The following is a 119,081-nucleotide window of genomic DNA, read 5'->3' on the forward strand; positions in this document are numbered from 1 at the left end:
TGGAAAGTTACTGCTTAATGTAACTGGAGTTACAGTTTAGGTAAGTCTGACAGCTCAATAGGTTTTTTGACTAACAACAATGAGGTTTTAATGGCGCAGTAAAAGTTAGTAAAATAATTTTGAACTAACCGGAAGTCCATTTGCGCTCCTTTTCAAGTCCAGTTTGACCCTTTTTATTTATAATTCTGGCATGGGACAGTTTATATATACTAAAGTAGTCCCTTTTATGTCAACTCCTTATCGAACAAACCCCACAGTAAAGTGACAAGAGAAGAAAAGAAATTACAATAATGTAAATGCGCATGTATAACTACGTCAAATCCATCTGCGCTTTTATTGTGAAGGTAAGCAAACGGAAATAAAGGTTACATTGGCGAGAACGTTACAGTTCTGTCCCCCTACCTAAAATCGATAAGTGATTGGCTTACTTGATGGTTAAGATTTTGTGGGTGTAGTGCTGTCGTGTTCACAAAAGGTAAGCACACAGCCATGTCAAGTTGTAAAACGTGTGTGTATGTTTTTTCTCTCCTTATACAAGTGTCGTCGGTGCACATAACGGTAGCTTTGTAACGTTAGTCGTCGTTACAGTGATGCCTTTGTCTAGGCTTTAACCCACCAGGTAACGTTAAGGCTAACCGTTAACTGTAGCTAAGGCTAGCTGCTCCGAGGTGCGTACCTGTCCACGCTGAGTGACAGACACTCAGGTGTGTGGACAGCTGCCGTTCTGCATGCTAGGCTGCTGATGTGTGCACGCTGGACGGCAGCCTGTGCGCAGCTGCTGGGGAGCATTAAGGGAGAGCTGTTAACATTCTTGGCGAGTCAGACCTCCAGACATACCAGCATCATTGCCGCGCACTAAGCGAAATGTCATTCGAGGTGAAAGCAGTGAGCTGCAGCATTTAACAACGTAAAATAAGGTACTTAAAACCTACTAGGAGAGCAGAGGGTTTGTTTATTTTTATTTTATTTTTTAAACACCTTCATTTTCCTAGTTCTCCTCTCCCGAAAGTATATGTTAAATACCTTTAAATTCATCATTTAAGGCTCCAACGTGCCTTTTTGGTCCTCCTTCCACTGTACACAGTGCCAATAGTATATTTTTTATTACAGTTATTGACATTTCTGCGTTAGGCCTATTGTTTGATATCACATATGTATGAGGATCACTGCTGTTTACTCTGTAAATGGGTACAGTTAGTTTAAGAGGCAGACTAAGCTTTCTACTACTACTGCTTTTCTACAGGGATATAGCAGCCAAAAATCTGCATTACATTTACTGAGAGCAGTGGCCAGTGTTCACCTATGGTGCTGCATAAATCCTACTTTGGCTGTTTCACAAAGAGGAATGAATGACAACAATAATACTGATCATTTGGTACTTTGTCATTTTACACATTAGCGTTGGTACAAGAATTAACAGTTGAGCATCCTCACTTTCTGTACATTAAAGAATACTCCTGTATAATGTAAAAATGTCATGTATAATATAAAAGTAAACATAAGAAGACAAAATGTGTGTATTTCAGAATCCACACTTTAAATGGATATGTATGTATTAAATAAAATGTAAGCTATGGGCTATATTGACTTGGGGTACAGTGATGCGGTATTTTAGAGATGGGTTTGGATTCTACAGGCTGGTTTGCATGTTCTGCCTGCAACTGTGTGGGCTTCTTCTGGGTACACAGTCTACACGCAGTCGTTGGTTTTAAATGGGTGTGAATGTCAGTTAGATGATGGGTATCAAGTACACCCTACGTGAACATACACTCACTAACCTCTTTATTACATAAAACTGTCCAAGTCCTTGTTAATATAACTAATATACAATCAGCAAATCACATGGGACTGCAGTTTATTCAATAATGCAAAGATCAAGTAGACGTAATCAGGATGACCAGCTGAAGTTCAAACCGTGCATCAGAATTGGGTGAAAAAAGGTGATTTAATTACTTTGAACATGGTATGTTTGTTGGTGCAAGACTGGCTGTTTCAGAAACTGCTGATCTACTGGGATTTACCCAACCATCTTTAGGGATTTACAGAGAATGATCCGAAAAAGGAAAAATATCCAGTGCAGGCAATTCTCTGGATAAAAATGCCTCGTTGATGCCAGAGGGTAGAGGAGAATAGCTTTGAGCTGATAGGAAGGGAAAGATAACTCAAATAACCACTCATTACAACCAAGGTATGCAGAAGATCATCTCTGAATGCAAATCACGTTGAACCTTGTCAAATCACCATGCCTTATATTCATGGTTAAGCCTGATTGTGGTGTTGTAATGAGGCCGGTGATATTTTCTTGACCCACTTCAACCCCTTCTTAAACTGAGCATCGCCTAAATACCACAACCTACCTGAGTAATGTTTCTGACCATGTCCATCCCTTTATGACCATAGTGCATCCATCTTCTGATGCCTGCTTCCAGCAGGATAATGTGCAATGTCACAAAACCGGTTTCTTGAAAATGACAGTGCACTGAAATGGTCGCCACAGTCACCAGATCTTGATTGAATAAAGGACCTTTGCGATGTGGTAGAACGGCATATTGGTATTATGGATATACAGCCCATAAATCTGCAGCAACTATGTGATGCTATCATGTCAATATGGGCCAAAATCTCAGAGGAATGTTTCCAGCACATTGTTAGATCGACGTCACAAAGAATTATTGTATTTCTGAAGGCAAAAGGGAGGCCAGCCTAGTACTAGCGAGATGTACCTAATAAAGTGCCTGTTGAGTGCATGTGTAAAGGAAAAAATGTGGGTTTGAGGAAGAACTTTGAGTTGGGAATAAGATTAGTAACTACTAACTGAACTACTGTAACTAATACTAATAACTATTGCTGAACCCCCGCGGAGTGACAGTGGATCATTTCAGTGGGAGTCTCTCATGCTCCCCATTCTCATACTCATTTAAGCTTTACTTGCTTAGATTTTTAATCATATTCATAACTATTAGTCATACAGTGTGGTTGTGTGTACAACAAAGGGTTTGCGGAAATTGTTTTCACTGACGTTCTTGATTTTACTGAGACTCCTTTAACTAAATACTTAATTGCTTTTACTATAACGAGAAGTAACATCATTTATTGCTAGTTTTTCAAAGTGAAAGTGTATGCCAGAAATCCAGAATACTTGAGAAACCTGCATTTTCTTGTTAAATCAAGAAAACGAGAGCCACACTGTATGCTTCGAGCCTGATTTCTTTGTTTATTTTCTGCCCTTTTCATGCCATTTGCAGTACATGTTGCGCTTAAGGATGAGAGGATCTGTCAAGAAGGGGAAGAGACCAGTTCTAAACCTTAAGGCAACTTTATGTTTAATACATGAAATCATCTTAGTGAGATTTTGAGACCACGTTATCTGTAGGTATAGGAAATCACACGTCAAATTGTTATTTTATGTTCATCCCTTTTGACTCCAAGGAAAGTCACAGCAGCACCGCCGTGAACAGCTGGCAAATCTTTTGACTTCATAATATCAGTTTATAATTTTCATGAGTGACAATCTAATCATCTGCTTCTGATACAGTACAACTGAGTATAGCTCTGTTATTTCTGTGCATTATTTCCCAAATGCTGTTACTTAATTGGACTTTGTCTTCTCAGGGGTTCGTCATGGCCTTGAAAAGGAGAAGGGCGACGTCTCCCTCTAGCAGTGTGAGTGGAGGAGATTTTGACGATAGCCAGGCTTCATCGTTAGTGCCTTCATTTGGGAGAAAGAGGAGAAGGACCTCAAACATTCCTACTGTGGATCCTGTAATTTTACAAATTTCAGTTACCATTTCTTAAAAAATGAACTGTGAGAATTATAGTGCCACACTGACCGTAAGTATTTAATGATGAAAAGGGTGTGGGTGTTTTTAAGTGTTTAAATTTTGCCTTACAGATCGCTGTATGCCACGAACTATACAACACAATCAGAGATTACAAGGATGACCAGGGGAGGATGTTGTGTGAGCTCTTCATTAGAGCCCCGAAAAGGAGGTGATGAGAGGGATGAGTGATCATTAGATATACTTACATTATTAAAATCCTATAATAGCAATCCCAAAATGTGAAGTTGAATACAAACATTACAAAAAAAGTCTAATTTTCCTACAGGAATCAGCCAGACTATTACCACGTGGTGTCTCAGCCTATTGACATGATGAAGATCCAGCAAAAATTAAAGATGGAGGAGTACGATGATGTTGAACAACTAACTAGTGACTTTCAACTTTTATTCAACAATGCAAAGACTTATTATAAGGTAACAAATAGATATTTCTACTCTAAATGGTTTAACATATTTGTAAAGGAAGTGTAAGGTCCAGAGTATGAACATAAAATTAATTTGTCTTGCCCTAATGTAGTCGGACAGTCCAGAATACAGAGCAGCCTGCAAACTGTGGGACCTTTACCTGCGCACCAAGAATGAGTTTGTTCAGCGAGGGGAATATGATGAAGATGATGAAGATGGATATGATGCACAAGACAACCCTGGAGGATCTACCGAAGATGAGGTGCATTTTAGGGATACATTGTTATTCTTCAGTATAAGCCATCTACTGGCCAGAATCAGCATTGAATCATCTCTCTGTATTTTGTTAGTAATCAGCAAAGCTAACCCTCAGTTGCATTTTTACTACAGCTCTAGTTAGTGTAGTTTTGATCAAAGCTAAAAATTATGTTAGCCATATTAGCCCTGCAACAACTGGAGTGTCCCATTCTTTGCACTATTCCACACTTGCATATGTATGAAGTATTTCACTGGGTTTTCAGTTTTCCATGGGATTGGCAAACAGAAAAGTTTGATTTGGGCTATTTGAAGTTTATACTCAGGTTATTTGATTTGCTTTACTTACCGTCACAGCTATTTTTAATATTTTACCAGCGCTAAACTCACCAAAAGACCAAAACCAAAAATCTACAAACATGAGGTTGCTGTGTTAAAATATGAGTCACACAAGCAAACTAACCAATAAATGCAGCAACAGAGTAACAGGTCGTTGCTTTGTTTTCTGACTGCAGCCTACAGTTAAAATGATAATGATCAATTAATGCCATTGTGCTCTTTAAACAGCAAGATTTCTCCAGGGGTTAATTTGTTAATAAAGCTGATCACCTTTATGTGTAGTAATAATGAGAAAATTAATCATGAATTACAAATTTTTTTAATAGAAAGTGTGATTAAATTTTAATGCATTATGTAAACTTTATACCAAGATACTAACACTGATCTTTGCAGAAGAAGTAGCGACCGGATAGGACTTTAAATTTTTCTGAAGATATTGCAGTTGCAGTTCTGTCATGTGAAACATTTAGCTCATCTGTTTTAAGGACTTTTAAACTCAGTCCCAGCAGTAACAGATCTAAAAGCCATCTTTTACTGTGTCAGTAAAGAGAATACGGTCTACAGCTGACATGACTAAAGATGATACTGTATTTTGCTGCTTGACTCATGTAAATACTTGCATATCAGAGTGCACCTACCTGTTTGAAAGAAGTCCTTGAGCAGCTCCTTGATGCTGTGGTGTCGTACACTGAGCCCACTGGTCGCCTTGTCAGCGAGCTGTTCCAGAAGCTTCCCTCCAAAATGGTACGAGAACCTCGAGTATGACTTGTAAAATGAAACATAAAATACGTTTGTTTAGTTTGATTTGCAGTTTGCCCTTTTCATTTAGCAATACCCAGATTATTATGCCATCATTAAGGAACCAATAGATCTGAAAATCATCGCTCAAAAGATTCAGGTACGCTTATATTTTCCTGTTAAATTCTGATTTAGTGTTTTTAAATATTTTCTTAATGAAATGTCCAACCAATACTTTTGCTTTTAGTTGGGCCATTACAGGAGTGTCAATGCCATGGCTAAGGACATAGACTTGTTGGTCAAGAATGCCAAAACCTACAATGAGCCTGGATCACAGGTGTTTAAGGTCAGGGTGCATCTGAAAGCACGATACAGGCTATTGCTGGTGTCCAAGACACTAACTTGTGACTTGCTGTTGTCTTGCAGGATGCAAACACCATTAAAAAGATTTTTGCACAAAAGAAGTCAGAGATAGAACACGGAGAGCCAATCAAGTCCAGCATTCGTATCAGGTACTTAACACCTGGAATAATGTAGAGAGAAGTTGTGTTAACTGTGTGGTTTTGACTCGGCTCTTTAAATTTTTCTGTCTGTCTTTGCAAGGAATAGAAGATCTGCACAGGGAGACCGCCTCTCAGCTATCACCATGGCTCTTCAGTATGAAAGTGATGAGGAAGGCATACTCTCCGGTACATCATCATCTCATTGTTAAACTGTTGGATGTTGATTAAGTTGCTCTTTACGGTGTTGTAACAGAGATTAGCCATTAGCCATTTATCTCCTGTGTTTGACAGGGTCTGTCCACTATGATGAGGGAGAATCAGAGGCAGAGAGTATGACCTCTAACATGGACATGAGTAATCCCATCTTCCAGCTGTATGAAGCTGTGCGCGGTGCCAGGAACAGCCAGGGCCAGCTGATTTCTGAGCCTTTCCTGCAGCTACCGTCCAGGAAAGACTACCCAGACTACTACCACCAGATTAGTCAGCCCATCTGCCTTCATCAGATCAAGTATGACAGAACTGTGTTTTCATAGTGCTGTTTTCATGCTCTTAAACTTGTTGTTTTTTTTTTTTTGGCAAAATTATTTGTAGTTCAGAATTTAAAGAAATCAAGAAAGAAAACTTCATTTTCTTATATTGGCAAATATCAGCTCGTTTTGTTCCTCATTTGTTCTTCAATGTTTTCATCAATGATTTGTTTTATTTTTTTTTTCACCTGCATCCTGTCTTTTTTATCTTATGTGGGAAAATGTGGCATCAAACACACTCACTGTACAGTTCAGTTTTCCTGTGCCCTCCTTCCCAAATGTGAGAGCCCATAATTCCCCACAGGAACAAGATGAAAAACAACGAGTATGAGAGTGTTGAGCACATCGACTCAGATCTGACATTGATGTTTGAGAATGCCAAGCGCTACAACGTTCCTCACTCTTCCATCTACAAGCGTGCTCTAAAACTTCAGCATATTCAGCAGGTCAGTGCCTGCCTGTTCCTTGTAGTTGTGCGTCTATGTTGGATTTGCTTGGACATTCTCTTTAAAAAAGAGCTCCTTTATGGATTATTAAAGATTACACCTTTCTGCCAGTTTTGTGGTGTTTTGTTTTGTTGTTTTTTTTGTTAAAGAATTATTGTAACTCTGGATTGTTTTTATCACCTTTCACCTAGATGAAGAGAAAGGAGCTTTTACAGAGAGATGATGATGATGGCGACAGCATGCTCTCCTCTGCCACCTCTGACACCAGTAGCACAAAAAGAAAAAGGTGCACTTTGTCACGTACTTGTTGAATTCTCTAAAGTTGGTCATTTCTTGGAAAGGGGATACCTGTGTGACAGTTCTTTGGTGGTTTCTCTCTGGCTTCTAGTCACAAGAAGAATACGAAGAAAAACAGGATGAAAGCTCTCTTTGCTGCTGTGAATGAGGCGCGAGAAGCTGGCACTGGTCGCAGATTGTGTGACCTCTTCATGGTCAAGCCTTCAAAGAAGGACTATCCCGACTACTACAAAGTCATCCTGGAACCAATGGACCTGAGGACCATAGAGCACAATATCCGCTCAGACAAGTACCTTACCGAAGACTCAATGCTGGAAGATATGAAGCTGATGTTCCGCAATGCGCGACACTACAATGAGGAAGGCTCTCAGGTTTGATGCGCCTCCCTTTTTTTGATACATTTTAGAGATCCCAGTTATTTGTTCTATATTTTCTAAAGTTAAAGAAGCTGATTTGTTTCTTGTTCCTGAAGACAAGTCCTTCTTTCACTATTAGAGTAGATAGTATGACAAAAATTAAAAGCTCAAAGGTCTCCTTTGAGCTTTTAATTATTATCAATCATATACACACACCTATGAGCTTGAAGCTCAGACTTTATTTATTAAGACCAGATATCTTTGATATCATCATCTAAGCCATGCAGTTCTGTCAGCGGAGCCACTTCAAATCTTTTGTTTGCAAGGGGCAGCCAATCAAAGGAAAGTTGGCTTGTTTGACACAGAGATTGAACCTAGAGGGGGTCTACCCTGAACTTCTGTATCTGTAGGTTTACAACGATGCAGACGTCCTAGAGAAGATCATGAAAGACAAGCGCAAAGAGCTTGGCCCAGCAACTGATGATGATGACATGATGTCCCCAAAGTTGAAAATAAGTATGTCACTCAAGTAACATAATCAAACAATATATGCAAGTATGTAAATTTCTTATCTGTCAAGAATTAGAAATGTTCCTACTTCTGTTGCAGGAAAGAACAGCATTACTCTAAAGAAGTCAAAGTATTTAACACCTCTACAGCAGAAACTGCATGAACTGTACGAAGCTGTCAAGAACTACACTGATAAGCGGGGCCGTCGTCTCAGCACGATCTTCCTGCGGTTGCCTTCTCGTGCTGAGCTGCCTGACTATTACATTGCCATCAAGAAACCTGTGGACATGGAGAAGATCAGGAGCCACATGTTGGCTAACAAGTACCAGGATGTAGATGCTCTGGTTGAGGACTTGGTGCTCATGTTCAACAACGCCTGCACTTACAATGAGCCAGAGTCTCTGATTTACCGCGACGCTCTATTGCTGCACAGGGTGCTGTTAGAGACGAGGCGTGACCTGGAGGGAGGAGAGGATGCCCATGTCCCCGATGTGCCTCGCCTCATCCAGGAACTCATTCGCAGCCTCTTTGTTTCTGTGCTCGGCCACCAAGATGATGAGGGACGTTGTTACAGCGATTCACTCGCTGAGATCCCAGCTGTTGATCCCGCTAACCCAGAGAAGCCATCGCTCAATTTTGAGATTATCAGAAATAATGTGGATCGAGGCCATTATAAGAGGTTGGATGTATTTCAGGACCACATGTTTGAAGTGTTGGAGAAGGCCAGAAGACTGAATCGGTAAAGTATTGCTGAACATTGTACACAAAACCAAATCAGTGCTTATTATTAAAAGAAGCAGAAGTTAGTGTTACACCATTTGTTCATTACAGGACAGACTCAGAGATCTTTGAAGATGCTGTGGAGCTGCAGCAGTTCTTCATACGTATCAGAGATGAACTGTGTAAGAACGGAGAGATCTTGATGTCCCCAGCGCTCAGCTATACTTCTAAGCATCTGCATAGTGATGTCGAAAAGGAGAAGAAAGAGAAGCTCCCTAAGGAGTTTGAAGAAGACAAAATTAAGAGAGAAGAGGAGAAAATCGGTATTATGTCAAACATGTCAAACACTTTATGTATTAAAACTAAAAGTCCATAAAAAGTGCTATCATAGACTACCATGCATCTGTGCATATAGCCTTGTTTTGCTGAATATGTGGTGAATTCACAGAAGCAGAGAAGAGGGAGGATCCTGTTGGAGGATCATGGCAGTCGGGCCTACAGCGCACATACAGTCAGGACTGCAGCTTCAAGGACAGTATGTACCATGTGGGCGACTACGTGTACGTGGAGCCTGCGGAGCCTAACCTCCAGCCCCATATAATCTACATTGAGCGTCTTTGGCAAGACAACACCGGTCAGTCTCTTAACACTAACTAAATTGTTTTGTCATTAAAACAAAAAATCATATTGATATTTTCAGGCAGTAAAACTGAGTAAGTTTTTCTACCGCTTATACACACAGGGGAAAAGTGGCTGTATGGCTGCTGGTTCTATAGGCCAAATGAAACATTTCATCTGGCTACAAGGAAATTCCTGGAGAAGGAAGTTTTTAAGAGTGACTATTATAACAAAGCTCCTGTCAGCAAGATTATGGGAAAATGTGTGGTCATGTTTGTGAAGGTAATTCACTGCTTTTTTGTTCTTTTTAGATTAATAATAGGTTTTGTTTTATGGCCATTTTTTGTTTTGTTTATTGTTTTAAATGCGTTTTTCATTGAAGGAATACTTCAAGCTTCATCCTGAAGGCTTCAGAGCGGAGGATGTTTATGTCTGTGAGTCCCGTTACTCTGCCAAGTCCAAGTCCTTCAAAAAGATCAAGATGTGGACGATGCCCTTGAGCTCTGTCCGGTTTGTTCCCAGAGAGGTACCCCTTCCTGTAGTCCGTGTGGCATCCATTTTTGCCCAGAAACAAGAGGAGAAGCCACCAGAGATTGCAGATGAAAGCAAGATTACAAATGGTATAATAGACAAGGTAAATAGCGATTTGACTGCTTCTATAAAAACTGGTAGTGTGCATATAAGTCTCGCTGTCAGCAAAATGATTTGTGTCTGCAGGAAAGGGAAGATGTGCCATTGGATGTGACCAATGGGGAGCCAGGGTGTCAGTACTACGAGCAACTCTGCTACAACAACCTGTGGCTTAAAGTAGCAGACTTCGTTTACATCGCTTCTCATGGACTTGTGCCCCATCGAGTTGGCAGGTAGCGTAGCTGCTCCTGTGAAAGTTGCGTCAGCATTTCTGTTATGACAGACAAAACTTAGTATTATAATATATTATAATACTAATATTTTTGCTTAGTTATAAAGATGTGCTTACAATTCAATTTTGCTTTTTCCAAACTGCCATTTGGAATATGCCTCATGCTTCCCTGCAGTTATAATAATTGAAACTCTATTGTTTGTATGCTGATCATAGTTAATCAAATGCTTAAAAAACAGCGTCTTTTATATTTTTTATTGAACAGGATTGAGAAAATGTGGATGCGCGATGGAGCGGGTTACTTTTTTGGTCCCATCTTTATTCATCCTGAAGAAACAGAGCACGAACCCACAAAGATGTTCTATAAGAAGGAAGTGTTCCTCAGCAACCTGGAGGAGACTTGTCCCATGACCTGCATCATAGGTACCCTAAACAGAACACCGTCAGCTTTGTGTACTACTTTATGATGATAACATTATCAGAAGAATCCTTAAAAGCATTAATCAAATCTGTTCTCATTTCACAGGAAAGTGTGTCGTGTCGTCCTTCAAAGACTATTTGTCATGTCGGCCGACTGAAGTGCCTGAAGAGAACGTTCTGCTCTGTGAGAGCCGCTACATTGAGAGTGAGAAGCAGATGAAGAAATTCAAAGGTCTGAAGCGCTTCTCACTCTCTGGGAAGGTGCTGGAAGATGAAATCTACTATTTTAGGTGAACAGTCTGTAGGCTATGTATGCCTATCATTGTTGGTTGGTGAAAAATCAAGACGTCTCAGCTATTAAGTGTTAAAGAGCTAAGTAATAAATGTTTTATTGGTCCAAACTGTTTTAAAGACTGGCATAGTTTGCATAGAGACAGCTGATCTTTTCATACTGGATGCTTTTCATTTCTGTGTGTGCTTTAATTTTCTACTGCCATCCGTGTATGTATTTGAGTTACTGAAAGGAGAACTTAAATCAATTAACAAGCTTTTCCTAACTGAAGAATTTATTTGGAAAAGAAGAATAAATTACACTGAATGTCTTGTACAGGAAGCTTATAGTACCCCAGAAGGAGCCATCCCCTCTGTTAGATAGGAAAATTGAGGAACTGGAAGCTAAGTTTGCTGACATGACTGATGAAGAGCTAGAGGATCTTGGGGATGATGATGGCGAGCTAGGGGACCAGACTCTTCCACAGATGCAGTCTTCCATGTCTAGTGACATGGATATCATGCCTTACACTCCTCCGCAGGTTAGTATGAAAGTAATTATTTTAAATAATTTTGAGCAATAATAATTGTGCGGTATTTTTACGGATTATTCCCCTTTGATTGGTTACAGTCCACACCAAAGTCCATAAAAGGGCTTTCAAAGAAGGAAGGCTCAAAGAGGAAGATCAACATGAGCGGTTACATACTGTTCAGCAGTGAGATGCGAGCGGTGATAAAAGCTCAGCACCCAGACTTTTCCTTTGGGGAGTTGAGCCGCCTTGTTGGCACAGAGTGGAGGAACCTGGACAGTTCCAGGAAAGCAGAGTATGAAGGTGAGTATTTTTATTTGATATTCCTATTCAGTTGATAGCATAGAGATTGATTGATGGATTGACTGATTGAATCTATCGATCCACTTATTTATGGCTCACGAATTGTGAATGATAAAGTTAACACCTTATACTTATATTTCTTGTGTTTCAGAGCGAGCAGCAAAAGTGGCTGAGCAACAGGAACGTGAAAGGGCCCAGCATCAGACGTCCCCTAGAGCAGGTACCCCAGTAGGGGCACTGATGGGGGTGGTGCCTCCCCCAACCCCCATGGGGATGCTAAATCCCAGCATGATGCCTGTGTCAGGTAACCCCTCATAGATGCAGATGGATCCCCAGTGCACACTACAAGACTGGAATAAGAAGCTTAACTGCTAGAATTACTCACATCTTCAATTTTTTGTTTTCATTTTGCTGTGATTTCCTTTTATATTGCCTCTAACATTATTTCACCTAATTCATAAACTTAAATTGTGCATAACACCCATTATACATCACCCAGACACATAATAAAAATCGTAGAATCTGCATTTCAATTGGGTCATGGAGTGTCCTACACATGAAAGGGTGGTATACACCATTTAAGGGTTTATACGGTAAAATGAATGCTTGGCCATGCTGCACATACACTAAAACGATTTCATGCACATTTCCCATTTGTGTGACCTTTTCCATTCATTTATATATAGTAACATATAACTGCATGCCTGGTAGTGAATGCATGTTTGACTAATGCATGTTGCTGTTTTGTGTTACTACTGTTCCTTCCTAAGAAGGTAGGATGGGTGCATATAGGTCAGCTATGATGCCCCTGCAAGGACATGTTGAAGGCATGGTTAGTATGACTGGCATACCACCACATCACATGGGGGTGCCTGTCTTTCCCCAACATCTCCTGCGCGTTATGCCTGGGTTCCCTGGAATACCATACTTTGGTAAGAGTGCTGTCATAGCCACACCACCTGTCAAGCAGTTGCTTCCTGTCTACCAATCTGACTTGCTGGAGGGGCTACCTGTACCAATAGGCTGAGGTCCTTAAGTTGATGACTAGACAGCTGAGAGCGCATAGTCTCATCAAGGACTTGGGTATTTATGCAGCTCATTACCAACAGACCTGATGGTAATGTGTTAACATAACCTTGATTATGATGCTAATAAATCCACATGTGATCATCTTTTTAACGATTGGCATTTCTGAAATTGCTAAAAACACCGGTTAATTTCTAGTATTGTATTTTTAACATAGTATTTGGAATATAAACCAGTAGCACTTGGCTGGCTCCAATTTGTCATGGATTAATATCTTCACAGGTATCAATGGAGTAGGTGGACCTGGAGCAGGAAGTGTTCATGGATCTCAGGTAATCAGTTGGGCTCTGAAAAAGAAATCCCTTAAAACTGTATATAAGATTTGTGTCTAGGTATAGTTTGCAACCTTGATGCAGATGTGTGTTTTGGATATAAGCCTGGAAATCATCAGGTCATTGGTTTAAAGTTTACATCAAACAATTTCAATACAGAGTACCTGAAAAACTTCTTTAATGTTTGCACTTTATTTAGCTCCCTCCAAGAAAGTGTACCTTTATACCATTTGCATTTTTACACCTCAGAGTTTGTGGATCCGCTAAATCGTGAACGAGATGACGTAGGAGTTTGGAATTGATACCACAGGTATATCTACTAATAATTTTGGACAAGTTCGAATTCTGGTGACCTTGATCTTAAGGTCAGAGGTCAACCTTTCTGAAAATCTTGTAAATACAATAATTCAAGAAGGAAGTCACCTAGGTTTATCAAATTTATACCATACTTGCATCTACTAGGAGGGGTAGCAGTGGCAGCTGCCAATATTTTCTAGCTTTGTATACATGTCAGTACTGATGATGATCAAATGTAATGTGAATGTCCTTTTTATATTTTTTTCCTGCTTGTAAAACCCTTTCAACCTCCACATGTGATATTGGGCTGTATAAAGAAATTGAGTGGAATTGAGCTGAATTATAGTTTGAATCAGAGAAATAATGGAGTTCTTGCATTGTTATGTTTAGATGGGTTTGGTTGGCCCAGGACAGCAGGCTCCACCACCGTACCCTGGTCAGGCTCAGATGGGACAACCTGCACTGCAGCAGCCATCCACCCCAGTGTTTGTGTCCCCGCCTGCCAAAAATCAGCGGGTGCTCCACTCTGAGGCTTACCTGAGATACATCGAGGGCCTTACAGCAGAATCCTCAACTGTTAGCAAGTGGGACCAAGCTCTCTCAGGTTCATTTTATACTTCAATAGTTAGTCATTCAGCCTACATAGAAAGGTAGTTACAGTAGTAGAAATATCTCCACATACTGCGCGTATTTCTTATCCATGAATACCAATATTTTGTTTAATTGTACTTTTTTCATATTCATCTTTGATTTAATGTCTTTGCAATTTCAGTTCAAAAACAAGATGTGCGTTTGACAAAAGAGCAAGAGAGCAGACTGCCGTCCCACTGGCTGAAGAGTAAGGGCGCCCACAAGACAATGGCAGATGCACTTTGGCGACTACGTGACCTAATGCTGCGGGATACCCTGAACATCCGTCAGATGCACAACCTGTAGCATGCTCATACTGCGAGCCTCTGTTCCGAAACCTGTGAGACAGGATGAGGGTTAAGCTCACTAAAAAGTCTTTACTTTGTGTTGTCATAATAAAAAGAAATGTTTGCATTCATACAAGCTGCTTTCTGTGTTGATGCTGTTTTCTGTTTTACAGTTTAAATATGCTGTTCAAAGTGCATTATTGTTAATGACTGTCATTCTGTACTGAAGGATTTCACGCGTTCACAATTAAAATGTGAAGAGTTCAGCACGGCTGCATTCCTTGACTGATTTGGTATTTGTTTATGTCTGAGGACCATGACTTGAGAGGTCTACAGCAGCTGTCTGTATCCATTACATTTCAGTAACACATGCTGCACTCCTGCATTTTACACATTGCTCTGAATCATGTTTTCCTAATGGTCGTGTGGCTGAACTTATTCCAGACCTATTATTAGCCTAGAGAAAATGACTTCCTTTTTTCTATTTCTTCCAGTTGCCTTGCTTGGCCCTACTCTCTTGTATACTTTATCTTCCCTGTTCTACTGTGCGGCCACTTCTTTTTCATTTTCAACATGATTAGGAGGTTTTTTTCTTCCTATTTTACCAAGTGTCACCTCCACACATTGTTGTAGTACCTGTTTAGCCCCATGTGTGCCATTCCACCTCCCCCCTTACCAGTGTGCTGGTACCCAAATAAACTCAGTTACCCTCCCCCCACCCAGTCTTCACAGTAAATCTGGCTGGTTCTTTGAACTAAAGTGATGCACACTTTGACTTAGACAGCCAGAAATAGTATAATTCTGATCATTTATCAGTACTGACACTTGTGAGACTCGTGAGACGTCGGGTCCGCGCTTTGTGTTTACATCTTTGTGCGCAGTCCATTTACCTGCTCTCATTTGCTGTTTTAGTTGTTTGGTGGTTGTTGAAAAAGTTTTGTGAGCTTTAACCTGAGATTCTGACGTTTCTGGCAAAATACATTTATATTTAAAAATCAATTCAGGATTTAATGAATCGATATTGTGTTATTCAAGCTAAAATCGATTTGAATCGGAAAATCATTTTTTTAAACCCACCCCTACATTTAATTTTTAGTAGGCACCTTTGAAAACATTCAAGGGCTCCTTACAAACAAATATGTGATATTTAGTTTGCATATTTGGATTATTCCAATGAATGATTAATATATTATGCTAAATCCATACAGATTTTTCAATTTGGATATCATAGAGTTAGTAAACCTCTATTAACATCTGTGAAATGAAATGAAACTGAATTAAAACAAACAAAACATAGATGACATTTTGTACCCTAGGCAACCACCAAGATCCCAGTGCCTACAGACATTGAGTAACACTCAGAAAATATGCTGGTAATTAGATAGTGTTAATAAATATCTTTTACTAAATATGAAAGTTTTTCTACATGTCTTAGCTTATATATGAACAAAATCATTATGAGTGAGAATCTCTTGAATGATGCCACTCAGACATCACTCATACTTGCTCTGTAAGCAGTTCCTGATGAATGGATGGATGGATCTATCTATCTATTTTTTGTCAGCAGATGCGATTTGAAGTGTCTGTGTGGTGCAGCTGGTCTGGTCTGTCTCTAGGCAGTCCAGGCTGCACCCACCTGTAAAAGGTGGAGGCTCACCAGGACATACACTGCTCACAAGCTCCTGGCTCTGTCCACTCCTCTGTAGAAGGGTTTCTCTGAGAGGGGAAGGGCAGTGAGGCACAGCTCCCCGTTCCCCAACACCCCCCACGAGGCCACCACTTCTTAGGGAAACCCTCTGCAGAGGAGTCATGAGAGCCAGGAAGTTGTGAGTTGTGTATGTCTACTCAGGCACCATTCATACCTGCTCTGTAAGCAGTCCCTTTCAGAAGGAGGGGGCACTGAGAGTTTAAAGGCTTTATTTAAAAAAAATGTGTATATAATGTTTATATAATGTCATTGAATATTTTAACTCCACTCGGTCCCGACAGGTGGCCACCCCTTCCTGAGCCTGGTTCTGTCGGAGGTTTCTCCCCGTTAAAAAGGAGTTTTTCCTCCCCACTGTTGCCAAGTGCTTGCTCATTGGCGATTTTGTTGTTTGTTTATGTGATATTTCATGTGACACTGAAGAACAACTCATTGATGCGCTGAAGGACAGACTTTTTGCATTACAAGTAGGCTACAGACAGCAACAAAGACTGTCTGTTAATTGCTTATGTGTGCTTTGTCATGTCAGAGTCTCTGTGTGAGGATTTGCTTTTTTGCAAGTATGTCTCAAGTAGAGTGACAGCTGATGAGCTCTTCAAGCTTCTTGACTGTTATCTTACAGAACATGACCTTCAATCGGACAACTGTGTGAGAATTTGCATGGATGGTGGACAAACTATGGCAGGGAAAAAGAAGGGGTTGCGCGCACTTATCAAAAAAGTCTCACCAAATGCGCAATGGACACGCTTCCTGGTACACAGAGAACCCCTCGCATCGAGGCAGATTAACCCCGAACTCAAGACTGTTTTAAGCAACGTTGTTGCTGTGGTGAATTTCATGAAAACAAGACCCCTCAGCGCACAACAGTTTACCGTACTTTGTGAAGACATTGGAGCTGAGCATGTAGCTGTTTTGTTTCACAGTGAGGCAAGGTGGCTTTAGTGAGGTAAAGTGTTGACACGAGTCTTTGAGCTCAGAGAGGAAATTCTGATGATTTTATAGGAGGAAGGCATGCATGAAGTTGCAAGCCAGTTTAATGATGAAGTCTTTCTGATGAAGCTGGCCTATCTCATCGATATACTTAAAAAGCTTAATGTGTCACAGGCTGGGTCTCCGACCCAGCACTCTGAGTTTTCTTTGTATTTTTTGATATGTTATTAGTTTTTGTGTTATTTGTTATTTTGCTTTTAGTTTAGGCAGTTATTGGTTATTGTTCCTGGGTTTTCTATGTTTTGGGGTTTGGTATTTATTCATCACGTATTAGGTCTGTTAAGTTGTGTTGTCATGTTTAGTTTTAGTATTTCCTGTTTTATTCTGACAATGTCATGTGTTCTCTGTTAATTGTATTTAGCTTTTCTCTCCTGGTCCTGTCATTAGGTTTATGGCTGTCAGCTGTTCCCCCATATGTTTCCACTTCCCCTGATCACCTCATGTCTGTATTTAAGCCTTTTGTTTTCTTCATGCCATTGTCGGGTCGTCTGTTTATTCTGCCCTAGTTCTAGCCTGGTTCTGTTTATTTTGACCTCGGTCTTAGTTATGGTTTTCATCTGTTATTCATCATTAGTCTTAGTCATAGTATTTGCTGGTTATTTTCCATCACAGTCATAGTTTAGGTTTTGGTCTCAGTACCGTTTAGTGTTTTGTTTCTTAGTGTTTTGTCAGTTTACTTTGGTTTCCTGGTTTACTCCTGCCGTCATCTAATAAAGGATCACTTTTCTGCTCAAACTTTCAACTACTCGTCATCATCTGCTTTTGGGTCCTGTTTCCACACACATCGGCGCACCCCGCCGTGACAGAACGACCCGACCAGTATGGACCCAGCGGATGCAGCTCTCGTCGAGTGTCTGGAGGAGACGGCTCGTATCCAAGCGATCCTCGACCGCATCTTTACAGCGCCCGATTTGAAGAGCAAGCTGGTGATGGTTAACGTTGCTGAAGCTATTATGGAGAGGGATCCCCGCCTTCTCCAGCTCCCGGACTCACCTGCCATAGTTGCTGCCTTTACCAGGATAAAGGAGATGCTGCAGGCCCAGGAACTGTCGAGTCAGGAAATGGCTTCCAGCACCCACCAGTCACAACAACCCCACAATCAGTCATCTCCATTGCTGCCTCCGGAACCTGAGTGTGTTCGTGTCGGTTCGCTGAGATTCGCCACAGCGTCACCACCTCTCAGCTCACCAGTTTCCACGCCCTCATCACAGTCTCGCCATACTCCTGCCACGGTCCAGCGCGAGGAAGCGCTGGACACCGTTGATTTAGATCACGACGAGCGTCAGTCGATATACTGCGCTCTATTGGAGGAGGAGCTCCGGTGGAAGCCATGGCTCATTCCGGAGCATGAGCCCTCTTTCCGGGGTTCTCGACTGGCTCTCGGGGGACCTCGGAGTTACCAGGGACTTCCGCCTATTGCACCGCCGTCTTCCACTTTCAAGAAAAAGCGGCGTGCGCGCCATCGACGCTCCACACCACGAACACAAGTGAGTGACTATATCTTGGCTCATGTTTTTTCTCCGGAGATTATTGGAACGGACACTGCCTTTCCGGGTCATGAGCCCAGCTATGATGAGACTGTTTTCACTGGAAATGCTAGCCATCAGGCTCAGCTAAGTTGCTGTGGGACTGCTATCCAGGCCGGTTTGGAGCCGGAGACGGAGGTGCAGCTTGTGCAGCCTATTTCAGTGTCAGCTGGAGGGCCCGGGGAGCCCGTCCGGCCTCACGTCTCGTTTGCTGGAGGTTTGGGAGAACCCAGCCAGTTTTATGCTTCGTCTGCTGGAGGTTCAGGAGAACCCAGCCAGCTTCATGTTTCGTCTGCTGGAGGGCCCGAGGGGCCCGTCCGGCCACCTTCTGCTTCATCACTTGCGGCTGCCGTATCGCCACCTGCAGGACCACCACCTGCTGCGCTACTGCCTGCTGCTTTTGCGACTAAGCCTGAGGACGACACCTCGCCTAGTTCTGCTATACCTCAGTCTGAGGACTTGTATAAACTCATTCCACCCACTTTAGACTGTGTGTGGCTTCAATTTACACAACCTCCTACCACGTCAGCTGGGGGGCCCGAGGAGCCCGCCCAGCCACCACCTGTGGTTGCAGCGCCACCACCTGCGGCTCCCGTGCCGCCGCCTGCAGGACCACCACCTGCCGCGCTACCGCTTGCTGCTTCTGCGCCTCAACCTGAGGACGACGCCTCACCTGGTTCTGCCACACCTCAGTCTGAGAACTCATACAAACTCATGTCGCCCACTATAGACTGTGTGTGGCTGCAACTTACACAGCCTCCTGCCTCATCAGCTGGAGGGCCCAAGGAGCCCGTCCAGCCTCCTGCCTCGTCAGCTGGAGGGCCCAAGGAGCCCGTCCAGCCTCCTGCCTCGTCAGCTGGAGGGCCCAAGGAGCCCGTCCAGCCTCCTGCCGCAGCTTCATCATCCTCTCCTGCCGTAGCTTCATCATCCTCTCCTGCCGCAGCTTCATCATCCTCTCCTGCCGCAGCTTCATCATCCTCGCCAGCTTCGGCCTGTGCTTCGCCAGGTCCAGCTTCGGCCTGTGCTTCGCCAGGTCCAGCTTCGGCCTGTGCTTCGCCTGGTCCGGCCTTAGTCTCAGTTGCTGCCTCGCCTGGTCCGGCCCCTGCTGCTGCCTCGCCTGGTCCAGCCCCTGCTGCTGCCTCGCCTGGTCCGGCCTCGGCTTCTGCTTCTGGTTCGCCTGACCCGGCTTCGGCCTCGGCGCCTGTGTCGCTATCGTCAGTTCCAGCCTTGGCTTTTGTTCTTGCTTCGCCTCCGCCTGGTCCAGCTTCGGCCTCAGTTTCTGTGTCAGCCTCGCCTGGTTCTGCGGTTGTGTTGCTATCGCCCAAGCCTCATTTTGCCCCTCGGGATCGCCGGCCGCTTTCCGGGCCGTCTGCTGGACATCATTGCCGTCCGGGTCGGCCCCCTGAACTTTTGATCTCTGGCCTGCTGTGCTCTCGGCCTCCGGGTCGGCCCCCGGAACTCATGGGTTTTGGCCTGCTGGACCGTTGGCCTCCTGGTCGGCCCCCTGACCTTTTGATCTCTGACCTGCTGTGCTCTCGACCTTCGGGTCGGCCCCCGGAACTCCGGGATTTTGGACTGCTGGACCGTTGGCCTCCTGGTCGGCCTCCCGAACTTTTGTCCTCTGTTTTGTTTTGCTGTCGACCTCCGGGGCGGCCGCCTGAACCGCTTCGCCATTCGCTCCTGTTCTGCTGGGTTCATGGTCGCCCTCCTGAAGCTGGGTCTCGGACTCTTGTGCCCTTGTTGTTTTTGGCCGGTGTGCTTCTGGTGCTTTGTTTTTGGTTTTGTTTCCACTCATAGGACAGAGCTGTGGACATTCTGCTTCTGTTTGCCATGTCCTATCTCTGTGAGATGGGGTTTTCTGCTGTTGTCTCACTGAAAACAAAGCATAGATCCAAGCTGAACATTAAACATGATTCGAGAGTGGCAGTATCAAGCCTGCAACCACGTTTTGAAAAGCTCTGCAGTGAAAAACAGGCACACTGCAGCTACTAAGAATGAAAAGTATTAAGCTCTTACTAAATTATATTTTTTCATCTCTGTTCGCAGGTTTCTGGATTTCCTTTTTAATAAGACTAAAACTGAACTTTATTTTTGCGTTCCTGGCAAAGTTCACATTCTGTGCATTCTGTGGTGCAGACTAATGAAGCAGTCTAGTGACAAAAGTCACAAATAGTTGTTTGAAATGAAAGTTGTTCATTTAAAACAAAAATTACTGAAGAATTCATTGTGAATGAGTTTGCTATCTAAATAAAGATGCAACTAGGATTTTCTGTCATTCGTTTGTTTGCATGGGGTGTGAAAACATTTCTTCCTGCCATGTGGGGAATGATGTAAAAAGTTTGAGAACCACTGATCTAAAGTATGACTAAAGTTCAGCCTGATTAATATAAATGTCACTGACGATTACGAATATTTTGGAAAACCAACATTTTTACCACTCAGTTGATGTCTTTCTGTTCAACAGCTCCTTTTCTAGACTTGTAAGAGTTTGATGTAATGTGGGGAGTGCTGGTCCCGACCCTCCAAGACAGTAAGAAGCAAGCAGAGGGAGAAAAACCATAAAATTATTTAGAAGCTGATTTAATCCTTAATGGCTGTGCAGCCGTTATAATTTACAACACAGAAGGTCAATGCAGACCTCATACATCCAAATTAGACAATCACATATAATATTAAAAACACCATCAACTACTGTGTCTGAATGTGTGGTATTGCCACTGTTTAGACCTAAAGAGATATGTGTTTTAAAAAAAGACCACCTAATTTAAATATAATCATTACATCCTTGTCAAAAGCTAACTTCTAATATATAACGTTTCTAATAAGCACAATGACCAAACATATGGCAGTGTTTATAGGCACAAAGGCAACAGCAAAATGTTTCAACTGTGGAATTCAATTATTTGTTTGGAAGGATGAGCTAAATTACTTTATTTTCAACTATAAAGCCAATTTAGACTTTAACCAATTAACAGGCCATTGATCTGATTTATGGCTTTGGACTTTCACAACAAAACTTGTATCGAAACACATTTTTAACAAAACAAATACTATTATTATTATTATTGTTGTTGTTGTTGGTTAAAATGTAATTAAACAGAAATGTTTGTTGAATGTAAAAACAGTATGCTTCTGTTGCTAAAGAAAGGCTAGATTTGACATTAATAGTGATGTTCAAAAGCACCCACAAAGCATTAAAATAATACAGGAGTTAAGAATATAAAGTTCATATGTTATAAAAGTTCATTGAAAAAAAGCCCCCAGCCCTAACAGCTGCACCTTCCGAAAAGCTTTGTCTGCCCTCTTATCAAGTAGCTGCTGACTTTTCTATTTCAAACAATCAATAGAAAATTTCACGGAAGGATTTTTATATGAGGTTTTTAAAGCTGTGGGGTTAATCTTTAAGTAACATGAGCCGAAGCTAGACTAACACTAGCTAGCAAGCTGTTTATAAACCTGGTGTTAAACTGAAAGAAGGCACAAAACAGTTTGAATAAGAGTAAACATTTACTCAGCAAATCAGTGTATCACGCAAAGAATCACAGCAATGCCAACAATAATCTCTTCAGCTGAAGCTTCTCCAGCTGAACCCAGGTTTGCACAACACATTCCAGAAAAATATGTGGGCGCCATGAACATACAGACTGATCTGTGCGAGGGAGGAGGAAAGCAGTGATATGGCATTTTCAAACCATTTATCCTTCCCACTGGGAAACAAAATTTCCAACTTAGTTTTTCAAATTTAAGACAACTCACATCAGCTTTCTGAATAAAAAGTAGTGGTGACTTACTTAAACAAATTGATAAAAAATCGTGTTCAGTCTACTTCATCTTATGTTTGTGGCCTTAAATTTGTTTTCAAATTTTAAAAATGTAACACATACATTTAATTAGTGCCGGGTTTTGTCACTGGTTTCTATAATCGATTCGATTCCGATTCACAAGGTCCAATTCCATCCTAAAATCCACTCGATTCGATTCAGTTTTGAGTCAGTCAGAAATACTATAATTCTGATTCATTTATCGGTACTGACACTTTGAGATGGGAAACTATATCTTGAAGTATACCAAGAGAGAGAGAGAGAGAGAGAGAGAGAGAGAGATGTGCAGGAAGTGTGATTTTATCGTGGTGGAAGCAAAACAGCAAAAGTAAGAGGGGATTAATGACGATATTTATCAAATGTGAAGCGTAGTTTTGATCTTCTTTTGCTTCTGATTCAGTGAACTTTTGTTGGAGCATCAGAATGAGGCTTCCAACCCCGACGGCATGTCAGTAGCCTACGTGCCATCGAGTGACAGCCTACATCTCACTGATGTGTCGGGTCCGCGTATTGTGTTTATATCTTTTTGCGGAATCCGTTTACCTGCTCTTATTTGTTGTTTTAGCTGTTTGGTGGTTGTTGGAATTCAGGCATTTCTGGCATAATACATTTATATTTAAAAATAGATTTAGGATTTAATGAATGTATGTTGCGTTATTCAAGCCAAAATGGATTTTTTTTTAAACCCACCCCGACTTCCACCTCAACAGGAACATTGTAAATAACCGTTTAGTGCTGCTACACTTAAACCTAGACAAGGGGCGTGCCTTACGACGTTGGCGTGACATCTGCGCTTGCGCAGTACTCTAACCGCGCAGTTCCTTTTACTCAAGGTATTTGAAAGCTGGCTCGGGAAGCGGTACGTCTGTACGACTTGTGGTGGCTCTCCATCCCATCCTAAATTAAACTAACTATCACGGTAAGGCGTCCCACTGCTTTAACAGTTGTGGTATTCAGTGACAGTTAATTCAGTGTCTGACATTTGTTACGGTTCAATAACTTAAGAGGAAATTCATATTGTTCGGAAATTAGCTAACTTTATGGTTAGCAGCAAACACATTAGCAAGCTAGTGCTAACTGTAGCTGGATGACTTGGACAGGACCGGCTGCTGGATCAGTCTATTCACTGGAATCGAGATCCTGCTTTCCATCTTGCTTTGAATATGCTTTTTTTCCCCTTTTTGCTTTGTTCGGGACAGTGATGAAATGGTTTAAGACCTTGCATACTGTCCAATACATGCGAATCTGCGACGGCCATGTGCTTATATTAAAACTCACAGGAGACTAGACAGCCTTTAGCCTGCTAGCTCAGAAGCTACGCCGCATAAACCGATCTGGAGTCAGCAGCGGTGCCAAATTATGGCTACATTACCTCAATCTGGCATTGGCAGTCTATAGTGCTTAGCTGCTACCAGGCTAAAATGAATGCATGAATGATTTAGCCTAGCAGACACACTGTAAACTTAGGAGTCAAGAGTTAAGTTGGGTTGTTAGAGCAATGAAACGGCTTTCAATCAAACCAAGTCAAATTACGTATGCACATGGGAACTTTTATGTTATTTTGCTGGAAACAATGCACAGGTTTTAAGGCATTGCTAAAAATGTTGTAGATTTAGTTAGATCGTTACATGTTGTCAACCTATATGAGGTACTGCATTTAGTCTCTTGCAACGCACTTTTTGTTTTTCAGTAATTTACTCTTTCAGTCTTTTTTCCACTCCCTTGTAGTTTTGATCATGGAGCTGAATGATGCGAACCTACAGACCCTGACTCAGTTCCTAAGAAAAACCCTCGACCCAGATCCAACAGTCAGACGTCCTGGTAATACACTATAATGACAGCTTGCATATCAAAAAGGAGTTTACAATGAATGTTGTTGTTCACTTATTTATTGAGCTATGAATAATTTATTTACTTCATTTACTCTAATATTTGCTCTAATACTTCCTTTACAACATTTTTTTTCCTCCCTTACAGCTGAAAAGTTTCTTGAATCTGTAGAAGGAAACCAGAACTATCCACTGTTACTTCTCACGTTGCTGGAGAAGTCCCAGGACAACGTGATCCGCGTCTGTGCTGCTGTGACATTCAAAAATTATATAAAGAGAAACTGGAGAATTGTGAGTCTTGCTGAATAACAGCCTGATTGAAAGTGTTTTTCTCTGCACATGTTTAATATCTTTGAATAGAAATACACTGTGTTATCATTGAACCCAGGTCCATTTGAAATTGTTAGAGTTCACTTTTGTTATCTGCTTGCTAAACTGAAAGAAACAGTCTCCTTTGTCTCTCCCATGCACATAAAATACCTCAGTGTTAGCAGTGTGGCATAAGCCCTTCAGCTTCGCAGTCCAGGGGTGGGGGCAGTTAAAAATGCATTGCCATTCATTTACACCGGCATGGCACTACATAGGCAGTGTATTCAGCACTTTAACAGCACAGTATAAAGCTGATCGGTTGTAGTGATCTAGATTAAGATTTTTTTCCTCTTTATTCCATTAATAATTGTTTTGATTTTGTCATGTGTCTGCTGAGGTTCTCGAAAAGTTTGTGTGTAATACAATTTAACACCTGTGAGCAGGTTTGTTTATGCTGGCCTAATTCTGTGGTTTGTTTACTCACAGGTTGAAGATGAACCCAACAAAATCTCTGATCCTGACCGAACGGCAATAAAAGCAAACATTGTAAATTTGATGCTGAGCAGCCCGGAACAGATACAGAAACAGGTGCGTCCCAACACGCCATTGTCCCTAAAAGGTGTACTTTAAAGCAAAGGAAGAATATCCATAAATTCACTCCTACTCATGTGTCCAATCTGTCTTCACAGTTAAGTGATGCCATCAGCATCATAGGACGTGAAGACTTTCCACAAAAATGGCCAGACCTTCTAACAGAGATGGTGACTCGCTTCAGAAGTGGAGATTTCCACATCATCAACGGTGTGCTGCGCACTGCACATTCACTCTTCAAGAGGTAGAACTCTCTTCTCAGTGATTTTAAAATCTTTTATGAATCTGTTTTCATAAAACAATTTAATGTGTTCTGCACCTTTTCTTCTTTTTAAGGTATCGCCATGAGTTCAAGTCAAATGAGCTTTGGTCTGAGATAAAACTGGTTCTGGACACGTTTGCGCTACCTCTGACTGAACTATTCAAGGTTTGTTATCACAATTAAACCAAATGTTATGTAACACCTAACAAAATAAAACTTTTAAACAAGGTTTAGGAATACATCTGTCTTTATTGCAGGCCACAATCGAGCTGTGTCAAACTCATGCTACAGATGTCAATGCCTTGAAGGTCCTCTTCTCATCACTCACACTTATCGCCAAGCTTTTCTACAGTCTTAACTTTCAGGTCAGTTCTTTGAAATAATAATATTTAAAAAAAAAAAAAATTAATGTAGTTGTATAGTAATTATTGATAAGTCAGGATAGTTACAAAAAAGGTAGCACTACTATGTTGCCAGTAACATCTGGTTAGCTTCAGTCTGTTTAGGAATTTATTCATGTGCACTGCAAGTAAACTCTGCCGTGTCACACAGGACCTTCCAGAGTTTTTTGAAGACCATATGGAAACCTGGATGACCAATTTCCATGGCCTACTGACTTTGGATAATAAACTTTTACAAACAGATGTGAGTTATCTTCTCCTTTACATTTACTGCAACATAGTTTAATCACTTATTGCAAAAGTGTTTCTGACATTTGTGTGCGTCTCCCAGGATGAGGAGGAGGCAGGTCTCCTGGAGCTGCTGAAGTCTCAGATCTGTGACAATGCGGCTCTTTATGCTCAGAAGTACGATGAGGAATTTCAGCCATACCTGCCACGCTTTGTTACTGCAATCTGGAACCTTCTAGTTTCTACTGGCCAGGAAGTCAAATATGACCTGGTGAGAACAGTGAGACCTGACTGTGTTTCTGTTATTTTTGAAGTTCACTTAGCCCATACTTACAGTTCACCTTGTCTTTGTTGCAGCTCGTAAGCAATGCTATCCAGTTCTTGGCATCGGTCTGTGAAAGGCCACACTATAAGCATCTGTTTGAGGACCAGAATACACTCACAAGCATTTGTGAGAAGGTCATTGTGCCCAACATGGAGTTCAGAAGTAAGCCATCAAATTACACCTGGAAGTGCTTAGAGATTCAGGGCGCTGCTTGCTTGGATACACACATGCTTATGTGCTGAGTGTCACTGACCAGATTGACATTTAATGTCGGATTAGGTGCGGATGAGGAGGCCTTTGAAGATAACTCAGAGGAGTACATCCGAAGAGACCTGGAGGGATCTGGTAAAAATGCATCACCATCTCTTAAATTAAATTTGAATGAAAAAAGTTTTGCTTTTTACTTAATTTAAAATGATCTTAAAAAGGTATAATGATGTTATATAGTTGTTATAAAACATTTTATCAAAATGTTTGATGATAATCCTATTTTGCCATCCTTTCTCAGACATTGACACTCGCCGTAGGGCTGCGTGTGATTTGGTGAGAGGACTTTGTAAATTTTTTGAGGGACCAGTCACAGCAATCTTCTCCGGCTACGTGAACTCGATGCTGGCCGAGTACGCCAAGACACCTCGGGAGAACTGGAAACACAAGGATGCTGCCATCTATTTGGTCACATCGCTGGCATCGAAAGCCCAGACACAAAAGGTGTGGTTGACATACGCACTCCAAAGTTATTGAATTTGATGTATATCATATGTAACTGCTAAAACATTTGTGTTAAATGTGAAATCCTTTATCTTATCCAAACAGCATGGAATAACACAAGCCAACGAACTGGTGAATCTGACAGAGTTCTTTGTGAACCACATTCTCCCTGATTTAAAATCCCCCAATGGTAAGAAAACTGCTAATACTTCACATCTTAATGTGCCAATGCCTGTGCGATACAGCAGTTTCTTCACATTTATTCCTCTGTAACCAGCTGGATGATAGAGATACTATTCATTTTGAGATCCTAAAGATTTTGAGATATTGTGTAAATGTTCTGCCATTTACAAACGAAAATGTGAATTTTCTTCATGTCATTTTCATTGTAGTTAATGAGTTCCCAGTGCTGAAGGCTGATGCCATCAAGTATGTCATGATCTTCAGAAGCCAGGTATGACTTCCTGCTTTTTTTCCTCCCCAATGACCAGCTCAGTTTCAGAAAAAAAAAATCCAATACAGAGAGTGCTTCTATCTTTTTTTTTTTTTTTTTTGTCTTTAGCTTCCTAAAGAGCAGCTGCTGCAGGCAGTCCCTCTACTAATAACTCACCTGCAGGCAGAGAGCACAGTGGAGCACACTTATGCTGCACATGCTTTGGAGAGACTGTTCACTATGAGGGGACCCAACAACACAACACTGTAAGTATCAAATAATATTGTAACACATGAATAATAATTATCATCTTTGATAGACATGTAAGGCAAAGTTAATGGAACTTCTTTCCATCCATGTTTTGATAGGCAACACAAAAGGCCAATTATAGTGACAATAATGCTGAACCAGTCATGTGGCTGGAATAGAGCCATGTTGGGTTAAATTGATGCATGCAGCACAGAACATAGGAGAAGCATCTGGCAGCAGGACGTGTTACTGTAGCTGTATGCCCCAGTATGTTGAAAGTGTGAGAGGGGTAATAGAAAAAACCGAAAGTAAAAAATGTTGATTAAAACTCGAGCAGTGGTGTTACCAAAGAAGACACCCCAGCAGACACGGCCCAAGGCTCAAAACGCCGAGAACAAAGGGAGGTCAGAGGACTGCTGTGGGGATGTTTTGGCTTTTTAACCCGAGAAAGGAGCAGAAAAGAGTGCACTGCAAATTGTGTTGGTGCAAATTGGTTATAACACCAATTGTTTTTAAGCAGTGCCATCTTTAGTGCACACACAATGCAAGACTCTATAGTCCCATTTTGTCCATCGCCATTTCTTGAGTTAAAAACAAACAAGTGATACAGAACATAAATTTAAATTAGTGGTTAATGAGTTGGACTGATCTATGAAATAAAGCTTCATGTTAAAATCAGCATATAAGAAGGTTTACATTTCCCAAATGTAACACCAGAGTTTCTACAGTTGTAAAAAGCCTGCAAAAGTCATGGACATTTAGGGTGGAGCATTTTGGGGAAAATCCTGGAAATGTCAACCCTAATTCTGTGGGGAGATTAATCAGTTTTCATGGCCTTTGGTGTGGATGTAAGTTTGCACAATGCCAGGAAAGAACAGATTTTAATGTGTTGCATCATGTTTGGTGATAGTTAAAGGTAACTAACGTCAAACTAGGGACTGTTTTGATCATTGTTTGCTGAGGTAAAGCTTACAGCGACTAGTTATCAGCTCACTACTCAATACTCACTGTTTTCTGAAGTCTGTACTGAAGCCTTAATAAGAGTTTCTGCCATCACCATCTTGGTATCAAAAACAGATGTGATGAGGAAGAGTACATGTACAATTACAGGTCTGTTATAGCCGCAAATGTATGTCAAACCCTGTTAGTGAAGTAAATTTTAATATTAACTTAATTTTTTCCTTTGCAATAAAGAGCATTTATTCTCATTAGAATGTTGTCTCAATCATTAAAGAGGAAAACTGTGTATTAATCCTGTAATGTTGTGAGCACTCATGCCTAGTAGTGGCTATATTACCCGTTAGTATCGTTTTCTCCATCCATTTAGTATTAAACTGTAAGATGAAAGGATTCCAAAGTGCAGTCAGTCTTCTTCTTTGTGTGTTATCAGTATCACTGCTGCAGAGATGGCACCCTGTACTGAACAGCTGCTCAACAACTTGTTCAAGGCATTGGCTTTTCCTGGTTCTGCAGAAAATGAATACATTATGAAAGGTGAGCCTGACTTGCCTGTTATCTAAATGCTCCTCACTCACTGTCACACGAAGTCCAAAGTTAATAACATAGCCTAATTGTGCATGTTAATTTTTTTTCGTTTCATTTTCAAAGCCATCATGCGCAGCTTCTCCCTGCTGCAGGAGTCCATTGTTCCCTACATCCCTACGCTGATTGGTCAGCTCACTCATAAGCTTCTCCAAGTCAGCAAGGTAACACAATGTTTGTTAGTACTTATAGATACAGATAGATTTGTTTTGAGGGGAAACGCATCAAGTATTGAAAAATGTTTCGTCTGCTTTCAGAATCCCAGCAAACCTCACTTTAACCACTACCTGTTTGAGTCCCTGTGCCTGTCTGTCCGCATCACCTGCAAGGCGAACCCCGCTACAGTCAGCAGTTTTGAGGAAGCACTCTTCCCCGTCTTCACGGAGATCCTCCAGAACGATGTTCAGGGTACGTCAGTTATTTAAGTGTAGATTGTGTTAAAACACAGTTGGTGCCTCTTTAGGGACAACTCAACATCTTTATCCGTCTTCTTTTGCAGAGTTTCTTCCATATGTGTTCCAGGTGATGTCTCTCCTCCTAGAGATCCACTCTAACTCTATTCCCGCCTCCTATATGGCCTTATTCCCTCATTTGCTGCAGCCTGTACTTTGGGAACGAACAGGGAACATCCCCCCTCTGGTGCGCCTCCTTCAGGCTTACCTGGAGAAGGGAGGTGAAACTATTGCTAGGTCTGCTGCTGATAAAATAGTGAGTATGGCACAACCTCCTCCTCCTCCTTCACTGAAATTTCGCGAACAAATACTTTTAAATTTTATATTTACAAGTTATTTTTTTAAAATATTTATTTATTTTTGGCCAGAAGATGACTAATTTAAAATCTAGCTCAACCGAGTACTTTAATTGCTAATCAGTAAAATAACTATACAAGTTTTCTTCTGATTCTCGTTTTCTTACTCGGCAAAAAAGATGGCATGTTTTTCTTATTGTTTGTCGACTTTTTTCCTCAGCCTGGCTTGCTTGGAGTTTTCCAAAAGCTTATAGCATCCAAGGCCAATGATCATCAAGGATTTTACCTTCTCAACAGTATCATAGAGCACATGCCCCCGTAAGCTGATAAATCTTCTCCTCAGTGGTTCATTTCTAAAGTGTTGTCTTTGGCAAAAAATGTTTAGGTTTTTGGTTTTTGCTGTTGTTAATGTTTTCCCTTTCTTTTGCCAGAGAATCACTCATTCAGTACAGGAAACAGATCTTCATTTTGCTCTTCCAGAGGCTACAAGGTTCCAAAACCACCAAGTTCATCAAGAGTTAGTATACCATTACCATTAGCAACATTCAAGCTTTAATCTGCTCTAGCAGTGCCAGCGACTGAACCTTTTTATCTCCCCTCTCATAGGTTTCCTGGTGTTTGTCAATTTGTATTGTGTCAAATATGGAGCTATAGCACTTCAGGAGATTTTTGACAGCATCCAGCCAAAGTAAGTGTTCCAAAAAACAAACAAACCCCAAAACAAAATCTTGTTTGATCCATCAGTTGCACAAAAGAAGCTACAAGTTCTGTTGATAAGCTAATTTGATGGCTTTCAAACTTACTGCAAAGACGCACAATTTTTGCTGATCTATTTTAAAAGTAACACTTATGTCAAAACTTAATTAATCATGCACCTCTTTTAGTTTCTTCACTAGCTCTGGTGCTTATGGCAAAATTAAAACTATAGTTGACTGAAGTGATGACATTGCAAAGTGTGTGTGATTATAGAGTGCAGTAGTTACCAGTAGCTGTAATTTAATTTCAAACCAAAGACCGATTTGAAAGTGTATTAAATTCACTGACTTTGTGTTGCAGAATGTTTGGTATGGTGCTGGAGAAAATTGTTATTCCAGAGGTTCAGAAGGTGTCTGGACCAGTCGAGAAAAAGATCTGTGCTGTTGGCATTACAAAGATCCTCACTGAGTGTCCTGCAATGATGGACACGGAGTACACGAAACTCTGGTAAGAAAACATGAAGCTCGAACATTTAAAAACTTTACACAGCAGCAATGCACACTTTTCATTTACACTGCCTGAGATTGAAGTGGACAGTGGATCATTATATTACAGTAACCCAAAATCAGTTAAACTTCAGGGACGTCAGCTTGTCCAGTTAGGAACTATAAACCGCTCTGAATCCACTTCATCTGCAAAGAGAGCAGGTTCACACTAGGGCTGCCACAAACAATTATTTTGATAGTCGACTAATCAGATCATGCATCCCCTGGACATAAAACGTAAAGTTTATTGCACCAGCATGCATCTGCTCTTATGTAACTATCATTAGCTTACAGGTTAAAGTGTTTAAGGTTTGTGCTAACTAAAAAGATGATAGTTTATTAAACCTTTAATGAAATTTGCAGATTGTCTCGGTGGAGTTTAATAAACTCAGCCGTCTGCTCCTTGCTATCTAAAATATAACAGGACACTGGAGTATATTCTACCATCTCACACTTCTGTTTAATCCCTTCTCTGTTTTCTGTTTATTCAGCTGTGTGAAAATTATAACTTTAATCTCAGCCAACCATTTTCTCAGTAAAATACTGACAAAAGCCAAACAAAAATATTTTTAAGTTATCCAAGTGTTTAACCTGAGTAGCAGAAGATCTGAGCGGGGATCTGAAAACAATGTGCCGGGAGTTTGTTCTCGCCGGCTCTAGTGAGGCTTGAACCCCCGGCTAGCTATCGAGCTAGTGGGTAACAGGTGTCTCCAAAAACATCGGAGCACTTGTGCAAAAATCTGGTGTCTTAATAAACCAAGCAGATATTTAAAGTTCACACAGCTACATTCTCACCTGAAAATAAGTTAAAAGTTTATTTTGTGACCAAGAAAGAGTAATATTAAAACTCAGTAGCTGCCACCATTGTTGGAAACTGGAAATGACAGACAAATTTGGAGGAGTCTTTGAATTTGGACAGCCTTCCTTGCGTTGCTGTAACGTAATCGGCCAACAAATGTGGCCTCCAAAAGATGCGGCCCCTGAATTTGGACACGCTACGATACCGGAGACTCATTTTTCTTCTTCGGGGTTTAACAGCAGCTGGCATCCTTGTACATGCAGTGCTGCCTTCTTCTGTTTCAGTCAGTTATTACACTCTTAAATCCTGCTACTTATTCCTGCATCTTTCAGGATCTTACAAAGCTTCAGATGACTATTAAATTAATCTTTGACGATTTTGATAGTTGACGTAATCGTGACTAGTCGACAAATTGTGGCAGCCCTAGTTCACACTGAGCACATGAGTCTGAAGATGCTATGGGAAATAATGGGCTCCTTGCACTTCAGGTGTTCTCTGGAAAATGCCAGATGATGCTGGGATGTAAGCAAAGGTCCCACTAAAGGATTTGGGACCACAAACACGCACACGTAACCCACAGCACTCCTCCTGTTCCTCCTTGGGGAGATGGCTGCTGGGAATATTACATATTAGTAGATACCAATGTTTATTTGTTGTCCTGAGTAAAACAAAGACGAGTTATTGTATCTCTTCAGGACCCCACTGCTCCAGGCCCTCATCGGTTTCTTTGAGCTTCCTGAAGACGACAGCATCCCAGACGATGAGCACTTCATTGACATCGAAGACACACCGGGCTATCAGACTGCCTTCTCACAGCTGGCCTTTGCCGGGAAGAAGGAGCACGACCCAATTGGAGATGCTGTTGGCAATCCAAAAATCCTGCTGGCCCAGTCACTGCACAAGCTTTCTACTGCCTGCCCTGGAAGGGTAAGTTCACAAATGCAGGCAGTTTTGTTCTTTTTCTGGTTTGATTCAATGTGTTTGGAATCCAAGAATTGTCACTTTGGAAACCATATTGATAAACATTGTACCCCCCTCCCCCTCTGTGCAGGTTCCTTCAATGCTGAGCACGAGTCTGAATGCAGAAGCTCTCCAGTTCCTGCAGGGCTACTTACAGGCGGCTACTGTGCAGCTGGTTTAAAACCAAAGCAAAATCTCAGTACCCTGCAGGAATAGCCACAATGACCCCTCGGTCACATGACAGACCTGCTTCAGTTGAACTCGAGATCTGAAAGTTAAATGGATTTACCAGAGAAGTAAATTTTGCCTGAATTCAGGGTGTGTACTCCAATGGAAGTCATTTTAAGGTTTTTCTTTTAAGAAAAGGAAAAAAGGAACACGACCAAAACTGAATTACTTTAAGATATCTGGGCCTTTTTCTTTTCATGTGATAAAGGCTAACAAGGATTTGAATGTCAGGTTGTGAAGCACTTACCAGTTTATTTCAAAAACATCAGCAACAGCAGCAGATGTAAAAATAAATAAAAGAAATTGAACGTGTGGGACGCTGAACATGTATTTCAAACAGGAGGGTTTAAATCATTTCTTTTGTATGTTTGACTTCCTTTTTACGGTTATGAGGCTGTAGTCTGTGGCTCAAACATAAAGCTTAATATTTTTCTGTTGCATGTTTCCCTTTATTTGTTAATGTCTTTGTTGTTTCTGCACTGTTTGTTAATGTGAATAAAAAGAGGCACTTGTATGGATCTGTTATCACTGCAGTCGCTATTCTATCCACACTGTTGTGAATTGTTTTTATTTCATTTGCGAGGCCCTTTAGCATCAGCAGTGGATACTTAAACAGCTCAGCATTCACGACAAATTGCTTCATACAATTTTGCCTTTGGGAAGTCCTGGAAAAAACGAACGTAAGCAGATTTTCACAGAATATTATAAAGACACCATCAGAAACGTTAGCACAATTTGGTATGGCCGTTGGAGGTCTTCATTTCAATGTTCTTGATGAATGGTAGCATGCACTTGTCGCCTCCCATGAAGCGATACGTTGCAACATTTGCCTCCCAAGGTAGTAAGCTAGAAGGAAAAAAAGAATGAACTTTGTTTTAAAACTGGGATTTCTTTTCCTCTTGGGTATGCAGTGCTGAATGGCTGCACACATAATAAAAACCAACAAATTAAACCTCTTTCCTGTAATGCAACTCCAGCAAACATTCAGGTACGCTGTGATAAATTCCAGACCTTTTAAACTGTTCCAAGCCTTTATTTAGAAGTACAATAGATTTTGAGAGGACTAAGTGCTTATAGCGGTTTGCTTTACAGTTGGTTGCTTTATACCAGGAGTCAAGCATAAGGCCCAAGGGGCTTAATCGGCCCAGCAAAGGCTCCAATCTGATCCACTATTGGCAGCTTTGGAAAATGTGAAGAAGGGCACGAGTTTCTGACCTTTAAAATGCATTTGAATAGGTTTAATAGCTTTTTCATGCTGATAAAATAATGAAGTAAAAGATAAGCAATTAAAAGACAGCCAAATTTTTACAATGTGTCCACAGTAGGATATTTCCCGTAAAGTAACAGAAACTTCGTTTTTTTAAATTATAGCACAGTGTGTGCAATGAGCTACCACAGCTGTTTGATTTTTTTTTTCTCTGACAGTTTAACCCCAAAGAGTCATGCTGACTGATTTCTTTCATTTACTACAGAAGCATTTCTTTATCATGTAGAAAAGCTGAGGAACATTGTTTAGACGTCTCAGGGATTAAATGTGTAGTTTAACCGTTTTCAGTAGCAGACAGGATAGCCTCACTGGCCCCGCCCTATTTAGATCATCTCATTCAAAATAAGTTTGACATCAGTGCTCTATACAGTCTCCATGAGAGAAATAACTCTTGAAAAGGGAAATGGGATGGATCATCAACAATTTTCTGAACCTGATGAACAACAGCTTTCTCACATTTTGGTTTGAGAGACCGGTGTTCTTTGTTTCCTATGATTTTCATGGCAATTTTTACCTGTTTCTCAATTGTTGATTTTGACTTTACTGTAAGTAAACTTTAGAGCTCATGCCAAACAATCTGCGCCTATGAGGCAATTTTTCACATTAAAAAAAACAAAAAAACATCAACATTGTGTCAATATAGATGCCCAAGTACTTATATGAGCTAACATGCTCTATTGTACATCCATCAAGAAATGGAAAACAAAAGCCCCATATTAATTTAAGCCTTGGTAAAAGCAGCTGATCATGTCATATAATCCACTTAGTACTTACGCTCTTGCAAGAAAGGGGATGTACATAAGACGAGGAATGCAGATCATCTGCTGTTCTGCTAGGATGGCTTTCATAGACTGCTGCACAGTGTAGAGAGGCTCAAGAGGTGGAATTATGCTGCGAAGCTCTTTCCTGGTAAATGCAATACAGAGGCATTAAAGGACATACTGAAATGCAGCTTTACTTCATTATTACCACCCAGCAAGCTCCAGTTGTGAATAATTGCATCTCACCTGATTTCACAGCCTGCGAACATCCCTGTGTCTACAATATAAGGACATACTAAAGTGGTTTTGATGCCATTCAGGTCTTCTGCTATCAACTCATGTGTCAGTGACTCGTGGAATCCAACAGCTCCAAATTTACTAGCACAGTAATCCTGTAGGGGGAAGTAGAAAGACCAGAGAGAGGAGCCTTTAAATGAGTTGTCGGGTCAGTTAACATACGCTTTGGAAAGTATTTCTGTTAAGTTTGTGCTCGAACAGTTCTTTGCAGGGTACCTCAACGCAGGCAGTGCTGAACAGTCCAAGTGCACTGGCGACGGTCACGATGTGGCCGTGATTTTGTTCTTTCATCCGTGGCAGGAACGCTTTCGTCATCTGTTGGGTGAAATCAGAAAGGTTGTAGCAGTAAGTGAAGCAGTAAAGCTTATCATGGGGGCCAGGAACCATAAACCTTTGCTTAAAGCTCAAAATCTGATTTGCATACTTTATGTGTCTACAACTTTTCAGAAATTAAAGTGGAATTATTGTGCCTTTCCTTATTTTGATCTCGTGCAGTGATGATATTTAGAAGTAAGTACTCAGACTCCAGACTGTTATAAATTACCTTTCTCACACTGTTTTTTTGGGCATTTGGCTCTGTGTGACATCATAGAGAGAGAGACATCAGTACCTGCACACAGCTCTGGAGCAAAGTATGCTAAAAGACAGAGGACTTAAAAATATAGGAGCTAAAAGGGCTTGTTTAAGACAGACGAGGAACCGTCAGGCTGCATCAGGCCAAGTTCACAAGACAATTACAAAGTCCAACAATAAAAATATGGAGCTGCAAACTTGCACAGAAGCTCCTTTTAAATGCAATTTAAGAATGCTTTAAAAGCCATTTAATGGGGCAAAAAGTCAAGTGAGGACATTCCCAAAGAAAGGCTATTAATGGCAAATGAACTCTTGATTAGACATGCAGAGAAAAATAGTTGACTCCAGGTAGGCTTTAGTGTAAAATAGCTTGTGTATTTACATACCAACCCCCCAAAACCTACGAAGATATGGGAATATGCACATGAAGGTTGGTTTTATTGTTTGGAGGATCTTGGTTTTGAAAACTGAAAATGGGACGTTGTCGATGTTTCACAGCTTTATGACTTTAACTGATACTGTATTTGTGCTATGAATATGTATTCAAACAGTGAAACTTGGAATAAAAGCTAACACGTGGTTAAACAGGAGAGAAACAAGTCTCATTTGACGGATCAGGTGTAGCTTATTTGTTAACAATAAAGAGAAAAGCCGCCCACCGTTTGTCTCTCGTCGATTTTACGCAAATCCGCTAATTGTCACTTATTTTATGAGCAGCAGATTGAGGCTTTAGGAGGATCAAAAGCAGGATCACGTACCTAACTTGATGCTGGCTTGTAGCGTGTTTTTATTTACATGTGTACATGAGTTATGATCATCATTATGACACATCAGTGCACAAGTCCAACCGGAACCAGCGAGGAGGACACTAAATGGGTGTTACATAACTCCTGTGAGACCGGTGGATCGCCCATTAATTTTTTTCTTTAAAGTGGTGGTTCACGAATGTGTGCGTAAAAAAAGCATCAGCTCTCACCCAGAAAAGCGCGTGGCAGTTCACCAGCAGAGTCCTCTCCAGAAGCTCATCCGGACAGTCCAGCAGCCTCCGTCCAGCCACTACGCCTGCGTTGTTGACCATTATGGAGACATGCCCGACCTCCGCTCTCACCCGGTTCGCTGTCTCGTAAATGTTCCGACGCTTGGACAGGTCCACCGTGTAGGTGTGCACCCGGACGCCCAGTTCTCGCACCAGCCTGGCAGTCTGCTCGTTGGCAGCCGCGTTGCAGTCCCACAGCACCAGGTGGGCCCCCTCTTTGGCAAACTCCAGGGCGAACAGCCGACCCAGCGCGCCCCCGGCTCCCGTGATCAGACACAGCTCCCCATCGATGCATTTAAGCCTCGGCCGAAGGAAAGTCTGCAGGATGGCACTCAGGATAGAGCCGGTTAGGTCGATTAGCATCAGCAACAAGTCTACTAACACAATCATGACGCTTAGACACACCTGCTCCTTCTGCGTCCAGGAGAAGCCAACGAGTCACACAAAAAAGAATGCCACGCTTTGGAGTGTAGTTACCTCTCCGTGTGACGTTGGGGTTGGAGGCTTGTTTTATGTAACTGCGCCGGATTATAGGACGGTCGGCTGATGGCGGCCGCCAATAGAGCAGCTTTTTGTTTGATAAATGAAGAGCTGAGTGACTCGCTTGAATACACTCATAAAGAGCGGCTGTGGGATTGAGGCAGGGATTACGATAACACTCAGTGGACCCAGAGTTATTGCAGTCTTTTACTTTCTGAGCTGTTATTTTAGTTTTGGGTTCATGTTTTCATCGTAGTTTAGAATCAAAAAGTTTTCGGGGGGAATCTGCTCATATAAACGTTTTAGTAGTCTCACTGTTGCTTTCGGTCATTTTAATACAATACGGTTTCTGTCGGCGTTTATGACCATCGGAATAGGTGTTACAATGCAAACACTTGGCGAAGAAGACAGCTGACCTCGAAGTCATGACGTAACCAATCAACAAACGTGCACGGAAGCCTCATCAAGCAGGCTGTGCAGTTTTGTAAGTTCACAAAATGTTTATTATTTCAAGTGTAGATTTTATTTTTGTATTTAATTTAAATGAAATATTTTAAGAGTTTAACTTATATATTTTTATTTTATTTATTAAAAATATTTTAAAAGTATTAATTATTATGACTATTTTCTAATTATACATTTTGAGGTAAAAGAAAAAAAATCTGTCCTCCTTATAATAAATAAACAGGGTCTTATTTCAAAGTGCGACTTATAACCTTTAGTTTAAACGTGTCACAGTTACTACAGTAAACGACTTTATGATATACATTCCTCTCCTTTCATCTTAGTATAGAAGTTATTCCTGATCCATGATGTGAGGTGGATTATCCAACTCTGTACAAAATGTTAAGCTGATAAACTGTTCATCATGTGCGCACAAATCTCTAATAAGTAGCGTTTTTCATAAACTCATATTGGAATATTTTCTCGTGATCTGCTGTAGGTCACACTTAATGTTTTTGTGTTATTGCAGTGCTCGTGTAACAGACATGACTACTTCAGTTAAGGTTGTTGCTGGCGTTTACTGTAGCTTAATCCTTTTCACAACCTCGGTCATGGTGTAGAATGATGTAACATAACTTTTACAGTCACTGAAAAATAGTTTTTGTTGTTTGCTTATAGTCTTTAACAATTTCTTCTTTTGGGTGCTCCCTTTAGGGGATCATCTGCTTCCATCTCACCCTATCACTAGCATCTTCCTCTGTCACTCCAGCCCTCTGCACATCCTCCTTCACTAGATCCCTGAACCTCCTCTGCGGTCGTCTTCTTTTCCTCCTGCCTGGCAGCTCCATATTCAGCATCCTTTATCCATTTTGTCCACTATCTCTCGTCTGCACATGGCCAATCCATCTCAGCCTTGCTTCTGTAACTTTACTCCATACCACTCAACCTGAGCTGTCCCTCTGATACACTCATTTCTAATCCTGTCCATTCTGCTTGCTCCCAATGAAAATCTTAGCATCTTCAACTCTGCCACCTCCATCTTAGCCTCCTGTCCTTTTTTTCAGTCCCACCGCCTCCAAACATACATCATAGCAAGGCTCACTACGATCTTGTAAACCTTCTTTTTAAAATGGTTAGACTATAAAATTTTTAGAGTGAACCTTCCATAGAAATCTCTACAGTGACAATATTAAAAGGGATTAGAAAATGAGATCACATTTCTCCTATATCAACTTCTCTTTATCGGCTCCCTGTTAAATCCAGAAGTGAATATAAAACCTGTCTCCTCGCATAAAACTCTTGAACAATCAGACCACATCATATCTTAAAGGCCCGATAATACCATATTGTCCAATCAGAGCACTTCGTTCTCAGACTGCACACTTCCTGGTGGTTCAGAGAGATCCTAAAAGTAGAATGTGGGACTTCCCATGATGCACTTCTTCTCCATTCCTGTCTTTGCACACCCAGTGTGTTTGTAACCCCACTACTGTATGTCATTAAATTAAATTGTGTCTCTGCTCTTTCCCATATTGTTCATATACTGCTTTCATGCATTCACACTTACACTACAATGGATCCATTAGACCAAACTTGGGGTTGAGTATCTCGCCAAAGCATGGGCTCATTAGTCAAGCAAAAATATTGTTCTGGTCCCAGTGTTCTAATAGTGTTTGCTCCATTATGGAAGAAAATGGACAGTTGGATGCATTTTTTTTTTTACCTTGAATTGATATCCACGTCACCTTAAGATTTTGAAAAATGCAATAAAAATAATAACTGTAAAAATAATCAACAAGTAATTAAGTGTTGATGTTGGTATTGGTGGTCATTGCTGGCACAGAATGGAAACTTCACTGGTCACTCATCATTAAAACTAGATGTACTGTGTTTGATGCAGGAAATACAGTTTGTTCTTCCATGTAAATTAATGGCATACTGAGACTGCTGTGGAGAGTTGCACCAAATCTGCTCAGTATTTCTCTATATGAACTTACTGGTGAACCCCTCCACAACAGTCCGTGTTTCTCATGTGGCGTCATGGGAAACTTAACCTCCCACTCCTGAAAGTTTAGTCAGAGACATCGGATCCGTACACATCTTAATGGATACGAAAACATACCACTAGAGGGAGCTATTGTATAAAACAAGCAGTGTTTATCCTCGACCCTTTAGCTCAGGCTTGTGCAGTCACTGCAGTTTGCTGTCACACGTTGTTATGTATGGAGGACCACAAGAGCCACGGGCATCGAAATAAAGAATTCTGTGCTTAAATAATGAACTGTCTTACAAGAAGAGTGAGACTCGCGGGACCAACACTGGATTATTGTCTTTATTAAGCATCAGTCAGTAAAATGAGAAATCTGCTTCAAAACTGCTCATTATAGACATTTTCCTATAGCTTTTTATTCTCTTTTCTTTTTTAGATAATATTTACAAGTTCTGTGTGTCAAAGTTTCATAGCGCTACATGCACTGAACAATGGGAAATCACAAATATTCTACAAAGTCAACTGGTACAAAGTACTAAACTTTACAAAAGAGACATTTTCCCAGACACAGATGGGGCGACGTACAGACCTGCGTGAGTTGAACAGAATGATTATTTCCCTGAAGGAGGGGGAAGAAAAGGATTGAAATCAAATTAAGTGTCTGTATTTGGCTTGAAATGCTTACTCAGTGATAAAACTTGTGCTTTCTGGAGTTGTATGAACTAATGTGTAAGTTTGTATTTTCTCAGTTTTTTCTTTGTGTTGTTATTCCTATTCTCGTTAAGAAGCCGAGGGCTTAATTTAGGCAAAATAAATAAAGTGCAGTTCAGAAAACAAGAGGAAATTATATAAAAAGCAACAAGGACATTGTTAACATTCATCCAACACAGAAAAAATGTATTCAAATAGACTATGGCTTGTTTAGAAAGTCAACTAGATTAGAGGCTCATTTTCCAAAATATTATTTACTGCATGTCTGACTGTTGAATGCTAATGAGCCTTCATTCTTCACTGTGTGACACATGCTCCCCCCTTTCCTTGTTCTTTTCTTATGTCCCTAGCACCTTCAGCAGCCAAAGTTATATGACCATTTGTCAGTTTGACATTTTTATTCTATTACAATGCAGCATTGGGCTGGGCTGCAAGAAAAAAAAAAGAAGCAAAGTAACTACACAGTCAGCGGTGTAGCTGTGTAGCTTCCTCCAAGCCACCCCTTTTGCCAGACTTGCAGGCAAAGTTTGTTCTTCAAAAACTGCATGACGCCATCTGACCAAACACACTGCTGTAACTGAGCCTTTCCTGCAGGCTCAGACCTTTCCGGTGCATGCCCAGGATTGTATTTATAGACTCACTGAATTGAACACATCCTCAAAAGGTTGCCTCATCTGCCTGCTTTGCACTGTCATTCTTCACAGAAGACTCGAGCACAAGGCTGGGCCTTGTAATGGAAAATGCATACGAGTGATATAATCTGACTGCATAACTCTGCTTCTTACTGACAGAATGTCAAGGCAGTTCTTTTGCCTGAGAGACGCTTTACTCTTCCCAAAAATGAGCGAAAGAAAAAAGGAAATTTCTTTGTTAATACTTCCATGCTCTCCTCTGAATGATTAACTTCTGTCTTTGTTGGTCATGAGGTGAAGGAGCAGAGGAACGTCAGTTATAATCAGGGTAACAGTTCTACTGCACAGCTAGGAAGCTGAAGTCTTTATTAACTGCATCACCATAGATGGGGGCATATGTTCGTACTCTGTCTGCTGTCTTGTAATTTGCTGAAATGTGTCCATGTTTCTATGAAAAAAAAGGGAATATGTGACTGTTTTTAAGAGGCCCATAATCCAGTTTTCTGTTTACACATTTGTTTTTAAGCCTTCACCACACTTGAGTGACAAGCGAGCAGGGAACAAACTGAGAGGAATGAACAGAATGTGAATGCTGTCTGCACTCTCAATATGCTATTTGAGTCTTTAAGGACTCCATCTCTACAAATTCGACTACTTGCTTGCATCAAATCTGAGCCATTCAGTCATCTCAGCCATCACCATGGAAACAGTGGTTGTTCACTCTACCGAGCGAGTCCCCACCTGTTTGTTTGTGTGGACCGGGCCTTTTCCGTGCACCCGTTTGGTGCTTTTTGAGTGAAAGTGCACAGGAAAGACATGAGAGAAAGGGCTGTAGATATCTAATATATCAGTCTGACAACATGATGACCCAGTTCTCTATGTGTTTATTCGCTGTTTGTTTTATTGTCATTCAGGCTCCATTAGACAGGGCACAGCGACAGATTCAGCGTGCAGAGTAGGCGTTCTTAAAAGCAAAGGCACCAAAATATCTAACTCATATTACGTCTAATGACTGCAGACATTGCACAGCAGTGAATATCTCTTTTAAGCTTAAGGTCCACTACTGAAAACGACTGCTTGTAGCTGGCTTGCATGATATGTTGTAAGTTGCAATAATAAAAAAATTATACTTGCTTGGTTTCTGTAAGAAAGAGCATGAGAGCACCGGATGATCAACGCCCGGATCGCTCATGTGTCCAGTGATCATGTGTGTTCAGAAAAGCGGGATGACGGATCCCTTTGGTTGAACTAAAGTGGCCTAATGTACCTCCTTGCTGTTTGTGTATCAGAGTGGCAAGCTGCACATAGCTGCGAGGTGTCTTTAAGTTTATAAGAGATGTCATGTGGACTCAAGTGAGCATAATGTTTTGGATTTCTGGAAGCGAACCACTTGCCAGGATCCAGAGAGTGTAAATAATCAAATTAGCTTTCTAAATGGATCTGAAATAAAGTGCTTCGTTCCTGCCTTCCTTTTTCATTTTCCTATTTCATCCTCCATCAGCAGTCGTCTTCTTCAGGGGCCAGCACGCTCTCTCTGGCTCACATGTTTGTCCCCAATGAGCGAGTATGCCCCCTTGATATATGTCACGTTCTGCTGTTTAGAAAAGGAATGCTTCAATTTCTAATATTCTTTGAGATAAATCATCAGCATGAGTTATCAGACAGAACAATTCTTTGGTTCTTCACATCACACAAAGAACAGAAGGACAGAGAATTACTGGGAGACAGTAGCAAACAATACAAAGGTATGCACTGCAGATTATTGTCTAATAAATGCAGCTCCATTGAAATAATGCAGTACTTGAAATGCAAAACTATGAGATTATGCACAATATATTTATCTAAGAATCCATTCTTTTAGAAAATAGCTTAAAAATATAAATTATTTTGATTCTTTACCTTGTACAATAAATGTGTATCGTTGTAACAGATTCTACTTGCGTAATTAGAAATGTACAATATTCACACTCGGAAGCTCAAATCTCTGGGATTTTCACTGCTGTCTTTCCAGCTGTTTTGATGCTCATAAGCAGTGTCATTTAATGCAAAGTTTATCAGCTACACCAGGAATGGCGACTCCCCCTCAGCTCCTTCAAGAAACTTTTCATCAGTGTCAGACAGTTTTTTTTCCGTTTAAGTTTCCTCCACATCGGACATGAAGTCTAAGAGACATGCAAAAGACATTTAGAAACAAAGAAAATAGGTACACAAGCACAGATAACGCTTTTTTCTTCTGTGTTAATAATAAAAAAGTGCTCTCTCTCTCTTTCTCGCCAGCAGCCTGGCACAACGAGAACAGGAAGGACATTCACGGATATAACCTCACAGTGTGTCTCTGTGTCGTTTAATGTGACCTGTGCAGTAAAAAAGAAAAGAAGAAAAGAGATCAACGAGTAGGACACTGAACTTTTTTTTGACGACAACAGACTGAAACACTTGAGTCTTACTCGAGATCACACTCAAGACAAGAGACCACAAACGTTACATAGGAATAAATATAGTAGATATGAAAGGTAATGATTAAGCACACGTGCATGCTGCCTGACTGCCTGTTAATTTCTGGCTTTCGCTCTGCCGTACAAACATAAAACACAGGAGACGACGTGTACTAAGGCCAGTTTCGAGGAAGGAAGTTAAAGGAAACAAACTACGCATTTTCCCACCACTTCATCGTATACGCTGAATATAGGTTATACACTGTGTAGAAAGTAAAAGAAAATGTGTATTCCCCTTACAACTCAATATGCCAGGTTTCAATGCCCTTTGTGGTTTGCTACTGATTTGACAGCCTTTGCTATTGTGGCGTCAAAGTGCTATCCAGGGATGCCGGGAAAGTAGGTTTTTGCCTTATGAAAAAGATTAACTGTAGTCAACTGGACAGGCTAAAAGAAATGTATAAATTGTAAAACTCTTCAGAATGTATTCCTTGCTTCTTTTTTTAAAATCTCTTAAGAGTTCTCTGCTAAAAGGATTTATTTACGAGTTATTAGTAGAAAGAAGCTCAAGAGGACACAAAATTCTTTCCCAGTGTGCACAGTTACTGTTTCTTCACGGGATAGAAGTATTTTTGTAAGTCTTTAAATGTTCCCGCAAATGTTTTCCGTGCCTTTCATAACGCTGGGAGGTTCCCAGCGCTTCTTATTTGCTTGTCACCTCCTTTGCTTTCTATTCACGTTCTGTCTGTTGTCTCTTTTCTTTTGGTTCTTTAAGAGTTAGAGTGACTCTTCTCTCCCTGAAGTGGCTGAAGTTCCTGAGCCACGTGGTTCTCCTGCCCCTCTAACGGCAGTGTGCTGTTTCCCAGCTTCCGTTGGAGGCCCTCCATGTGGTTGGGAGCCTGCTGGAAAGTGGAGCGATGGCCAAACTTGGGGCTGGATTTCTCCAGGAGTCTTTGGGCTGGGCTGGCGACTGAACCATCATGCGGGTGCTCCTCCTCATCTGTGTCAGCATCAATGAACTTACTGACGGAGGCATCGTGGAACGTGAACATGCTAGGCAGTAAGTTTTCTGGGCTCTTGCTGGGTGTTCTGCTGCTGGCGGTCGTGTAGATGGATGCCTCGGGGCTATGCACGGACGAGCTGTCTGACAGGACTCCCGTCCCCGAATCCTCACCGCCTCGGAAGTTGACTTTATGAGAACGACTTTTGAGTGGGTTGTTGATGTGTGTGCCTCTGGAGTTTGTACCTTTGCCTGTCAAGGGTGTTGTGGCGCCTTCATGCTCATTTTCCAGGGTGGTCTCCAGGCTCGGGTTTGTACTGACCTTGCCCGGGATGTTGCTGATGGGGCTTTGGGAAAAGCGAGAGCTCTCAGGTAAGTCAGTGGCACAGCTGATAAAGCTGTCGATACTGGACGTGCTCTTCATGTCTGTCACAACCTCCAGTGTGCTTGGGATAGCTTCATTGGGGATGCTTCCCATCTCAAGCTGAGCTCTTTGTCTACATTTGGACGGCTGCCCCTTTTCCTTGCCGGTGAGGCTGGGTTGCGTTTGGGCCTTGGTCATCTTGTTGTACAGCTCCTCCAGTTTCTGTGCACTGAGGTGCTGGGGGCTGCTGGAAGGCTTGGCCTGCTCTACATAGTTTGATTCAAGGGTCTTGGTGGGGCTGCCTGGGTTGGTCTTTGACTTGTTTTTCGGAGTCCCTTTGTGGATATTAGGAGACACATGGTTATCCTGGAGTTTCTCCTTCATTTCATCAGATTTCTCCACCATTACATCCATGAGCTCCACACTGTGGCCAAATGCGTCTTTAATGTTCATAGAGACAATGCTACCATTTCTCCTAGCTCTCTCCAGAGCCTCCCTTCTTTTGATGGCTTTCTCCTGCCTCTTTTGCTCTTTGTAGAATTCAGAGAAGTTATTTACAATGATGGGGATAGGCAGGGCGATCACCAGAACCCCCGCAATGCAGCACAACCCGCCGACTATCTTTCCCAGCAAAGTTTTTGGGTAAATATCTCCGTAACCCACTGTGGTCATAGTAATGGTAGCCCACCAGAAGGAAGCTGGGATGCTCTTAAACTTAGTGTCTTCTTCATCTTTCTCAGCGAAGAACACCAGACTGGAGAATATCATAATTCCCATGGCCAAGAAGAGGATAAGGAGACCCAGCTCATTATAACTCCTTCTGAGAGTAAAGCCCAAGGACTGAAGACCTGTGGAGTGACGGGCTAGCTTCAGAATACGCAAGATCCTCATGATCCGAAAAATCTGAACCACACGGCGGACATTCTGAAACTGCAGCACGCTCTTGTTGGATTCTGTCAGGAAGATGGTGACATAGTAGGGCAAGATGGCTAACAGGTCAATAATATTCAAAGGACCTTTAAAGAACTTCCATTTGCTGGGGGAAGAGAGAAAGCGAAGGAGGTACTCCATAGTAAACCACGCGATACACACGGCTTCCACATGGGCCAGTTGTGGATTGTCGGTGGGTTGATCAAACTCATCTGTGTCCTGCAGCTCTGGAAGTGTGTTCAGAGACAAGGCAATGGTGGACAACACAATGAAGAGGATGGAGATGATTGCCAGGATCTGGAAAACACAGAGAGAAAAATGTTTAAAAAAATGTCTGCGGTATAAACTTCCACTGCTCTGTACTCATCTATTGCTATTTCCCCAGAACAGTGCAGGTCAGTCAGTTCTCCCTTTTGGTTCACACTGAAATAGTTTAACAGCACTCCATAGTCCATCGCTGTGGTAAACCTGAAGGGGGAACAAGGAGCTTTAGCATGTTAGCAGTGTCAATTACTTCTATTTTAGTAACATTTAGCTAAAATTCAGCTATTTGTAAAATTCCTCACATTTTAGACTACAGAAGCTGAGCTGAACAAATCAAAAAGTGTGATATTGATCAGCACATGCATGCCAAATGTGGATAGTTTCGGAGTAATTGCCCAATCCATTTTGTTAATCTTACACAAACAAGAAGCAAATGCTTGATCATCAGAATATCTCTTAACCGATGGCCGTCTAGACAGAAATGAACACTTAGAGATTAAAAGACTGCACAGAGTATGCAACAAGTCTGAAGCCATCTGTTTTGTATTCATGGAAGGCTCCTTCTCATTACCCTGAATGTGGAGCTCGCACCACAGTTTTTATTTTCAAAACCAGATTCATCAAAGTTATTATTCGCAACAAAGAGGAAAAGTATCACAGATACATCAGACATTGCTGTACATTCAGGGGAGTCATTTTGCTTTATTGCAATTCACAGCGAATATCAGTGCAGATACTAAAACCATCGTTTGGCTGAGTTAATCATGTAGAGAAAATCTGATATGATGACAGCCTTGATGGGATATTTTTTTAGACCAGATGGTTTGAAAAGCTTCTTTCAGAACAACACTCAGTGTCTTCAATTGACCTTCTGGCTTTTCTTCAAGCATCGCCGGCTAATGGAAACTGACAGTCAGGTCTATGACTGGGTGTCTGCTGATGAATGGGAAAAACACTGCCACTCCAACTCTGCACTGGCACAGTACAGCTGGTCTTCAGGGCTGGGATCAGGTAAGATGCTTGACTGAATCAAAACTGATATAAGAGTTTGAGTCTTGTATGGCAGCAAGGACGGTCATTCCCGAGAGAAACTCAGTATCAAAGAGAAGAACTGGTGTTGCTCCATTTGTAGCATTTAACTGCGTTTTTCAGAAATAGCTAAAACGCCCTGGTTCATCCTTTTGATGATATTAGTTCACGGCCCCTTTAGCTTTTCTACTTTCATGTCAGCATTTCAAAAGAAGGGTCGGAGCTAATGTGAACTCTGGGGCATTTTTCTTTTTGTGTCTTGCGCTACACTGGAAGAGAGTGTAAGCAAAAGACAAGAAAGCAAGAGAGCGAGAGGGAGTTTCTGATTGTACCGATACTCCTGAAAAAAAAAAACAAAAACCCAACAAACAAACAAACAAACCCTTTGAGACTTTACTACCTCTGTCTCCATTTCTATTCATTCTGCTACAATCCTTCAATGCCCCAGGCTTCAAGAAAACCCGGATGAATTACTTTGCTGCAAAGGACAGCATGCGTAGCAAGCGAGACCCACTGAAAGGCTACTGGAGACCTTTTAAAGCACTGAGCTACCTACTAATGATATAATCTGCTGAGTACAACAGGGTCTAGTCATAGTGCTGGGGATTAGGAAGCCTACACCGTTGTGGCTGTGTAGGTGTGCCACACCTATTATTCCTGTCCTGGAGTCAGTGTGAAATCCAGCACAAGGTCACTGTCGAGGCCATGTCCCAGGCGACTGGAGAGCGGGATTATTCCCTTGTGCCAGTCAACCTCTATAAGCTTTAATTAATCTTGACAGGTGAGCGCTTCCACACCTAGCTTGGCCTTTAAAGAGAGAGGGGCTAAAAGCAGTGAAAGTTTTGTTCGGATGAGGCAAGAGAGGACAGGAGTTTAGAAGCAAGAGGGAATTAAAGGGCACCCCGAAATGTAAACTTTATCAGAGCTTTCCCTGAAATAGCCTGCCTCCAGGTGTGGGTCCCAAGAGAGTCAAAATGATGGATTAAACTCTGAAATAAGACCTGTTAGAGGTAGATTTCAGGTAACTAAATAATCACACTCAAGAGAATAAATCAGCTAAAGTTATAAAAAACACAAACGTTACCCTTAACTGTAAAAGGTAAAAGATTGCAGCATTGTTTTCAGTAGTTTTGCGAGGATGTGGAGGTCACACAACTTAGCAGAAGCCCTAAAGGGGAGTTTTGGGAAAAGCAAATCATGCAGGGAGCGCGCTGATTTAGCATCAGATTGGGACTCAAGACCGAGCCTGAAGTGTTCAGTGGAAACCGCGCTCAACAGATCAGGACTTTTCTAGCAGGCTGGAGAGCACTTTAATGTATCACGCTGAAACCTGGCTGTGTTGTGTAAAGAGAGCACCTGAAGGATGATGAGCTCCAGTTCCCATCAAATTATCTCCCTCGCTCACCTTTTCTCCTCACACCCTGGTAGTGAGCCAACTAGGGTCAGCCAGAGAGGAGATTATAGGAACGCAAGCTCGCTACAGTGATACAGATAGACACAGGCAGAGAAGGATGTCTGCTGAGGACACTCGGCGCTGTGACAAATCTGTGACGAAGGGAAAATGAGGCTAACCCAGTCTGTGCTTTGCAACAGAAACCAATGAGCTCCCTGTGGTAAGGACACATGGGGTGCAATATGATTGTGTTCCAAAGTTAAAGTTAAAATGAATCAGTAGTGTCTTTATGTAGCTGACACAGTGCACAACTGAAAGGTGAAATATGTATGGGCAAATGTATTACAGTACAGCAGGGACATTAAGACGCAGATGCGCTGCTAAAGAGGGTTATGGTCAGTGCTGTGTTACCTCATTAGCTCTTAATGACAAGCACTGGAGTCATGAGGACAGCCCGTCCCATTTCCTGTTTGCATAAATGGAAGATAAATCTGATCAAGGCTGTTGCTGCTTCTGCACAACCATGGCACACGCTCACCCCTAACAAGCACAAACATATTGAGAGAGAGACACACACACACACACACACACTCCCCCCCTCCAGCTCAGTAATTAGCCCCAAGCCTCCTTTCCCTGCAGGCCTGTAGAGGCAGGAGACTGAATATTTAATATCCTCCTCAAGTGCAAGCTTTGCTGTCCTGGAAAAGGTGTGCATGAGTGGATCCTCAGTGGGCCATGGCGGACTGCAGAACCAGAGATGTAGCCTAGTTTTCACACTGCGTTCACCACTCGGGGGTTGGTTCAACTTCATGCTTGATCGAGGGAGGAATGGACAGGAAAGCAGGGTGTCTATTAACACCTGGCAGGAGGCTTCCACAGGGAAGGAGTGTCCCGCCAGGACCGGAAGACAGAGGGAAGGGGGCCTTGACACTGATACAGTTGTGTAACCGAGTTGTACTCATTTGCCAGGATGGAAAAAACAAAGCATTTCATTATTTTTAACGAGTGTCCTCACCTCTATATTTTATCAGACATATGTTATTTTGTTTCTCGCTGGTGTTGAGTTCAGATATATGGTTAATAATTAACTTGGACAAGCAACAAGGCCAAAGTTGTTGTAGTGACTGTTTAGGAAAAAAATTGCCAGCCCCTAAACAATGATTCTTTTTTTTTTCAGGCAAAATGAATGTCAAACTTTGCCCAAGTTTGTGGCTTGTTCCATCAAGACAGATGCTATAAAACTTATGCATTATGAAGGCAGAGCACTTACTTACAAAAGTGAAGTGCATCACAATATGAATGCTTTCAAATGCTTCTGCAGCACATTTCACCCATCAGCTTTCCATCAGTTTCTTGGCATCTCTGAGATCATATTTATGTTCTCAGAGCAACGTGCAGCCTAAGCATGCTAAGATTTGCCAATTGGCACTTAGCACAAAGTACAAGTCAGCATTATGGGAGTATTATCAGTTTTAGGGGCATTTAATCAGAAACTAACCTTTGACCACATTTACATTTTGGCTTCAAGAGCTGTTACTTAAAAAGTAATCATCACAGAGTTATTACAACTGAGGACGATATGAATACAGAAATACATGTAGTAAGGCAGGGGTTTCGAACATGAGGCATAGGGGCCGGAATTGGCCGGTAAAGACTCCAATCTGGTCCACAGGATGACTTTGGAAAATGTGAAGGAGAAAAGAAATTTTAGACTTTTGTTTCAAATATTTTTATTGAGAGCAAGTATCATGATTGTAGTTTTTACAAATTGACATAACATAACTTATGCTCCTTTTTTTCTAAACTAACAAGGCAAATAATTAAACAACACCAACAAAAAAAAACAAACAAAAAAAAAAAAAAAAAAAACCCGCAGTCACCCATAAGGGGTCCCAATACCCCGGCTGTCGGCAAAAGGGAAGAGAAACAAGTAAACAAAGTTTTATATTTTCCCAAGGTATATAAGTAAAGGGTGCCAGATTAATTCAAAATCTTTTACATTGTCATTCATACTATATCTTATTTTTTCAAGGTGAAGAGTGTTTATAAGTTCAGTAAGCCACATTTTTAATACAGGAGTCTCATTGCCTTTCCAAAGCTGCAGGATCAATTTCTTTGCAATAATCAAAGCATATGCCATAAACCTTTTTTGAGAGTGTTGTAAATTTTGTGTTTCGTTGGAAATCCCAAAGATGATTACTGTCGGATTTGGTTCAATCTTACTTTTAAAAATATTAGACATATAAGTAAAAATATCATACCAAAAACCCTGAAGCCTTGGACATAGTGCAAAACAATGTAACAGATTTCCATAGTGTATCTTGCATTTTTCACAGAGGGGGGAACACTCTGGATACATTTTGTGAAGTTTTTCCCTTGAATAGTGTAGTCTGTGTATAATTTTGTACTGAATTAAACAGTGACGGGAATTAATAAAAGGCGTATTTATGTTGTGTAAGGCCTCCTGCCAGAAATCTTCTGATAGGAGAGTCCCAAAATCTTTTTCCCACTCCTCTTTGATTGAAGTAGTTGAAGGTATACTCATCTCCTGTATTGAATTATAAAATAATGAAATTCTCTGTTCAAACCCCCTTCCATCACTAAGACATCTGTCCAAAGGATCGGACGATATGTTTTCAAATTGTGGCAGGTATGTACGGATATAGTCTCTTAGTTGAAGATATCTAAAAAAATGACTGTGAGGCAATCCAAATCTATCTTTTAAATGTTGGAATGACATAAAAGTATCATTTAGGTATAAATCTTTTAATTTACAAATTCCCAATTCCTGCCATATATTGAAAGCTCCGTCTACACATGATGGAAGGAAAGAGGGGTTAGCTGTAATGGATGTACACATTGATAGTTTTTTCAATTTGAAGTGCTTAATTATTTGTCTCCAAATTTGTACGGTATTATAAATCACTGGATTCGAATTGTAATATGAGTTTGTCAAAAGAATAGGAGAGAGTAGTATTCCACCAACACAGTAAGGAAGGCAATCCTCCCGCTCCATCTGTAAGCCGTTAGGGAGTATTGCTGTGTCATCCAATAGAAGGGAAATTATTCTTAAATTTGATGCCCAGTAGTAGTACATAAAGTTAGGTAGTGTAAGTCCACCAAGGGATCTATGTTTGCATAAGTGGTCTTTTTTTATTCTATGTGTTTTATAATTCCATATAAATGGCATAATGATGGCGTCCATCTTTTTAAAAAAAGATTTGGGCAAGAAAATTGGGATGTTTTGAACCAGATACAAATACTGCGGGAGGAATACCATTCTTATTGAATTCACTCTCCCTATTAAAGAAATAGGAAGTGTCCTCCAGTACTGAATGTTATTTTTAAGTTTCTCCAGTAAGGGAAGAAAATTCTCTTTCATTAGGGAGCTGTATTTTTTTGGTATTGTAATGCCCAGGTAAGTGATTTTTTCATAGGTTATTTTAAATGGGAAAGATGTAAGCCATTGTTTATTCTCTAATTTAATGGGCAGTATTTCGCTTTTTCCCCAGTTAATCTTGTAGCCTGCGAAAGTACTGAATTTATCAATCACGGAGAGAATTGCTGGGAGGGATATTAATGGTTTTGTTATGTATAATAATATGTCGTCAGCATAAAGCGATATAGAATTAGAAGTGTATGTTGTATCATAACCGTGTATATCCATATGGGTTCGAATTGTCTGTGCTAAGGGTTCCAAAGCCAGGGCAAATAATAATGGACTAAGAGCGCATCCTTGTCTTGTACCTCTGCTGAGTTTAAACTGAGTTGATAATGTCTGATTTGTAAGAATTCTGGCTGTGGGATTATTGTAAAGTAGTTTTATCCAAGAGATGAAATCTTGTCCCAGTTGAAATTTTTCTAGGACTGCAAAGAGGTAGGACCACTCCACATGATCGAATGCCTTTTCGGCATCCAAGCTAAGTATAAGTAGGTCCTGTTGTACCTTGGGGGAATAGATTATATTAAATAGACGTCGAAGATTATTAAAAGAACTCCTGTTTGGAATGAAACCTGTTTGGTCTGAATGCACCAATTTATCTATTACTGTATTAAGTCTACTCGCTAGTATTTTAGCCAGAATTTTTTGATCAGAATTTAATAGAGAAATAGGTAGACTTTTAGACTTTTAATAGTATTTTGCATTTTACTGATAAAGACCACCCCCCCCCCCAATGGCCATTCATGCTACACCAACGTAATTATTTATAGATTTCTGTAATTTTACACACTTACTTCTTACTTCAAAGAGTCATGCTTACAGATGTCTTTCTGTTGAAATAGCACATAATTTTTTTTAAATATACTCATCTATGTACACTGGCAGAGAGAGAGTTTTCACTGGTCCGCCACAAAGTGGTCTGGATGTAGCCCATGATGTAAAATCTGACATCAAGAACGGATTTTCCACTGCGTTACGCTGCGTGAACCAATGATTCACTTCTTTGTAACTGGATTTGCCCTTTTCGCAACAAGAGATGAATCAATAGGGGGGATTATGTCACGCAGTGATTCACTTCATTTTATTTTATGTGTGCATGTTGAGTGCAAGATGGCATCTCTAATCCTCTTATTGTTGTACTTGTCTGTGTCTGGCCAATAAATGTTTTCCTGCCCTTTATGCAAACGACTGGCCCGTCCTCCTACAGGGGCTGCTGTGGTGCTGCAGTTATTTCCTCTGCGGGACACTGGGTGAGTGTTTTTGTTTTTTAATAGAGACAGGGGAACAGATGGATGGTATTACATTGCTAATAAATAAAGTGGAAAGTCCTCTCCTTAGTGGAGAAAAGGCCTGTTGCAGCTATAAACACTATAACTCCCCAGGGTTACAATCACCTTCTTGGAAAGTTCCACAAAGGGACTGCGGTGCAATAAAAACTGCTCTCACTTGCTGCTCTTACATAATATAATTATGATGAACCCCTGAACATGCTGTCCTTCCTTTTATTTCCCATATAGTGCTTTTATAGTTTCTGGGACAACATTGTTTACATTTTTTAATATTTTGCAACTGTGAACAAACCTTACAAAAAGACTTTTAGACTTTAACCAGTCTGTGGGCCTCTACGGCATTGAATCCATTTAAGGATTAGGTTATAATAAAATGTGTCGTAACTGCATAAATTGATTTAAAGACAGACCAACCAACTACAATGAGGGAGAACACAACAGAGAACAGAGGGAAACACAGAATATATACACAGGATAACGAGGGAACAGGACACGGATGGGAAGACAGCTGACAGGGGAAGCAAAACTAAACATAGTACACGGGAGATGGAGACTATCAAAGTAAAACAGGAACTAACACACACACAGACTAGATGTCAAAACTAAGACCAGAAAATAAAACAGAGCAGAAATATAACAACAACCACCAAAACCTGGAACACAAACCAAACCTTAGAATATTAAATAATATGTACATGATGATACTGGTGAGTTGAATAGTAGCAGAACAGCGCACAAGAGCGCCCCCTCAAAATCAAGTAAACGGAACCTGATGTGTTTTTGGAACATACAGAGTCTTACAACACAGGAAGGGCATCTGCCAAATCAAATATGCGGAGCTACCCATTGTTGTGACCTGTGGTGAATGAGGTGACAGATGAAAGTCGCTTCTACAGTACTATAATACAGAAAAGCAACAACCAGCTTTTAAACAAAAAACTTACTCCGAGTCTAACTTGAGCATCGAAATTGACAAGACCTTCTGTGTCCCACACAGGCGTACCCCCCTGCTTCTTTTCACCTTACCTAGCAACCTTTTCTGTCCCAACTTTGAGCATCTCCACAGAGAGCCTTTGTATATCCTGTGCTATGTACTGAGAAGACAGGGAGATAGATTACTGAGCTCGCGGCTACTCACAGGATGTGTCCTTTTGAAGGTGTGAAGGTGGTGCTAAAACGCTGAGGACGAAGTGCGTTAAGTGTGCGCTCACAGATTTCTGTTTTTTGTCTGCCTTTCTGTGAACCTCTAGAAGTATAACATGCACAATATTTTGCATTATTTTAGTGGTTATCCAGTTCAGATTTAAAAGGTAAAGTATAATTTAAGATATACTATTAAATTCATTTCACCCAAAATGTCTGAAATTATAGTACGAGTTGTAAAAAACTGAAAGTGACCTGATCTGGGCTAATATTTAACAGTCTGCAGTGCATTTCATCTGATTTTTCACTGTATTAGGAGCTCATCATCAGGCTCTCAGAAGCTAAAGACGTCTGCCTTTCGAGGATGGCAGAGAAAAGGTGAGAGGTGGCATAAAGAACAGAGGTGGCTCGGTGAAAATGAAGACAAAATATGGGAGAAGTGAGAAAGTGAAATGAGATTATTCCCTATGGATGACGAGCACAAAAGGCACCAGCGCTGCTGTCACCATGTGAGCATCAATCTCCTTGATAAAACATCTGTACTCCAACCGGAGGCCACAGAAACCTTGGTTCTGATATATCTGGAGCACCTGCACTAGATGATGTAGACTGAAGGATCTCTAGCACGGTGGCCTACAAAACAGATGTTTATTATAAACTGTTTTAGAGATTTTAAAGAACAAATCTCACGTAGAGTGGTCCATTCAGAAGTTTCATATCTAAATCCTGTTTTACATTTTCTTCTTTCTTTTTTTTTTAAAATTGGTTTTTGACATAAAAAAAATTGGACTTTTTTTTTGCAGTGTTGCTATAAAATATGTGGTCAGTATTCTAGATCATTTTTTCCACTCATTTTTAACCACTTATGCAATTCAGGATCAGAGGGGGGTGGAGCCTATCCCAGTTGTCAGGTTACACCCCCGAAACATTCACCAGTCTATTGCAGAGCTAACAGAGAGAGTCAGACAACCATTCACACTCACATTCACTCCTAAGGCCAATTTAGAATCACGGGTTAACCTACTGCTGTGCTCCTGTCAGAAGTAAAGTCAGAAGGCAAGTATTTTGCTGTATTGTCAGTGATGAACATGAATGACTCTACTTATCTAAAGAACTGAAATAAATCCTGTTTTTCCTCATTTGTCTGGAACGCATTAACTCGGGAGTGGCGTCACTCTGTGCTGTATCTGGAACGCAGCCTACAACATGCATGACTTTGAACTGTGATTACTCAGAGGAAACCCACCTAGGCACGGCGACACAATGCAAACTACACAGAGCGATCAGTGGATTCAAACCCAGGATCCTTTTGCTGTGAGGTGACACTGCTCCACCTCATGTAAGAATCATTCATAACGTACAGCAATTACACATGATTCTTGTAATAAATTCTACCAATTTCATTAGGATTGTGTTGATGGACAAGTCAGTGGGCGGGTGTCACCACAAAGACTTTAGAGAAAAGAGAAAACTTGTCTGAAGAACTGCGAACCTTTAATGAACTGCATGCTGGCTGCACTCTCTGCTGAACCTCAGAGACAGGCTGGGCTTTCAAACAGCATGTCCCTGTTTAAATAAACCTACTGTGGTAACCCACAATAAGCTTGGGAAGCTTTCCTCCGAGCTGGATGGGGAAAAAAATACAGTCTGCATGGGTGAGCCCTGCTAATGGAATAAGTATGGTGTCTGTGATCCTCAGATGTACAATCCTGTTAGACAGTGGGCGTTTTTCTGCTTGCTGAAATTCAGCACACTGGCAAGGCTCACAGCCATCTCACATCTCCTCTCAGTGAAGACACATCACACCCAGCTGAAAATGACAAGTTCTCAAAATCTGTCTTTGTTCTCGATACTTATAATTATAATTATTTTTTTTTTGCAGGCTGGAGCTCCAGCTGTCTCTTGTTGCTATGGTTGTTGCTCACTATGAAAGTGGCAGCAGTGTTGGCAGGTGAATGGAAAACGAACAGAATTTTTCAGCTGAATCATTACTCTGTGAAAATGGACCATTTGGTGCTGTAGTGCATAACAAGAGCGATGAGATTCTTGCTTATCGTCTATGAAGGCTGGGGTGATGTTAATTAGACAAAAGTACCAGTCGAGAAAGTAACCAGAGCTTGTTGTAATTAATATTCCAGTGAAAACAGGTTTACCTGTAATTAGAGACGATAATCAGCATCAAGAGCTGCTTAAAGAGATTCAGCAGCCATCAGACACTATCATTTAGCAGTGAATGGTGATTACTTACATGGGTGGGGCTTTTACTGTCTTGACTTGCTTTTTAATGAGAGGATTTGTCTTATTCAGGTAACTTCAGGTTTATAACTGGGCTTTTAGTATTATGAAGGTGGTTAACCTGCTCTCTAGCAGGCAGGTACGAAATCAACGCCTCGTGACCAAGAAAATAGCACCACCTTCCTGGGAGATCCCTGAGAATCTCTGTGAGCGGATAGTAAAGGATCACTGCCAATACTGATGTATTATAATTAAGCGTTTCATTAAATTAAAAAAATTTAAAAGGACGGTTTAAGGTTTTAGCCCTCACAGGTGGCATCTAATGGTCTGAGAGCAAGACTAATTTAGAAAGAAATTTAAATACAGGCTATACGTGCAAATTTGTTACAAATGTCATAAGCAAGTAAAGCGTAGGTGAATAATTTTAGGCTCATATGTTGAGGCTTAGAGAATAATGAAATTGTTAAAAAATTCTTTGCAGCCTGCAGAAAAAAAAAACAAGAAACAAAGTTACATCTAAGACTATAAACACAAAGACATGATATCCCCCTATCCACACATACACATCTGAGAGAACTTCCAGTGATGGTTACGTTATTTTCCAGGGGATCAATTAGTCAGTAGGTGGTAAATTTTGTACCTGCTGATCTCTAATCTGGATCCTAACCAGCTATGAAGCAGGTTAGGTTTGCAGCACAAGTTACCATGGTGGTAGGACAACGAGGACAAAAAAGGAAGCCCCTTTGTAGTACAGAAAACCCAGAATTAACCAACAGTTTACCCGGATAACACAAAATCCTTACTCGGCGTCTGGACTCATGTGAGCATAACAGAAAATCTGACGACAACAAATGAGAAGACAGCAGGAGACAGCTGGAGAACGAAGCACATCTGAAAGTAAGTAACACAGGTGAAGACTGGTAGGCCAGGATGACAATCACACAAGAGGGAAAAACAGAGGGTGAAACGAGACACAAGAAAACAAAATCTAACCTTCAAACTCAAACAGGAAGTTACTAAAAGATAAATAATAAACACAGACACAAGAAGATTGACATCAGACACAATGACAGGAAGGGGGACAGACACTAACAGAAGTACAAGACAGAGTCAGGGAATCACAGAGGTACTGCTGAAAAGTACTACTACTAATAACAGAATATTACCCAAAACAGAGAATTTCAAAACTGAGAGTTATCACTAGAATAACTACAAAGCAAAAGCAGGAATCAAAGAGTCAGTCATAGTAAAACAAATACAACTTAATCTATTTGCATAATGGTCCTTGTTTACCACAAAGACTAAATGTCAGTGGGTTCCTGTGACAGGATTGGGTGTCAGCACTGAGTGGAGATAGTTACTCGTGACATTTACTGTAAACACTACCTGCAACAGGAGAGGCCTGGTTTTTGTGGCTGTGATGCTAACCGGGCGACATGAACAAGTTTTCGGTTTCTGTGCTGGACATTCAATGACTTCACGATAGACTGTGCAGTGGTGCTGTGAAATAACTTAAGGGAACAGTTCAAGATTTTGACTGTTACTCTCATGATTAGTTAAATACTAAAGGGCAGCGGGCAAAATGCTAATGCAGCAAAATGCAAAGCCCTGAATGATTGTTGAAAATTCATGCAGTCTATTGTTTATCACACAGAGTAATTACAGATGGACACAGCTAACCTGGCTCCTTAACAGCTCGCAGAGGCCTTTCTAGGTAAATTTTACCATTAGACCCCACCAGGCTAGCTGCTTTCACTAGTTTCCATTCTGTATGGTAAGTTAAGTTAACCAGCTAATGGTTTATATTGAATATACAGATATGAGATTGGTATTTCTCTTCTAACTCTCAGCCAGACATTGCATAATCTGTTATATAATTCGGTTATGAATATCCACAGGTTCACTAGTGACCTGTTTGTGGGACTAGTTTAGGTTTACCCATCCATTTATCATCCCCAAATAATAATCTTACAGCATTTAACCTGTAATCCCAAATTGCACACTATATATTGGCAGCTGATATTCAGGTGATAGACCAGGTCATCTACCAATCAGAAGGTCAGTGGATTGATCCCGTCTCCTCCAGTCCAGTAACCTTGGTCATATTGAACCCTGGTGGATGTTAAGAGGTTCATTATTTACAATATGTCCCTGTTGCTGATTTTAAAGTATTATTATTTTTGGATACATAATCTAGTAGAGCAGTAGAGAAATCCTGGTAACATCTCACATTTATATGTGTGTCTGCGAGCCTATGAAACTACTAATGCATCAAAACTAAAATTATCTTAACTGGTCCCAGTGTGCAGACCCACTACTCAGTGTAGCCATGACAACAAATTCACCAGGTTGCAATTATAGAAAGTGCTGCGCCACTAGATGCCTGGCAGAATCTATTTTCTTCCGTTCCCGTTCCTTTTCCTTTCCTTTATGTCTTTCTTGGTTTATGTGCGTGTGTATCATATAGTTTTTTTCTGGTTTGTAAAAATGTAAAAGCATTGGAAAGTAAGTAAATAGTTAGACATAACAATTAATACCTGCTGCAACGTGCACTTTGCTCTATTAGACACTGTCAGGTTCACATACCTTTCAACCACAATATTAAACCATTCTGCCTAATAAAAAGTATGATCACAAATTTCCATGGCAACTGATGAAGATGAATTTTTTTGGATCGTTAATACTAATGTAAGAGTCTGTGTTGTGAGGTAATGACTTCTGCAGTAAAAGCTGAAATCACAACTTTTAGTGTACCTGATTTGCGTCAGGTCAGTTTACCCTTCAAGGTCATCAAGGCCACCGCCTCTTCTACATCTAGAGCTCTCCCAGCATGACTGCTATTTTTAGATCACAACCTGGAAGTCCCATTCTGACCACTGAACTGGTCTGCTCCAGTGTCAAAACTATTGAAACAGTAACCCATCAACCTGAATTTCATTCTGGGGAAGAGAATGAAGGTGCAGGTAGACAAATCAAGTAAGTAGGGGAAGGATTGCCGCAAGCAGAGCCTGCTTGCTGTTGAAAAAGAGGCAACAGGCAAGCATGTGGCCATTAACATTTGTTTTTGTCTCGTAGAGTCGTAGCTGGAAATCTACCTGACACGGAGGTGGCTGTGGCTCAGGAGGTTGAGCAGATCATCTACTAATCAGAAGGCTGGTGGTTTTATCCTTGACTGATTCAGTCTGCATGCCAAAGCAACCCTTGGCTACTGAACCCAGAGTTGCTTCAGATGTGTTTGTGGGAATATGAATGTTAGATAGAAAGCGCTTAGACATGGAAAAGTGCTTAAGTGAACGAGTGAATGGGACATGTTTGAGTACAAAAGTGTTTTTTAAGAGTCAGTCCATTTACACTGTGACTGATGATCCTCAATAACACTGTATCATAGTATCATGGTAAGGTTGGTGTACAAATTTCTATATTTAACCCTGCCCTTTGTGCACGTTTGAGGTCTGTGGTGGACAGGTAAAAAGTGCAGGTGGTCAGAATGGAACTTTTAAAAAACAACCTGAAAATGTAATACACTGTGGTGCACAAAAGCAGAATGGATCTTTTCTGCTGTTTTCAACTGGGAATGAGACCTTTTGCATTTGGTTACTGAGTCTGGCAATGGGACAAGTCCTTTGGGTTGATCTACAAGTAGGGGTGAAAGGGAAGGGACTTTGGATTAGATCTATGTGTGGGGAGTTTGGAGAATGGGCCAAGAGCTTAGACTATTTTTCATCGTGGTTGTTATATAATCTTTGGATTTTGCAGAGAAAAATGGTTACCTTGATAATATGACAGTAAATATATATATAGCATATATGAGTGTAATATAGTATATGAGTATAGTGAGTGGCAGATTCCACCTTGGGCTTTTTTCCTCTATTGCTGTGGGAGAACACCTAGTGTTTTATTAGTTGAATAACATTAACTGCCCTCATAAGGATCTAAGATCTTACATGCTACATACTTTACACAGATGCAAAGTGCATCATAAAAACATCTATTTTCCTTTCCGTACAGATGAAACTCCTGCTGTAAACCAGCCAGTGTTTCCTCCTAAAGGATTTAGAAGAGTGGAAAGGCAGACCAAGAGATTTCCTTCGTGACTACAGTCGATCTCAGCAGTGTGTCTCGTGTTCATACAGTAAGGCTTCTGTGTCAGTGTCAAGCTGCTCATTTCTGTCCAGCTGAGGTAACAGCACTCCGAGGCACCTGCTAGTCCTCCGTGGTAAAATGGTAAAATGAAGTCAGAAATACATAATGTAGAAAGGAACCAGCAAAAGAAGATGTTTGAAGTGCAGTGTATGGTGTATAATGTATGCAGCTGAGATGTACAGGCACTAAGGAGCCCTAAGGCAACAGGCAGAAGAGAAACTTTGGAAGTGACCTATTTTCGTAAATACCTCAGTGAAATGTTAAAAAGAAGTTGTGCAATAACGGGCAACTTAAAGAAAGAAAGAACTGAGAGCCTGACATTTACCATAGGAACAGTTTAGAGGGATCTAACCTTTAAAATGAACATTAGTTCAGAGCTTAGAGGCCTGGGATACAAAAATAAAATGTTCATTACATCTGACTTTGTGATGGAGCCTTTCAATGCAGGCTGAAAAAGAACAGGAGAAAATGGCAGGAGCAAAGGATACTTACATCCAGTAAGCTATAAAACAACTGTATTTACAGCGATATAGGAGAATGGTAGATTTCTGCACATCAGGGCTGCGTGGCCTTTCAATCATGCTGTAACAGGAGTGGACAGAGATTTTAATGAGAGATGCATGGCCAGCTGTCTGCCACAGCATATGCTGAGTGCAAACAAAGGCAGGGAACTGCATATGATCTGTCTGAATCACTGGACCAGGATTTGGACACTGATTATTTAAAAAAAAAAAACACAGGAAAAGGAAAGATTAGATTAATAGTCATCATGTACAAACAGTAAAGAGGGAAAACATCACTGCTACATGCAGAATTATCCCCCGCCTTGTTTGTATTTATAACATAGTTATAAGAACACAAATGCCCTGACAGCAGCACAGTTGTACCCAGATATCCTCATGAGGAAACTGCAGCACTTCAGCGTACAACCCAGCTGATAGTTTCCATGGTGACTCGAGGCTTTTAAGAATTTGCATAACAGATGCAGCTATTCATAAAAAAGAGGACATGGAAAAAAACAGAGGCCAGGGGGCAGGTTATCACACTGAAACAAACAGGAGACACTACAGTACGATTTACAGCACTGACTGTTTCTATTAAGACGTGTTCAGGAGGCTCAAAGGAGCTTGTTTGGCACTCAGGATTTTTAAAACAAATCGGTCACTTCAAAATGATTTATAAATCAAATCTAAGGAGCTTAGAGGTACAGAAATCTACACTACATGTCAAAGATCATCATGGCCAAGATTTGTCTTTTTCTTTTGGCTGCTCCTTTTAGGATTGCCACAGCCAATCATCTGCTAATCCAATCTTCTTCATTCACATTAACTTTCTGCTTTCTTCCTCATTCATTACATCCATGAACCTTTCTCTCTGGTCTTCCTCTTTTCCTTCTGCCTGGCGGCTTCATTTTTAACATTATGTGTCCAACTTATCCACTATTCTTCCTCTGCACACGTCCAAATTATCTTAGCCTTGCCTCTCTTCAGCCAGCTCTCCTTCTTTGCCAGTCATAGTCCCTACATGCAACGTCCCTACTCTCACCTCCATGTTCCCACCTTTCCTCTTCTTTCCCTGACTCTGAATGCACCTTTGCCCTCTTCTTCTCTCTCTTCTTTCCAACTCCGCCTCACTGGTCACCAGCACCAATGGCTAAGGTCCTTCCTGATGCAATCCCCTCAATTTATCGGGGCTTAGGACTGACACTAGGAGTACACTGGCTTGTGACCAGCAATGTTCTATTTCTGTGTGTGTGGTAGACAAAGCTTTGCATGAGTGCATGAATGTGGCTTACAGTGTAAAGCTGTTTGAGAAGCCAGTAAGACTAGATTCTCTGAAGACCACATCCAATATCCTTTATATTACACCAATTAGATTACAGAGGGTAAAAAAAAAATCTTATTTCTGTTCAATTTCCGACATTTAAGTAGGCGGCTAGAAAAAAAAAGCTCCAGGCATGCTGTGCGAATTCTACGAAAATTAGAATTTATTAGATTATCGGATCATTTAGTTGAGCAATATAAAAAAACCCCAAAACATTATTTTGTTCCAGTTTTAAAAATTTCTACACTGAATGTCTAGTGCTGTTAAATTTTGGTATGGTTCCAATACCAAGTAAATACAGGGTCAGTATGCAGATACCAACATACCGATACTTTGAACTTATAAAGTCAGCTTATGTAGGGGAGAGCAGTGTGCCATGATTTATGGGACGAATCATCATCAATCTGCAAATATTCAGAACACATTTTAATGACCACTGTGATTTTCACTTTCCACAATAACTAATACAGCCAAACACACCTTTCAGCTTTCCATGTATTTCAAAGTGTTTTTTAAAGATCTGGAGTATACATGTGCCTCTCTCTAAAGCAGTTTGGTTCAACTTCTGTTGTTTAAATGTGCCATAGGCTGCAAATAAAACAGATGTAGCAGTCAATGCAAAACAGCTCAGAGATTTCTCATTGTGCAGGTTTGATGTATAATTTTTAGTTTCCAAGAAGAATAAAAATAATTATTTATCACAAGTCAGTGGTTTACATACTGAACGTAGGATATAGAAACAGTATTATAGCAGTATATTATACTGTATAGAATAACAGTAGTATAATAGTACAAGCAGAAGTATCAGAAGTCATCAACACAGACCTTAACAATCAGTTTGTTTTCATAATAATCAGTAGATTATTCACACACACACACACACACACACACACACACACACACACACACACACACACACACACACACACACACACACACACACACACACACACACAGAGGAATGTGTATTCATAAACATAATGGTGTCAGCTCAGCAAGAAGAATGCTACTACGGTCTTTCAGTGTATACAGTTACTCGTGCTGACACTAATCAATAATATTCTTAGCTTATTCTTACATTCTTATATAATAATTTATATAAGAAGTTACTGCTGTTTATCTGGACGCAGCATTTTCAGTGAGAGGCTGAGTGATGAACAGATTTTCCCAGTAAAAACTGTATTTCAAGATTGAACAGACTCGACTTTTTGGATTTCCTTACTTGGATTATTGAGCATGTATCAAGTCAGTTTCAGAGAACCTCACTGTGCTACTTTTATCTTAGCAATAAAGGATAAAAAAACACTTGCATCAAGCTTAGACCCCTTTTAGAGGAAGCACAAAAAAAAATGCTAAATTCTCTGTGGAGAAGAAAATTGATTTTACTCCTCTGAAAGCCGTCTCACAGGGAGCCAAGATGCTTTTAACACAAATATGTTACTAATGTATCATTCTTAATACAATTTTTGAATTGTCCCAGGCTGTGTGTACACTTCTTAAAACAAAAAACTATCTTAGTGTGTTAAACGTAGCTTTAAATGTTTAATATATAGCTTCTTTTTTTTTTTGCCTTAAAGGAGATCTATTAACCATTCCCCTAGTTTTTACTGGTGGCTGCTCATATTACACATGACCAAAGTTTCAAATGATGTGCTCAGCGTAAAAAGTCCTCCCTGTGAGTCAGAAGCCAGACTTTTCTACTCCTGGCTCCGTATGATGTCAGGGAGAGAAAATATCTTTTAGAAATTAATCTCAGGCAAACACCTCTGGAAGCACAGAAATTCCACCCACCTGATGTTCAGCCAATCAGCAGGCAACCATCCCATTACACTAATTGGACAGTTGGCTTAAGGGGAGAGAAGCTAAACAGCTTATTTCAGAGGTGAACTGAGTGGACGCACCTAGGCACAGAATGAGATAAAGGTTATTTTCAATTCTGAGTCCAATAACAAAAATATGGAGCTGAAAATTAGCACGATAGGTCCTCATTCATGAAATACCCATAAGAATAAGTAATGTCAGAAAAAGCTGCCAAGCCAACATGGACTGTAGCAGACTGCTGATTTTCAGTCGGGCTGTGCATCCTAGTTGTATAAAGTTGAAATGACAGAGACAATGATTTGCAAGTGGAACAAAACTCTAAATTAAAGAATGTTTTTAATGCTGGTGCCATCGCTGGCATCATGGGGCGGAGATACTGGACAGCAACCGAGTGAGAAAAGCCTGTAAGAAATGAGTAGCTATAATTTAACCATGCCATTCTTTTAAAAAAAGTACACTATTGTCTCATAGGTATGAGCCCTAACTTTAGTTTCCTACGCATCATGCTCAAGAAGAAAGCTACACTCACTGAATAAGAGGCTAAACACATGTCAGACTGCTGGATGATGCTCCACACACTGCCATCCATCCAGCCTGCTGTAAACTGGCCGACAGTCAAGCATGCCGGCCCAGCCAGTCGCTGCCATACATGGAGATTCTGACCTCAGATTAAAACACAGTGAACGAGTCTTCTGCTGTCGCACCTGACCCTCTCATCAAGACAACTTTCTTATAAAAGATCCGTTCGACCTCCATTACCACCCATATCAGCTGATTCTCAGCTTACCTGCATGATATCACCTCCTGTAAGTCGCCACACACACACAGTCGCTCTTACTGATCAAACTTTACTTCGGGCTGAGTAAACACCACTTTATTGCCTGTCCGATGGGCAGTCACAGCGCTTCCTATTATGAAAGAAATCAATCAGGGAGCTGTTTTAATTTGCAGCTGTTATCCTTCTCACTACTAATCTGCCTCTTCTGCTACGAGTACAGCTGCTGTCCTGTCTACCAACTACTGTTTTGGTTAATTTATTAAAGAGCAGATGCAGAGTTTCCCGGCAGTCGCAGAGTTCCTCTCACCCCTACTTTTGGAGTCTGGAGCATTTTCACAGGCGTCCAACCGGCTGTGTTGCTGTGACTCCACACTTTGATGTCAATGAAATATCCAAGTGAAAAAAACAAACATGCTTTTTTTTTTATTTATCCTTTTTGTGGTGATTCATTTGTCAGCCAATAAAAATTCCTCTTAGGTGAAACCATCCAACAAAGCTGTAGCTGAATGTTAGCCAGATTTTAATGACACTCCAAACAACAGCGCCAGCACTTTCTCTATGCCCCTTTAACTAGCAATTATCCCTCTTAATTTAATTATTCCCAGTTCTAAAGGTAAAAACAATTCATTGCAATTATATTTTTCTGTGGTTACTCTTAAATCATTTAGATAACAGCCACTTTCCTTTCTTCAAAAGCTCACTTCCTAAATAATCACTTCAGCTGATCTTTCAGGATTTCAGCTCAAGTCTCCCATGTGACCACGTAACCAGACTATGTACTATATCGAAAATCAGTCAAACAATTCTGTAATAAATTTCACTTGACAGAAAGTTATGTCTGTTAGCAGTCCGGTATCACCATGTGTCACCATCCTTCTCTTTGATTATGTTCTCTTAAATAGTGTATGTTCTACAGCGAGCGAGTATTTCCGTAATCACTTTTGGCATTAGACTCAGGAAGTGTGAGATCACACTCAGATTAGAAGGCAAATCCTTAGAGATTTGGCAAAACTGTTGTTGGCCTTATCCAAAGAGCCAAGGTTGCCCTGGGATTTCCATCTAATACTGATTTTGATCTTGGTAGAGGTTTGATGAAGAGGCTCTAATAAGCAGCCCTTTTCATCTCATTTTCTTAAAGTCCCGTCCTGCTCAAAAACCCTCTGGACTGACCACAGGAGGAACGGTATTACATAAGCATAATAAGATATAAATAGTTTGGACATGCTGTCTTTGTCAGCATCACTTTGTCTCAGATGGGAAAAACCGAGGATGAAGTCTGTCAATATTAACTCCTTTAAACATGAGGGCGCTTGTTATTTATTTGACTCACCAGTCACAACTGCACAATCCCGGTGATGATTAACGACAGAAGCTGAAGCGATGTGGGTGTTGCCAAATCTGCAAATGCAGGTGCATGTCTGCACGCAGACCTTGTGACAATTGAAACCTTTTGTAGCTCAAGCCTTAGAACTTTTATTGACTAATGCCTCAGCCACCAGAAAAGGCATATTTGGTGCACGGGCCACGGCAATATTGAATGCTGTAAGCAAAGTGCTCTGCTTGAAAAACCAACAAGTTCACTAAAGATGGTGGGAAGGATGGCGGTGTTGTAAAGACAAGCCTGTCAATGATGAAACCGCTGTTTGTGTTTGTTCTCACTCACTTTCCCTTGTTTGTTGGTTACTTGAATCACTAACAGTACTCAGTCAGTTTACAGTTAAAATATGACCTTTCACAGCACATAAATGAGTACACATAAAAAAGGATGGTATGTCAGGCATAGGCATCCTGACAAGGGAATGTCTCAGTTTTCCTCTTTTCGCTGAGCAGGTGTGGGAGGGGCTACCACAAGATATCCACCAGCGCAGCACACAGACTCAGTCCTCCATGATTTTCTTTTCACAGAATGACCCCAACTGCTGTGTGACATTTGTTCAAATCTGTCTGTGGAAAAGCAGTGAAAGGGTGCTGGGAGTGAGATCGGCCTCTCTGACGACTGTAGCAAGTCCCAAAAGGTAAAAAGACTTTGTGGATATTTTAGATGCCAAAGGGAAAAACCTGAGAAAGAAAACAGGTTTGAAAGGCCATTTGAAAAGAAACCTACAAAAAGAAAATCAGCAGACTTCTATAACAAAGTCCTATATGAAAATTAAACAAAATCAAACTCTATCAAAAGGCTGATAAAAGGTACTTGAGAAATTAGGTTTTGTCCAGAACTGAATGCAATCCAACTCTAAACAACACATATTTAAAAAAAAAACGAATAATGCTAAGCATATACAGAAAACTTGAGATGGGCCAGGGTAAAATAAATCAATTCCATCTTAGCGCTCCTCTCCTCGGATTCATGCTAATATGATCTTCACACGTTGATCTTCTAAATCGTCTAAGCTCAGTCTGTGTTTGGGTCCAGAGAGAGCTGCATCTGGAACCACAAATGTGTTAACAACAAGGGAGTCATGTTTCCCACGGATCACTAACTCTTTCAATTTACATCACGGCTGCTCAGTTTTCACAGGAGCCATTCAGTCTTACCTCCTGTTCACATGGAAGAGGAAGCTGCCTGAGGTAGGCAATAATGATGATGAATGTCCTGTGATGAGGAGTTTAAACCTGAAGCTTTAGATACATGTCATGCAGTAAGTAATGTTCTTACTGCCACCTCCACAAAATATATCGTAAGTAATTACCGGTAGGTATTTTTGTCTTGGACTTCAATATAATTGGACTCCTTCCATCTTTTACATACAGTTGATAGAATAAAAAGAAGCCATTAAAGTAGGTTTTTACAAAAGATTAAAAGAGAAAATAGAGACAGCTGGCACATAGTATTAGTAACAGACCATCAGCTGATCTTCTCCTCTCCTCCTTGGCCCACTTAAGACCAATATGCCTATGTATATCACACACCAGACAGAGGTAGACTGATGTGCTTCTGACTGGTGTCTGGTAGGTGGAGAGACGAGAAATGAGAACAGCGAGTAGGCTGTGGCTCTGGCAGTGGACTAAAGAAAACAGGGACTCCTGGGACTGCTGCCTGGAGATTAGTGGGATAGTGACTGAAACTCACACAATCCACCACTCGGCATTGACTGTCAGCTTCACTGGTTCTTACGGTGCGGTATGCTAAGGACAGCAGTTAAATTCGCATGGATGCAAATTAATGAGAAACCCGTGCATGCCAGTAATTCGATGTGCTGAGTGGCTACAGGGTTTCATGTGAGCTACCCGAGGAGGTGCACTGCTTTCAGCTGCTCCCCAAAGACCTCCTCTGTGTTATCCTGGCAGTCATGTACCACTATGATGTTCTCCCGAGGCTCGTATGGCTCGTCTGCACTACTCTGCTACCTGAAGCGCTACTCTTGAATGTAATTACAGCATTAGTTCCTCTTCAGTCAGCACACCACAGGAGTCTTACATAATTACCATCAATATTAGCATACAAATACCACAGGGATGTGGCCTTTGATCCTTTTTCACTTAACCATGTGTTCACTTTGGATTGAGCATATTTTGAACTGACGTTTGCTCTCTCTCACACTATTTGACTGTCAGGCCTAGGAGTGCATCTGTTTTCCCATTTGCTTCATTGGATGACAACTTTACTTTGAAGCCCAGAGGATAAAGCACACAGATGATTGGCAGCAGAACCAAAACTTACTCTCATGCGGAAAAATATACCATTATATCCCTTTAAAAAAATAGAGGCAAAATCAGCTACAACTTTGTTGACCCAGAAAATCTTCACACACCCACACGCTGTACAGTGACGCAGAACAGCCACTACATTAAAACCACTGACAGTTGAAGTGAATAACAATGCTCTGCTGGGAAACCTTTGGTCCTGACTTATTGTGGATGCTAAGTTGGAACAGTCACCCAAACAGTGCTGCAGACCAAGTATACCACCCAATTAGACCCGGTGCCAAGGAATGACTTGTTGACCGGGACAAAGAGACCAAACCGTGACTCTGCTCCAAAACCTGCAACCCAGTCACCCAAGGATGTCCTGCCAACGTCCCTCAGAGACAACCCAGAGATCCTGTATCCACACCCCCTGCTTCAGACCTGCTTTGGTTCTATGTAGACAGCCTACATAATATCTAGCTGTTTATATTTCATGTGTGGAGACTTAGAGCTGTTGAATAGAAGAGTTGTGTCATCTCCATTCATGCCAATAGACCTTTTTTTAAATTTTTTTAAATTTTTTTTTTTTTTTTAACCACAATGTCATATCATGGAGCCTCGCAATAGTTTCAGTAGTTAGCAACATATGGTAGCTGTGCCATATAGATATAGCAGCACAGAAGATTGAGATGTACTTTTTAAAGGTAAGATGTTTAAAAGTAAAACTCTATGCTATCAGTACAACCAGATAAAATCAACATGTGCTGTACATGTATTGATAGATGTAGGTGCTGTAAATATAGAAAGGATCAGGATACTGTTAGCAGGACATAGCTATAGTCACAGTTTTGACAGTTCCCATATTTTAAATGCATATATATGAATGTAACCACATATACAACTGTATGTGCTATGTGAATATTGTGAATTTGTGGCTTTAAAGATGAATAATAACCAAAAATTGTCAGTCTCTCTTTTAATTTAAACTTGTTGGTAAGCACTGCCGGAGCTACTTGAAGTCTCCATGTATCACATGACAACAAAAATCGATAAAGGATATCTCCCCATATAAAAATTCAAATAAAATTACATTTCGTTAAACTTATTTTCCTTTACACAAAGTGTGAGCAAGTAAAGAGCACTGTAAAACACCACCTTCAGACCATTTTCCGTCTTCAGGCACGGCGCTATTACACCAATCAGCTGAGCGTCAGCCTGTCTTATCTCCCCTCACACTCCCTTTTTGTCTTCGCCTCGGTATCAAAGAACACCTCTGCTGTACGTTCTGCTGATTTAGACATGAAGCATTCTTCTGAATCTGACAGCCTGCTCACGGTGAAATTCGATGACTTCCAAATAGCTCAATGTTGCCCAGTATAAAAAAAAAAGAGAAAAAAAGGGTTCCAGTCTGTCACAAACAATCAACTAAATTACAACATCAATGTGTCTATTTAAAGATATGAGCGTGCGTGTGTTTCACGGGGGGAAGGAGTGTGAAAATAACAGGCTGAAACAGAAAGCCGGTGACAAGATGGGAAAATGTGTACGTATGTGTGTTTGTGTACCTGCGCGTCTGTGTCCACATGTGTGTGACAGTGCATTTATTTATAGAAGCCCCTTGGGAGCAGAGTGTCATTACCGTGCTATGGTAGGAAATCTGGTGGGGCTGGGCTGGATGCCAGTCTGAGGTGGCTTCATAACTTTGTGCGAGCGACGGCTCATTAGGGTGGGCAACACCCTGCACAAAATTAAGAACTGATTCACTGCTGCAGTGTTCTTCTAAATGTCTTTGGGTAAACTCTGTTATTAACAACACAGCACATCTCCTCAGGGCATAAAAGTGTGAAAATACTACGTCATGCTTTCTCGTGCAAATTAATTGTGTGTTTTTTTCGTTTTAGCTTTTGTTTTTAAAAACACCCCAAAACAAACATATACAGGCAGGTTTTTGATTCTGCCTTCCCTCTGTTTGAATGACTTATTTTGTTCCATAAGAGTGAAAGGGAGTAGGAGGCTGCATTGATTCAAAAATCGAACTCAACTCTCCAAGACAGTTTCTCTCTCGATAGAGTAGGCTACACAACTTTTGCCAACGCACAGGCTAATGTGCAACCTTTAAAGTCCAAACTGACAGAGGGGTGATGAGATCAACAAACACACAAAAAAGCAAAACAGAACAAAGACATAATGTCCATTTCCCGGCTTAATCTGTGACAACAGGGCCACGCGGAAAATCTCTTCCATCATTTCCACTGAAACCAGTCGGACCTGAAGAGCTACATTTCCCATATAAAGGCTCAGAAGCCAAGCAAACACCTCACGAGGGGGCTCAATGAATCGTCCTCACGTGACAGACAACCAGAGCAAAAGCTTTGGCTTAAAAGCCGAATGGACACAGCTCTAGCTGTAAAATGAGAAGTGTAAATGTTCCTGTGTTTGCTGTGCTTTTTCTAGTCACTTTGCTCTCTCTTGTCGCTCGATAGCTATTTTATCTCCATTACATCTTGTTTAAAGCCTTAGTTCCCCCCCCCCACCGCTTTATCATGTGCATCAGTTCATTTAGAAACTGTATTTCGGATCAGGATGTTTGTTTTATGCACAAGAACCTGCTGATCCAAGGTGATATGCTCGGCACATCTGTAACTTGAGTCGTTTATTTAACTCAGCCTGCATACTGCAGTAGAGTGATGCCCCACAGCAAGACACTGGAGGTGATCTTTTGTTAATTCAACCCTGTCGTTGACCATTTGTTCATGGAGCTTTTAGGTGTTCTGTATCAAGTTCAGGTAATTACTGTTTCTCAGGCTGCAAGTTGCTGCGAGCAGCAGTGTGCATGTGGATTTACTCCTGCCTTCAAAGATGAGGAACTTCAAATACCACGACTGCATTTTATTCCAAGGAAATGTGAACTTTGTTGTTTGCTGCGGTTTGAATTTTTTTACATGCTGTCTTTCAGAGGCTGGTTTGTTTTTGTGAAAACACTTTAAGTACAGCCTTTATTGTCATTCAGCACAACATTACACTTTCTTCTTCCACGGCATATCTTGTCATGACAGGCACACACAACAATAAGATAATGGACCTAGAAGGAAGAAGCTGATTTGAGTGTGTGTGCTGAACCTTGTCTACCCCTGCGTATCATGTGACCTGTCTCATCTTAAATAGGAAGCCTACAGGAGATAAGCATTACTCCAAAGATACCGTACGCTCAGCTCAGCACAGCAGTAAACCGCAGGAGTGTAATTACACTACATTTCTCTGTCTGCTCTTTCACTGAGAAGAAATCATTTAGGAAGAGTCGTTCTTTTTTCTCAAGAATTAAACACTTGCCAAGAGATCCAACATCAAGACATTGTTCCTGAAGGAAAATTCAGGCTAAGTGGGTCAAAAGTGAAGGTTCTGCAGGGCATTAAGTGTAAATGTTACATTGATTAAAACAACATACGAAGGAGGGTTTGTACTATTCCAGCACTGAATATTAGATATACGCACACACAAAAATTAATTATAGGCCCTCATATGCATGAAGCAATAATTTAAGTATAATATAAAGAAATTGATGGTTTATTTACTCAAATAATTAATCATTAAGGAAAATATGCTTGATATAAACTGAATCTGTACCCAACAAATATATTTAATCTGATGAGATTCCGTAATTTTTAATATTTTACACTGTGCTAACAAAATTACATGGAAAAGAATATATGTAAACAAATTATTTGAAGTCTGCATTTTGGGCATAAATATTTTTGGAGTGTATGAAAGCATATCGCAGGTTTATTTTGCCCTCATTTTGTACTGTGACAGTCCAGAGCAGCGCACAGTGAGACAGAAAAATAAAGTACGCGTAGATACAGTGGGGCAAAAAAGTATTTAGTCAGCCACCGATTGTGCAAGTTCCCCCACCTAAAATGATGACAGAGGTCAGTAATTTGCACCAGAGGTACACTTCAACTGTGAGAGACAGAATGTGAAAAAAAAAATCCATGAATCCACATGGTAGGATTTGTAAAGAATTTATTCGTAAATCAGGGTGGAAAATAAGTATTTGGTCAATAACAAAAATACAACTCAATACTCTGTAACATAACCTTTGTTGGCAATAACAGAGGTCAAACGTTTACTATAGGTCTTTACCAGGTTTGCACACACAGTAGCTGGTATTTTGGCCCATTCCTCCATGCAGATCTTCTCGAGAGCAGTGATGTTTTGGGGCTGTCGCCGAGCAACACGGACTTTCAACTCCCGCCACAGATTTTCTATGGGGTTGAGGTCTGGAGACTGGCTAGGCCACTCCAGGACTTTCAAATGCTTCTTACGGAGCCACTCCTTTGTTGCCCGGGTGATGTGTTTTGGATCATTGTCATGTTGGAAGACCCAGCCTCGTTTCATCTTCAAAGTTCTCACTGATAGAAGGAGGTTTTGGCTCAAAATCTCACGATACATGGCCCCATTCATTCTGTCCTTAACACGGATCAGTCGTCCTGTCCCCTTGGCAGAAAAACAGCCCCATAGCATGATGTTTCCACCCCCATGCTTCACAGTAGGTATGGTGTTCTTGGGATGCAACTCAGTATTCTTCTTCCTCCAAACACGACGAGTTGAGTTTATACCAAAAAGTTCTACTTTGGTTTCATCTGACCACATGACATTCTCCCAATCCTCTGCTGTATCATCCATGTGCTCTCTGGCAAACTTCAGACGGGCCTGGACATGCACTGGCTTCAGCAGCGGAACACGTCTGGCACTGCGGGATTTGATTCCCTGCCGTTGTAGTGTGTTACTGATGGTGACCTTTGTTACTTTGGTCCCAGCTCTCTGCAGGTCATTCACCAGGTCTCCCCGTGTGGTTCTGGGATCTTTGCTCACCGTTCTCATGATCATTTTGACCCCACGGGATGAGATCTTGCGTGGAGCCCCAGATCGAGGGAGATTATCAGTGGTCTCGTATGTCTTCCATTTTCTGATGATTGCTCCCACAGTTGATTTTTTCACACCAAACTGCTTGCCTATTGTAGATTCACTCTTCCCAGTCTGGTGCAGGTCTACAATACTTTTCCTGGTGTCCTTCGAGAGCTCTTTGGTCTTGGCCATGGCGGAGTTTGGAGTCTGACTGTTTGAGGCTGTGGACAGGTGTCTTTTATACAGATGATGAGTTCAAACAGGTGCCATTCATACAGGTAACGAGTGGGGGACAGAAAAGCTTCTTACAGAAGACGTTACAGGTCTGTGAGAGCCAGAGATTTTCCTTGTTTGAGGTGACCAAATACTTATTTTCCACCCTAATTTACGAATAAATTCTTTACAAATCCTACCATGTGGATTCATGGATTTTTTTTTCACATTCTGTCTCTCACAGTTGAAGTGTACCTCTGGTGCAAATTACTGACCTCTGTCATCATTTTAAGTGGGGGAACTTGCACAATCGGTGGCTGACTAAATACTTTTTTGCCCCACTGTACACATGAAAGGCATAAACATATTTTTTTAATACCAGAAAAAAGACATCGAGTAAGCTTTCGTACGGGAAATGCACATCCTGTTGTTGTCATAGAGCAACCGTATAAGTTGTCAATGAAAAGCTGTGACAATGGGCTTTTCACTAAAAATGCATATTTCTAGTCTGAGACCTCATCTTGTCCTGAGTTCATATTAATGTAGCCCACTGCTAGACCAATCATCAGCTTTTTATGCACCTCAGGACATAAGTGATTGTTTTTTGTAATGTGCAACCATTTTTAGAGCCACCAGTGGGCTATAACTAAACTTGGCATACCACACCAAATTTAGATTACAGTTTATGGGCTTAGCTGTGGATGTTAATGCTTACAGCTGTTAATTAACAAATATATTGGTTTCATTGAATAAAGGGACATTTAATATTTTGTCCCAGAGTTTAAAGCTGATTTATATCTCCAGTCCCTTGGCAAGTTACGTGGAAAAGACCACCACACCAAAATTTCATTATAATAACAACATGTTAACTTCTTGGGTTAAGTTACACATTAATATTGAGGCTAGTTTCTAGAAACACAACACTGGGAAGGTTTATTTTCTGGATTCTGCAGCTGTCAAAACAGAAAGTCATGCTGACGTCCAATCAGTTGAGCCCTGAACGTCCTTGTTACTTCATTGTGCTTCTTCACCAATTGTTTGAAAGCTAGGTGCTTGAGGATGAAATGCAAAAAACATTTTTATCTTCTGCTGTCACCACCTGAACAGGAGTGAGTTAACACACGTGTAGCACTTCAGTTAGGATGAAGGCAGAGGATTAACATCAAAGAGCGTCATGTAAAGAACAGTCTGTAATGCCTCAGAGACGGATTACACAGGTTTAAGCTCCACAGGAATATATATCTTCTGTCAAAAAAACAAGAAATGCACTGGACTGACAACAGAATTTCATGACATTAGCCAGTCTTTTCTTAGAGGGTGGCTAGAAACTGACCTTTTCAATCACAGCCCGCCAAGGGAGCAATGAAAACCTCACTGGCAAATGTAGCGTAAAAAAAAAAAAAAAGCTGTAGCAGGAAATTAGTTTGGGTTCAAACATCCAACTCTCTGGAAAGTTCTGTTGTATCACAGGTCCCCACACCACTCTGCATCTTCTTGAGTGATGTTCTCTTACTGACAAGTCTGCCTGAATAATGAATGAAGTTCTGCATTAAAGTAGTCATGCCTCCATCCCATTGCTATTGACCTGTCACCTTTTAAATGTCAGCATCAGTGAAAACTTCTGCAGCTACAAACCCAGTTACATCAGCGAGGAGCATGCGAAAAATAAGCTAAGGCATTGTACTAAAAATAAAACATGGCTTTTTGTAGGTCTAACAAAAAGACGTACTATATAGTTAGACTGTGTGGTGCATGTGTGTGCGAGCCCCAGCTGGTTTGTGTGATAAGCTAATGTAGCGTAGTAGATCACCTCCCTCCATGGAAACCAGTAATGAAAGCTTTCAGAAGCCTTCATTTGCCTACTTCTTCCTAAAAGTAGGAGGAAGCACTCTTTCCTTTACTGAAATACAATATTTACACTCAACAAAAATATAAACGCAACACCTTTGTTACTGCTCCCATTCCCCATGGGATGGACGTAGAGACCTAAAATTCATTCCAGATACACAATATAACCATCCCTCCCAAACAGTGGTCACAAATCAGTCCAAATGTGTGGTAGTGGGCACATCTGCTATATTGAGATAATCCATCCCACCTCACAGGTGTGCCACATCAGGATGCTGATCTGACATCATGAGTAGTGCACAGGTGTACCTCAGACTGCCCACAACAAAAGGCCACCCTAGAATGTGCAGTTTTGTCTCACAGCAAAATGCCACAGATGCCACAAGCAATGAGGGAGTGTGCAATTGGCATGCTGACAGCAGGAATGTCAACCAGATCTGTCGCCCGTGCATTGAATGTTCATTTCTCAACCATAAGCCGTCTCCACAGGCGTTTCAGAGAATATGGCAGCACATCCAACCGGCCTCACAACCGCAGACCTCGTGTAACCACACCAGCCCAGGACCTCCACATCCAGCAGGTTCACCTCCAAGATCGTCTGAGACCAGCCACCCAGACAGCTGCTGGAACAATTGGTTTGCACAACCAAACAATTTCTGCACAAACTGTCAGAAACCGTCTCAGGGACGCTCAACTGCATGCCCGTCGTCCTCATCGGGGTCTTGACCTGACTCCAGCTCGTCGCCGTAACAGACTTGTGTGGGCAAATGCTCACATTCAATGGCGTCTGGCACGTTGGAGAGGTGTGCGCTTCACGGATGAATCATGGTTCACATTGTTCAGGGCAGATGGCAGCTGAGAATGTCCCAGTTCTTGCATGGCCAGCATACTCACCGGACATGTCACCCATTGAGCATGTTCGGGATGTGCTTGACCGGCGTATACGACAGCGTGTACCAGTTCCCACGAATATCCAACAACCTCGCACAGCCATTGAAGTGGAGTGGACCAACATTCCACAGGCCACAATTGACAATCTGATAGACTCCATGCGACGATGTGTTGCACTGCATGAGGCAAATGGTGGTCACACCAGATACTGACCGGTTCTGGGTCCCCAGACCCCCAATAGCGCAAAAAACTGCACATTCCAGGGTGGCCTTTTGTTGTGGGCAGTCTGAGGTACACCTGTGCACTACTCATGATGTCAGATCAGCATCCTGATGTGGCACACCTGTGAGGTGGGATGGATTATCTCAATATAGCAGATGTGCCCACTACCACACATTTGGACTGATTTGTGACCACTGTTTGGGAGGGATGGTTATATTATGTATCTGGAATGAATTTTAGGTCTCTACGTCCATCCCATGGGGAATGGGAGCAAAAACAATAGTGTTGCGTTTATATTTTTGTTGAGTGTATTAACTCTACCTGCTCACTTCACTGAATTATTGTATCCCACGAAAATTATTATTTTTACTTTTTCAGCTTTATTTGAGAGATGCAGTGAGAAGAGGACAGGAAAGCAGGGGCAAAGAGAGAGGGGGGAAGACATGAGGCAAAGGGTCGGACTCGAGCCCGGGCCAGCCGCTCTCAGCCGTATGGCATGTGGTCAAGAATCGCTTTTACTGAAAATGAAATGCCTTGTAAGCTAATGTAGAAACTTTTCAGCCACCAGTTCCCAGCAGACACCGATGAAGTCGTGTTTCTGTCTAATATTCGCTCTTCTTCATTTGCCCTTCACCAAACGCCTGGCTCATTGTTTCCCAACCGAGTGTTTATTTTTGGCTGACAGGAAAAAGCTGCTGGTGTACAATGGGCTTTTAGAGCTTTTCAACTGAATACAGGTGGCTGTAGCTGCAACTGTTGATGGTAATGAGCAAGCACTGATTAGCAATTATTAACCTTTCATTCACACCCAGTCATGCGATGCATAAATATGGGAAAAAACCCACACTTATAATGAGTAGAGCCGAGGAAGACACCGAGCGTATGCCAGAGGTGTTTAATTAACCAGAGTTTCTAAATGAACTCATTAACATGTTGTGTGAAATCTTAGGCTGCTGTCAGCTCGTGACACTAATTATGCTGGTTTACATGTCATTACTTCAGATAGAAAACATATATGACCCAGTGCATGGGACAAACTAGCTAATGCATAGCAGCCTTGTGCATAGAGTGATTTGTATAGTCACATAATTAGCCAACCATAAAAGAGGTCCAGAAGGAGAAGACAGATACTGGCAGGCAAATTGAGCAGCGTGTTCATGTTGGAAACACAGCACCTTCATCAATGAGGGAAGCCATTTATAGAAGCTCCGCTCCTTGAAACGTGGTTTTCCTTCCATGAACAGTGCAGTTCTTCAAGATCTCAACTTTGTTATGCTAGAAAGTAGTAATAAAGCTTTCAAGAATCACCTTAACTAAACCTTAGCTCTTATGCAAGGAGGAAGTGCTGCTTGCAACATAATGCTTTGAAGTCTCTGTTAAATCATTCAGGCTTACCACAGAAGATGCATATGGAACACACTGCGACCACTACACAAACAATTTAATCCACATGTCTGCGGCTCACAGATGGGCAGATCTTCTCTATAGATTAGCAGCCACTCTGATGGGACAATTACTTCCTAAGGTGAATTTCTGCCAGCTGATCAAACAGCATCAAAGGCTTGTTATAGATCAATAATGCTGATGCCTAAGTTTAGAGCACAGCTTAATTAGAGCCTGTGTAGTTGACACAGCACAAGCCAGATTTCTTCTAAGGGAGCACAAAAATGTACATCACTCTATCTTAGTGTTGTGGCACCAGTTTTAAGAGGAATTTTCCTAAATGTGTGATTGTGAGATATTATCTATTTCCATTTACACAAATAAAAGTAATACAGTTATAGCATCCTTTCAATCTTTGTTTATAGTTTGCACAATAACGATTGCTTATATGCCGATCAGATTATTTGCATTTAAATAATGAGAGTGTGACAGGGAGCATGATGGAAGAGCAAGGATGAGAACCTCGTGACTCTGTGTTATCCCAGTTAATGCTATATGGCACTGCAATCAGCCTGGCAGCTGTGAAACTGTGTACCATTGATTTATGGCTATTGAAAGCTCACCTAAGCACAATGGAAGAGCTGCTTCACTCTGCAACGACTCCAGAAAGCAACTCATAAAATGCAGACGGTTCTATAGCTCTAAGTGTGATTTTAAGCATATATTTACACACAGAAACAGCACAAGCAAGGTAGGGCGAGAAAGAGCTGCACAGAGACAGAGGCGGCTCTCTGTTCCATTACAAAGCTCCTGCTGAAAACAACAACAGAGTCACCGTTACTGTACTGCCACATCTCTTTCGATCCTCCTGTGACACACTACTGGAGGTGGAGTGAATTCCCTCATGCAGGGCAACAGTATCAGCAGACAATGGCCCTTGGGAAGTCATACATCTTAGGCTTTCCTAGAGCGTTTCTTAAATAAATTCAGTATACTTCATATCTTAATGTATTTGCCACTGATTTCCTCCCATCCGTATGAAAAGTCATCTGGCGAGCCGTGTAGGGTGAATATGCAGCAGGTAATAGAGCACAGTGCTCTGAGCCAATAGCCTCAGACACACAGAGTGATCTCAGACTTCACAAACAGCACAGCAAAGTGCTTACAGAGAAGTAAGTCGGGCATATCTGATGTGTGCTAAGAAGTTCGGTTAAATGCCTCTAGTCATGGTTGTCTCTGGCTCACTGGGAGGAGATGTTTCCATGCAATTAGTTCAAATAGCCTCTGCTGAGGCAAAAGAAAGAAGTGTCAGTTTTTATTGCTCAGTATCTTGTTCTGGTCCACAGCTTCAGTGTGTACAGAGGCAACACCGAAAGGCGCTGAGAAGACAGGGACTTACATTTCAAGTGTGCGAGTGTCAAAAAAAGGCTGTTTTGGGAAGATTTTATGTGCCCCATTTTTTTTAAAATGAAATTTAACATGGCATCAGCTATCAGCAGCTGCTCGCATTAAGTTTGAAAATAATCATTATGGTTTATGAAATATCCTTTGACTCTGTCCTCCACAAAGACGACATTTAACAACCTCCTCTGTACCCTTAACAATGAGTTTGACAAAGTGGCTGAAAGTACAGTTCCTCGAACGGCCACTACAAGCTTGCTCCCATATCAAAATGCCCAAACTGAATGATAGTGGACGCTGACACGAGTAGGTAGCTAAACGCTAACTGTTGCTAAATTTGACCTCTTGAACATGTTTGTGGTGGCGGTGCCTTTTGGAGCATTTTTAAAAACAACTATTTGAGAAAAAAGCTATGGTTTCCTATGACTTATGTGTCCAACTGTATAAGCAGTTCAAGAAGGCTGCTGTAGTGAAATTCTATCATTATTTATTGTGTTTTTGATAGCAATAATTAGATCAGCACTAGCATTAGCACAAGCTAACCAAGCTAGGTAGCTAACGTAGCTCTGTCTATGCTTACAGTATATATGTTTGCCTTCTGATACTGCCTGTTGCTTGCAGATTCAAATAAAAATAAGGAATTTAAAATGTTTTTTTTAATTATTTCTAACTACTTAGTAAGAATTCAATTAATTAACAAACAATTAAATTTGCCTGAGCTAAATACTTGTTATATTGGTAATAGCTACTTTTGGCTCAAAATGTTCAGAAAACTGTTTCACGGTTTAGAGTAAGGCCTGCTTGATGCCAAATCCTGACTTAGTGATTTATTGATTGGCCATGATTCCTCTGAGACTGAACTGTACCTCGGGGAGAGCTGAGCAACAGAAGCTCTCCTGGGATCTGCCGTATTACATAGCCTGATTTCATTCACAGCTGCTTACTCTTTCATGCCACTAGGCCACACTACTATAAATATTACAACATTCGGTATACTCTTGCCTGTATCAACAAGAGCTTATCTGTTACTGATGGAATGATTACTGGAGAGTTTATGTTTAGGATGGACCAATTACAAATCCAGACTTGAGTGTTTGCAAAACTATTCATAACTCTCCCAAACATGAGTGCAAACTATGAAGTGCTGCATGTGTCCTTCACTGCTTTGATATGAAAAATGGGGAAAAGAGTTATAACCTCGGGGGTGGTTATAACTCCAAAAGGCCCAGAATGAAGACATCTGGGGCTATAGACATTTTGAATCACACCTTGTCTCTCTGGCATTAAGTCAAGCATTGTTAATGTGCAATAAAAAATTTATCAGCACTGAAAAATAAATGAGGCAGAGTATGTGTTTGGGAACTAGCCACTTCACTGATGCAACTTTTCAATTAAGCTTTAGGAACAAGATTGCATTTAATGGCTGCTATTTAGCCTCAGTTGGACTTTTTTTCTGTACACCCCATAAGGTAAAGCCTCTATTTGTCTCAGCAACACCCACTACCCTCTAGCTGCTTTCCTTCAAATGTTTCGGGGCCCCATAATTGTATATACAGTCTTCATCATGTACAGTTCTTATGTGTTTACCTCAGTGCTATATACTAGTATAAGCACGGACGGACATAAATTATCCACCTATTTCAAACTATTGGGCTGTGTAATAAATTCAAGCACGATGGCACAGCCTTAGTGGAAAACGGTCATGTACCAGTGTTGAAAAGTACAGTAATGCATGTAAAGAACCTAGAGGCAATACATGAGCTGGAAATGATGCTTCAAAATGTTTTTTGAAACCTGTGTATAATAGTTTTCAAATATTCCACACGAATGCCAGATTGAACTGATTATTCATAAATAATTGTGCTGTGGACAATGTCACAAGCTTATCATGAATTTGTAATGCGTGAATTTGCAATGTAAACAATTAGTATTTGGTCATGCTTCTGATCTCTGTTTTATAACTAGCAGTGAATAGAAGCTGATTCAGTTTATTCAGACTCAATCATTTATTTTCACATTTAGTCTCACTGTGCTCAAGTTTATTATTCCATGTATTAATATAATAATAAAACCTGCTAAATTTGTTTACATTCACAAGGTGTGGAATATAACATATAAGGCTGGTAGCTAATTTTTATTTAGTTCTTTGAGTTGCTCTTTTAGTTTAGTTGTTATATTTTCACCCGCCATGTTTAACAGATGGCTGTAGACACTTGCTGTTAAACATCTCTCTCTCCTGACCTCCTCTGTACAATGAAATTTGAAATTTGGGTTTCTTACTCCGTAGTGCGGTCCTGTGTAATGCGGCATACCTCAGCCTTTTCTACCTGTTTCTCTTCCTTAAGAATGGCTTCTTGGCAGCTGCCCTTCCACTGAGAACATTTCTGATGAGGCTTCACTGAACAGTAGATGATCAACTGAAGGGCCAGGTGCATCTTTCAGGTTCTATGTCAGGTCTTTGCTGGATATTTTCTTAAGGACATGACTTTCATATACTCTTCATCTCCTCTTGGTCTTTTTTTGTTCGATTTTTTTTAGCCCTGCCACTTCTTTTTTTGTCCTCCATTTGTCTAGGTTTCTCAACACTGCACACCGTGCTGAGATATGCCAAATTTTTGGCTAATAACTCTTTGGCAATCACCTTGTTGGTGCAAATACACTATTTTATGCCTGTCAAACTGTGATATTTGGCATTTTACATAGAGTCATCTGAAGAAATGGGAACAAACTATTTTAATAAGTAATCACAGGTAAAAATGTAAATGTAAAAATGATTTTGCAGTTGCTGAGGTTGTGATATTTTAACATGGCTTTCAGTTATAATTAAATACTGCAGTCTCAACAATAAGTGTAAAGGGTGGTGCTAATAAATATTGAAATGTTTCTATGTGAACATTTAACAAAGAGTGCCTGCTAAACTGGTGAGTCGGGGAAGGCTGTTATTTATCACCTGTAAATAAAGAAAGAAAGAAATTGCTACTCATCAAAATGAACTTGGTAGATCTTTACAGATTTTTGCCATCGTCACAAATATGTGGCCAGACACTAAAATTATAACACCCTCAGTGACAAACATTTCATTGGAGATAGGAAGATTTTGTTGTGTTTTCAAACATGATCTGTTTAAACTGCATTGTTAATGGGATTTGACATGATGAACAAAGAATGCTTGCTTGTTCCAGTGTTGACAGAAGGTCTGGCATAGAAATGGAGGGTGGTGTCATAATGGGACATAATTTCTTTGAGCAATGTGGCTGAATATTAAAGACAAATAATTAGGAGCTTCAGAAATTCAAGGTCAGAGATAGAGTAGGTTCTTTGAATAGACGAGTTACATAAATTATGCAGGAACCCCTGTTTCAAGGAGGTGTTTGAGATTTCTTTGAGTAATGATATTGCCATGAGATCTTTTGTTTCTAAAATACTTAGTGAGCTGTTCCATAGGGGAGGCATTCTCCTGTCTTCCAGATATATTTCAGGCATTTTGAGATGACACAAAAAAGGAAGTAAATTCAGTCTGGAAAAACCTCCTTTTCACCCTGTTTAGTAATGAAATAAACACTAAACAGGAATTTGCAGAATTCACAAAAAGCCACACTTTAACATGGAACCGGTTTTGTTTTTAACATTTACTCTGAATACTGATTCAGTCACATCTTTGGAGAGTTGGTTCACTTAAAAAAGTTGTTAACATGACAACATCCATCGATCCAGAGGAGCGCACTTCTCTTGTTCCTGCACTGTGTTGTGAGCCTGTTAATGAGCTGGAAGATTGAATACTAAACTGGAAATGAGACAGAGGTGGCTAATAAAGCCAAGAGGGGTGACAGTGGGAAGGAGGAGGTGTTGTGTGATGATGTCTAAAAATACATAATGTGCACATGGAGGCTTCTCGCAGTTATGACATTGATGAAACTCTTCATCCTCTTTGTTGCCATTTAAAACAAACATTCAGTAATTACCGCGGGAGACACTAGAGTGGAACCTGTGAAGGGGAATAATGAAAGTTGTCATGTTTTCATGCTAAAAGACAAAAGGAGGTTTAATTGACTCACCGGAGAACACAGCATCCGGCGCTTTCTCCAAGGAAAGCGCACCTGGTTGGCATTAGATTATTGATCAGAGAACAGCTAACAAAATTAGTTTCCACAGCTATACTATTTGAATAGAGAGTGATGAATAAGCAACTTTGCAGACAGCTTTGAAGTTCACCTCTTGAGCACAACAACACCTTTTTCTATCCATCGCTCATTCTTTCTGCCCTCTGTGCTACAGCTGCGGGGAGTGACAGCTTAAAAGCCCTGGTTCAGGTCAAAAGAAAGTCAGACATTAGATCAAACCAGTCCCAAAGAGAGATTTACGCCAGCTTCTGGATGTTAAACTGGTATTCACGTCCTCTCTTTTTTTGGTTTGTTGTTGTTTTTGTCTTTAGAAGATTTCTAAAATTAAACCCGTCGTCAGGATCCAAATATGGAGAAACGATTATCTAAAACTTAAGCGACAGAAGCCTTGCTGGCTGTTTGCTAATGCCACAATCTCTCAGTATCCACTACTTTCACTTGATCTCCTGTGCCAAAGTGAACACCTGTAAGAAAAAAAAAATGCTGAGTGGCACACTACCTTAGCAGCAAATGATGAGCTTGGCTTTTCCAAGAGGTCCCAGAGTTTCTTCCTCTTTTCGGAACAACACGTGGTAGTAAACTCCTCTCCTTCCCTCTCCCTCATGTTCTCGGCCTCTCTTTTGAGCTCTTCGTTCATCTGCTCCTTTTTCTGGTGATACCTGGCCTGGCAGCAGGACTCAAGGTAGATCTCGTCGATGCCCCAGAAGTCCAGCTCTTGGCTGAATGAGAGCGCGCACATTTCCTCCATCATGTGCAACTTCCCAGTGCGATAGAAGTTGAGGATGGAGGTGAAGGCGCCGGGGTGTCTGTCGAAAAAGTACTCGTTGGTATCCAGGCTATAATCATCGCATATCTCCAAGATAGAGTCGTGGGTGTTGCAGTCTCGTAGTTTGCCCAGACGTGTGCGGGGCAGCCTATCCAGAGTCCTCCACAGAACTTCGTGGAGAAGACCCCCAACGTTGAGTCTCACCCGGCGGGAGTGGGTCTTGCTGCGGATGATGTCAATTGTATCCGGCGGCAGCGTGGTGCCCAACCGAGGTCCTGTTTTGATCATCTTCACTCAAGTCACTGGGTCACTTGAAAACACTGGAAGATGCAGGATGGTGGATTAAAAGAACATGGTCCTGGAGATGACCGCATCAGGGTCTCCTTTCGTTTCTTTTGCCTGACAAAAAGAAGAAGAAAAGGGGGGGAAATTAATGTGGGTGCTGCTGAACGGGCACTGCTGGTGTCCTACAATAGCAATGTCAGGTGGTTTATCCACTCATCAGAGAACCAAATAGATATTTTAATCAGCTTTAAGAGGTACAGCCGCTTTTCTTGCTGACAAGGATGGCGGGGTGGGGGAGCGGAGTCAATGATAAACTGGATTCCACTTGCGAGCGCTGTCCGGTGCTGAAACGTCCATCACTCCCAGGACCGCCGTCTTTTCGCTGTCCACGAAATCCGGTGCTGAAACGTCTCAGCTATCAATCTCGGCCCAAAGGCACTTGTGTTAGGTGTTGTTATGAGCATACGTTGTTGAACTGTTCTCTGGAGTGATATTAAGCTGGGCTAATGCCGATTATCAACTTTGATTAAGGGCTCATAACACACTGTATCATCCTCTAAGACCATTCTGTGGACTGTCCTCACAGTAGTGCAGGGTTTTCCGGGGTTTACATAACGACAAGTTATTATCAAAAGAGGAATAATTGAGATATAAAGTTGTTGTTTTTTTATCCCTTTAGTCAAACATGCCTACTGACTCATTCAGCAAAACTGCATTTACATATATATATTTTAAAGTAACCCACATGAGCTGAAAGTGGAACTCGCGCATGTTGTAACGATGGCCAGCTACGCCAAACGAACAGGACACAGCATCTCGAACTCCGCTACAAAATCACAAAGCTTATAAGACTTAAACCACAAACTAAAACAGGATCGCACACGACAAAGAAATAAACGTAACGCATACCTGTCTTCTTTATATCCCGATTCACCTCAAGGAGCGGCATCAGCAACATTTCGAGACTAAACGCGTTCAAACTTGTTACTGCTCTCCGGCTCTTCGGCTCTCTTTTGGGAGCTGATGGAGGCATCATGAGCCGCGTACCGACATGTTGAAAACTATAAGTGCTTTTTGCAGGAATCAACACGTCCAGTCTGCCCTGTGCACCGCTCCGGAAGCGAATCAACAAGTAGAGCTCCTGAGAGTTAGTCGGGAATGCTCCTGGTGTGTCTCCTCCACCTGCTGACAGTGTGCGTGCGTGCTGGCCGGCGCCTTTGTGAACGGGATCCTGCAGGGGCTGATTTCACTCGGGCTCCTCCAGCGGCGCAGGCTGTGTGAGTTTAACCCTCGCGGGCCCAGGCAGCGAGTAATAGCTCAGTGCATCAGTGCTTCGTGCTGGAGTGTTATAGAGCTACAAAACTCACATGTCTGGCCAGAACTGGACAAAGTATAACCTTTCACAAAGTTCATGCAGGTTAGACAATCTGTGGAGTTAGCATTAATCAAGCAACTTGTCATTCAAAGCCGACACTTGCACTCTGCACTCACATCACAATAAATAAGAGACATGCTGTAAGTACCTCTTCGATCCTTAAGTGCTTCTTAAATATTAAAATACAATATTTGACATCAGGGAAGATTGGCCAGCTACTTAACTCACTCTTGGAGAGGACAATCTGACAGTCTGGGTTTTGCGGCTTGGCCTGATGTATTGTAAAAGTTTCTCATTAATCTTCACACAATGGGCTAACATTTAAAAGACAATTACAGTGAGGTCTGCGGGAACATTTTCCAGTCTGGATTTAAGACACAGACATCCTCTCTGCTTTCCAGATTAGGCTTTAAACTTTCATTTTTGACAGAGTATATAGTTAGGTTGGATCAGGTGACCTGGAATCACCCTTAGTTATGCTGTAATAGGCATGTGCTGTTGGGGGCTTCACCTTTTCTCACTCGCTATGTGTTTATAGACCACTCTGCATCATTAGTTATTACTTTTCTCTGGCTCTCTTCCTCCCCTCACCACAAACTGATGTGGCAGATGGCCACGCCTCCATTTGCAATAAGTGATATAACACACAAGATTGTTGTCCTTTGAAGACCTGCACAGTGCTTTACAATCTGTGACCTATCATCTCCTGCCAGTGACTGATCATTGCTTTCCAAACAGCGTATAAATCCAAACTTCACTTCGCAAACAGCAGGCGTGTGTTAGTGTGACAGATGTGTGACTGGCTCTGTTTACAGTACAGGCAGTCCCTTCATTACACTCAGTCTCTGCAGCTGACAAAAAAGAGTGCGCACGTTTTTACTGTTTCCTCCCCCTAAATGAAGGCAATTTTCAGTGTCTTATGAGGTTTTACTGAAAAATAAAATGGTAGGTGTAGAATGGGCATCCAAAACACCCTCTCTAAAGAAGACTGACAGCAGAGGATTACAATATTATTTATATTTATTGATAAATAGCAAAGAAAAATGCAAACTTTATTACATAAATAAGAAAATATAAAATTACAAAGGACATAGAGACAATATAAACAAAGTTTTTGTGTTGAAATGTGCATATAATTGTTGTTCTTGCTCATTTTCCTAGTGAGTATTTCGAGGTTTATATCGGACAGGCAAGTCTCCTTCAGGTTGTAGCATCCCAAATCCATAACGGCTGGTATTTATTTCTGGCATCTGAGCATTTGGGCCACAAAGCTCCAAATCATAGTCAGTCAACACCACGTAAACAAACCTGTCGAGGAAAAACACAGATAAAACACAGAATTAGGGTATTGGAGCAGAAATGTAAAACTCTAGCGTGGAACGTTTTGAGGCTCTCAACGACCCTAAAGTTGTAGAGTAAAAATAAATCTAGGGCACTCACTGTCTGATGGTATTGATGGCAAACTGCTTTCCTACACAGCCATTGGTCCCTGCACCCCATGGCATAGTGTAATATTTCAGCCGCTTCCCTCCTTTATAAAAATCCTTCTTCACAGATCCGTCTTCTCTCAGAAAGCGATCGTACTTGTATTTCTGGAAAGGAAACACAGTTTTTGCAAAGCAGCTATTAGATGCAAGTAATATCAGAATAATCACTCAAATGCATTGGCATTTGTCTGACATTTATTTCTTAAGTATGCCCTGCTATGCCCTTCCCACACCCATCAGCTCATTTTCTGTTCCCATGCTCTGCTAATCCCTCGGTAGCCCACAGCTCCGGACTTGACCTCTCGCTGGGTAGCACAAGGTAAGCTTTGTGTAGGCGTTGTTTCCATGTTACATAAACAACCGCAGGTGCTAATTACACTTAACTCTGCCTTCAATGAGTCCATAAGATAATTACTGCTATTCCTGTTGGCAGCACAGGGAGATTTTCATGGATTAGAGACTGGAAACAAGACAGGAAGACAAACCTGTGGCTCGTGGTAGATCTCAGGGTCCATTTGAGGGCTGACGTAGGGAAACAAACACACTCTGTCTCCTTTTCTCAGCAGGTACCGTCGGCCATCGGCCATGCAGAGGGTCTTTTCCCGCACTACCTCTCTTGTAATGAATGGGCCGGCGGTGAGTCTCAGTGCTTCTTCCAAGGCACTATCTGAGAGGGGGTTGAAAAAGGCGCTTTCAAATAAAATGTATTATCATTATTATTATTATTAAAGAAATGGTCAGTATCTGCAGTATTTCTAAACTTTATATGATTTCTTTTGCTACTACCATCTTGCTATTAACAAACTGCAGTCATGCTCTTAAAAGCACACCATTGTGGTATGATGGTTAGCAGCATCGCCTCACAGCATTAAGTTGCTGGGTTCTACTTTCTCTGCTGTTTTCCTCTGTGGGATCTCTGTGGGCATACCAGCTTCCTCCCACAGTCCACAGACATGAATGTCAGGTTAACTAGTGATTCTAAAATGGGCGCAAGTATGAAATTTTGTCTTTATCTCTGTGTTAGTCCTGCGACAAACTGGTGGTCTGTCCAGGGTGTACCCTGCGTCTCACTGCTGAAATAAGCTCTAGTTGCCCTTGAATTGAATAAGTTAGAGAAAATAGATGGATACACCTGTTAAAGGGGGTCTATTATTGTGCCATTCATTGGTGTAGTGGTTAACACATGGGCCTAATGCTTAAAGCTCTCAGGCTCAAGACTGGGAGGAGACAAATCCCTGAGAGGGTCATGTCAGGAAGAGAATCCTGTGTATATCAAATATGTGGCTCTGTCCACTGTGGTGGCCGCTTGTTAATAGTGGGCAGGCACATGAGGCTTTTATTTATTTTCTTTTTCTGTGTGCTGCACAGTGGTACATGCTCATATTAAACATGGCTATTGATTCAGTAAAGTGCTATACAAATACAGACCATTTACCATTTAAATAATCAAATCTGTCTATGTGAGCCAAAAGTGGTCAGACTGCTCTAAACACTTTAAGACTGTTTTTTTTCTCTATTTTTGGACATATATGATGCCGCCAAGAGCTAATGCCCCCATTATGGTCATCACACAGCAGTCCCATCCACCTGCTGCTCAAACCTTTTGTTTTTGTGGGGGCAGCTAGTTTACGTAAAGGGAGGGGGACAGGAACTCAAACATCTTGTTTATGTTCCTGACACTATGATAAACCTACTGTTTACACAGGCTGGAGAAAAGCCCTTACCAAACACTGGGGTGTTCACTTGACTGTCCATGAGGGGAGTCCCTGTGGTGGTTTCCATCTGTGTGTTCTGGCTAAACTCCCTCTTTACTGCCATCAGGGCTTCAGGATTTGTCAACAAGAAGCCCAACAGCCAGAATGCAGCAGGACCAACATTACCCTGGAAACAAACAAAGACTCAGATGAGGAGGATGATGATAAGGTCGCTCACTCTGGCGTTGCATAGTGACAGCGCAGGTGGTTATTTGGTAACGGCAAATAAAAACATCACACGGCAACCTGAGTACTTACACAACCTTCTGTTGAAGTGATAACAAGCCATTATTTTTATTGAAATATAAGTTTCATTAAAACAAAAAACGTAATGAATTTGCACTGCTGGAAAATAATAAAATAAGAATGTCTGGGATGAGAAGAGCCACTCTCTGGATTGTCTCACTATTGGCAGAGGCACAGTGCAGTAATGGTTTACTTAAAAAGGAAAGCCATTGGAAACCTGAGGTCCCCTGCCATCTGCTTGCTTCCAAGGACAGGACACTGAAGCTATTCAGTTTTATAGCAAACTATGGTGCTATTATCTTAGGGGGAAAACATAACATAGTGAATAAATTATCACAAAATTGGCTGTTAGTTTATTGGAAATACACTAATAAGACTATTAATGATCACTTTACCAAACATAAGCATCTCTGATGACAGCACTTGTGTATCCTTTAAAAAGATTTGTCGCCAGGACACATCTGGCCCATGTATCACAGTCCTAAGTGTGGAAGAGCTTTCCCAGACACAAATATTTTCTTTATATTTAAAGTCATTGGCGTGACTTTGTGCTGAACAAAAGGGGTGGGGGGTGGGGGTGTGTGTGTGTCAAGATCTCTGTCTAGAAAAAGAAAGAAATCTGGGCAAATTCCTAGATGAATATGGTATAGGTATTATAGGTATAGGTAATTCCTGAAATGAGTAAAGAAAATCAACAGCTTATTTATGCAATATAATTCAATTTTAGAGGGGGTATATTAGTTGGGTCTGATTAATGACACCACCCTGGAAATTACGCCACTGTTTAAAGTTAAGATGTTTTGGCTTCTTAACATACCATTTGTTGTTGCTGCATTAACTGTTGAGCAAATCCTGACCACATTTTTCAAATGTGTTTGATTTTTCTTTTTTGAATCATTTGAAAATGTGTTCATGGGTGTTATGAATCAAACAGAAACAAAACAGGTTGACATAAAACAGCAAACGGCTTATTGTATAGGCCAAAACACATATATGATAAATCTGTCATGAAATAAACTCTCCAGCGGGGCTGTGAGAAAGACTCTGAGTCAAAGTCCAGCTTCAAGGAGTTAAGATCAGCTCACTAGCCCAGCTTTACTTTTTGTTTTAAAAAATATGAAAATTTATTTTTTTATATGTACATGCTACTTGATAACAAACACATGCACTAATTATTTTCATACTGACTCTTGAATAAAACTAACCTCAGCAGTTAATCAGTCATATCTAATACTGCGACAGCACTGAAAAGTGCACTCAGCTTCTGTACCATTATCTGTCTCATAGTGCTTAATCCTTGTAATCTGTAGTGAACAGCACCCTCATGTGCCAAAGAAGAGTATTTCAGTCCCGCCCAAATAAAGTTTTTTTGGACACAAAGGGCACAATTAATTAATTTTGAGTGAGCTCTAGTGTAATCACCAAAAAAGCCCTCGTTTGTACAAACAGGTCAACATTTCTAGGTTGTCTCACTCACCTGTGTGGCCCAGAGTTGCATCAGTATAGCCCTGTTCTGCATCTCTGCATCGGTTCCATCTTCCTGCAGAAACTGCCTGTAGGCATGCAGCCAAGGGCTGGACCCCGAATCGTCAGTCAGACCTGCTGGAGCCAGAAGCTCCCAGAGTTTGTTTTGAACACTCTGAGCTGTCTTCTTCTCCTCTGTTACACACATATAAACATCATTAAGTGAGTGAATGAACCAGGTCACAGACGAGGTCACAGTAAATGTCACTGGGCAAGATGCCAGACAAAAATATGCTATTGCATACGTGCACAAAAGTACGCACTAATATTTTAACTGGCTGCTTCTGCTATTTTTGTAATGGGTGGAACGGATGGAATTGTACACAATAACGAGGGCCAAGTCCTGAGGCGACAGGCTCTGTGTTGTGATAATGAAGTAAGTTATCAGCGGAGTGACATCGCAGCATATGTGATGACGAAGTCTTTAGAAACACAAACTCCTAGACACTATGTAAGCACGTGAGTAAGCAATCCCCACCATGGTAACCACAAAACAAATCTATGGGAGCAGTCAGTGGTGATGTCAAACCACATTAACCGAGACATGACGTAAACCGTGACGTCAAGTAACACTCTCATCTGACTCACGACTTCATGCTTCTTTTGGTGTTCATTTAGTAAAAGTTAACCACAAAACTCTACCCAAAACTAAATTTACATGTTTTTTTTTCTCCAGACAGTAACGTTCTTTATCCATCTGGAAGATTTTCATCCAGGTTTCATTTTGAGATGTGCACCTTCTCTTGAATATAATGGAACTAAATAGCACTCATCTTGTGGTGCCCAATATGCCATAAAGGTTTATTTAAAAATCTCACAATCATGACTCAATTACTCCAAAGCAAAATCCACAAACGCAGTCACATGTGCACGCAGTCACATGCGGGAGCTATGTTTACAGAACTACAGCCTGTGGAAGGAAGCGTACGTCTACCTGTGACATATTTACAGCTTCCCTCTTGACTAAAGGACCATTATTTTGCTCGTGGGTGTAGCTCAGTAAACAGTAAATAGTTCCTAGATGAAACAGCTTACAACAATGTTTGTAATTATTTTTGAGTGGCAAGATTACTGCAGTGTCATCTAATTATGCTTACGGGAAGGCTGGCACCTCTACAGCCAATCAACTAAAAGTGCTCCTTTGATTTTGAAGTTCATCTCTTTACCTTGCCTGAGAGTGCCCCTTGCCATTTTGACTAGAAGACCATCAAACTTCTTGTACTCCTTGTAGACACTCAAAGGGTCTATGGGGTTGTTGTTCTGCTTTCCTCCAAACAGCGTCAGGTACCCCGCCCTGCACGGAAAGAAGAAACACAAAACGTGTGAGTGTGTGGGCGATGAGAAGATAACCAGCACATGACACAGTTATAAATGGTACTTTTCCATTTAGTCCCCATGACACAGTAAAGATCCCCATAGCTTTCATTTTTAAAACAACCTTTGACTCACATCAGCCAAAAATGTTCAACCGGAAAAGTGACCCACACGCATTTTTATGACACAGCGTGGTCATCCTATATTTTTGTTGCTGGGTTTACAAACAGATGACCACAGGATGGATCGGTGTGTAAACTGTTTGGTCGGAAGCTTTTGACATTCTTCTTTTGACATAGTTAACAGCATTAGTGCGCGTGTGTGGGTGGATGAGGCTTTTTCATACCTAAATAACAAGCTGTAAGAGAAATTAAATAGTCCCTCCTCTTTCCAGTCTTTCTGGTTCTGGGTCGTCTTTGCTTTCATCAAGGCTCGCAGGTTTCTGCTCATGGCGCTGTTAAGAGTGGCCAAGTTCATTCCCACAAAGTGCCTGTAGACATAAACCATTAAAGAAAAGGTTAAACGCCATTCTGCTGAGGGTTAGTCTTGCAAATCAGCTGACAATAATTGATTGTTAAAAACATCGTTGTAGCAAACATTATTTTAAAACGAAAACAAAAATTGATTGAGCTAATTTATAAAGGCAGGGTAATTAGAAAAATGGATGACGCAAACTGAAGAAGCACAGTGCCCAAAAATCCACCTATGACGCTGAAAGATTTTCTCCACCCTTCAATGAAAAAATGTGCATGCCGGTTAGTTCTGCACAATAACAAACTAAGACCTAAAATAGATTTCCAAGTATGCGCTGTTGCTCTACAGGAATATCCTCAGTGTTAGTACTTATAAAACCTTAACCAGTGAATTTCCAAGAAGATTCTCACTTCCCAAATAACATAAAAATGAAATTGAAAATTTAAAGAAAGTGGTTTTTGTTATTGCTTCAGTACCTTTTCATGATTTCGTTTGATTTAGCCTGCTGGCTATACGGGAGGCGCAGTCTGAAGATCCTGTCCATCAGCACCTGCGCGTAACGTGTGAAGTCCAGGGAATCGGAGTCACCCAGGACTGTGTCGTAGGAGTGTGGATCCAGGAGCATCGTCACATAGCGGCCAGCAACTCGCACCTGGAGCGCCAAAAGCGGACACTGAGTAAAGGATCTTAAAACATCTGTATATGCTTTAGAAAATGCACTGAACAGATGGCAGTGCTCCTTAAGTGCTCTGAATGACTCCAACGTAAAAAGATCCCGCTACATGGAAAATTACTTAAAAGTATATTTAAAACAAACAAACAAAACTATGAAATTTTCGTTTTATATCAGGATAAAATCACAGCTCCTTATGCATCTAAACTTGAATATGTAAATGCATATAATATAACTCACAGTGAAAACGTCACCATGCTTCATCTTCATGCGATTTATGAACTTGGATGCATCTTTTCCAAATTCAAGTGCATGACCTAACCACGGGATAGCTCCTTTGTCTAAAGGTGGTTCCCCCTTGCATCTAAAGGAAATAAAATAAACGAAATTGTGCATTCAATCTAATGTTTACAAAAGCATGTTGCAACAGTTATATCTGACTCATTTCCTCCTCACAGCAAAGTGAACTGGAATCTTTTTTATTATCATCATTTTCTTTTTTATTTAGTCTTCCACATCCGTTTGAATTTGTAGCGAAAACTGATCTTTAGCTCATGAATGTAGCCTACTATGGAGGGGAAAAGCACAAATAGCATTAACTGGAATTAGCTGAAAAGTCACAACTACATCATAGATTTTGTCGCTCGTAATTCACCAAAGCAAAACAAAAGCCCGTGAGGTGTGACGCTCAGAGTTGTTTAAGCACACAGCTTAACAGCATTCCTCAAACCGGAGCAGGGAAAAGCCCCACTAAGAAACAGATTCGCTCCTAATCAATCCCCAATAATTCAAGCCGGGTTTTATTAACACTTCACGGGGATTGCGCGTTAAAATTCAGATATTAAAGAAAACACGACTTCACAACAGCACGTCATTCATTTATAAACAAAACATGTGGATGAATGAGTTACTTACCTCCATCTGTTTGTTAGAATAAAAATGAGTAGGACGAGCAGGAGGATGGTCCAGATCATCTCGCGTTGTTACGTCTGCGCTCGCTCGGAGTGTCACTGGAGCACCCTGAGACCTCACACTGCATTTATACCAACCCGTTGCTCAACCCCAGTCATAACAGTGTCATTGTTAACTCCCATGCCATTATCCACTGTATATTTGATGGCGTCATCACAACAAAAAGAAAAAAAAAAGTCTCTTGTCTAAACTGTGACCCAGTGACACGAGGGACTCGAACGTCATTCGTCTCGTTTGCGTTAGGACCAAGTTTTGCACGTCTCTCAGACACTCCCAAAGAAATAATAAGAAAGACAAAAAAAAAGTAAGGTGACCCTAAAAGCCTGAACAAGCTTTGTTTCTTATTCACTTATGGAAAGAAAAATGTAAGAGGTGTGGGAAGGTGGAAAAAGTGGCAAGCAGTGCTTCATATCAGGTGCCAAAACCTGTTTGGCCCACATGAAATTTAACACTGAAAGTGACGTTTCCATTAAGGCTCACTTCTTTTTTTAAATTAAGGTTCACATAAGAACTGAAAACATTTTTCTTGGTTTGTTTTTCCTCCTCGGGAATATCCCTTGAGTGTGTGTAGTTCCTGCTTCTTGGAGTCTGACACACTTCTTTGGAGGTTAACAGAAATCTGCCAGCAAGAACCAGACTGTAGCTGAATGCTGTAACTCTCCTTGAGTCACTCACGCATGCAGTTGTTTTCTTTAAGTAATGTTTCATCATGTCTCTTCTTGTGTTGTGCTCAGGTCAGCACGTTGACTGTGAAAGATAAAGAAAGGAAGGTGAACACCCCAATCGAGAGCGCTTACTAGGTGCACTTACCATAACAACTTGAAAACCCTAGGTGACTTCCTTTTATAATTAATGCATTCAAAACATTTCCAGGAAACGTGACCTGACTTTGACCTTGAGGTCAAGGTCACTGAGATTCAAACGCATAAGATATACTTATGGTATCAATTTACAAATCCTGTTGCCTTGTTCCCAAATTCACAAACGTAGGTTTCCACAACACCCACCTCATCGGTGAAGTGACAGCAATCAGCCTTTTACAGCTGAGGGGTAAAAAACATTTTCCTGTCCTGTGTTTGGGATAAGAGTGGACTGAGACAACTGGTGCAAATGGTGTGAAGAATGACTAAATCAAGTGATAATATGAGTGAGCCTTTATTAGTGGACACATTTAATTTGAGGGGTACAGCCTCAACCTTCAGCAGGATTCTGAACAGTAATATGACAGGTGAACAACCTTTAGGAAAACAGTGTAAAAACCATCAAACTTGCAGATCATGACAGCTTCTTGGTGAATTACAAAGTAAAATTGCTTGGCATGCTTGAGCGGAGAACTTGTTTAAAAAAAAAAATGTATTCAATTGCTAAATATAAATAAAATCATTTTAACCTGGGCTCAATTTAAATTCACAACTGAAATGCTGGGTGTCACTTAGGAGAGCTCCTTGTCTTCCTTTTCATCCCCCTGCGTGTTACACATTCCTCGTGACTCATGGACATCTTCAGGAGTTTGGCCAAACACCGCCCCGGTCCGCTTGAGGAGGTAAACGCCAGCATGTAAACCCCCCACATTGACCCAAACAGTGTGCAGCTTCCTCCACAGCCCTCCCATCCTCGATATAGCCTGGAGACGACATAAATCCCATGAAGGCAAACTAACAAATTAGACATTTGTTTTATGTAAATTATAGACAAACAGTGAATGAAAGTGGGGGTTTTTTATCGTGACGGAGCAAAGTTAAACCCACATTACTTAAACATCTGAGGGATTATTTAGACATCAATTCAAGACAAATTCAACCGGAAAAATCATTCATTAAGTAGAACGACCATAAATACTTTAAACTTGAAGAGCAGCGTAAACATATAAAACATGAGCCTTTTTTTAAACAGCTAAAGGATAGCAGTGGTGAAACAAACAAGCAGAACTGGCTTTTTCCAGTTTGGTGGCATTAATCATTTATGATTGAGTAAAGCTGGGAACTTACCACACACTATTTTATTCACTGCGTTAGAAAGGTTAATTCCTGTTACCCTTCAAACCTTTTTAGGTTAAAAAAAAGTTCACTGCAGTACTGCTTGGTTTGAAAATGTGATATTTTAGGAGAGGAGGATTTTTTTAAACTACACTGTACAACTAACAACAATCTATTGTTACATACAATGTTGATTTGTTAACACAATACATAAACATTGCAAAATCATCTGTTTTAACTCAACCCTACAATGTAAATCCGACACCTTCTCCCCGCTGCATTCAACTTTTTCAGGGCATGTTAGCAGTGCAGGAAGCGAGAACCGGTTCCCAGTAATTTAGTTCCTTGGAATTCTGACTGCCTATTCATCCTGGTCATGTGCCGGAGGAGGAAAATAGTGGTGGATATGGATACAGTGTGGATAATACTTTATCTTAAAAGGTCGACAGCATTTTAGACAAAAAAAGGCCATCTGCATTGTGCTGCAAACTTTGGCTCTTTGTGAGCACGCAAACGCTAAGCTAGCCTAGAACCCAGAGTGATGTTAAAGATGAGTGAATGCTGACCCCAGCCCAGCAGCCAGACCCTAAAGTTCAAGAAAAGTAGCGATGAGCAGTCAGGCTGAAGCCTTCATTTCTACTTGTTCACGTTTCTAAAGTAGAATCTCCGTGGCGATCGCTTTGAAGATTTGTGTTGGTGTTTGGGACTCAGGTTTATACTGTTAAATGGTAATTATGAGACGATGCGTTTCAGGTCATTTTATAAAGAAAAGTGAAAATAATATAATGAGTAGTATTACTAATTCCTCTCCCTTTGGGAATAATTAAGTACCGTACTGCATTACTTTTAAGAAAGCGTTGTGTATAATATTTGAAATAATTACTTATTTGACAGGGCGATTGTGGCTCAAGAGTCGGCAGTTCGTCTTGTAATCAGAAGGTTGCTGGTTCGAGCCCCGGCTCCAACAGTCTCAGTTGTTGTGTCCTTGGGCAACACCACCTACTGGTGGTGGTCAGAGGGCCCGGTGGCGCCAGTGTCCGGCAGCCTCGCCTCTGTCGCCTCTGCCCCAGGGCAGCTGTGGCTACAATGTACCTTGCCATCACCAGTGTGTGAATGTGTGAATGGGTGAATGACTGAATGTAGTGTAAAGCGCTTTGGGGTCCTTAGGGACTGAGTAAAGCGCTATACAAATACAGGCCATTTACCATTTAATGACCCCAACGCTGATCACAGAAAAGAGGGGAAATACCTCCAACATGAACAAACATCTGACCCACAGCATGCAATTAATTTGCACAAATGTAATGTCTTTGATAAGCTGCTTAGTGATGGTGGTGACTCTCAAGTGGAGCCAATGAGAAATGAATAGGAATCAGAGAGAGAATCCATATAGAGTGATATCGACAAGGGAAGCAGAAGCGCTAAACTCATCAATTCCCATCCCTGAGTGTGGGTCTATAATAATGATCAGTCAGTCCACCACTTTAGCTTTAGACTAAAATATTTTAGCTGCTGAAAACACAAGTGCATGCTCTGTTGGGGTCACACACACACACACACACACACACACACACACACACACACACACACACACACACACACACACACACACACACACACACACACACACACACACACACACACACACAAAGATAGCAGTGTTGCTAAACAAAGTCTCAGCAAAAGGGAGATAACAGCTGAATTCTTCCTAAAATCTGTCATCACATTTTAATCTTTTTTTTCTTTTACACATTCCAAGCAGTACGACTTGCACACTGTGGGCTCATGATCAGGCTCATGACTACTGAGGAGGCGGAGTCAAAAGGAAACCTAATGACAATAATGAATCATCACATTTTGGCTTTGATGTGTTGAGTGTATAAGAAAAAATGGTGAGGATGCACCCCTAGGGCAACATAGTGAAGCAAGAACGTGTTAAAATGCCATTAACCTTCACCCACTGTGATAGTTCAGTTAAAAAAAAAAAATCCATCAGCCAACAAATTAGGCCACGATCACTGCACTGCATCCCCATCAGGGACTTTACGCCCTTCCACACAGAGCAAATACCTGGTACTGAGCATATTCCCTGACTGTCCTTGTAGCTACGTTTAGCAAGTTTTTACTCATTTTTAACTTGTTCCTGTAATTCCTCCTATTGATCTACATCAACATACATAAAGAAGATATTTGGGATAATTTCTGACAGCTTTGGAGACTCATGATTTATAATTGGGACAAATGTAAAGTTTATGCAGATCAGAGATATTATTAAAGAAGTAAAAGTCAATGTAACTGAAGCAGTCCTGGATAAACTGAACATATTTCTCCAACCAGACTGGGCTCAAAATCTCTTCCGCACAGAGTTTTACTATGAAATAAAAATAACACATTTCATCACCGGACATACTAAAACACACATGTAACTTTGTGGTTTCAGTGTGGGCTGTGGCCTCAGGTTTGAAGGTCATACACTGTTTAATGTGTTAAGGTTTAGGGGATTATTTCCTGTTGATGATGTTTTTGGTACAATATTTATCCTCTTATTTTTACAAACTCAGAATATAATGTGGCCTTCTCTTTACCAGAAATATCAAGTACTGTCTTACTTTCAGAAATCTGACAGCAAGTAATACAATAAGAAAATGGGATTAAAAGAGGCTCTGGTTAGTTTGTGAGGCTTGCGCAACTAGCTGGGAACTTCAAAACAGAAAAGGCGTAAAATCTGACAGCATCAATTTTAAAACTGCACCATGGCGACAACTTACATATTTACAAACACCCCACGTATTGGCTAAACCTCGACACACCTCCATCTCAAACTCACTGCAAAACAATAAATAATAAATGGGTGTAGATGCAACGCAGGACAACCTTCCTCAGGTGGAGCATGTGACTTATGTGTATTGTTCTACAGTACTACGAACGCATGCCTGCCCGACGTCAGAGACAAAGCATCAGAGGTTGCTCAGGGTGCAACTGATCCTGAGCTACATTCAGCAAATAGGTACAACAGTGATTTGTTAAGCTGGTGTGTCTGCCACTTCTGTGTCGGGGTGATTTACACAAATGACTGTAATAGCCGTACCATTGAAAAATGAAAAAATAAAAGCCTAGTTAGCAGGAACATCACAAAATGCAAATTAAAGACATTCTGAATGACTTTTTTCCAAGTAAATTCAGCAGATTAAAGCAAGCAACCAAGGTCTGTATCAAGATTTAAGGAAATATGATGTGGAAACATCATCTGACATGAATTACTGGAAAGTTCAAAGCAAGATAAAACTTGTGGCACTGTGGACTTTTTTTTTGTCTTTCTCCTGTACTGATTTCAACTTCCTTGGAAACTTTCATGAGAATATATACCCAAATATGCATTATCTGCAACATTAACATGGCTACCTTGGCAAAGCACTTCTTGTCCTGGGTTAAGAGGACAGCCTTTCCCGAACCTGGTCTGCACACACGAGCCATTTCCCTGAGACATAAGGGGTACAGGTCCCAGTTCTTCTTCTTGGAGCCCATCCTTTTAAGAAAACAGGAAAAAACCACCATCACACAGCTACTTTAGTGCGTTGCTTTAAAGTGGGTTTAATGCCTCATCTTCCATGTGCATTTTTGTTATACTGTGATCTAAATTTCTGATTTCAATCTAATTCTAAGTGTTGAACAGCAAAGGCATTAAAAAAACCCACACATACACTTATAGCATTCAAAATCTAGATACAGGAAACAAATCTTCTAGTGTTGATGGTTATGGTACCTCTTGCCAAATGGCATATCAGTGATGATAATATCAACAGAGCTGGTCCTTATTGGTAAGCTGCACAGATCCCACTGCACTGTGTCAATAGGCAATCCAGATATTCTGTTTGAAGCCAGAGAGATTACATCATTATGGGGATCATCAACCACATGTACTGCGTTCAGTCTCATTCTCTCTGTGTTCACTCTCACCTGCCCTTGTCGGCCCTGCGTTTCTGGATGTGACATATATTGTTGACTGTGCGGTTAACTGCCATGTCATTGTTGTCGCCAGCAATGTAGAATGAACTGCTGAATTCAATTGCACCCTGAAGAGAAGAAAAGCAATACACAATTAGTGGCCTGTGGTTTATTGTTATTTGGATCTTGAGGCTATCGCTGAATAATTCTGCCTTCTGCAGAGTCTCCAGAAGACATATTTGTTAATCTCCACCTTTAGCAGTATCCAGGTTGTGTGATCAATATCGCAGTAATAGCAAGGTTGCAGAATGTGGTGCTTGGATGGCAATATACAAGAGATAAGTTACAGACTGCTGCAGGCTCAAATCACTTGACTCAGAAAACAAAAACAATATTTGAAGTGTGCAATCTATAGTTTCTTAATCAAGTCAGTTCTTTTATGGGTACCCACGAGAATTGATCTAACTGTGTGGAAGCACTGACTTGTACACTTTTCACTATGTAGTGCAAAATTATCTACTCTTTCTTATAAAAACTGATGTAGTTGAAGGCCATTATCAGGGTCACGATAAGCTGTGTCTCACCTCCAGTGGTATAGCTCCAGTCCCACACATAGGGTCAAGTATTACATCGGATGCCTGAGGTTTACACAGCCTGTCAACAGACAAGGAAACGAACAACGTATTTCATAAGCATTTCATCTTATATCACATTTACCTCTCATATGCTTCTTTTGTAACAATATTACACGCTTCAGATGCTCCAACTCAGCAGTCAGACATAAAGTCAGCACATACAACTACTCATTTAACTCCTTCCATCAGCCTGCTGCTACAGGGTCCCTGCATCCAGGACCCAAACGGCCAAGAAATCATTCATCTTAACTGCTAATAATATTATTAACAGCTCATAATGGAATTTTATAAATTTTCCTTTTCAAACCGATGTTTTAATCTTGCTGTGTGCTGTCTTATTTGTTTTATTTTTATACACTGAAAGCAAAGTTCAAGACAAATTTCCACTGCTTTGCAATAAACAATGTTTTCTGATTCTGTGGGACAACCTGACAGAAATTATTTTGTACAGTTGAAATGTGATGTGTTATAAAGGTTTTATACACACTGTCAAGATACTTTCCAAAGGGACCGAGAGCAATGATGGATAAATATTTAAAGAAATCGTTCAGTGTTCATGTAATCCCACCTTCAAAACAACTAATCTAACCCTACATTCCTGTGCTTCTCAGATTTTCACCTTTTCCCAAATTAGGAAGGAATTCCTGTGAATTTCACGTGCTAATGTGCTTTTATGGTGGTAATGTGGGATTAAAACACAGGGATAAGAACAAACAAGCTCTTGTTATAACATACCACTGTGCCATTTGCAGATTATTTTGCTTTGCCAGACTTCCTATTTTATGTATACAGTGATCAGTGGTTATTAATTCTTTCCTCCCCCCCCCCCCATCCATTTCAGGGTCACGGTTGGGCTGGATCAAAGCTGTCATGGAGGGGATGTACACCCTGTACAGGTCACCAATCTACCACAGGGCTGGAGAGAAAGACTCCACGTGGAGGATGGTAGCCGGTGGTTTCAAAACCAGGACTATCTTGCTGTGAGGCGATGATGGCAACCACCATCAATAACCTAACCTTACAACAGAAATTAAAATGTGCATAATTTTATGTGTGAAAGCAGCCACCAGACCACAAGTTTTTCCCAACTTGAAGTGTAAATGTTCACAGTTTGAAATTCATTTATCCAAATATTATTATGTTATGTGTGCATGCTTTATTTAACTGGCAATAGAAGAGTCACCAACATGCTGATGACGTCCAAACCACACAATTGTAAATGTATGCAAAGAGAAGTCCAAATATTCAAGTGAATATCACCGTCTCTGTTTCAAAGGCTTAAGAATTTAGAATCTATTGTCTCTCATTCTTATCTTTAAGGAAAATGTGAGTTAGAAGGACAGTTCATTGTGTTTTGTTACACGTTCAAATAAAGGCTGACGTATGACTAGGAGACACATCGCAACACAGAGGAATTCCTCTTAGTATAATAGAGTATGGTTGGACATGCCTGCATTTCAACAGGGTGCCAAGAATGACTGCCTCACCACCCACCTGTCGGAGTCCTTCACTAACCTCATTAGTATCAACACAACAATCATCACTTTTTAACAGAAAGATTTTGGAGCCTCAGTCATATCTATGAAACTGGAATCGGACACTATGCCAAACAGTGAACGTGCACCACTGTTTACTACACATCTGCAAAATAAAGAAATTAAAAGGCTGCAGGCAAACAGACTAAACATTTTTCCCATCTCTCAGTTTTGACGTAGTTGAAATAAATAGAAAAAATATGATAATAGAAATAATAATAAGGAAAGTGAATAAACAAGCAAGCAAAATAAAAACATGAACAACAGACAGACAGAATGTATACAGCTCGTCTTGGAAGAGCAGGTGTGCTTGGCACAACAGAGCATTCAGATCATAATTCTGGTTGCCTGACAGGTTAACAACAACAAAACGAACAAAGTCTATCCGTGAAGCTGGATTTAAAAAACAAGAGTTTAAAAGTTAAAGCTTTTAGACAATGTGCAGCGCCATCTTGTGCCAGTACAGAACTTGACATCACTAGGGTCATTGGTTGGTTGGTCAGTTGCTGCCAACAGACCTACATTAGTTTATTTTAGCTAACTAGTGACAGAACTGATAATTAACTGGAAAACAATGAGACAAAAAAAGGATATTCTGTCAACGTTCACTCTGTCTCTGTAGCAATAAATGAATCTGCTGCTGTCTGTAAGATGTGATCAGACTGATTATATGCAATAAATCAGTCACACCCAAACAGTTTACTACATGAACATCGCACCACCTCAGCTCAGGTAGAGGTAGAGCAGGTCATCTACTAATCCGAAGGTTTGTGGTTCGATTCCTGGCTGCTACAGTGTACATGCCAAATATCTTTGGGAAAGATACTCAACCCCAATTTGCTCCATCAGAGCGATCATCACAGTGTGAATGTTACACAAAAAGCACTTATGAAAGAAAAAGTAAATCAAGTACTTGATCAGGTGAATGAGGCACGTTGCACAAAAGCACTTTCGAGTTCTCAGTCCATTGGCAAACATAACTAGGTTTGTTATCAGCATCTTGGCAGGAAAAACAGGTTAATGTGGTTTCATTTTTTTTTAGAAATTCTTATCTCACACTATTGTCACTGTCATCATACTAGAAGTAAGAAAAAGTGAAGTCCAACTCTATGTGAAGGAGACTTCTATAAACAGGCTAATAGATATCAGGATTCCTAATCATGCTTCAATAAGAAGCTTAGTTATGTCTGTGGTGTGATGCAGATGTAGTAGCTGCTTATGTTCTAAGCTGTTTGGGAGTGCCTGGGAAAAGAAAGACTATTTTATTGCATAAAATGGTGCTGATAACATCTTGTGGACAGCGAACACTGTTGGACTCCAACTTGTTGGTCCGGTGAACCACCAGTGCAACTCACTGAAATGGGCTTTTCTCTACAAACCCGAACATTATGGCTGACAGGTGGATTTTCATTTGAGCTAGTAGAGCCTTTTACTGCTAAGACAGAGTAAAAGCGGACAGAATATCCTAACGTAAAACTCACTGTTGCAGCCAGGGGCAGGACACAACTGACCCTCTTAAACTGCTTTTTAGTTTTAGTGTCCTTACGAGTTTCCACTGAGTTGTCAGTTCTGTCAAAAGTTAGCGAACATAAACTAATGAAAGCTTATTAGCAGCAAACAACCAACCAAAAAACCCAGTGACATCATGTTCTGTCCTGGCACAAGACGGTGCTTAACATGCTCCAAAAACTTTTAAACATTTATGTATTAAGTCCAGCTTCACAGACAGAGTTAAAACTATGAGGTTTTTTTTTTGTTTTTTTTTTTTAAGAGTAGGCCATCATGGTGTAAATTAGCCTTTGTACATGTAGTGTTTCATGTCCACTTCAAAGCAAGTATGTCAAGAAAACATTATGTGACATAAATTATTGGAAATCACATCCCATCAACTCTTGGACTCAAACAGTGCAATTGTTGTTAGAAGACTTACCTCAGCATGCCGTAGCACAAAGTGGACCGCAGGGTGGTGGGTCCAAAGTGACTGATGTTTCTCCTATGAAGGCTCTCTTCAGTTAGTGCAATACCAATCACCATCTCCTCATTGTGTATGTTGAGTAAGACCTATAAGGAGAGAAAGATTACTAATGTGTCCTGGAGCACTTTTATATGTTATATTATATCATTGTGAGTGTGCTGAAATTATTTAACGGATTAAAATTAATTAATTGCAAAGTTCTGTAACTGACATGTTTTACTTTGTCATATGGACTAAATTAAGAGAAACAGATCTGCAGGTCGTTAAAAATTGAAAATAACAGTTAGTAGAAGGTTTGATATAAATAAAAGCAAACTAAAAAGCTGGCAAGAGGTGGTGGAGAGTGTAATAAAGTAGTAGATTAATAGATGTGATTTTCACCACAGTGTGACAGGTGTTTTTCTTGGTGGTGGTGTGTGGGGGGGGATTGAACACTGATTTGCAAAATGTACACACCATCTCCAATATTTTAATCTTTAAGGTGCTAAAGCATTTTTCTCATCTTGTCACATGATATAAACACTTTACCTTAATGGAAAGTGTTAATTACTTTGTTACTCCCTAATATGCCTCGCAATATTCACTCTTTTTTTGTGTGATATAATGTGATGGTGTTTACTTTGCATCTATCAATGCTGAAGCGTGCCTACCTCTATGTCAAACTTTGTCATGTCTGCTTTCCACTGGAAGAATTCTTGCACAGCTCCCCCAAAGTCTCGAGCTGCCTCATTAGAGGAAAAGCTGTGTTTGTCACCGGCCCTGTTACATGTCACGCGAAACTTGATGACTCTGGCCTCAGGCGCTGCCTCTTGCGAGTCCTGTTCGCAGGGCTCAGCGTCAGCTGCGCTATCCGCCTCCAAATGGCTTTCAGCAGCAGACACCACCTGATGTAGCTGCTGCTCAGTGTCAGCAGCAGCTACATCAGCTGTGTTCCTGCTAGGTTTCACTTTGGTGGTGCTGCCTCCTTTTCGGTGGCCTTTCTTCTTTTTAAGTGTTCCATTTAGTTTCCAAACCTCAAGGGCATTAGTCCAGGGGAGTTTGGAGGCGAGCTGCTGCAGCTCCATCAATGTCTCCTCCTGTAGAAGCCAGTGTGTTTGTTATCCTGACAATGACATGCACCTAACATCAGCATCGAGAATAAAGACGGGCCTGGTTTACCTTGGATTGTTTAAACTGGTAATGATCATATTCCTCAACGACAACAAACAGGTTGTCTACAGACCTCAGAAGATGAACCTACAGCAGGGAACGCCAAGTTAATCAGACACAATGATTTTATATTGGTAAGCTTGAAAAAAGCAGACATAAAAACCCAACATGGCAACATTTTTACCTGGAAAAGCTTGTCAGTAGTTATAGGAAAGTATATGCGACCGCGATCTTTGCTAATTCGTGCCTCCACCCCAATTTTCTCCTTGACCTCCTCTGCAGCAGTGTGTTCAAAACCTGTGGGCACAGTCGCCCCGATGGTCACAGTAATCACGTCTCCACTTTTGGCATCCGTCTCTGAGGAAGAAGAGGTGCATGGTCCCACGGAATTGGGGCCCTGCTCTGAAGGTCCATCTTCTTCGCAGGACATATTTTAATATGAGGCCCAATCTTCAATAGACACGGATATACTTGTGTCTGTGACAATCAATATCAAGCACTGCAGCTCACCTGGATGGAGACATATGTGACGAAGCATTATACTATTTAAACGTCTTTTAAATAGTGAGTGGCATTAAATTAGCATGAATGTCTGTATGCCTAACCACTGTAAGCAAAGACCTTTATTGTTACTTCTCGGGAAATAAAGCTTTCAGTTAGCTGGCTAACGCTAGCTTTAAATGACTAAAAGTTGGTTTCGCGTGCAAAGCCACGAAGCGTTAGCCGCTGACACGCTTTTATATTTAACTGCTAACCCATATAAATATGTATTTATGCATCAAGCCCACCGTCTGAACACAAAAACCTTTTAAGACTAAGTTGTATTATGTTTGCTAAATGTATTAAGACCAACCTGTCACACACGAGGTAACAACATGCTGCTTCCGCTCGACAACAGCAACAGCTTCACTTTTTTCCGGTCTACATTCTTCAAAATAAAAGCATATCTTGAGCTATTAGACCTGGGTTGAATCTCAGAAACACCACACTGGGTTAAGAATGAAGTAAAAAACAAAAAAAAAAGAAAGAAAAAAGAATGAAGTCACTTCAAGTCAGCAACACATTTATTTTTTTCGAAATTAACATTTAGATACATACAAAACGTTAACAAAAAAATGATGTGCAACTTGAAAAAAAATCATCAGGAACAATGCTTTAGAAATATTATAATAGAAATCGTATAGGATTTTGACAAAAACGTACAATATAATTCAGGGCATAGAAGCACCCGCTTGTCCCCTGTACGTCAAAGTTTAAACACAAACGCGATGCAAACCGGAAACAGAGACTGTACGCATTCAAAGTAAAATTGTAATGCGTTTGGTGAACCACATAAATGAGCAAATCGATTAAATATTTAACACATTTCACATATTTCTGTTCCTTTCATATAACTAGTCGCCTACGGGGTGCCAAGAGAATTGTAATTTGGGTGTCCATATATGTGAACAGAAAAAAAGAAAAAGAAAAAAAAGAGTTGACCCACGGAGAGCCTCTTAGATTGTTGATTGTTAAAGGTCTTGTTAATACTTGGACAAATTATGACATCCTGGGCGGTATAATCATCATCTTGTATAGGGCTTCGGAGTTGACGTCACGCCGCAATGCATTGTGGGAGCGCGGCGGCATTTTCGGGGTCTACGAATCAAATCAAACACACTGTGTTGGAACGACGATTACAAGATGCTTAAAAGCAGCTTAAAAGAGAATGGACTGTATAGAGACCGATTGCGTCCAGAGGCGAAGCGGCGGTACTTGCAGAAAATAGCGTGCATTGGAAATGTGGACCCGTATGAAATACGGCCGTGGAGTAGAAACCCTGAAGACCAACCGCTATTGACGTAGCCTGATATATTTCATACCTTATCTGTGGAGTCAGCGCGTACAAGTCGTCATTCAATCAAAGGTAAGTCAGCTCGAGTACAGCGAGTGAAATGCGTTTGATTTCCCTGCAAACATTCAGATTACTGCAGCATAAATTCATTCATGAGGGGAAATTACAGTGAGAACATGTGGAGACTGTTAGGTGGATAACATAGTGAGTTCAGTGCATTGATGAGACACTGTCCTGAAGGATTTAGTTATTCTCTATGGTTAAAGAAATTGCAATGATTTATTAATGTTTATTATAAATAATTCTAATTATACATCTTGCTTCCATATTTGTATCTTGTGTCACTAAAAATACATTTTATTTTAGTTTTATACATTGATTAATGACCTGCAGAATCTCCTTAACATATTAAGTGATTCATAATTGTCACTTTATGCTTTCTCCATCTCTAAAGTGATGACATCCTTGCATTACATACTTTAGGTTCATTTTCTGCAGGCAGGTTTCTGACAGAACAGACAGATTTAGACTATAACATGCAGCGTTCTATAGATGGACACATAAAGAAATGAAAAATTACATGTATGTGCTAACTTTCTTGACACTTTGTTACATTTATGATAAAGTAGATTAAACACATTTGTGTCGGCCTTGGCTCATAGTTCTTGTCTTTAAATGAACTTTGTCTGTGTGTGTTTCAGGTGCTGCACTCTAAGACTGAATGAACCAGCATTGCAGCCATGGGTCACTGTGAGCATCACAGGGAAGGTTGAAGTCGCCCACTGCAGCTGTATGGCCGGAGTCGCAGAGACCTGCACCCACGTCGCTGCTCTTCTGTCTAAAGTAGACGGAACAGTGTTGATCCGTGGCACAAGGACTGTTACAGATGAACCTGCATACTGGGTTTTGCCTGGTAATAATACCAAGATACACCCAGAGGTTGGCCATAAGATAGACGACTTCTCTTCAGCTGCCCAAAAAAAGGCTCTTGATCAAAACATACACAGACCATCTGTAGTGACAGGTAAAAGGAGCCGTCCTCAAAAAAGAAAAACCCCACCTGCTACTGTGGAGGAGTTGTCACTGCTATAATGCCATCATGTTTTATCTAGGGGTCTAGATGTATGCCTGTAGTGCACTGCTGTGTAAATAATTTGCATTTACTGAAAATGTACTGACTGAGTCCCACTGTTCAAAAGTTGAATAAAGAAACTAAATTATTTTGCCTTTTTTTTTTTTTTTTTATTAAAACCACTTTATAGAACATCACATCAGTAACAGTGTAGAATCCATGTCATTTACAGTTTACAAATGACAAAATGTTTACACCAAATCATGAGTGTTTACATGATATCACCCACTACTAACATTACTTTATTTACTGTATCTTTTGAAAAAATAACAGCACAAGACTTAAGAACATTTAACAGGAGCAGGTTTCATTCTTCTCTGGTTTTATTATCACACTGTTCACCAAACGCAGCAAACCTTCACCATCTTATCCAGAAGGGTCACCTCTTCACCCTCACATGGAAGAAGTAATCTGATTGGCATGGTGGTTTGTTTGAAGCAGGTCCCTCGTGTAGCGCTGGAAACCAGTCATGATGTTTCATCCATTTCATCGGCTGGTTTGCTGCAATAATGCCAAATAATTAGCAACTCTATAAATAGACGGTAGTTCTGCAAAATCACTCAGTAGGATGTTTGTTCTAATTTGCTATGAGCTCAGAGCGCATCGAAAATGAAACTAATAGGCTATAAAGAGAGATATGAACATATTTAGAACTTACCGGAATGAAAATGTCTGGAGCACCAACAGATATTTGGAGATGGAAGAGAGCTGCACGTCAGCTCATCTCACAGCTGCTATCCAGGCTAGACGCCTTCGTTTGGTAACATCGATACACGAGCTGCCTCATGTCGCTTCCAGGTTGGGAAAGCATAAAAAGACAATCCAACCTTATTCCCGTGCCGGTCGTAAGATCGAACATTGCAGCCGAGCACACAGCAAGTACGAACCATGGCTATGCTATCGCTCCTAGCTTAGACCCCCAAAATGGTGAATCGGGCCAAAATCCTTTCCACGCCCACCCCCGTGACATCACGCTCCGAAGCCCTATTAGCTTAAACCCCGCCCCCAAACCTTTGAAGGTTCAACGTCAAAGAAAAGTGGATGACGTCACAGTGGCTGCAGCCGAACGTGGGCGGGGCTTAAACCTATATAAAGGAGCCGTCCAGACTCCCAAGCATTTGGTTTACAAAGAGCACACATGCCTAGTCCAACTCCAACCAGCCAACAATTTATTTCCTCTTCTACATTTCAGAGTCAGAGAAATAGTAATACAAACTTAAACATGACAACTCCACACAGTAACACCTCAGTGGAAACATGGAAGTCCTTAAGTGACCACTTTTTTGGTACAATTGTACCACAGTGGCAATCTCTGCAGTTCAACCCAGAGTACTGCAACACTGAGCTGCCTTCCACTTTGCTGAAAGACATGTTGAAACTTTGTTCCATGTTAGAGGACGCAATGGACACAACCGTGGAGAAGGGAGATCCAGTGTCCACGCAGACTGATGAGGCCTGTCTTCACTCAGTGGACACAGAGTCCCCTGGGAAAACAGAAGAAACAGGAGCAAAGGACAGCATCCTGAAAGAAATTTCTGTAGATGACCACGGTGATAATGAAGAAACAGAAACTCCAGGACTGGAGGACTCTTCAGACTCAAAAAACCTCAAGCTGCATTTGACTGCAGAGGAGAGCAGTCTTGATAAAACATCCACAGCTGACAGTGAAAAAAGCGAAATATCACTGCATCGTGCACCAACGCCACCTAACATATATCTAAATGTTTTTATTGGTTTTAGTGATTCATCTGAGGAAGAAGCGTCTGTGTCGTCCCAGATGTTTCTTCCTCAAACCCTCACCGCAGCCACAGTGGAACCGAAGAAGAGCTTTTTGAAGAAAAACTACTCAAAAGACTTGGACAACATAGAAGCTTCCCCCCTGGAAAAGCCTGTGAAGAAAACACTACATAGGTCAGTCCATAAGTCTGATTCAGATTTTGGTTCTTATGATGTCACTCTGGCATCTGATTATCTGTCTGAAGAAAAGATTTGTGTTTATAAAGTTATTCAGTTGGTAGTTTCAGAGGCCGCAGGCAAAGCCTCGTCTAAATACAAGGACTTCACACGGTGCCACAACTCCGACTCTATCAGCGATCGCCTGCTTGAAAAAATCTGGCCTCAGATTGACGAGAGGGATTTGGATCTATCTCCAAAAAGGCTGACCAATATCAACAAGGACATTTTCACCAATCTTTGCAAAGCACATAACTGCAAGGAGAAGTATTTGATTTTATGTCTGAGGGAACAGCTTGACGATATTACTGTCCCAACATTTACAAAACACCTGTTGGCCTTACCAAAAAGAGTACTCACTATATATAAAAACCGAGAAGAGTACGTAAAAGTTGTTGAAAGCTTCACTAAAGATTTGGTTCTGCACGCTATAAGCAACGCAAATGAGGCAAGGAAATTGCCTCCAGGGGCAGATAAAGCCATCATGAACAGGTTTACCCACAGGATTTGGGCTAAAATTTTGTCCCAAAAGCTTAAAATGTCCTTAGAGAACACTGAAGAAGTCAGTGTGAAAGTGTACAATGAACTCCGGCAAAAGTGGAAAAATCCAAACACTGTCCTGGAGTTAATGTTTAATGGCCAAGACAATATTGAAAACGTGATTGTCAAAAGTTTCAAAAGAAATGCCCCATTGAAGAGACCTAATTTCTTCTCTAGGGTTTTCTCACGAGCACGTTAAAGTTTACCTGACACCTGCATCTAAAAAGCTGCGTTTTCAAAAATACCTGGGTACATGTGGACGTAGCCTAGATGCATTACATTTTTATTATAATTCTTCATTGTTAATGTTAAAACCAGACTACTTTAAAATAATTGTCTCATGAACCACCTGGTTGATAATAATTTCACCACATTACATTATAGCATTTTTCTGTCCTTTATTCCGTCTTCCTTCTCTCACCCCAACCGGTCGCAGCAGATGGCCGCCCCTCCCTGAGCCTGGTTCTGCTGGAGGTTTCTTCCTGTTAAAAGGGAGTTTTTCCTTCCCACTGTCGCCAAAGTGCTTGCTCACAGGGGGTCATATGATTGTTGGGTTCTGTACTATTGTAGGGTCTACCTTACAATAGAAAGCGCCTTGAGGCAACTGTTGTTGTGATTAGGCGCTATATAAATAAAATTGAATTGAATTCAAATAAAAATGAATTTAAAAAAAAGTTTTAAAAGTGTACTTAGTTTTATTTGCTGTCAATTTGCCTAGAATGGAATATCAGATTAGAACGGCCTCTAAAATATAATATTTAATTTATTAAATAAATCAAATGATTTACAGAAAATAAAATTCAAAAACACTTTCATTTTCACTGTATCTGTATGGCTATAGAGGAGCTGTTATTATTTTGCCTGTTTGTCAGTGCTGGTACGAACCCCGTTGGTGCTGTGTTGATCCTTTTGCAGAGGTTTGAAGTTTCTTTCGATAAATCTGAGTCAGTTTGGGTCGATGCTCAGTGTATTTTTCCACAACAATCTTGGTGACGAGGATGAGATTTCTTGAGTGATTTTTGTTCTCTACTTTCATTTTGATTCCAGGAAACCTGCAGGTAGACTCAATGAGTCTGAAAGAGCGCTTATGTCTGAGCAAAGTATGGAGAAGGCGAGTGCGTGGCAACTGAGATCAGACAGAGTCACCGCTGAAATCTCAATTATTAAAGAATCCAGAGTGGAGAGCAGCTGAGACCAACTTGAATTTCAGATTTTATTGAGGGTTTTTAAGGGGCAAGTATGATTAAGAACTGTAAAGTTACCCGGCGTTTGGTAAGGGTGTCAGCCATTCAGAGAAGTTCTGTAAACCGACAAGCACCTGATCAAACTACAAGGGTGCGCCTTGAGAGGTTCAAAGGTTTATTTTTATTCTTTTCATTGTTGGTTGTGGACATCTTAACTGTATAAACAACACACTGATTATACAGTTAAGATGTCCTTTTGTAATAATTACAGTTGGACCAAAATCAGCTCACAAAATGCTATAAGAAAGAAATGTTTTGATAAAATATAAAGTGTGGTAAGTGATAGTAAAATAATGAAATATATAAGAAAGTCAAATGTGTAAAATTATAAAATAATATTGCAAAACCTAGTATGAACCATAACTAAGGTTAAATTACTATGATGTCCGCCCCAAATTTGTCAACAGATGCTGGGATCACCAAAAATAGTGCCAGGAGTTTCATACAGATGTGGTGAGAAGTTTAGAGGCTCTTATAATGATTATGAATATTATATTGTAGTTTGGGGCTTTTAATGATTTCTCTAACTTTACAGTATACATTTTAATGACTTTAAAAAGGAAGAATTGGGTGCAGAAGTTTGAATTTATTCACACAGGGTAAAAAGTATACATACAAGCTCAAGTATACCCATATGGAAAAGAAATAGAAAAAACTTATAAAAGACTTGCATAAGATGTGGCCTACTTCATATAGTGAATCATATAAGGCTTATGCGATTCACTCATGAAGGTGGCCACTTTCTCATTACTTTCATATATTGTTTTAGTAAGTATCCAAAATATACAAGTTTCATGTATATAATTTTTCAAGGGATCTTATATCTGTTTTCACTCTTGTATGCTTTTCATACAAGTTTCACACAAGACCGATACAGACTTTATAAGATTTATGTATATATCGTTTCCATATGGGTATGCATGCACCCCACCTTAAGCTATATTAAGATAACAATGAATTAATATCAGTAGATAGGAATACAAACTTCAGTCTAAGTAAAAACAAACCCCAACAACTTTTAATCGTACTCAGCTTGAATCTGAATAAAAAGAAGCAAAATAAAAAATATCTATGTCCTGATGCCTACATTAAAATTTAGGGAACACCTAAAATGTCCAATTGTAATTTGATATACAATGAAAAATTACAGTCTTTGAATTATGCATTTATTTAAGCAAATACAAAATAATTTGAAAATATCATGTGGTGAAATTATTATTAACCAGTCTGCTTTAAGAACAACATTTACAATGGGTAATTTAAATTAATAGTTTATGCCATTTAAATGTCATGCAGCTGTGTCAGAGATTAGCTTAAACCCCGTTACATAGTAACTTGATGTGACTGGAAGGCTTTAGTGTGAAATTGCTTTCAAACGACAACTATAGACTATTTTAATGTTCTGCTGCATGACTTGTTGAATAAAAATAACTATTAAGACTAATTAATGAAAATGAGTCACAGGTCATTATTTTGATTGCTAGTCAGAGAACTCAATCTACTGTGTTCTGACAAGTTATGTTGACATGGGGTTGTTTAAGCTTACTGTATTACAAAATGTAAACCTAAAGTCAATCCATAGAGGCTTTATATAAGCCGCATTACAAAGAAATATAAGCTTTGTCAAATGCTTTGTCTACTGATGATTTATTGCAGATAAATTGCTACAGTGGTTATGGAGCGTTGTTGTTAGCTGAGCATCTGCATACTAAGGTTATAATACTAATGTCAGGAAGCCAGCAGAGATCATTTTGCTCTCATAAGGTAAAGCTGACTGAAACAAAGCCTGATCCTTTATATAGCTGATATTAATAGTCATGAATGGACACATAGATAAATTATGTACAGATCATTTAAATCTCTTGCGCTGTGATATTAAGTCACAGAAACACAGAAAAGAGCTGATTCACAGACCCGAAATTGCTGTTACCCATAAAGCCAATAGGTTCTTAAAAAAAGGATTAAAAATAAAAACATGTGACTGGGTTATTAGATATGCACTCCTGAATCACAGTCCTCATGACACTTTATCAGTGTGTGAAGGCAACACAAATATTTAAGTAATTTGGAGGGACTGTTTTTCTATCCAAATACGCATGACTGTTTTCAAATAGAGGCGCTTTTGGAGCTGTCGTAAAACGTTTTGTGTCCTTATTCAGATAAGCCTTTTGCGTCACAATAACTACAAAACAACTAAATAACAGAATTTATGGCTGTTACAAATCCACTAAAAGAAACGAATTTTTTTTGCCACCGGGATATATCCTCTTTCATTTACCCGAACACGACAAACCGATTAAAAAATTGACCGGCAGAGGGCGCTACAGAACAATGCTTTGAGCTGGGAATGAGCACAAACCCATTCATAGAACATGGAAAAAGAAGAAGCCAAAATAAGAAAAACAGACATGGGAAGAAAGAGACATCATATGTATCATCACACAGCCAAATATTCAAGTATCCTATCATATGAAGAAGAAAATGGACAATTATACACATGGAAAAAGCTCAGAGAAAATCTAGTAGGTGAGATATGATGGAGGGTTTAAAACCATCATCTCTTTTATAGATTTACATGTCTGTTTTTATGAATTGCTATCTATGTTTATTTGTGATCGTGCTTCACATATAGGAGTGTCTGTTGATATTTATGGATTTCATATTTCTCACAGTGTACAGCTACATGTCACAGGTAAACCCAAATACACTGCTATTGATTTTTTTCTCCTCTTGAAAAGTGTTAGTCTTTCCACTGGCCAGTGCACTCAAACACAATCTCTGGTCCTCATTCATCATTTGTCATTAATGGAGATGAGGCTGTGGGTGAAGATGTGAATAATGGCCTTCTTCTCTGTGTCACGGGTAAGTGATCAAAACTGAAGCCTCTAAGCAGTACAAGATAATGTTTGTTTTTTTAAAGCAAACACTTGCAGAGAACAATAAATATCATGTCTATTTATTCACAGTGTTTTCTGTACTATTATTGTGACGTGTAAATAAGCGCTTTATGAATCACTGGTATTTAAGATGCTTATTTGCATCACCTTCTAAAACAGAGAAATGCCCCCGCACCTCCCCACACTGCATCCTCTGTGTTTGTTGAAAATGTTTAGTTGTTTTCCAACTTTTTGTTGCAGGTCAACTGATTAGTAAGCATCAAGTCTGAGAGACAAGTGGGCGTTTTATCTCTTCGGGGAATGAAAAGTCCTGCTCAACAGATGGCAAGTGCTGCATACGAACAGAGACTGCAGAGAACTTACTGGCAACTCAGTGCTGCTATAAACACAACTACCACCTATTCCTTAGTGATACTTCATGCCTTGAGTCCAGCTCAAAGATCAGTAACTATTTTTATTCCTTGCTCAGAATTACTATTGTCAGAAGTGTAGATGAGTTCAAGACAAGAAAGACCAAAGCCATCTCTCTTTTCTGGGGAAGCTTAGGCCCTTTGAAATCTGGATGTGTTCCGAGTCTGATGGCCATTTCTCATCCTTGATGCCGTGGCACACTCAAGCAGCAGACTGAGGGTAGCAGAACCAACATAAACTGATCCTCCAGGCCAGTAGCGCTGTGGGTGTGGAGCTTGACTCTCAGATGGCGGTGTCAGAAAGGAGAATGCTGTCCAAGTTACGGACAATATTGGACAGTCACCACAGATGCCCCACAGGAAACCACAGGAAACCTATCGTACCTGTGTCCATCAAAAAAGTCCTTCCTATGACACCTGAACTACTTAAATTAGCTTTACGCTGTATAGATACATATTTTACATATTTAAATAACACATTAAATACACAGTGGGGACAATACATTACAAAGTGACCTCAACCTTAAGAGGAATCCTAGCAAATCATATGATAATCATTCTTGGTAAATATACAATATGCTGTCATGTGTGTCATGATGGGTTTCTGTTGCATAATTTCCTGTTTCTTTCTCTGTTGTGTGCACCATCCATGTATTAATCACTTCCTGTTTCATTTTGACATTTGTTTAGTCTTACAACACAGTTAGTTATGCTTCCAGCCCACTGTTCTGTTTTACACACTTTTCTGTGGCACAACAGTGTCCAGTTAGCCAATCATGCTCCTCAGTATACACCTCCAGTTGTTTAACTAAAACTTTGCAGATTGTATTGTGATTGCACCTTATTTCTGTGCTTGTGTGGTTTCTGGCCAAGTGCCTCCCACAGTCCAAAGACATACATGGGATCACGTTAATTTGTAATTATAAATTGGCCATAGGTGTGAATGGTTTTCTGTCTCATTCTTTGTTAGCCATATGAATGACTGGTGAGGCGTTCAGGGTGTAACCTGCCTCTTGCCTTTATGACAGCTGGGATAGGCTCCATCAGTCCCCCAAAACAACAACAATAAACCCCCCGTATATTTTGGACAGATTAAAAAATGAACTCTAATTTAAAAAATCCCTGAACAGTTTCATTAATTATCTAAATTTATTGTACTTGTTATGAAAGCACCGGCAATGTCTAAGAGATTTCCAGATAATTCAAGCAACATCCACCCTGTAATGCTGATCTCTGTCACACCTGACATGTCACAACTGAGGTGCTCCCTTATGGCTTCACTCTTCAGACATGTAGGTGATGCATAGGGCCTGACAAATACCGCACAAAGATACAGAGTTATCTACACAGTAAAGACACACAACACAGGAAGACGCACGGTTTCTTTTTCATATCCAAGCTCACTGAACCCAGACATAGATATACACACACAGCCTTTCAAAGGCCATTTAAAATTCCTCTGGGCCTTTTACTCCTGTGAAGAGGCTTGTGCATGCTGTGTTCAACAGCCTGAAAACATCAGTTGACATCACAAGGCCAGCGAAGAATTCAAACCTAACTCCTTAAATCATAACTGGTAAGAAAGCAGCGGGGCAGAGCAAGCCTGCGTGCACACTGTTTGAGGGAGAGAAACGCTTTAGAGATCTTCTGTGTGGTAATTGATCAATTAGATGCTTATTGGGTGACTAGCTAATTGTTCCATCTCATTTGTACCATGTAATATGTAAATTGTACTTAAATTGGTGTTGCTGGCTGAATACTAATGCAGGTCCTTAGCTTACAATGATATGCTATTTCTTTAGTCAAATGAAAGTAATTTGTAGCTATATTCTGAAAAACCTACATGTCTTGATAATTTAATGCTCATTTGTAACAATTGATTTACAAAAACAGTGCCATGCATACAGACTTTCTAATGGACTCAATAATGTTTTATACACAGTTCATAAAAGATTGAATAAACCATACTTATAAGTCATTAACCCTTTGAGGTCTAAAACTATCCTAACTAACTATCTAACCTTAGCCTATGAAAATCTCACAGTGGTATTTTTTATAATCTTTGGTTCTCTAGAGTCTTGGTAATCTGTAATCAGGACCCTGAAAAGCGCTATATAAATGCAATCCATCATTATTATTATTATTATAATCACCAACCTTCACACATCGAGAGCTGTTCATATTGTTTCCATAAAAGTCTGCTTCAACTTTCTCCAAAATACATGCTTAAGGTAGGGATATCATCTATGATGACTTAGACCTCAGAGGGTTAATGTGTGAAATTGAAATATTCTTAATGTGCTTAGATATAGAAAGAAAAGTACTTGTATGAATGTGTGTGATTGGGTGACTGAGGAAAAAGTGCTCCAGTCTTTTACCAGCCATACAAAAGTAATCTGTATGGCTAGTAAAAGACTGCTTCCACAAACCTGTATATGTATTTGTATATAGCTGTATCTGCATCATATATACACTTATATGATTTCTAGAAAGAATTTCTTAATTTGACTTTAACTTCATGTCAGCAAATCGTAAATGAGCAGGAGTGGAAATAAACCTAACCTAAGCCCCAAACAGGTCTTGGTGGGCGTAAAACCCCTTGGATGTAAGTCATCACTGATGACGCCAACCCTAGCACTGAGCTCTAACCAAAACCCAATGTTTGGAGTCAAGCAAAAGGCAAA

General features: G+C 40.7%; 6 protein-coding genes and 2 long non-coding RNA genes across 11 annotated transcripts; 3 read left to right on the forward strand and 5 right to left on the reverse strand.

The window, feature by feature from the left end:
* The first annotated feature begins 335 nt into the window (after window positions 1-335).
* Window positions 336-14,778, forward strand: LOC113022495 (protein polybromo-1-like). Of its 4 annotated transcripts, none has more exons than XM_026167953.2 (30): window positions 336-475; window positions 3,613-3,762; window positions 3,893-3,990; window positions 4,108-4,255; window positions 4,359-4,508; window positions 5,468-5,584; window positions 5,670-5,738; window positions 5,826-5,924; window positions 6,005-6,090; window positions 6,182-6,267; window positions 6,373-6,589; window positions 6,913-7,054; window positions 7,246-7,340; window positions 7,443-7,722; window positions 8,118-8,223; window positions 8,317-8,956; window positions 9,049-9,260; window positions 9,386-9,571; window positions 9,680-9,837; window positions 9,938-10,189; window positions 10,273-10,418; window positions 10,683-10,840; window positions 10,944-11,127; window positions 11,448-11,649; window positions 11,739-11,940; window positions 12,092-12,244; window positions 12,711-12,872; window positions 13,249-13,298; window positions 13,986-14,199; window positions 14,368-14,778. In XM_026167953.2, exons 2-30 carry the CDS (start codon window positions 3,622-3,624, stop codon window positions 14,529-14,531), a joined length of 4,917 nt encoding a protein of 1,638 aa, XP_026023738.1. In that variant the 5' UTR covers window positions 336-475; window positions 3,613-3,621; the 3' UTR covers window positions 14,532-14,778. The 4 variants fall into 4 exon arrangements, with proteins under 4 accessions (XP_026023738.1, XP_026023739.1, XP_080158000.1 ...); XM_026167954.2 differs by having other exon boundaries at window positions 12,714-12,872; XM_080301874.1 differs by having other exon boundaries at window positions 3,613-3,663.
* An 8,555-nt stretch (window positions 14,779-23,333) lies between these two features.
* cse1l (CSE1 chromosome segregation 1-like (yeast)) lies at window positions 23,334-33,928 on the forward strand. Its single transcript, XM_080301876.1, has 25 exons — window positions 23,334-23,473; window positions 24,283-24,375; window positions 24,532-24,674; window positions 25,179-25,280; window positions 25,382-25,527; window positions 25,620-25,710; window positions 25,803-25,910; window positions 26,098-26,190; window positions 26,278-26,445; window positions 26,532-26,661; window positions 26,779-26,844; window positions 27,008-27,210; window positions 27,316-27,400; window positions 27,603-27,664; window positions 27,773-27,909; window positions 29,283-29,386; window positions 29,501-29,598; window positions 29,692-29,842; window positions 29,934-30,142; window positions 30,403-30,500; window positions 30,614-30,699; window positions 30,789-30,870; window positions 31,239-31,385; window positions 32,918-33,149; window positions 33,274-33,928. Exons 2-25 carry the CDS (start codon window positions 24,291-24,293, stop codon window positions 33,361-33,363), a joined length of 2,916 nt encoding a protein of 971 aa, XP_080158002.1. The 5' UTR covers window positions 23,334-23,473; window positions 24,283-24,290; the 3' UTR covers window positions 33,364-33,928.
* A 34-nt stretch (window positions 33,929-33,962) lies between these two features.
* On the reverse strand, window positions 33,963-37,891 carry LOC113022496 (retinol dehydrogenase 10-B-like). Its single transcript, XM_026167957.2, has 5 exons — window positions 37,285-37,891; window positions 35,952-36,050; window positions 35,685-35,830; window positions 35,452-35,583; window positions 33,963-34,256 (listed from the first exon to the last, which is right to left on the reverse strand). The coding sequence occupies exons 1-5, from the start codon at window positions 37,732-37,734 to the stop codon at window positions 34,136-34,138; spliced, it is 948 nt and encodes a 315-aa protein (XP_026023742.1). The 5' UTR covers window positions 37,735-37,891; the 3' UTR covers window positions 33,963-34,135.
* A 6,782-nt stretch (window positions 37,892-44,673) lies between these two features.
* Window positions 44,674-86,402, reverse strand: LOC113022498 (potassium voltage-gated channel subfamily B member 1-like). The gene is made up of 3 exons (XM_026167960.2): window positions 86,263-86,402; window positions 84,802-85,467; window positions 44,674-46,627 (listed from the first exon to the last, which is right to left on the reverse strand). The coding sequence occupies exons 2-3, from the start codon at window positions 85,354-85,356 to the stop codon at window positions 44,807-44,809; spliced, it is 2,376 nt and encodes a 791-aa protein (XP_026023745.1). The 5' UTR covers window positions 85,357-85,467; window positions 86,263-86,402; the 3' UTR covers window positions 44,674-44,806.
* Window positions 86,403-87,730: 1,328 nt separating this feature from the next.
* On the reverse strand, window positions 87,731-95,274 carry LOC113022499 (prostacyclin synthase-like). Its single transcript, XM_026167962.2, has 10 exons — window positions 95,116-95,274; window positions 94,441-94,564; window positions 94,004-94,179; window positions 93,400-93,543; window positions 92,906-93,033; window positions 91,693-91,874; window positions 89,940-90,096; window positions 88,701-88,882; window positions 88,169-88,320; window positions 87,731-88,036 (listed from the first exon to the last, which is right to left on the reverse strand). Exons 1-10 carry the CDS (start codon window positions 95,172-95,174, stop codon window positions 87,886-87,888), a joined length of 1,455 nt encoding a protein of 484 aa, XP_026023747.1. The 5' UTR covers window positions 95,175-95,274; the 3' UTR covers window positions 87,731-87,885.
* Window positions 95,275-96,308: 1,034 nt separating this feature from the next.
* thumpd3 (THUMP domain containing 3) lies at window positions 96,309-107,347 on the reverse strand. Its single transcript, XM_026167963.2, has 10 exons — window positions 107,241-107,347; window positions 106,572-106,897; window positions 106,397-106,474; window positions 105,889-106,314; window positions 105,194-105,324; window positions 101,678-101,747; window positions 101,106-101,221; window positions 100,912-101,016; window positions 100,551-100,674; window positions 96,309-96,796 (listed from the first exon to the last, which is right to left on the reverse strand). Exons 2-10 carry the CDS (start codon window positions 106,815-106,817, stop codon window positions 96,605-96,607), a joined length of 1,488 nt encoding a protein of 495 aa, XP_026023748.1. The 5' UTR covers window positions 106,818-106,897; window positions 107,241-107,347; the 3' UTR covers window positions 96,309-96,604.
* A 619-nt stretch (window positions 107,348-107,966) lies between these two features.
* Window positions 107,967-109,441, forward strand: LOC145428919 (uncharacterized). Its single transcript, XR_013909270.1, has 2 exons — window positions 107,967-108,293; window positions 108,923-109,441. It is a non-coding gene; the product is annotated as an uncharacterized LOC145428919 (long non-coding RNA).
* Window positions 109,442-109,654: 213 nt separating this feature from the next.
* LOC145428918 (uncharacterized) lies at window positions 109,655-110,363 on the reverse strand. Its single transcript, XR_013909269.1, has 2 exons — window positions 110,012-110,363; window positions 109,655-109,854 (listed from the first exon to the last, which is right to left on the reverse strand). It is a non-coding gene; the product is annotated as an uncharacterized LOC145428918 (long non-coding RNA).
* Window positions 110,364-119,081: the final 8,718 nt, after the last annotated feature.

The sequence above is a fragment of the Astatotilapia calliptera genome, chromosome 5 (assembly GCF_964374335.1).
Source record: "Astatotilapia calliptera chromosome 5, fAstCal68.1, whole genome shotgun sequence".
Classification (NCBI taxonomy): Eukaryota; Metazoa; Chordata; class Actinopteri; order Cichliformes; family Cichlidae; genus Astatotilapia; species Astatotilapia calliptera.

Bases quoted from the DNA above. Each gene is read 5' to 3' on its own strand.
- LOC113022496 (XM_026167957.2), bottom strand. From the start codon at position 37,734: ATGATTGTGTTAGTAGACTTGTTGCTGATGCTAATCGACCTAACCGGC. The intron at 35,831-35,951 runs GTACCCTGCAAA...TTCCCCCTACAG, and splicing joins TCAGCACTGCCTGCGTTGAG to GATTACTGTGCTAGTAAATT. The intron at 35,584-35,684 runs GTGAGATGCAAT...TGCATTTACCAG, and splicing joins TTCGCAGGCTGTGAAATCAG to GAAAGAGCTTCGCAGCATAA.
- LOC113022495 (XM_026167953.2), top strand. From the start codon at position 3,622: ATGGCCTTGAAAAGGAGAAGGGCGACGTCTCCCTCTAGCAGTGTGAGT. The intron at 7,341-7,442 runs GTGCACTTTGTC...TCTGGCTTCTAG, and splicing joins AGTAGCACAAAAAGAAAAAG to TCACAAGAAGAATACGAAGA. The intron at 11,941-12,091 runs GTGAGTATTTTT...CTTGTGTTTCAG, and splicing joins CAGGAAAGCAGAGTATGAAG to AGCGAGCAGCAAAAGTGGCT.
- thumpd3 (XM_026167963.2), bottom strand. From the start codon at position 106,817: ATGTCCTGCGAAGAAGATGGACCTTCAGAGCAGGGCCCCAATTCCGTG. The intron at 105,325-105,888 runs GTAGGCACGCTT...CTCTCCTTATAG, and splicing joins TGACAAAGTTTGACATAGAG to GTCTTACTCAACATACACAA. The intron at 101,222-101,677 runs GTGAGACACAGC...TCTTCTCTTCAG, and splicing joins CTGGAGCTATACCACTGGAG to GGTGCAATTGAATTCAGCAG.
- LOC113022498 (XM_026167960.2), bottom strand. From the start codon at position 85,356: ATGATCAAAACAGGACCTCGGTTGGGCACCACGCTGCCGCCGGATACA. The intron at 46,628-84,801 runs GTAGTGTGCCAC...TGTGTTTTCCAG, and splicing joins GCTCATCATTTGCTGCTAAG to ATCCTGGCAATCATCTCCAT.
- LOC113022499 (XM_026167962.2), bottom strand. From the start codon at position 95,174: ATGATCTGGACCATCCTCCTGCTCGTCCTACTCATTTTTATTCTAACA. The intron at 94,565-95,115 runs GTAAGTAACTCA...TATTTCCTTTAG, and splicing joins ATTCTAACAAACAGATGGAG to ATGCAAGGGGGAACCACCTT. The intron at 93,544-94,003 runs GTACTGAAGCAA...TTATGTCTACAG, and splicing joins TCAAACGAAATCATGAAAAG to GCACTTTGTGGGAATGAACT.
- cse1l (XM_080301876.1), top strand. From the start codon at position 24,291: ATGGAGCTGAATGATGCGAACCTACAGACCCTGACTCAGTTCCTAAGA. The intron at 30,501-30,613 runs GTAAGCTGATAA...TTCTTTTGCCAG, and splicing joins ATCATAGAGCACATGCCCCC to AGAATCACTCATTCAGTACA. The intron at 30,700-30,788 runs GTTAGTATACCA...CCCCTCTCATAG, and splicing joins AACCACCAAGTTCATCAAGA to GTTTCCTGGTGTTTGTCAAT.